Source organism: Leucoraja erinacea, chromosome 14, assembly GCF_028641065.1.
Source record: "Leucoraja erinacea ecotype New England chromosome 14, Leri_hhj_1, whole genome shotgun sequence".
In the NCBI taxonomy this organism is placed as follows: domain Eukaryota; kingdom Metazoa; phylum Chordata; class Chondrichthyes; order Rajiformes; family Rajidae; genus Leucoraja; species Leucoraja erinaceus.
In genome coordinates this window covers 1,835,233-1,979,411 of record NC_073390.1, presented here as the reverse complement: position 1 = coordinate 1,979,411, position 144,179 = coordinate 1,835,233, and the positions used below count along the sequence as shown (strand labels likewise).

The following is a 144,179-nucleotide window of genomic DNA, read 5'->3' as shown; positions in this document are numbered from 1 at the left end:
ACCTAAACTAGTGATGGAATGACAAAAGTCATAATGACTCTACTAAGGTACAAAATCTGATAAGGTGGAAAAAACAATAGTGTAAAATTACTGTACTGTAATTAAATGGATTTTAAAATGAAATGCAGCAAACTTGGCAATAAAGTAGAATTTCTAAGTAGAAAGTTCAAGGTTATATTAAAAGTGGAAACTTATGTAAACAGACAAACGGAATCTATAAATTGATCTTGAAGTCATTGGTATTGGTTCTTGGTTCTTGGTTTCTTGGTCCCCCTAAATATTCCAAATGGAATTTAAACTGGAGGTGGAATATGAGATGTCAATATAATAATAACAATAATAATAATAATAAATTTTATTTGTGGGCGCCTTTCAAAAGTCTCAAGGACACCTTACAGAATTTAACAAGAGTAAAAAACATATAATCGGAGTAAAATAAATAATAAAGACATCACCAATACACAAATTAAAGACAGAATTCGATCCAAAGACAAAAAAAAATCAAAAACACAATGTGGAGATGGTAATATGGTATTAAGACGGATATTAAGAGGGATAAGGTATATAAAACGTAATATTTTTTGTCTTTTATCAATTTGTTTCAGATTTATAAATGAAAGGCAGCTGGTTACCTTCCCAACATATTTTACATTTTAGTAGATAGGAAAGTAATTATGATCAGTATCTAAAAGGAAAAAAAAATTCTCAGGACGTTGGCTAGTGTGCCTTTTGTCGCTGTGAAACTTTGATGAGGGTATTATCTTGAGCAACAAAGTCTGATTACCTGTGTACAGCTGAGAGCTTTCTATAGAGAGAGAGTAGAGAGCTGATAGCAGATTGTATGTCCATATAAAATAGCTATTCGTGTCCAGTAACTTTCACTCTGATGCTAGATCAGAACTCTGATGGTGAAGAGGAACACAGTAACGCTTCATAAACACAAAAGGCTGGAGTAATTCAGCGGGACAGGCAGCATCGCTGGAGAAAAAGAATGGGTGGCATTTCAGGTCGAGAAAGAAACGTCACCCATTCCCTTCTCTCCAGAAATGCTGCCTGTCCCGCTGAGTACTGAGCGTTTTGTGTCTATCTTTGGTGTAAAACAGCATCCTGCGCAGTAACCCTTTACACAGAATATATACAAGCATTTTTGCTTCTGAAGCTATCTTGGAACAAGATAGCTTCACTCACAACTCTTCAAATTCTGAGCAGAGTTGTGGAAGAGACAAGTCGTATATGCTGCTCCCCACATTCAATGGTTGGGCAGTTCTTGTGCCGTTGTTTTTTGTGTTAGAGCTTTATGGAGGTTTTGCCAGTAAACGTTGATTATTGGCACTTTTGTTGAACTCTTAAGTCCCAAGGCTGGATCTGGACTAAGATATCAATTTCTGGAGTGCATTGATTATCCTTATTTGTACCTATAACTGTGGCACGGTGGCGCAGCAGTAGAGTTGCTGCCTTACAGCTCTTTCAGCGCCAGAGACCCCGGGTTCGATCCTGACGACGGGTGCTGTCTGTACAGAGTTTGTACATTCTCCCCCCGTGACCTGCATGGTTTTTCTCTGAGATCTTCGGTTTCCTCCCACACTCCAAAGACGTACAAGTATGTAGGTTAATTGGCTTGGTGTATGTGTAAATTGTCCCTAGTGTGTGTAAGATAGTGGTAATGTGGGGGAATCGCTTGTTGGTGCGGGCTCGGCATGCCGAAGGGCCTGTTTCCCCACTGTATCTCCAAACTAAACTATCGAATTCCCCTTCCAATGGAACAAGGTAGCTTCATTAACAACTCTTCTGGTTAGGAATGTTTCAGAGTCAGCAGGATCATCTGGGTGCTTTTTTATCAGTATGGCCTGTTCGTGAGACACATTTGTAGTTATAATAAGGAACTAAATTTTGATATAAAAATTCAACTCTATAAACGTTCAAATTATTAATTGAAGTGTACATGAATGGATATTTGTACAAGAAATAACACGGCTCTTTAAAAAATGCCAAGTGATTATAGCTTTAATTCCACAGGGGGCATTAATGCAACATAATTTTGAAGGTGTTAACTGTACAATCTTTCCTTAAACTTATAATGGTGAATTTTACAGTGATATTAATTCACAATGTATTTAATGTAATCAACCTCAGGTGGTAGTGTAAATATTCCATTCAGTAAAGATTATGCACTGTTGATGACTTTGATAGTTTAAATGTAAAGCAATTAATGTAATACTTGCTTAAGGAATAATAAAAAATTAAAGTATAATTGATTTTGCAGCATGTTGTGATTTAATATTTTATCATTATGTTTGAACTGAAACTCACAGCAATATCTATTGATTGGATTTTGTAATAAATATGGTTACAAATGTACCGTGTGCCCATACTCAAACTCCATTCAGTTTAAATTGTAAATTATCTTGGATAGCTATTTTCAAGGATACATTAATTAGCAATGTTACAACATTTTGAGATTTAAGAAATCAACTCTGCAATTTATCCCATCAGATAAAACATAAAAAGAAGTTTAATTTGACACCTAATTCACTTTCATATCTCAAGTATTTAAAAAGTTATGGCCATTTTCATACTCGGAAATTAGCATCTTGTTCCCTATTGATTTTCTATGGACATGATAAAAAAGCTGTGATCGTGGACAGTCAAAAGCCCATAACTTTCTTAAAAATTAAGAGAACTGAATGAAATTTTCAGTTGAAAATAATTTTACTTGGATGACCTGAAATTAAAGCATATAATTAGTTAGTTACCCAATTGGAGCTAATTTCAAACTTCAATTACTAGATCTAAACATCTATCTATTTCTTAATAAATGATTAACATTTTTAAATAGCCTGTGTCCAAATAATATTCACAAATAATTCACAATAAAACATGATTTTTAAATCTCATTTACATTAATTTATAGGCCAAATGGAAGGAATTTAGTGTTTAATTGCTGTAAATTAAAGTCAATTTAAATCAGCTTTCTAGTGGGATCCTGTGAACGCACTGGTTTAGAACGTTCACATTGCGCTAGATTTGTACCCTCAAATGCCCAGAAAAATACTGTGGGATATAATGGGCCCAAAATGAGCTACTCGCAACTTTAAACTTTGTATAAAGGGATCTTAAGAAGCCCTTTTTAATGTAAAAATAAACAGCCTACCTTCTGTAGTCTGCTGTATGAGACCCTGCCGGTTGCCAGTGGTCGCGGGTTTAGAGGTTAATTTTTATATTACAACAATTATATAAAGCCTTTAAAACTAATAATAGCTAAAGCGACGGAATATTCCAGCGATTTTCTGTTAATAATTAACTAGGCTGAAAATCCTCGATTGGAACAGCCTAGGGAAAATCGCGTTTTAAACCCGCCCCCTCTAAACGGCGCAAAAATCGCGCACAACCGCAGCGACAGATTTTCAGCGACGCTTCAGGTAGGCTTTGCAACATACCTACATTAATAGTGAGATTAAACGAGTACTTACCAGTACGAAGTTTGATCTGTATTTTATGAGGAGTTACGATGAGGGATTACGTGAAGAACCCACCCAGTGCGCAGGCGCGGCATACTTCCAAGCAGCGGTGTGGAATCACAGGTAGACACAATATTGAAGTAAAGATAGTAAAGATTAAAGAGACATCAGCTCGAGTTTGATCTATACAACGAGGGTGGGAGCGGAGGGCACGTAATCCCTCATCGTAACTCCTCATAAAATACAGATCAAACTTCGTACTGGTAAGTACTCGTTTAATCTCACTATTTTACTTCGGAGTCACGTGAGTGACTACGTGAAGACTTCAAAGGTCTGTGATTTCAAACCGTGTAACAGCTATATCACTCACTGCCGAAGTTCATCGAGGGAGGAAGTGGTATCTAAAGACCAACGAATTTGTTAGTTTTTTGAAACAAAAATGTTTATTTAACAATAACAAAAAATAGCTCCCCTGGGCTTTAAATTATAAGTTTGCAGATTCTAAAATTTTGTCCGCAAACAAGTCCTTCTCCATCAGCGGTTTGTGGTAGAATTTCCGGAACGTTGATTCCCTTGACCATCCCGCTGTACTAAGGATGTGGTCTATGGGAACCTGCATCCGTTCCGCCGCTGACGTGGACGCTGCCCTGATAGAATGGGATTTAAAAACATCCGTGTTAATCCCCATGGCTTTTAAGACCTGTTTCAACCACCTAGATATTGTCTGGCTGGTAACCCGTCCAAAAGGCTTTTTGTGGCTGACCCATAAGGCTTTTTCACTCCCTCTAAGCGTTTGGGTTGTGTCTACGTAGTTGTATAGATGGGTCACTACACACAGCCTAGGTTCTGGAGGATAGGCCCGGAAGATTAACGGAGAGTTGGGCATACCTGGCCTGCTTTGTTTTACCAACCCCGGCATGGTAAATGTAATGGAGTCTGGGGTGGTTACCATGTTGTCCAGTCTTAGTTGATGCAGTGACTGAACCCTTTGCGCAGAGACGAGCGCCATGAGCATGAGGGTCTTGAGAGTGGACTGCTCCAGACTCAAGGATCCCACCGGAGGCCAACCTCTAAGGTGTGACAAAACTACACTTATATCCCATACATGGGTGTATCTGGGTGTAGGGGGTTTAGTATTATAAATCCCTTTGAGGAGTTTTATAACCAGAGGGTGGGATCCAATGCTGTGATGTCCTGTGGGCATAAGGTAAGCGGACAGGGCGCTCCGTGCTGCATTGATGGCACTGTAGCTCATCTTTTGGTCATGGTGCAAGTGGGCCAGGAATTCCAGCACGTCCGTGATCGAGGCTGTCTTGTATGATGTCCCTGCATCCAAGCAGTACTGCTCCCATTTCTTGATGTAGGTCAAGTACTGCTTCTTGGTAGAGACTCGCAGGGACGCCGACATGGTGGTGATTGTTCGTTCTGATAACCCCAATCCCTGGTAAGGCCTGTTCAGAACCTACAAACCAGGAGTTTCAATTTTTGATGGCATGGATGGCTTATGCCGGATACCGGGTGAGTCAATAGTTGTGGGTGGCTGTGAAAAACCATAGGTGACTCAACCACCATGTCGTGGAAAACTGGGAACCATGGTTGGGTAGGCCAGTCGGGTACGACCAGAATACCTGAAGCCGAGTCTGCTTGTATTTTCTGGAGTACCCGGCTGATGAGGCAGAAGGGAGGGAAAGCATAGAAGAAGAAATTTCCCCAATCCAGCATGAAGGCATCTACCGCTGCTGCCTCTGGGTCTGGTTCCCAAGCCACATACATGGGTAGCTGGTGATTTAATCTAGACGCAAACAAATCTATATCTGGCGTACCGTATTGCTTAACAATTCTAGCAAATATTTTTGGGTCTAACATCCATTCGATGTTGTCATTGAATTTTCGTGACCTGGTGTCCGCCACTGTGTTTAGCTTGCCTGGTAAATAGGCAGCTGATAGCCAAATATGTCTCTCGACACACCATTGCCAGATTATAGTAGTCAATTTGTCGCATGATACTGATTTTATGCCACCCATGTGCTGGATGTAAGACACCGCCGTCGTGTTATCAATCATTAACCTGACATGCACGTGCCGCATATCGGATGCATATGCTTTTAGCCCATAAAAGGCGGCCAGCATCTCCAAATAATTTATGCCTAGTGATTGTAGTAGCGATGCCTCTGAATTAGTCCATCTGCCACCTGTGCTGGATATAGAGTTAGTAGCTCCCCAGCCTAAAGCACTGGCATCCGTTGTAATGACTATGTTAGGATTGGTGACGGCGATAGGACTGTAACTGTGCCAAATGTTATCCACCCACCACTGAAGTTCTGATTTGGCTTCAGCGGGTAAGTCCATAGTTCGGTCATAATGCCCCCTACTTAGACGTAGTGCATGTGTCCTTGCTCTTTGTAAATTCTGATAATGCAAGGGGCCATATTGTGCAGCTGGAAATGCTGCTACTATACTACGAATGACTCTGGCTACATGCCGGATCTTTGGTTGTGTTTTTGCGATTAAGTTGTTACATGCTTCTGCTAATGCAGCCTTTTTGTCTCTTGGCAGAGTGACAGTCATACGGATAGTGTCGATAGTGAAGCCTAGATAGTCCATGTTAGTTGTTGGCTTCAATACTGATTTATCTGGGTGTAGAACAAATCCCAATGTTTCAAGGAGTTGTTTAGTAGCTAAGACTCCTGCAACAGCTAGTTCCCTTGTTCTCCCCAATATGAGAACATCATCCAGATAGGCCATGACTAAATGTTTTTGTTCTCTTAATTTTTTCATGGCCACTTTGAGAATTTTAGTAAATAATCTGGGAGCTGTCGTTAAACCATTGGGTAATGCTCTATACTGCCATAGTTGCCCCATCCAGATAAATTTCAGATATCTGAAATGATCCTTATGAATGGGTACTAAATAGTAAGCATCCTTAATATCTATGCTTGCCATGAAGTATCCCTTGGAGATCAGTTGTCTGGCAGTAACAAATGTCTCCATTTTGAAATGTTGATACTCAACAGACTGATTTAGTGATGTCAAATCAATGATAATGCGACATCCACCATCTTTTTTGGTTCTGATAAATATATTCGATACAAATTCCAATGGCTCGTGTCTGGCCCTCTCAATGATGCCCTTGGACACGAGCCTATCTAGTTCAGCTTGTCCTTCTACCTTCTCTAATTCTGTGGGAAGGAATACCCTTTGGGGTATGTGCTGAACCGGCGGTTCTATGCCTGGTTTAAATTCAATTTTGTATCCACTGATACTGTTGAGTATAAACTTGTTGTTAGTAAAGGAGCACCAAACATGTTTGAAGAACCTTAAACGCCCTCCTGTTAATACAACACCCTTTGTCTGTGTATGTTGACAGGAACCAGACCCACCTACCTCCATGTTCATTTCTGGGAGCGTTTGCGATGGGTTTGGCCCAAGGTTGTCCGTGTTGGTGCTGTGGTGGGGCGACGTATCTTCCCACGGCTCCGCTCTGGGCCCCGCTCTAAAAAAGAGCTCTGGGGGTAGTGGGAAGCGGTCACCAGGCTTTCACCAGCTCGGTACCTGCTGGTGGATGCCGAGGCGTGCTGCCAACTGGGTGTCTTCACCCTGCTCGGTCCTGGCCCTGCCCTCATGAGGCCTACAGGCTTGGCCGCCTCTTCCAGCTCCTTGAGCCTTTTCGCCAAGTCGGCCCCGAATAGTAGCGCCTCCTTTTCTGGCGCCGGAGCTTTGCAAAGGCCCGCGTATTTGGGGTTGAGGGCAGGCCTGATGTTTTCACGCCTTAAGTTGTTGAGCTCATACTGCGTGTTGCACATCAGGGCCAGCACGTCCTGCTGAGGTGTAGAGAGCTCCACGTTCTCCGTGGACCGAGCAAAGGCGGTAATGGCTGCGGTGTGGAGCTTCAGGATACGCTGCATCTTCAGCTCTTGTGTCCTGATATGCTGCCCCAGCTGGCTCCATATCTGGCCGTTTACGGTCTTTACTCGAAGCGCTTCGCAGTTTTCCGGCGCTGTGTAAGTGTCGAGGGCCTCTTGTATAATTTTCTCCTGCAATGGCTTATTAGAGAGCCTGTTGATACTGGCCGCCATTCTTGGCGCTAGCATCATTCCGGTCCTCGGGGGCGCCGCATACCTGCTGACTACACCCAGTAGCTCTTCTTCCTCCAGCTCGCCTGGCATGCTTGCGCTGTCGTCCGCCTGCCCTTGTGATAGGCCAGCCCAGTCCTGGCCTCCCTTACTGACCTCAAACAAGGAGGGAACAGAAGGGTGTGGCGATGGTTTGGAGGAGGCCATAGCCCGTCCTCCTTGGAGATGCCTAGCCTGCATCTCCTCCTCGAGCATCTGCTCGAGCAGCTGCCTTATGCAGCTTAAGCGGCTGTCTCCCCGTTTCGCCGGTGGAGAGTGTTCCCGTTCCTCCGACGAGTCGGAGGCCACCGGCCGGTCTGTTTTTCGGGTTGATTTTCTCCCTGTGCGGGGCGTCGAAATCGGCGGCCCAGGGAGCGGCTCGGCGTCGGGTGTGCGGGAGCGTTCAAACAGCTCCTCCGCCGCTGGTGGCTGCCGCCCAGATGTTGACCCCTCTTCGGGTGGAGTTGGGCAGGCAGTCCTCTTTGTTGGTCGCTTTCGGGTTGCCATAGCTTCTTCCTCCGTTAGCGACTCTCTGTAATACAAAAGACTCACTTACCTGAGGTCTTGTCTTTATCCTGCTGCTGGAGAGCCTGGCTCCAGCTGCTGCCGCTGTTGCGCTGCTGACGTAATGCCGCGCCTGCGCACTGGGTGGGTTCTTCACGTAGTCACTCACGTGACTCCGAAGTAAAATTTGATGTAAATGGGCTTCATATTCTTCAAGGTCAAATTGCATATATAGATGTGGATAAACTTTCTTTTAAAATTCCACCATTGAGAATAGCATTTATTGAGTATACTTGTAATCAATATATGTAACACTTTATATGCCAATATTACACCACTGATGTCAGAAATCACATTTGGATTAGGCAATAACACCAAAGAGAGGCTTACATCATTACATGACCACAATTTATTTATTTATTTGTCTGTCTGTCTGTCTGTCTGTCTGTCTGTCTGTCTGTCTGTCTGTCTGTCTGTCTGTCTGTCTGTCCCCTGCAAACATGTACTGCCCCTGTCTGCTTCAAAGTCTCCACTGTTGTCCCTGTACCCAAAAAGGCAAGGATTGCTGGTCTTAACGACTACAGGTCTGTCGCACTGACCTCTGTAGTCATGAAGACACTCGAAAGGCATGTGCTGGCCAAGCTGAAAAATATCACAAACTTCATGCTGGACCGTCTGCAGTTTGCATATCGGGCCAATAGATCTGTGGATGATGCAGTCAACCTGGGCCTGCACTTCATCCTCCAGCACCTTGACCACCAGGGGGCCTATGCGAGGATCCTGGTTGTTGATTTTAGCTCTGCATTCAACACCATTGTGCCAGAGCTACTACCCTCCAAACTTTCCGAGTTGACTGTGCCTGAACCCCTCTGTCAGCGGATCACCAGCTTCCTGATGACAGGAAGCAGCATGTGAGGCTGGGAAAGCACATCTCAGACCCGCAAATGCTCAGCATAGGAGCACCGCAAGGCTGCGTACTCTCTCCTCTCCTCTACTCTCTCTACACCAACGACTGCAGCTCCACAGACACCTCTGTCAAGCTTCTCAAGTTTGCGCATGACACAACCCTGATTGGACTGATCCAGGATGGGGAGGAATCAGCCTACAGACCGGAAGTGTTACAGCTGGCGTCCTGATGCCATCGCAAAAACAAAGAGCTCAAAGCTCTTAAGACAGTGGAATTGATTGTAGACTTTAGGAGAGCTCCCCCTCCCCTCATCCCACTCACCATCAACAACACCACAGTCACATCTGTGGAGTCTTTTAAGTTCCTGGGAACCATCACCTCCAAGGACCTTAAGTGGGGGGCTACCATCGACTCCACAGTCAAAAAGGCACAACAGAGGATGTACTTCCTGCGGCAGCTGAGGAAGCACAATCTGCCACAGGCAATGATGGTCCAATTCTACACGGCCATCGTAGAGTCTGTTCTCACCTTCCCCATCATGGTCTGGTTTGGCTCAGCCACCAAGCACGACACCTGGAGGCTGCAGTAAATCGTCCGATCAGCTGAGAAGGCTATTGGCTGCAACCTTCCCGCCATTGATGAACTGTACACTGCAAGGGCCAGGAAGCGAGCGGGCAAGATCATCTCTGACCCCTCTCACCCTGGCCACAAACTCTTTGAATCACTTCCCTCTGGAAGGCAACTCCGGATTGTCAAAGCTTCTTCTTTCGTGTGGCATGCACAGCTTAAAGTTGTAGGACAACTTGTTCTATTTGATCTTCTGTTTGTGCACGTCTAGTTGATTGCATTAGTCGAAACAGGGCGAACCACGTGAAGGTTGCAATCTTCCACCCCATTGTCAAAGCTGCCACAGTCAGACATAAAAACAGTTTTTATCCACGAGTAGTTGCTCTACTCAACAGCCAAAAATCTGTAGCCTCCTTTTGATCTGGTATTTTGTTGGTTCACATGCTTGATCAATGGTGTTTTATCATTAATGTTTTATTATTATTAATGTTTAGTGTTTTCTGATAGAAAGAAACATAGAAACATAGAAATTAGGTGCAGGAGTAGGCCATTCGGCCCTTCGAGCCTGCACCGCCATTCAATATGATCATGGCTGATCATCCAACTCAGTATCCCGTACCTGCATTCTCTCCATACACCCTGATCCCCTTAGCCACAAGGGCCACATCTAACTCCCTTAAATATTGCCAATGAACTGGCCTCAACTACCCTCTGTGGCAGAGAGTTCCAGAGATTCACCACTCTGTGTGAAAAAAGTTTTTCTCATCGTGGTTTTAAAGGATTTCCCCCTTATCCTTAAGCTGTGACCCCTTGTCCTGGACTTCCCCAACATCGGGAACAATCTTCCTGCATCTAGCCTGTCCAACCCCTTAAGAATTTTGTGTTTCTATAAGATCCCCCCTCAATCTCCTAAATTCTAGAGCTTATAAAATCTATCCAGTCTTTCTTCATAAGACAGTCCTGACATCCCATGAATCAGACTGGTGAACCTTCTCTGCACTCCCTCTATGGCAATAATGTCCTTCCTCAGATTTGGAGACCAAAACTGTACGCAATACTCCAGGTGTGGTCTCACCAAGACCCTGTACAACTGCAGTAGAACCTCCCTGCTCCTATACTCAAATCCTTTTGCTATGAAAGCTAACATACCATTCGCTTTCTTTACTGCCTGCTGCACCTGCATGCCTACCTTCAATGACTGGTGTACCATGACACCCAGGTCTCGCTGCATCTCCCCCTTTCCCAATCGGCCACCATTTAGATAATAGTCTGCTTTCCTATTTTTGCCACCAAAATGGATAACCTCACATTTATCCACATTATACTGCATCTGCCAAACATTTGCCCACTCACCCAGCCTATCGAAGTCACCCTGCAGTCTCCTAGCATCCTCCTCACAGCTAACACTGCCCCCCAGCTTAGTGTCATCCGCAAACTTAGAGATATTGCCTTCAATTCCCTCATCCAGATCATTAATATATATTGTAAATAGCTGGGGTCCCAGTACTGAGCCTTGGGGTACCCCACTAGTCACTGCCTGCCATTGTGAAAAGGACCCGTTTACTCCTACTCTTTGCTTCCTGTTTGCCAGCCAGTTCTCTATCCACATCAATACTGAACCCCCAATGCCTTGTGCTTTAAGTTTGTATACTATGATTTGTATGATCATTCATAACTGTCACTGTATGTCATGTTGTTACTTGTGGGCGGAGCACCAAGGCAAATTCCTTGTATGTGAATACTTGGCCAATAAACTTACTTACTTTAAACTTACTTTATGTATATATATATGTTATTTCCTTCGCTCCATAGATGCTGCTGCACCCGCTGAGTTTCTCCAGCATTTTTGTGTACCTTTGATCTTCCAGCATCTGCAGTTCCTTCTTGAATACTTTATGTATTTATTTGTTTGCATGTTTGTTTACTTGTGTCTCTTTCTGTGATTCACATCTCCTCGATAACCCAACGCGCTAATGGTGAGATTTTTACATATTCCAGTAAAGATTGACCTCGTGATCTCAAAAATCAGAAAATTTGATTCATTTTTCCTGAGTTATTTCTTCAAATTCGTCACCAATCTGAGAACTTTCTTGAAGTTAACGAGCTGAAGCGAGCTGATGAAGTCACAATGGCTCTGTTCCTCGTGGCCAGCTGCGTGGCCAGTGTACAACGCGCAGCCTGCAGGCCGCTGTTTTCTACGTGCTGTGAGTTACGTAACCCCCCACCCCATCGTAACTCGCACTCAGCCGTCCGTCCGCCCGCAATGCCCAGCCCTCCCCCCCCCAGGGGTCTGGATTGAAGCCGCTGAACACGCAATAATTTGGTTGTGCTTCCGAGGGCTTCAGAGGTCCCGCATGGTCCCGTGAGGTGTTGAGGCCGGTCCCCCATTTGCAGTCGGCCCTGTCCATACCGCCCACTCGCCGAGTTCAAGTCCGCCCTCCTCCCTCTCTCCCCCAAACTCCCCCCCCATGCCTCTCCCCCCCCTCTCTCAACCTCACTCACCCCTCTCAACCCTGCTCCCCCCCCCCTCTCTCCCCCTTCCCTCCCTCTTCCCTCCCTCTCCCTCCTCCCGATCCCATTTCCCTCCACCCCCCTCCATCCCCCTCTCCACCTCCCTCCCCCTCCCCCCCCCCTCCCCACCCTCCCCCCCCCTCCCCTCCCCCTCCCCAATCCCCCTCCCCCTTTCGCCCTCTCCTTCCCCCCCCTCTACTCCCCCCTCGCCTCCCCCCTCTCCCCCTTCCCCCTGTCCTCCCCCCTCTCCTCCCCCCTCACCCCTCCTCCGCCCTCCCTCCTCCCCCTCTCCCCCCTCTCCAACTCCCCCTCTCCTCCCCCCTCTCTCCCTCTCTCCCCCCCCTTTCCTCCCCCCTCTCCTCTCCCCATCTCCTTTCCTCTCCCCCTCTCCATCATTACGCCAAACCAGTACACGATAGCGCTACAATTTTTGGACCACCTCGATCACAATTGTGATGTTTTGTATCAGGTTTCGTTCAGATTGATGGTATATTTTATGTTATTCCCATTTAAACCTTTTCACAACTTCCCACTGTAAAAAATCCAAATCCAATTGCCCGTTACAATGTTGCAAATCCCAGGACATTAATTCCTGGCAGCAAGTGCAATTCGATTTTTTAAAAAAGTTTAAAAAGAGGGAGAGAGAGCGAATAAAGGGAAAATGAGCCACCCTCGCGCAGTAGGGGGCTATGGGTGAGTGGTGGAATTTTGTGTTGGGGAACGGGTTCCGTTGGGAGACTAAGCATCCCGTGTGACAGGGACCCAGGAGTCCCACTTGGTATAGTGATAAATAAAATTGTCATGCATATTGCATGTGCAAACATTGACTCTACTTCATCTTTGAACACTGGCAAAAAATAATTTGTTTTACTGTGCTGGTTTACAGGGATAAAATAACACCTGGAATTGCAAATTCCTGTTGGTTGTGAAATCAGTATGTGATTAATATTGCATGAATACCCTCTCTCATTATAGCATGTGATCAACTTCTGTCCATGTTTTGAATAGAAATGTTTCAGTGTAGAACTGGCCAGAATTGGTTTCTCTGTATGGATGTAAGCGGAAATAAGGATATTGTCCCTCATTGTAGAGTTCCCTTATATTTAATGAAATGTCCATGCTGTTAATTTGAAGGTAAAACTATTTTCCACTTTCTCAGGGAGGGAAGTTCTGGTTGAGGAATATCTGAACTCTATGCTGCATCAGAATCACAATTGAGATCATGTGAACTGAGCTGAGAACCAGTGGAGATGTGATTCAGTTGAGAAAATGCAAAATGGGACAACAAAAAATCTCCAGGATTTCCACGATGTAACCTATTAATAAAATGGAAACACAATAGGAAATAGCTTCCATTCTATATTAAACTGGCTGTGGCAGAGTAATAGGAAATATTATTATTATTTCATAATGTCTCGAATAATTAAAGAAAATGCTGGAGGTACTCAGCAGGTCAGGCAGCATCTGTGGAGAGAGAAACAGAGCTAATATTTTTTTGCTTTTGGTGTCCATCTTCGGTTTAAACCAGCATCTATAGTTGGTTCTTACACTTAACATTTCAGGCCAAGGACCTTTTACCACAACTGGGAAAGTGAGAGAACAATCATGTTTTGAGTTGCAGAGAAGAGATTGGGTGGATAGAACAAAGAGATGGATCTGAAGAAGGGACTCAACCCGAAATGTTGCCAATTCCTTCTCTCCATAAATGCTGCCTCACCCGCTGGGAGATTGCAACCTTCACTGTTTCGACTAATGCAATCAACCCGATGTGCACAAAGAAATAGATGTAGTGTTTTGTAAGGCTGTGCACACCATACGCAAGAACAGGTACTTTGGATCCGTCTTCACTAAGGAAGACATCAACAATCTTCCTGATATACTAGTGGCCAGAGGATCTGGGGTGACAGAGGAACTGAAGGAAATCCACATTAGGCAGGAAATGGTGTTGGGTAGACTTATGGGACTGAAGGCTGATGAATCCCCAGGGCCTGATGGTCTGCATCCCAGGGTACTTAAGGAAGTGGTTCGAGAAATCGTGGATGCATTGGTGATCATTTTCCAATGTTCTATAGATTCTGGATCAGTTCCTGTGGATTGGAGGGTAGCTCATGTTATCCCACTTTTTAAGAAAAGCGGAAGAGTGAAAACAGGGAATTATAGACCAGTTAGCCTGACATCGGTGGTGGGGAAGATGCTGGAGTCAATCATAAAATAATTAAATAGCGGCACATTTGGATAGCAGTAACAGGATCGGTTCGAGCCAGCATGGATTTACAATATATATTAATGGTTTAAATGAAGGGATTACAAGTAAAATTAGCAAATTTGCAGATGACACAAAGCTGGGTGGCAGTGTGAACTGTGAGGGGGATGCTATGAGAATGCAGGGTGACTTGGATAGGTTGGGTGAGTGGGCAGATGCGTGGCAGATGCAGTTTAATGCGGATAAATGTGCGGTTATCCATTGTAGTAGCGAAAACAGGAAGGCAGATTATTATCTAAATGGTGTCAAGTTGGGAAAAGGGGAAATACAATGGGATTTGGGGGTCCTTGTTCATCAGTCAATGAAAGTAAGCATGCAGGTACAGCAGGCAGTGAACAAAACGAATGGCATCTTGGCCTTCATTACAAGAGGAGTTGAGTACAGGAGCAAAGAGGTCCTTCTGCAGTTGTACAGGGCCCTGGTGAGACCTTGGAGTATTGTGTGCAGGTTTTGTCTCCAGATTTGACGAAGGACATTCTTGCTATTAAGGGAGTGCAGCGTAGGTTCACAAGGTTAATTCCCGGGATGGCGGCACTGTCATATGCCGAGAGAATGGAGCGGCTGGGCTTGTATACTCTGGAGTTTAGAAGGATGAGAGGGGTTCTTATTGAGACATATAAGATTGTTAAGGGTTTGGACAAGCTAGAGGCAGGAAACATGTTCCCGATGTTGGGGAGTCCAGAACCAGGGGCCACAGTTTAAGAATAAGGAGATGAGGAAACACTTTTCCCACACAGACTGCTGTGAGTCTGTGGAAATCTCTGCCTCAGAGGGTGGTGGAGGCCGGTTCTCTGGATACTTTCAAGAGAGAGCTAGATAGAGCTCTTAAAAATAGCGGAGTCAGGGGATATGGGGAGAAGGCAGGGATGGGGTACTGATTGTGGATGATCAGCCATGATCACATTGAATGCTGCCTCACCCGCTGAGTTTCTCCAGCATTTTTCTTGACCTTCTTGAGTAGTTTGGTGTCTGCCAACCACTTCTTAAAAATCCAGAGAATTACCACCCATTGATCAAGAAATGTCCCCTGATTTCTGTCTTGAATGAGCAATCCCCTTAATTTGGAATGTCACTGCTTGGTTCTAAGCACCTCACCTCAGAGTGAGATCACTTGTAATGCTTCTGAATTTTAGATTATACATCTCTAGTGTTCTTGGCCTGCCTCCCAGGAATAAAACCAGTATATTTTTACTGTGCTCCCTCGAAGAATATAAAAAAACTCAATTCTGTTTAACAGACTCCAGTTGTAAATTCCATGGATTGATGAGGTCAACTATGTCTTCTAGTAAATTCTTGCTATCAAGTGAAGGCTTGGAGTAACAGAAATCTGATCACCCATTTTTATTAATGACCAGATTGCTTTGTTTATACTTGAGTAAATCTTTCATCACGTCTCCAAGCTGAGGTGGTCTCCAATAAATCTTCTTCCCCATTCATTCTCTCCGTATTTTATTGCAGAACCGCGTACCATTTAAGTTTAAGTTGTGAGTATCAATTTATGATAGAATATTTTTCCCTCTCTACCACAACCAGAGAGCAGTGCTGAACCACTTCTTGCTACACTGGTGACCCTTGGACTATCCTTGATCGGACTTTGCTGGCTTTACCTTGCACTAAACGTTATTCCCTTATCATTTATCTATGCACTGTAAATGGCTTGATTGCAATTATGTGTTGCCATTCCGCTGACTGGAACGTATTGCCGTTCCACTGACTATTTGTCAGTGGCAGAATATGCAAGCCCCGTCTGGAGCTGCTCTAAACATGCACACATGGACTCTGCATTGAACACTGCCTGCAGGAAAACCACAGGATGCCTGAAGCCGACAAAGGTTGAACATCTGTACGAGCTGGCAGGTATCGACGAACCATCTCGAAGACGTGATCGGGCAGCTGCAGTAGAATGCTTCAATGCGGACACAGACCCACGCCACCCCAACATGCACAATCACCAACATGCCAAGAGTCGGAACAGCTTCATGGAACTAGAGCCATCTGTACCAGGCACCAAAACCAATCAACAGATGGTACCAGGACACCACCTGCCTTGTACTACCTGGAAAGCCCTAAACCGCCTCCGCACTGGAGTGGGACGTTGCGGACTCAACCTGAAGAAGTGGGGCCTCTTGATCTCTGACAAGTGCAACTGCGGAGAGGTGGACAATGGCCCACCTACTGACTTGCAGCAGAGAGGCATGCACTGTGGACGATCTCCGCAGAGGCACAGGTGTGGCACTGGCTGTGGCAAAACGATGGCAGAACGTCCTCTGACGCACGAACGGACTGGATAGCACACAACAAAAGCTTTTCACTGTACCTCGGTACACCTGACAATAAACTAAACTCAACTATTTTTAACCCATTTTCCATCATGATTGGATTCTGACACTTTTCTTCTGGCCCCATTAGAAATTTTCCTGGTAGTCAGCTTCCTATTCCCGTTGTTCAAGAAGGAACAGCAGATTCTGGAAAATCGAAGGTAGACAAAAGTGCTGGAGAAACTCAGCGGGTGAGGCAGCATCTATGGAGCGAAGGGAATAGGCAACGTTTCGGTCCGAAACATTGCCTATTTCCTTCGCTCCATAGATGCTGCTTCACCCGCTGAGTTTCTCCAGCATTTTTGTCTACTTTCTATTCTCGTTCACCTCTTCTGCTTTTCCAGTTGTGGTGAAAGGTCCTTGGCCTGAAATGTTATGTGTAGGAAGAAATTACAGATGCTGGTTTAACCGAAGATAGACACTAAAAGCAAACACATGTTAACTGTTTCTCTCTCCACAGATGCTCTTAAGAGCCCCCTTTTTACAATCACTGCTATTCTGTGGACTTCAACACAGTACCCCACTCTTGGAGGAGTGCTTGCTCATGGTGCAGCAGGATCATGGAAGTCTGAAGAAGGGTTTTAATCTGAAATTTTGGCTATTTCCTTCGCTCCATAGATGCTGCCGCACCTGCTGAGTTTCTCCAACAGTTTTGTCTACCTTCAATTTTCCAGCATCTGCAGTTCCTTCTTTAACACTGAAGGATATTTGCCCATGTAAGCACCCCATTGTTTATCGGTTGACTTGTGTGATGCTTTGTCTGTGTTGTTTACAGCCATTAATGCAGTAAAATGCTTCATTTGGTTTGGTATTGGTATTTGTATGGTAACTTGGCTTAGTACTGCTTGGGCAGAGATCCACTTCCATCAATTAAAGTATTAAACTTATAGATTTCCACTCAACATCTGATTGAATAGTTAAAAAGTTGCCTGACATCATATATACTGTAAAACCATTCAAGCCAATAATAGTGGCATCAGCCCAGTAGTAACTGCCTCATTGCTTAATGTCTGCAATGCTGCAATATCAGTTGATGCAAAACAACAAACATCAGGTAATCATTCTTCTAAAATAGACATACTATCAGAGCGCTGTTTTACAATCCTTGCTTTAAAATAATCTAAAACTTGATATTGATGAAAGTGAAGTTGCCATAGAGACAAACATTGAATAAAAATAACATTTCAAAATAAAACTAAAGCTGTTGACAAAAAGGTGAATGCAACAAATCAGATTTATCTATTTAGTTATAGAGTCACAGTCATAAATCACAGAAACAGCAACATGCCCTTGCCGACCAAGATGCCCCATCTACACTAGTCCCACCTATCCGGCTTTCACCCATATCTCGCTAATCTTTTCCTATCTATGTCCAAATGCCTTTAAAAAAGGGCAGTGGAGGCGGGTTCTCTGGATGCTTTCAAGAGAGAGCTAGATAGGGCTCTTAAAAATAGCGGAGTCGGGGGATATGGGGAGGTCAGGAATGGGGTACTGATTGGGGATGATCAGCCATGATCACATTGAATGGCGGTGCTGCTTCGAAGGGCCAAATGGCCTACTCCTGCACCTGTTGTCTATTGTCTAAACATTATTTTAGTATCTGCCTAAACTAGCTCGTCTGACAGCTCGCTCCATATACCCACCACCCTTTATGTGAAACAGCTGCCCCTCAGGTTCCCATTAAATCTTACCCCTCTCACCTTAAACCTCCATCTTCTGGTTCTAGTTACCCCTATTCTGGATAAAAGGCCGTGCATTTCATCTTATCTATTGCCCTCATTATCTTATACATCTCTCTGAGATCACCCCTCATCCTCCTGCGCTCCAAGGAATAAAGTCCTAGCCTACTCAACCTTTCCCTGTAGCTCAGATCCTCAAATCCTGGCAACATCCTTGTGAATCTTCTCTGCGCCTTTTCTGGCCCTGTCCCACGGTACGAGTTCATTCCAAGAGCTCTCCTGAGTTTGCCCTGATTCGAACTTGGAGATTTACGGTAATGGCCACTCGTCGGTACTCGGGGCTCTCGTGGACATTTGTCAACATGTTGAACATTTTTCACGAGTCGTCCCGTGCTTACCTGCCATTAGCGAGTCTTCGCGAGTACCTGCCGTTAGTGTTCCCAAGCTCCAACGTACCCGCTACGTTCATTCTCCATGCTTACCACGAGTTCGATTTTTTAAAACTCGGGAGAGCTCTTGGAATTAACTTGTGAAGTGGGACAGGGCTTTTAGTGTTTATTGTTTATCATATTGATGGCGTTGGTTGCGGACTTGATTATTCTGCCTGTGATAATTAGATGAATATCTACAGAGATTTTTAAAAACTGGCAGAAATTTAATGGAACAAGGGAATCTTAACTATGAATTAACTGCTTCTCATTAATTTGAAATTAGAAATGTTAGTCTTACTTGGTTAACAAAATGTAGGCAATCTCACAAAACAAATTAAATAGCCGGTGTTGGAGATTTTTGTACTGCACTAATAGATAGTGAGCTAAATAAGCATGATTCCATCTGTTTTCATTTGGATAATTGGAAATGTTGATCCAAAAACAGACACAGAAAGCTGGAGTATCTCAGCGGGACGGACAGCATCTCTGGAGGGAAGGAATGGGTGACGTTTCGGATCGAGACTGCCTTCTCGTCACCACGTTCGGTGCCCCGGTCTCCGGCTGCACCTCACCCGTCTCTCGGATCTCCGGTGCCCCAACAGCCCCCGGTCGCTCAGTTTTCACCGGTGAAGGATGGAGATGCAAGCTTATACTGTATGCGTGCGGGTCCTATTTGTAAACCTACCCTTAGATACGGGGACTATGTTTAACCTGCTCCGGCGCTAAAGTAACTGTCTATTTTTGTTTTTACGCATGCCAGCTAAGCTTGATTAGTTGTACTTACATATATATTTGTAGTTACGTTAGTTTCTTAAGAGGAATGATGTAGATCTGCTCTGCTTATATGTTAACCTATAGGGGGGTTGCACGTAAGGTCATCAGGTCAAAGGACTTGATGCATGGAGCCACTCAATCCATCTGGAGGACATCGTGGCTTCCGGTATATGTTGTTAATACACGAAACGCGTACTTTCCTACCTGTTAAAAACCGCTAAAATTGTGAATTTTTGCGCTGTAAATAATTGTGGAAGTCGGGGTAAGCGTGAGAGATATGTACCCAACTTCAGAATTCCAAACGTGAAGAGAAATGATGGAAGAGAGAAGCAAGAGCTGAAGGGACAACAACAGCTAAAGTGGTTGGTGAACATTGGCCGTGCAGATATCCAGATTGAAAATATTGGGAATTATCGCGGTTACTCACTGATTTCATCAACAGTAAGGCATCATTTGTGTTTTATCTTAATTCCTTTGATATCTAAAAGGTTTCAGAAGGGATAAATCTGGCTGTAAAATTTTTAAATCGTCCATGGTTCTGAAGTGGGTTTTTACATGTAAAAAGAAAATGCTTCTGAAGCTAAATTTATCATTAAAAAAATCTCCAGACTTATAAGTGGTGTGTGGAAAAGTAAGTTTTCTATCATTATGGTATTGAGATGTATAGTTTGGCAAATAATAAAATGTCCTGACAGCTTAAACACCCACTCCGCTTTCAATAGGATATTGTCAATTTGCTGAGGTTGATTATGCCCAATTAACAGCTAACAATTATGCCATTCCTTGGCTTGCATCTGAGTAAAATGTAATTCAAAACCCACGTATGGTTTGTGATTTTTTTTTTTTAATTATAAATTTTGCTTCAGAAGCGTTTTTTTTTTACATGTAAAAACCCACTTGAGAACCATGTGCGATTTTAAAATTTTACAGCCAGATTTATCACTTCTGAAACTTTTTAGATGCCAAAGGAATCATGAAAAAACACAGATAATTCCTTACTGTTGGTGAAATGCAGTGAGCAAACGTGATAATTCCCAACATTTTCAATTTTGATATCTGCACGGCCAATACTCGCCAAGCACTTTGGCTGTTGATGCCCCTTCAGTTCTCGCTTCTAACACATTTGGCAAATTCCACCCCATCCAACCGAAAGATTGAAAAGACTGGGCTTGTATTCACTGGAGTTTAAAAGGATGAGGGGGATCTTATAGAAACATATAAAATTATTAAAGGATTGGACAAGCTAGATGCAGGAAAAATGTTCCCAATGTGGGGCGAGTGCAGAACCAGGGGTCACAGTCTTTGAATAAAGGGGAGGCCATTTAAGACTGAGGTGAGAGAAAACTTTTTCACCCAGAGAGTTGTGAATTTGTGGAATTCCCTGCCACAGAGGGCAGTGGAGGCCAAATCACTGGATGGATTTAAGAGAGAGTTAGATAGGGCTCTAGGTGGAGTCAAGGGATATGGGAAGAAGGCAGGCACGGGTTATTGATTGGGGACGATCAGCCATGATCACAATGAATGGCGGTGCTGGCTCGAAAGGCCGAATGGCCTCCTCCTGCACCTATTTTCTATGTTTCTATCTGAGCCCTTGGCACTGACATCCCAGTCTACATTGAGAAAGTTAAAATCCCCACGCATAACAACCCACTATAATTGGAGAGTAGCTAATGTTGTTCCTTTGTAAACCAGGATGGAAATATGGATAATCCCGAAAATTATGGGCCAGTGAGCTTCACATCAGTGTCAGGCTGCTATTGGGAAGGGTACTTGGGGATGATTTACGTGCGTTTGGATGGGAATGGTCTATCTGGGGACAGGCAGCATAGCAATTGATTGAATTTTTTGAGGGGATCACAAAAGACTCTAGTTAACAAGAGGGATTCATGATGCCACTGAAGGCTGTGGAGGTCAAGTCAGTAGATATTTTTAAGGCAGAGATAGATAGATTTTTGATTAGTACAGGTGTCAGAGATTATGGGGAGAAGGCAGGAGAATGGGGTTAGGAGGGAGAGATAGATCAGCCATGATTGAATGGCGGAGTAGACTTGATGGGCCGAATGGCCTCATTCTACTCCGATCACTTATGACCATATGATGATGAGTTGAGTGGCTGTTGTCTATGCGGGCTTTGGTAAGGCATTTTACAAGATAGGCAGATCAACAGGATTGAGATGAATGGGATCCACGATGATTTGCTAGTTTGAATTCAGAATTGCCTTACACATGGAAGACAGAGGAGAGTGGTGGTAGGGTGTTATTTTGGCTGAAGGTCACTGGCCAGTGCTTTTTGCCAGGGATAGGAATTGGGACCTCAGTTGTTGTTTGTGTGTGCGTGCGTGCATGCGTGTGCGTGTGTACGTACGTGCGTGCGTGCGCTTGTGCGTGCGTATTTAAACTCCTCGGCCCAGGCTCATGATCGTTGCTACCTGATCCTCCATTGTCAGAGTGAGGCCCAGCGCAAATTGGAGGAATAGCACCTCATATTTTGCTTGGGTAGTTTACACCCCAGTGGTATGAACATTGACTTCTCTAACTTCAAGCAACCCTTGCTTTCCCTCTCTCTCTCCATCCCTACCCCTTCCAAGTTCTTTGACCAGTCTTACTGTCTCCGACTACATTATATATCTGTTTGCTTTGTTGTTACCTTCTCCCAGCTAACAATGATTTACTCTACATTTTCCTTGATCCCCATGATATTTGACACAGACATCACGGGTTGAAGGGTATGTTGCTGTGCTTTACTGTTCTATGAACTGTGTTCCAGCATTTCTGTTTCTGCTTTGGATTCTGCAATCTTGGTTTATTTGCTTTCCACTCCAGAATTGTCCTGGGTGAGTGCTCGGTGATGGAGAGATAGTCTTCCAGATGAACGTTGAAAGCAGTGCCAGGTCTTTGCTCTCAAGTAAACATGAGAGATGCCATGGCAATGTCAATGGGGTTGGGATCTATCCCCCTTATCCTGGGCAATTGTCATGTCTCTCTCAAGAACACCATTGGGAAATGATCCCTGTGGTTATTACAATACAATACAATTTATTTGTCATTTGAACCCCATTGAGGTTCAAACAAAATGTTGTTTCTGCAGTCATACACACAAGAAAGACCCAAGACACAACACAATTTACACAAACATCCATCACAGCGCATCTCCTCCTCGCTGTGATGGAAGGCAAAGACTTATCTCTCCCCTGCATTTCCCATTCCCTACCCGATGTCAGAGTCAAAGTCAAAGCCCCCGGCGGGCGATGGCAATTGTCCCGCGGCCATTAACGCTGCGCCGGGTGATGAAAGGCCGCGCTCCGGGTCCTGTTGTTGGAGCCCCCGGCGGGCACTAACAAGTCCCGCAGCCATTCCAAGCCACGCCGGGCGATGATGTAAGGCCCCGCTCCAGGTAATCTTCAACCCCGCAGCTCGGGCAGGTGAAGTCGCCGTTGCGGAAGCCCCGAAAAGCGGTCTCCCAGCAGGGAACCGCGGGCTCAAGGTGTCACTGTCCACCAGACCTGCGGTTGGAGCCTCCGAATCCCCGGGGTTGGGTCGCAGCAGCGCGCCACCACCGCTCCTCCCGCTCCGAACTCGGCCAGCTCCGCGATGGTGGGTAAGTCCGCAGCTCCGCGACTGGAGTCCCCAGGTCGTTCCTGCTGGAGGCCGCTCCACGGTGCTCAAGCCCCAACGACAACGGAGACCCGACAGAGAAAAGGTCGGGTTCTCCGTGCAGGGGATAGATTTTAAAAGTTTCCCCCACCCCCCGCCCCCACACACACATACCCACACACATACACAGAAAAATAAAATAAAAACTACATTCAAACGAGACAAAAAACAACAGACAGACAGACAGACGGCAGCAGAGGCCGCTGTGATGTGAGTCGCGCCGCCAATTACAATGCTACTTGTGGGAGCTTGCTGTGCAGAAATTGGCTCAGACATTTCCCACACTGGTGGCAGCTATAGATCAAGTGTAGGTCATTGGCTGTAATGTGCTTGGACATGTATTGGAAATGTAAATCTTTTACTTGAAGATCATATCCCACTAAAGAGGAACCCTCATAAAAGCAAGGCTCTTGTCTTCACTGTATCTCAGTCCCCTGGAGCATTAAGACGTGTTTCACACCCATGTTGGCCAATCTCTCCATCCACTGTACAACCTAACCACTCTGTTCAGTTGGTGGTAGGTTGTAAATTTTGAGACTTCCAATGAAATAAAAATATGCAGAAATAACCCTGAAATGGCTGTTTAAGCAAGTGTACAAGTTGAAGAGGTCCGCGTTTATATCACACATTGCCGGGTGAATTGGTATCAGAAACAATGGATGTACATCGCCTCTATGGAAGGTGTTAATACAATCTCATGGTTTGCACAATGTAATTGCGTTGCATTCATTCCTATTTACAGTGCCCTCCATAATGTTTGGGACAAAGACCCATCAATTATTTATTTTCCTCTGTATTCCACAACTTGAGATTTGTAATTTAAAGAAATCGCACGTGGTTAATTGCACATTGCCAGATTTTATTAAAAGATCTTTTTATACATTTTTGTTTCACCATGTAGAAATTACAGCTGTGTTTATACATAGTCCCCCCATTTCAGGCATCATAATGTTTGGGGCACGTGGCTTCACAGGTGTTTGTAATTGCTCAAGTGTGTTTAAATGCCTCCTTAATGCAGGTATAAGAGAGTTCTCATCACCTAGTCGTTCCTCCAGTCTTTCCATATAACCATATAACAATTACAGCATGGAAAACAGGCCATCTCGGCCCTTCAAGTCCGTGCCGAACACTTATTTTCCCCTAGTCCCATCATCTTCGGAAACATTTATTGCTGTTTATCAACATGAGGACCAAAGTTGTGCCAATGTGTCAAAGAAGCCATTATGAGACTGAGAAACAAGAATAAAACTGTTAGAGACATCAGCCAGACCGTACGCTAACCTAAATCAACTGTCTGGAACATCATTAAGAAGAAAGAGAGCACTGGTGAGCTTACTAATCACAAAGAGACTGGCAGGCCAAGGAAGATCTCCACAGCTGATGACTGAAGAATTCTCTCTATAATAAAGAAACATCCCCAAACACCTGTCCGACAGATCAGAAACACTCTTCAGGTGTGGATTTGTCAATGACCACTGTCCACAGAAGAAATACAGAGGCTGCACTGCAAGATGCAAACCACTGGTTAGTCGCAAAAATAGAATGGCCAGGTTACAGTTTGCCAAGTACTTAAAATAGGTATGTTGCAAAACCTACCTGAATCGTCGCTGGGAATCTGCCCCAGCCCGTGTGCGCGATTTTGGCGCTGTTTAGAGGGGGCGGGTTTAAAACGCAATTTTTACTAGGCTGTTCCAATCGAAGATGTTCAGCCTAGTAAATCATTAATGAAAAATCGCTGAAAGACCCCGTCGCAAAAGGTATTATTAGTTTTATAGGCCTCGAATAATAGTTATAATAGTTTTAAAATCACTCTCTCAACCCGCGACCTCTCGCAGCCCCATGGTTTTATAAAGCAAACAATTAAAGGTATGTACCTTATTTTTACATTAAAAGGGGCTTCTTAAGACCCCTTTATACAAAGTTTACTATAGCGAGTAGTTCATTTTGGGCTCTTTATATCCCGCAGTATTTTTCTGGGCATTTGAGGGCACTAATCCAGCGCAATGTGAACGTTCTAAACCAGCGCGTTCACAGGAACCCACTAGAAAGCTGATTTAAAATGGACTTTAATTTACAGCAATTGAACACTAAATTCCTTCCATTTGGCCTATAAATTGATGTAAATGAGATTTAAAAAATCATGTTTTATTGTGAATTATTTGTGAATATTATTTGGACACTTAGGCTATTTAAAAATGTTAATCATTTATTAAGAAATGGATAGATGTTTAGATCTAGTAATTGAAGTTTGAAATTAGCTACAATTGGGTAACTAACTAATTATATGCTTTAATTTCAGGTCATCCAAGTAAGATTATTTTATATTTGTTTCAGAATAATTCAATCTATGATAACTGAAAATTTCATTCAGTTCTCTTAATTTTTAAGAAGGTTATGGGCTTTTGACTGTCCATGATCACAGCTTTTTTGTTATGTCCATAGAAAATCAATAGGGAACAAGATGCTAATTTCCGAGTATGAAAATGGCCATAACTTTTTTTATTACTCGAGATATGAAAGTGAATTAGGTGTCAAATTAAACTTATTTTTATGCTTTATCTGATGGGATAAATTGGAGACTTGATTTTTTAAATCTCAAAATTTTGTAACATTGCTACTTAAAAGAGCAATCGCAGTACTGGAAAAAGATCTTGTGGACAGATGAGATGAATATTAACGTAAATCAGAGTGATGGCAAGAGCAAAGTATGGAGGAGAGAAGGAACTGCCCAAGATCCAAAGCAAACCACCTCATCTGTGAAACACGGTGGTGGGGGTGTTATGACCTGGGCATGTATGGTTGCTGAAGGTACTGGCTGACTTATCTTCATTGATGATACAACTGCTAATGGTAGTAGCATAATGAATTCTGAAGTGTATAGACACATCCTATCTGCTTAAGTTCAAACAAATGCCTCAAAACTCATTGGCCGGCGGTTCATTCTACAGCAAGACAATGATCCTAAACAAACTGCTAAAGCAACAAAGGAGTGTATCAAAGCTAAAAAATGGTCAATGGCCAAGTCAACCACCGAATCTGAACCCAATTGAGCATGCCTTTTATATGCTGAAGAGAAAACTGAAGGGGACTAGCCCCCAAAACAAGCATTGGCTATAGATGGCTGCAATACAGGCCTGGCAGAGCATCACCAGAGAAGACACCCAGCAACTGGTGATGTCCATGAATCGCAGACTTCAAGCAAAGGATATGCAACAAAATACTAAACATGACTACTTCCATTTGCATGACTTTGCTGTGTCCCAAACATTATGGTGTTCTGAAATGGGGGGACTATGTGTAAACACTGCTGTAATTTCTACATGGTGAAAACAAAATATATAAAAATGGCCTTTATTAAAATATGGCAAAGTGCACTTGAAATTTCTTTCTATAACAAATCACAAATTGTGGAATACAGAGGCAAATAAATAAATGATGGGTCTTTGTCCCAAACATTATGGAGGGCACTGTAAATATATTGCGGGTGGAATAACTATCCCCTTATTTTGCTTTTCTACTTTAGATACAATCTCAGATTATTGTGACCTTCAGTGAATCACTATGATTGTAACACAATTCTTTTGTGTGTGTTCACCGGGTAACGGATAATGAAACACCAGAGTCAGTTGAATTTACAGCATTTGGTACAGCAAACTAACACAATAAAGAATGAAAAGTGAGATTTCACACACCTAGGAATGCTGCTACCTCACCTGCCCACTTTACAGGATGAATCCACACTGGTTTACAGCAAACAGGATGATGTAAAACTAAAACAAAGCAGAGAAAGTTGGCAAAATAGTGTGTAGGAAGGAATTGCAGATGCTAGTTTACACCTAAGATATACACAAAATGCTGGAGTAACTCAGAGGGACAGGCAGCATCTCTGCAGAGAAGGAACGGGCGATGTTTTGGGTCAAGACCATCCAAAGACTGGGCGAAAGAGTTGTGTTGGTGTGTGCGAAGCTGCCTTTGTGGAGGTGAAACATAGAAAATACGTGCAGTAGTAGGCCATTCAGCCCTTCAAGCCAGCACTGCCATTCAATGTGATCATGGCTGATCATCCAAATTCCTGCTTTCTCCGCATATCCCCTGATTTATGAGGATGTTGCCAGGACTAGAGGGTGTAAGCTTATAGGGAGAGGTAGAGCAGGCTGGGTCTCTATTCCTTGGAGCGCAGGAGGATGAGGGGAGATCTTATCGAGGTGTATAAAATCATGAGAGTAATAGATCGGGTGGACACACAGAGTAGCCAGCCCAGAGTAGGGGAATCGAGGACCAGAGGACATAGGTTCAAGGTGAAGGGGAAAAGATTTAATGGGAATATGAGGGGTAACATTTGCACACAAAGGGTGTTGGATGTATGGAACAAGCTGCCAGATGAGTCACCCAGCGAGTTGTGAATTTATGGAATTCCCTGCCACAGAGGGCAGTGGAGGCCAAATCACTGGATGGATTTAAGAGAGAGTTAGATAGAGCTCTAGGGGCTAGAGGAGTCAAGGGATCTGGGGAGAAGTCAGGCAGGAGTTATTGATTGGGGACGATGAATGGCAGTGCTGGCTCGGAGGGCCGAATGGCCTCCTCCTGCACCTATTTTCTATGTTTCTATGTTTCTATGAGGTAGTTGAGGCTGGGACTATCCCAACGTTTAAGAAACAGTTAGAAAAGTACACAGAGAGGACAAGTTTGGAGGGATATGGACCAAGTGCAGGCAGGTGGGACAAGTGTAGCTGGGACATGTTGGACAGTGTGGGCAAGTTGGGCCGAGGGCCCTGTTTCCACACTGTATCACTCTATGACTCTATGGTTCCATTAGCCCTAAGAGCTAAATCTAAATCTCTCTTGAAAACATCCAGTGAATTGGCCTCCACTGCCTTCTGTGGCAGAGAATTCCACAGATTCACAACACTGAGTGAAGGCGTTTTTCCTCATCTCAGTCCTAAATGAACAACCCCTTATTCTTAAATTGTGAGCCCTGGTTCTGGACTCCTCCAACATGGGGAATATATTTTCTGCAAGGTGCTTTCCTGCATGTCCTCCTGACAGCGGCCACGTTCCCCAGGTTGGGCCCCATTCAATCCAAATATCTTAGGAAATGGAGGAGTGAGGCAAAGCAAAAATCCAATTCCAGTTACTCCCCGCAGAGATCCACCTGGTCTATTTTCAAACCCCAACGTCAATAAAGTGGAGTAGTTTCTTTTCGCTGTTCAATGTTAGACAAAGGGCTGACATATTTCTTCATACACCACCATAGGATTATAGTAATATAGATTAATTCTATAATTGACTTCTTTAAATTCAGGTCCAGTTCAGTTTAGTTTAGAGATACAGCGCGGAAACGGGCCCGCCCAGTCTGCATCCACGCCGACCACTGTTTACCCCGCACACCAACACTATCCCACACACACTAGGGGCAAGTTACAATTTACCAATTAACCTACAAACCTGCACGTCTTTGGAGTGTGTGAGTAAACCGGAGCACCCGGAGAAATCCCACATGGTCACGGGGAGAAGGTACAAACACCGTACAGATAGCACCCATGGTCAGGATCGAACCCGGGTCTCTGGCGCTGTAAGGCAGCAACTCTACCGCTGTGCCACCGTGCCGCCCTTAAAACTGTATCATTCTTGCACACAGAAAAAAAACATGCACTTTCTTCTGGTTTAGTTTAGTTTATTGCCACGTGTACCGAGGTACAGTGAAAAGCTTTTGTTGTGTTCTATCCAGTCAGCAGAAAGACAATACATGATAACAGCCCAGCCGTCCACAGTGCATGATAAAGGGAATAACGTGAATGGCGTTGAACATCCACTCTCACAAATGATAACTGTCATTTGCTCAATGTTATACTTGTACAGCTGCAAAGGATACAAAGAGTAGGGTCTGAAGAAGGGTTTCGGCCCGAAACGTTGCCTATTTCCTTCGCTCCATAGATGCTGCTGCACCCGCTGAGTTTCTTCAGCTTTTTTGTGTACCTCCGATTTCCCAGCATCTACAGTTCCTTCTTAAACAAAGAGTAGAGTCGCTCAGTCCAAGAATTGGAGAGATTTGCCAGCACAGCATTTGCCGTTGGGTGGAAAACTTGACCTGCGTCCCCTTTGATCTGCCGTTTTCACACTTTACCCATCCATATCTCTAGTTATTTGTCACTTGAGCCTCTATGAGGTTCAAGTGACAAATAAATTGTATTGCAGTCTCCCTCTTCCCTGACTCTCAGACTGAAGAATGGTCCCGACCCGAAACGTCACCCATTCCTTCTCTCCAGAGATGCTGCCTGACAGTCCCGCTGAGTTAGTGCAGCATTCTGTGCCTATCTCGGGGATGTAAAGCAGCCTCTGCTGTTCCTTGCTACGCGGGTAAAGGTTGTATGATTTCGATGTGAAGTGTTGGCAGCAGCAGCAGCAGCAGCAGCAGCAGCATCGCCGATGTGGACGTGCCTCGCTGGACCTTGCCTGTGTACTTTCAGCGGGCTGCCGGCAGGGACCATCAGCCGCCGAGCTGCGCTGCGCTGCGCTCTGACAACCAGATGCAGAAGCAGTGAACGGCGCACCCGCACCCACCCGCCCATCCAAAGACGGTCCATACAAAAGATCAGCGACCAGGTCTCTCGCACAGTCCGCCGCACCCCACCCCACGCAAACCCGCCCGTGGAAACGTAATAAGGTGAATCTGCGAGTCAGAGACAGAGAGAGAGGGAGACACACAGAGAGACAGAGACCAGCCAGGAGGCGAACCCATCTATTCATTGGCACGTTTCAAAGCCTTCGGCGCGGCCAAGTCTCCACCGGGAAACCTCAAGAGCTCACATCCAGCGAGTTCAATTTCCATGAGGTACTGTGGAAATGTTTCCAGTCTGGAACAAGGGTTAAATTGTCATCTAAAAGCACCGATTATGGGCTGTATAGGCTCCAAAACAACTATCGGTAAGCTCCGGTTTCTTATTGCTGGGCAGAGTTGAATTGCACGGCCTCTAGTCGTAAGCAAGGGGTAAGCGTAGGCTGCAGAGAGAGAGAGAGAGAGAGAGGTTCTCTGGGTGAAGGAAGCCAGGTTGTGATGGCAAAGCGTGGATCCTGCAATGGGCCGGGCAGTCCAAGCGGCCCGATGGTATATTCCACTGTACATTGCTGTGTCTTCCTAAACTGCGGTGTGTGTGATCACCCTTTCCAGTCTAGGACGAAATACCCAAGAACCATCCAACTATTCAAGAAGCATTCACATTTCCCTTCATTCTCCAAAGATATTTTAACGCGACCGCCCCCTAATTGTCTTTATTTTAATAGCGATTCTGTAGCGTTCCCCCACCAAATCGGCCACGCTCCTACCGAGTTTCCATATTTCCTTAACCCCCAACCACTCCAGCGCTGGTTTAGCATCGAGTCCACACGCTCCCGAACAAAAACAAGTAGCGCGGTTTGAATCGCTGCATAGAGACTATCCCGACCCGCGACATGTTATTCACAACTCAGATTCGGGAGTTTGTAAGGAAGGCAGTGGCGATGACTGGACACAGATCGCGTTGTGCTGGAAGATGCGGCGTGTAATCGGAGTAATTACATGCTTTACAGCGTTTCAGATACTCAGGCGACACAAAGAGACCTCCACATGCCCTGGGCTTATTGTCACTCACTACTACAAACAGAGTCATTTTTAGATTCTGTATACAAACAGAGTCATTTTTAGATTCTGTATATGGGTTTTAGAGCTATAGCCAGCCCAGGTGCCAGACTTACAAGACAGGAGGTTACACAGAAAAGCTGGAGAAACTCAGCGGGTGCAGCAGCAGCTATGGAGCGAAGGAAATAGGCAACGTTTCGGGCCGAAACCCTTCTTCAAGACAGGATATTCGACCATCAAATTATATGAGGGTTTGCTATTTCGCAGCTTTGTTAAAAATAAATGGGAATATCAGAGAATAGGTGGCGGTCACAGCTGGCGACATCTTTCCTTTGGGTGTGGCCCAGATGGCAGCCGCCGCTTCTTCCATTGATATTTCCCATTCACTGCACATCTGCCCGGTGTAGGTGGTGCATTCATGCACACACAGGCCCGTGGTGGGAGTATTCCTTCAGTAGAACCAGCAGCCCCTCCCTCCACGTTGGTGAGCACACACGGGCTCATCGGGCGGAGAGATGAAGCTAGCAAATCTGACCAGCAGCAGAGCGGGGTAATCCTGCTCTCCTCAACACCGCTTGACCAGGCGATGTGAGCTGTAAATGTCACCGCACCATTGAAGGGTTGTCCGGGTCTGGAACCACGGCCCCCGTCCCTGTCACCATCAGAGGAGATGAAGAACAACCCCTTTTTTAATTCTAAATTTCACGTTTAAACCACGTGCTAATACACTCCTGCTTTTAGACTACCAACGTTGTACGATTAGAAATAAATAGACAGCCGACTCCTAAGTTCCAGACTTTGTTGTGTTGGAATGGACTGCAGATGCTGGTTTAAACCGAAGATATAAATGCATAATCCCTGTTTAATGATGAAGGATGTGAAACAGTAGGAACCGGCCATTTTCTCTCCAGGGAACATTAAGAATGTATTTAGCGTGGGCCATTGAATCATGAGCCAGCTACACCGGAGATCCTACCCATCCGCCGTCTCAACTCCCCAAATCTTTATTTGCTATGCTCTTAACATATCTTTAAGCATTGCAACTACATCCCGGGGGAATATTTCACACCAGTTACTGTTTTCGAAGAAGTGTCTCGACCCGAAACGTTGCCTATTTCCTTCGCTCCATAGATGCTGCCTCACCCGCTGAGTTTCTCCAGCATTTTTTGTCTACCTACCTTTTTCGACTCATTTGTGTCGAATTGAGTTTAAAAAAAAAAATCAAGATTGCAGTTGGAGCAAGAGAGATATTATGTCAGGCACAAAATGCTGGAGTAACTCATCGAGACAGGCGGCATCTCTGGAGAGATCTCTGGGTGATGTTTCGGGTCGAGACCCTTCTTTAGATTCTTCTTCCAGAGATGCTGTCCGACCCTCTGAGTTACTCCAGCCTTTTGTGTCTATGATCGGTTTAAACCAGCATCTGCTGTTCCTTCCTACATATTATGCCAGCTATCTAGAACATAGACACAAAAGGCTGGAGTAACTCAGAGGGTCAGATAGCATCTCTGGAGAGAAGAATCTAAAGAAGGGTCTCGACCGAAAACATCACCCAGAGATCTCTCCAGAGATGTCGCCTGTCTCGATGAGTTACTCCAGCCTTCTGTGTCTATGTTCGGTTTAAACCAGCATCTGCCGTTCCTTCCTACATATTATGCCAGCTATCTAGAACAATGGGAATATATCACACCCAGACCTAGCTAGGCCATGGTGTTTCAGGTGGCCAGCGGTGCTGGTTTAACGGCGAATACGCTGAGCCTTTCAATTCCTCTAGTCGCTAGAAACATATGTGAAATAGTGCTGCCCCTCCTTTCCTGAGACCAGTACTCATCACCAGTTCATTCATACCTTTATCTTTCCCGCCGGCCTTTTTCGTGAATAAAAACAAGTAATTCACAGAGCTGCGCTGAATTGAATTGAATTGAAAACTCGCGTCCTGTGAGGGTCTCCCACTGTTCACGGTTGTGTCAAACGTGGCGTTACCAATGGTTGTGGGTCTGCCTGTGTGAAGGTTTGTGAGCTCCGGCAGCTTGATACATTGGAGATAGACACAAACTGCTGGAGTAACTCAGCGGGTCAGGCAGAATCTCTGGAGAGAAGAATGGGTGACGTTTCGCTATCCCCCGATCCTCAGTGTGTAGAAGGGTCTCGACATTTTGTGTCTATCTTCGGTTTAATCCAGCATCTGCAGTTCGTCCCTACACAGGTTGGTTGATACATGTCTCCGTTTGAACAAGACCCTGCCACGCCAGGAGTGGTCTTGAAGTGTAAACACGGTCTTGTGATTAAACTACTTGTTGAGCGGGCTGGATGATTAACTGCTCCAATACATAGGGTGGCCTCGCAGTTAAATGCACAGCCCCCCCAAGGGGGAGGGGGGTTCACTTACATCCTGCCCTCACAGAGTCGAATTGATTTTTCGAGCCGATTCATTATTTGTCACTTCTACCTGGCTTGTTAGATTATTCCAAAGATTAATTACCCCTTCTGAGTACATTTGATTACCGGCATCATTGGTCCAAATATGCGTTTTACTCGCGTTACTTTATAACCATATAACCATATAACAATTACAGCACGGAAACAGGCCATCTCGGCCCTACAAGTCCATGCCGAACAAATTTTTTTCCCCTTAGTCCCACCTGCCTGCACTCGTACCATAACCCTCCATTCCCTTCTCATCCATATGCCTATCCAATTTATTTTTAAATGATACCAATGAACCTGCCTCCACCACTTCCACTGGGAGCTCATTCCACACCGCCACCACTCTCTGCGTAAAGAAGTTCCCCCTCATATTACCCCTAAACTTCTGTCCCTTAATTCTGAAGTCATGTCCTCTTGTTTGAATCTTCCCTATTCTCAAAGGGAAAAGCTTGTCCACATCAACTCTGTCTATCCCTCTCATCATTTTAAAAACCTCTATCAGGTCCCCCCTTAATCTTCTGCGCTCCAAAGAATAAAGCCCTAACTTGTTCAACCTTTCTCTGTAACTTAGTTGCTGAAACCCAGGCAACATTCTAGTAAATCTCCTCTGTACTCTCTCTATGACTTAGGTTTGCATTTACGGTGTAATTTGAGAGAACTGGTTGGCCGTTCTATCTAAATATGGACAAATAGATATCAACATCAGAGAAAACAGTTGATAATTAATATCAAATTCAGACTCGTTTATCCTAACTATATCAGTCATAATATTTAGACTGTAATCCAATATATTCAATTGAACATAGAATACCGTTCTCACTATAGAGTCCCACGGGTGGTGGAGTTTAGTGATTGCTTCTAACAAGAATGTGTAAGAAGGAACTGCAGATGCTGGTTTACACCGAAGACAGACACGAAGTGCTGGAGTAACTCAGCGGGTCAGGCGTCATCTCTGGAGGAAAGGATTAGGTGACGTTTCGGGTCGAGACCCTTCTTCAGACTGAGAGTCAGGGGAGAGGGAACCTAGAGGTATGAAAAGGTACAGAACAAATCAGAGCCGGCACCGATGGCCAAGGAGCCCACAATGGTCCATTGTTGGCTGTGGAAGTGATACGAACAGTGAAACTAGTGGAATTTCTAGGATGGGGAGGGGTGGACAGAGAGGGGACTTGAAATTAGAGAATATTCTGATGAAGTCTGAAGAAGGGTTTCGGCCCAAAACGTTGCCTATTTCCTTCGCTCCATAGATGCTGCTGCACCCGCTGAGTTTCTCCAACATTTTTGTCTACCTGAGAGAATATTCACACCGCTGTGTTGTAAAACCTAGTCGTCCTGTTGGTTTCACTGTTCGTAAGCTTCCATTATCACCTCTTCCACAACCAACAATTGACCATTGTGGGCTCCTTGGCCATCGGTGCCAGCTCTGATTTTTTCTGGACCTTTCCACACGTCTAGTTTCCCTCTCCCCTGACTCGCAGTCTGAAGAACGGTCTCGGCCCGAAACGTCACCCATTCCTTCTCTCCAGAGATGCTGCCCATGTGTGTGACTGTGTGTGACTGTGTGTGTGTGTGTGTGTGAGGGGGGGGGGGGGGTGTGTGTGTGTGTGTGTGTGTGTGTGTGTGTGTGTGTGTGGGGGGGTGGGGGTGGGGGGCAGCTTGCAATTAGACGTTACTTTAAGCACCAGCTCCAGCACATACAGGCTGCTTGCTGCGTCCGTCCCCTCGCTGCCTGCGTGGGAGTTGCAAGCGGAATTGCGAATCGATACGTTTCCCTGGCAACGTGCTTAGCCGTGTCCCAGCGTTGTGCTAATCTCCGCTGAATGTCAGCATGCTATTGTGTTTTGGAGAGAGCAAAGCCAGCAGGGTTGCAGCAGCGACAGACGTGTGCGCACACACAGAGCGGTGGGATGCCGTGATCTGGGCGCCAGCTGTGCCACACATACACACACAGCGCTCATTACTCCACCAGGTATTGGATGCACGCATCACTGCTCCTCCAGGTATCCAAAGCCATCGCGACCAAGACCATCGATGAAGTTGTATCAAATGGGTATTTCAAGAACTGGGATACAGAACGGGTTGGAATTGTGTGGGGAGGAACTGCAGGTGCTGGTTTAGACACTAAATGCTGGAGTATCTCAGCAGGGACAGGCAGCATCTCTGGAGAGAAGGAACGGGTGACGTTTCGGGTCTGAAAAAAGGATGAAAAAGAACGAGCTTCCAGTGAAGGTGGTGGAGGCAGGTTCGATTTTATAATTAAAAATAAATTGGATAGGTGTATGGACGGGAAAGGAATGGAGTGTTATGGTCTGAGTGCAGGTAGATGGGACTAGGTGAGAGGAAGATGGGCTGTTTCTGTGCTGTAAGTGTTATATGGTTATATGCGTTACCTATTCCTTCTCTCCGGAGATGCTGCCTGTCCCGAGCTTTTTGTGTCTATCTTTGGAACTAATTGTGGCGTGTGACGAGGAGAGTGGACGAATTGACCAGGACAACTACTTGTACATTGTGGCGTGGCCAAGCCGGTGAGCTGGATGTATTGAATGCTGCTTTTTCTTTCACAGTGGCGGTGGATACAACATTAAGCGTGGAGTGGAAGGAAGTGAAGTCGGCCGCCGCTCTCTTTCCGTTGGGGAATACAAGCACCTCGCTGGTGCATAGGCTGGCTCACCATACATCAGTAGACTGCCTGGAAACTACCGAGGTGCGACACCCTCCCCCCTTCCCCACCCTCACCTTTACATTGTACTTGTAGAACCCAAGTAGATCTTAAGGCACGATTGTTGATTGTAAACTGTTCTTTGTGCCGCGCCGACAAATATTGACAATTGGAATAAAACCAGGTCGATTCTTGGGTGAAATGACACAATGTGTTAGAGTAATCCCAGCGGGTCAGGTAGCATCTGTGGAGAACAGGGATAGATTGACAATTCTGGTAGGAACCTTGTGTTTACGAAGGAACTGCAGATGCTGGAAAATCGAAGGTAGACAAAAATGCTGGAGAAACTCAGCAGGTGCAGCAGCATCTATGGAGCGAACGAAATAGGCAACGTTTCAGGCTGAAACGTTGCCTATTTCCTTCGCTCCATCGATGCTGCTGCACCCGCTGAGTTTCTCCAGCATTTTTGTCTACCTTAATTTGTTCTATATCTCTCTACATCACCGTCTATATCGCTCGTTTTCCTTCCCCCCTGACTCTCAGTCTGAAGAAGTGTCTCGACCTGAAACCTGCGTAGTTACTCCAACATTTTGTGTCCATTTGTGTAAAACAGCATCTGCAGTTCTAGATTCTTGTATGCGTCTATATTATAAATCTTTCATTTAAATACGCCTTCTTGTTGATGTGCGATCTATTTAGAGGAACAGTCTGAGATTTGAGTAATTGTGTAGGAAGGAACTGCAGATGCTGGTTTACACCGAAGATAGCCACACAAAGCTGGAGTAACTCAGCGGGACAGGCAGCATCTCTGGAGAGAAGGAATGGGTGACTTTTTTGGTCGAGACACTTGGGTCTCAACATCAACAGCATTTTGTGTTTATCTAAGATTTGAGTAATATTGATTCACATATTTCAATTAAATTGAATGGGAGATTTAGTTTTATCTTACAAAATTCTGGTGCATTCAAACAGACATACATCAGGCAGTTAGAGGGAAACTGAAATAAAGAATGCATCATAGAGAATAGAGAATGGGTCAGACAGCATCTGTGAGGGGAAACGTTTCATCTTTCATTAGGACTGGAAATAAAAGAAATGAGACATATTTTAAGCTGCAAAGAAGGGGATGCGTGTTGAGATGGAAGGTCTGTGACGGGAAGAGAAGAAATATTGAGAGGGGGTAGTGAAGACTGTTTAGCTCAGCCAATCCACTTGGAGGAGAATTAATAGAACAAGATAAATAGGGGTGGCATGGTGGCGCAACGGTAGAGTTGCTGCCTTACAGCACCAGAGACCCTGGTTCGATCCTGTCTACGGGTGCTGTCTGTACAGAGTTTGCACCTGTATGGGTCTGTCACCTTATGGGGTTTCTCCGAGATCTTCGTTTTCCTCTCACACTCCAAAGACGTACTGATTTGTAGATTAATTGGCTTGGTATCAATGTTAATTGTCCCTTGTGTATGTAGGGTAGCGTGCGGGGATCACTGCTCAGTCCTGTTTCCACACTGTATCTCTAAACTAAACAAAACTGAACTAAACTAAAGATAGACACAAAAAGCTGGAGTTACTCAGCGGGACAGGCAGCAACTCCGGAGAGAATGAGTGGGTGAGGTTTCGGATCGAGTCCCTTATTCAGATTGGCTCAGGATAAGGGAAACAAGAGATATAGACAGTGATGTAGAGAGATAAAGAACAAAGAATGAAATATATGCGAAAAGGTAAGGATGATAAAGGAAACAGGCCATTGTTAGCTGTTTGTAGGGTGAAAACGAGAAGCTGGTGTGACTTGGGTGGGGAGGGATAGAGAGACAGGGAATGCCGGGGCTACCTGAAGTGAGAGAAATCAATATTCATACCGCTGGGCTGTAAGCTGCCAAGCGAAATATGAGATGCTATACCTCCAATTTGCGTTTAGTCTCACTCTGACAATGGAGGAGACTGAGGACAGAAAGATCAGTGTGAAAATGGGAAGGAGAATTAAAGTGTTTAGCAGCCAGTTGATCAGGTTGGTTCACACGGGCTGAGCGAAGGTGTTCAGCGAAACGATCGCCCAGTCTGTGTTTGATCTCACCGATGTATAAGAGTTTGCATCTTGAACAACGCATACAGCAGATGAAGTTGGAGGAGGTGCAAGTGAACCTCTGCCTAACCTGAAAGGACTGTCGGGGTCTCTGGACAGAGTCGAGGGAGGAGGTATAGGGACAGAAGGTACATCTTCTGCAGTTGCAGGTGAAAGTACCTGTGGAGGGGGCGGTGTGGGTGGGAAGGGATGAGTTAACCAGGGAGTTGCGGAGGGAACGGTATCTGTGGAAAGCGGAAAAGGGTGGAGATGGGAAGATGTGGCTCGTGGTGGGATCCCGTTGAAGGTGGCGGAAATTTTGGAAGATTGTGTGTTGTGACTGGAAATGTATTATGTAAAGTTGACGGAGAACAGAGAAGCAGGGAAGTGCTGGAAGTGTGAGATACAAACACTGCAGTTGCTGGGTATCTGCTACCAAGGATAAGACTAATAATCAGCAGGTGAAGCAGGATCTGTAGAGATCAGAAATGAGTTAACCCTGTAGATCAGTGGCGTTTCATCACCCACAGTGATGCCACTGATAGAGCTGCTGACTCACAGTTTCAGAGACCCAGGTTCGACGGTAGACACAAAATGCTGGAGTAACTCAGCGTGACAGGCAGCATCTCTGGAGAGAAGGAATAGGAGACCCTTCTTCAGACCTGGGATCGATCCTGGACTTGGGTGCTGTCCATTTGGAGTTTGCACATTCTCCCTGTGACCATGTGTGTTTCCTTTGGGTGGTCCGGCTGTCCCCGAGCATTTACAAAATGTGCAGGTTTGTAGGCTAATTGCTGTCTGTATGTGTAAGGAGTGGAGGAGAATGTGGGATACCATAGAACCAGTGTGAATGGATGACCGATGGTTAATGTTGACTCAATGGGCTGAAGGGTCTGTTTCCATGCTGTTATCTTTAAACTAAACTACACTGACCAGTTGTGATACAAGTGTGAAAAGTGATTCTCTGAAATTGTCATCAGTGTCCTGAGGAATGTAATGTCTTTAGTCAGAAGGTGTGTTGGACCTCGAGTTTGCAATGGGCTTGACAGAGGTGAAAGATGGACAAGTCAGCGTGGGTGAAGGAAGGAGACAGAGGTGAAAGATGGACAAGTCAGCGTGGGTGAAGGAAGGAGAGCAAGAATTTCTGCAACTTGGAAACCTGTTCATTCTTGAGGTCCACTGCAAAGTGGTGTGCAAATCAGCATTAGGTTTCTCCTTTGTGAAGCAAACCACATCCTGGACAACAAAAAGCAGTGCATTACATTGGAAGAAGTTGGACGTGTTTTCGACTCTGGATGGAGTGAAGGGAACAGTAAAGGGGTAGCTGCTCATTTCTATTGCAAGAGTGAAGCAGATAGTTTCAGAAGGAAGTGAAAGGAGGGGAACCAGGGCTTTGCAGTAGGAAGAGGGAAGGAGAAGATACGTCTGGTGATTGGGGGCACTGAAGCCAGCAGAGATTGCAGAAGATGCTGAGTTGAATACTGGTGGGATGGAAGCTAAGGAAAAGGGAATGAATCCATGCCCCCAGCAGTGAAATAAGAAGTGCAGAAAATAGAAAATAGAACAAATGCAAATTAAACTAGACACAAAAAAGCTGGAGTAACTCAGTGGGTCAGGCAGCAACTCTGGAAAAAAGGAATAGGTGATGTTTTGGGTTTAGACCTTTCTTTAGACAGGCAGTCTGAAGATGGGTCTTGATCTGAAATTTCACCATCTCCTTTCCTCCAGAGACTCCAAAGGTGAAGGGAAAAAAATGTAATAAAAATCTTCAGGGTAACATTTTCACACAAAGAGTGGTGGGTGTATGGAACAAGCTGCCAGAGGAGGTAGTTGAGGCAGGGACTATCTCAATGTTTAAGAAACAGTTAGACAGGTACATGGATAGGATAGGTTTGGAGGGATAGGGGCCAAACGCAGGCAGGTGAGACGAGTGTAGCTGGGACATGTTGGCCAGTGTTGGACCAAAGGGCTTGTTTCCACACTGTATCGCTATGACTGACTCTATGCTGGCAGACCGAGCTACTCCAGCTTTTTGTGTCTGACTTTGGTGTAAACCAGCATCTGCAGTTTGTTCCTACACAAATGTAGTTGAAAGTTTTGTGAACCATGGTGAAGGGGAAAGCACGGTTAAGGGAAAAGAAGACCTCTCAGAAGGGCTGGTATGGAAGATATCAACAGAACAAAGATGAGATAGTTAGAGAAACTGGAAGAACAGTTCTTCAGTTCCCAGTTCAACTCGGCTCAGTCTGAAGAAGAATCTCGACCCAAAACGTCACCAATGCCTTCTCTCCAGAGATGCTGCCTGTCACGCTGAGTTACACCGGCATTTTATGTCTATCTTTGGTGTACATAGAAACATAGAAACATAGAAACTAGGTGCAGGAGGAGGCCATTCGGCCCTTCGAGCCAGCATCGCCATTCATTGTGATCATGGCTGATTGTCCCCAATCAATAACCCGTGCCTGCCTTCTCCCCATATCCCTTGACTCCACTAGCCCCTAGAGCTCTATCTAACTCTCTCTTAAATCCATCCAGTGACTTGGCCTCCACTGCCCTCTGTGGCAGGGAATTCCACAAATTCACAACTCTCTGGGTGAAAATTCTTTCTCTCAAAATGACCTCCCCTTTATTCTAAGACTGTGGCCCCTGGTTCTGGACTCGCCCAACATTGGGAACATTTTTCCTGCATCTAGCTTGTCCAGTCCTTTTATAATTTTATATGTTTCTATAAGATACCCCCTTCATCCTTCTAAAGCAGCATCTGCAGTTCCTTCATACACATCTTCGTTTCTATGGTGACACAATTGACTGAAGCTGCTGAGGTCAAAGCTGCTGGAGGAGTTCGGGTCGGGCAGCATCTGTGGAGACAAAGGGGGATCAATGTTTCTGCTCGAGACCGTGCATCAGGACTGAGAGTGTGTAGGGGAGACAGTCAATATACAGAGTTGAAGGGGAGAGGTGAGGCAGGACCAGGCAAGTGACAGAAGGATCCAGGTGAGGAAGGGTTAGTTGATGTGCAGATGGAGCCATGTGGCAGAGAGAGTGGTGTAGATAATGACAGATGCAGGGTGGTGATTAGTGGAGGCAGACGGTGGAGAATCTTATAAGAAAGGAAGGTTGGTTGGGTAGATATTGTTGGTGATTGGCAGATGGAACCAGGTGAGGGAGGGGAGAGAAACAGGGACCCGAGGGTGAACGGATAGAAAGAAGGGGGTTGGCGAGAGGACTTGGGTGGACCAGGAGCAGAGAGAAAGGAGCTGGTTACCTCGTTAGAGAATTCTATGATCAAGCGATTGGGTTGGAGATTAGCCAGGTGTAATATAATGTGCTTTGGTTTAGTTTAGTTTAGAGATTCAGCATTGAAACAGGCCATTTGGCCCAGCGAGTCCACACTGACTAGCAATTACCCATGCAATAATTACCCAGGGACAATTTACAGAAGCCAATTAACCTACAAACCTGCACGTTTTTAGAATCTGGGAGGAAACCAGAGCACCAGGAGAAAACTCACGTGGTCACAGAGATAACGTCCGACCTCCATACAGACAGCACCCCTAGTCAGGATTGAACCCGGGTCTCTGACGCTCTAAGGCAGCAACTCTACCGCTGTGTCACATTAAACGTGGTGTTCCTCTAGATTACGCTTGGCCTCACCCTTGCAGTAGAGGAGGCCACGGGCACATAGGTTGGCGTGGGGATGGAGAGGGGAATTGAAATGGCTGGCAACCGGGGAGCAATGACCACCAACCCAAACCTGCAACCCTAGTCATCTCCAGCTTTTGAATGGAAATACATCCCTAGCATTTGACAAGCCCACTCTAAAAGAAGAGGCTGATCATAAATCTGGTGACATATGCTTTCTGGCCGATGCATCCTTCTGCCCAATGGGAGAGGAGAGAAGAGAAAGTGACTGGCAGTAAGAAGTTGTTGATAATGTTGACTGCTTTCCCAAGGCATTGTGAAGTAAGTATACATGGAGTTGACTGGGGAGGGAGGTGGGGAGACTGGTTTGTGTGATGGAGTGGGCTGAGTCCATGATTCTCTACAGCTTCTTCTGGTCTTAGACAGAGCACTTGCCATTGATGATATGTATACCTAGGAACCTGATTATCTCAAGATTCAATTTATTTGTCATTTGGACCCCTTGAGGTCCAAACGAAATGACGTTTCTGCAGCCATACATTACAAAGAAATAGACCCAAGACACAACATAATTTACATAAACATCCATCACATCGCTGTGATGGAAGGCCAAAAAAACTTATCTCTCCACTGCACTCTCCCCCCCCGATGTCAGAGTCAAAGTCAAAGCCCCCGGCTGGCGATGGCGATTGTCCCGCGGCCATTAAAGCCACGCTGGGTGGTGCAAGGTCGCACACCGGGTCTCGATGTTGGAGCCCCCGGCGTGCGCTCGCAGAGTCCCGCGGCCATTCCAAGCCGCGCGGGGAGGTGCAAATTTTGTTCAGACCGAAAGGTCTGAATGACAATAAACTAATCTAATCTAATCTAATCTAATGTGAGGCCCCGCTCCAGGAGCTCTTCGACCCCACAACTCGGGCGGGAGAAGTCGCCGTTGCGGGAGCCCTGAAAAGCGGTCTCCCTCCAGGGACCCGCGGGCTCCCGGTGCCGCCGTCCGCCAGACCCGCAGTAGCAGCCTCCGAATCTCCGGAGGTCGGGCCGCAGCAGCGCTCCACCACCGCTCGGCCAGCTCCGCGACGGTGAGGTGAGTCGTCGGCACCAGAGCCCCCGGTCTTCCTGTTGGAGGCCGCTCCTCGTTGCAGCCCCAACTACAACGGAGACCCGACAAAGAAAAGGTCGGGTCTCCCGTGCAGGGAGAGATTAAAAGTTACCCCCTCCCTCCCACCCCACCCACCCCCCCCCACACACACACCCCAACAAAAAATAACAAAAACTACATAAAAACATAGACAAAAAATAATAAAAACGCAGACGGGCTGCAGAGGCCGCTGCTGACGAGAGTCGCGCCGCCTACCACTTCCACTTCAGCACGTTTGATGCAGACTAGAGTGTGTACTTCATCCTGTTCCCGGAAGTCAAAAACCAGCCCCTTCACTTTGCTAACACTGAGGGACACCTTGGGCGGTCTAAAGAACAACCCAGGTCTCTGTTTAGTTGACATTGTTCGCACATTGGACAATTTCTCATTTTAACTCCACATACTTCCTCCCCGTCAAAGTTGTAGCCACGGGGAATTGCGTGGTCTAAACGATGTCAGTTCCTTTATGGAGATCTATTTCAGTCCTATTCTGCCCCCTTCTCTCACCTAATTATCTGGTACATTTATGACTGTATTGGTAACATTCCCCTTATCGTATCAAACTTGTAAGTTTCTTATATTTTGCTGCTCTCACTTTCACATGATGAATCAGTATTTCTCCCTTCATTTGTTGCCTTCTGTCCTTCTCAAGGAGATCACACACACGCCTGCACTATCTTGATATTTCCTCCTAACCTGTAGCAGTGCAAGGACACTTTCCATTCTTCAACTTCTTTCACACCGGAGACATCTTTAAGAAGCCTCCTCTTCTCCTCCCACACCCTCCGCCCAGTTCACTGAATTTTCAATCAGTTCTTCCCAATTTCCATCAGTTTTCATTCTGTCTTCTTTCTATCAGCCCGCCATGTCCCCACTTCAATCCACCAAGCATATTGCATGGACTATATTCCACATTTTCCACCACTTTTTAATGAGTTGCCGCCTTGAGATGTATGTTTTCCTCTACTAGCATTCTGAAGGAGCCATTCATTGTGTAACTCCCTGGTACCCTGTAAATAATATAATAAACAAGGGAAAAACATTCAGTGTGTGTATACACATACACACACACACACACACACACACACACACACACACACACACACACACACACACACACACACACACACACACACACACACACACACACATATATATATACACACACACACACACACGCGCACGCACACACACACACACACACACACACACGCATGCGCTCACACACACACACACACATATGCACACACACACATATACACACAAAACAAACAATAATAGTGCAAAAACACAATTCCCCAAGTCTATGTAGTTCAGAGCTTATTTGAGGTTGTAGTGTTTAATAGCCTGATGGCTGTAGGGAAGTAGCTGTTCCTGAACCTGGACATTGCAGTTTTCAGGCTCCTGCACCTTCTTCCCGCTGGCAGGGGTGAAATGAGCATGCTGGCTGATTGTTTGAGGCAGTGACTCCGGTAAATCCCTTCGATGGTGAGTGGAGTGGGACATCTTATTTAAACAAACTTTGTTTAGTTTGAGCTTCCAGCTTCCTGTGACTTTAATTGGCCATCTCATTCCCAGTCTAACCTTTCTATAGTAGACCGCCGAGTGTCAGCTTGAGAAACAGTGTTTCATCCTCCAGCTATGTGGAGTGATAGTGTGGAAACAAGCCCTTTGGCCCAACCTGCCCATCATGTCCCATCTACACTTGTCCCACCTGCCCACGTTTGGCCCATATCCCTCTAAACCTGTCCTATCCACGTACCTGTCTAACTGTTTCTTAAACATTGGCAGAGAGCCATTGTTGCTGGTATCAGTTCTCACCACTGAAAGGTTTTGTATCTGTGTCCTAGCATTTTCTTCCAACTCTCTGTTCTCATATATCTTATACTTACATCTTCAACAAACAGATGGGCTGTGATTACCAAGCTTTTGCCTCTCATTCAGGCAGAATCGAGCCACAGATGGTGCCTGACCTGTTCGGTATTTACAGCGTCTTCTGTCCTCTATATAAGCGTAATGGATTGGCCCAAATTAAATGAATCAAACCTTTGCCTGTGGGAAAAATGTGCATGCTATTTCAAAAGTAATAAGATATGCTGCACAAGAACACTTTTGATGTAATTGATGTAATTATTTATTGACATTAATGTTGAATAAATTGAGATTAGATTTATGCATTCAACTGTACATGATAGTGATAGAAGTGTATATAATATCTGAGAGGCATAGATAAGGTAGATAGTCAGAACCATTTCTCCAGGATGTGGCGGCTCCTGGTGGTTAGCCACTTGTGGTGTGAACCCTCGGCTCTGAGGGTTGGGTCATGTGACTTGGTTTGGCAGGATGAGTGGATCACGGGTCTCCCCTGCGGTATATATACTGCTGGTAACACCCTTGCCCCTTGTTGTGGTTCTGAGAGTTGTTCTGTGTTAATCTATTCAAGATCACTTGTTTGACAACACATGTCTCACTATAAAATACTAGAGGGCACAGCTTTAAGGTAAGAGGGGAAAGTTTAAAGCAGACATACGTGGCATGTTTCCTTACACAGAGGGTGGCGAGTGCCTGAGTGTGCTTCCAGGGTTAGAGGCAGATATGATAGCGGCATTTAAGAGGTTTTGGACATTTAAGAGATGGTCTTGGCATCATGTTCGACATGGACATTGTAGGCCGAAGGAACTATTCTTGTACTTTACTGTTCAATATTCTGTTAGAACTGTTATAACAGGTTTGCTGCAGCTAATGGCTGTAGAGCTCTTTTACTGTTTAGTTCAAAGTGAAATTCTGCAATTCTTTTATTCCAAATGTATTGGTTGAATTTTGTAATTGTTTTGAGAGTAAGAGTTTTGATAGAATTTGAAAAATGTGTTAACACAATAAATGTTGGTTCTATCAAATCAACAATGGAAAACCAAGAGGTGGCAGATTAATATAACAGGAATTTTACATATTGAGTATACGTATCCTGAAAATGGCTGTAAATTAGTAATTGGTCATAAGGTCATAAGTGATAGGAACATGATGACAAGAATTAGGTCATTCGGCCCATCAAGTCCTCTCCTCATTCAATCATAGCTGTCTATGTCTCCCCCCTAACCCCATTCTCCTGCCTTCTCCCCATAACCCCTAACACTCATACTAATGAATCTCTGGAACTCTCTGCCACAGAAGGTAGTTGAGGGCAGTTCATTGGCTATATTTAAGAGGGAGTTAGATGTGGCCCTTGTGGCTAAAGGGATCAGGGGGTATGGAGAGAAGGCAGGTACAGGATACAGAGTTGGATGATCAGCCATGATCATATTGAATGGCGGTGCAGGCTCGAAGGGCCGAATGGCCTATTCCTGCACCTATTTTCTATGTTTCTATGTAATCAAGAATCTATCCATCTCTGCCTTAAAAAGATCCATTGTCTTGGCCTCCACAGCCTTCTGTGGCAAAGAATTCCACAGGTTCACCACCCTCTGACTAAAGAAATCTCTCCTCATCTCCTTTAGTCTAGTCTTAGTCTCTCCCACTAGTGGAAACATCCTCCCCACATCCACTTTATCCAAGCCTCTCACTATGCGGTACCTTTCAATGAGGTCCCCCCCTCATTCTTCTAATCTCCAGTGGATACAAAGCCAGTGCCGTCAAACGCTCACCATATGTTTGGAAGGAGAGAGAGGCAGCAATCAGAAACATTACTTTAATTAGGGAAGTGCTGCTCAAAAAACTCATACAGCTGATTGTGCATGCCCCCAGGCCCTAATTGACTTCATTCTGGACCTTAAAGGAAATACATAGTGAGATGTGTGGGAAGGAATTGTAGATGCTGGTTTAAAACGAAGATAGACACAAGTGAGAAATTGGTCGTTGGTGTAAATGTTCCAAAGGTCCCTGCATTTTGGAAAGGCTCCATTAAATTGTAAAGTGGCAAACTCATTCCTTTATCCAAATATCAAGGGAGAAGGCAGGAAACAAAAAAAGACCAGTTAGCTGAACATCTCCCAAAGCTGTTCGATATAAAACAAGCCACTTAAGAAAATTCAGGCGATGACAGCATGGCATTGTGAAAGAGGAATCATAGCTCACTAATTTAGTGGAATTCTCGACTTCTTGATGTGGTAAGTGCTGCGAATAAAAGAAAACCAGTTGATGTATTAGGATTTGCATAAATAATTGGAGAAAGTGCCGTGTCAAAAGTTATTACGGAAAATAAATATAGCTGGCTAATAGGAAGTGGCGAATAGGCAGAAATGAGTCTTTCTCTGGTTGGCAAAATGTAATGAGTGGTGAGATCAGAGCTGAGAGTCAACCTTTTAAAATTTATATTCATAACTTGGATGATAAATGCGTTGAAGGCACAAAAATAGGCAGGCAAGTAAGCTGTGAAGGAGACATAAGGAGTGTACAAAGGGAATATAGTCAGTCAAGTGAGAGGGGAAAGATCTGGCAAATTAAGTATGTTGTGCAAAAGTCTAAATTGTCTGTTTTGGCAGAAAAGCTGTCAAATTATTATATTTTCTAAATAGTGAGAGATTGTAGAGCTGTGATGTGGAGAGGGAACAGAGTGGACTAGTACATGATTTGAAGAAGGCTTGTAATCAGCTTGAACAATTTATTAGGAAAGCTAACAGAATGTTTATTGTTTCAGACATTGGGGAGGGCCATATCTGGAGTACTTTGCACAGTGCTGGTCTCTTGATTGAGGGAAGGATGTTAATGCATTGGAAGCTGTTCAGAGAATGTTTGGAAAGGAACTGCAGATAGACAATAGACCATAGACAATAGGTGCAGGAGTAGGCCATTCGGCCCTTCGAGGCAGCACCGCCTTTCAATGTGATCATGGCTGATCATCCCCAATCAGTAACCCGTTCCTGCCTTCTCCCCATATCCCCTGACTCTGCTATCTTTAAGAGCCCTATCCAAGGCTGCCAACATTGGGTGAGAGTTGAGAGTGAGAAATTGCGAGGGAGCGTAGCAACCGAGGGGGAGAAGGTGGGAGCTTTTGCCTTTTTCAGCTTGAAATTGTGTAATCTGGTGCATACTGTAGTGAGACTTTTAACTTACACTTGAATGCATAATTTATGCTTCAAATTGGATTAGGTGTGAATAACGTTAGGCTAAATTACATTCCTAATTACATTCCACAGTAGAGCCAGGCTTTGATCAACAGGTGCAGGACATGAATGACTTTAGTATATTCATATATGGAAATTAGATTATAATTCATGCAGTTATGCATATATATAGAGAAACAAAAACATAGAAACAAGGCAAGAGGAGTTAGACTTCCATCACAGTTCTGCACAAATAAATCATTCAACCTTACCCTTTGACTATAGAAACAAGACGAGAATAGTGCCACATATTCAACCGTATATGGTTCAATGAAATTAAGATATATATGTAAAACATATGTATGGAAACTCATTTCCCTCTCTCCCCCCCCCCCCCCCCTCCCTGAGAATGTGGGCCGGCCCAGATGCTCTGTGTCCAGCTGGGGTCCGGGGGAGGTGAGGGTCAGTGACCCGGGGGTCGGGCATTGGAGCGGAGCTATAGCCCGAGATTCATCCCCACAGCTCCAGAGGCAGCACCGATGCCCCCACTCACCCAGTCCGCTCCTGGCTCCGGGCTGGGGTTAAAACTCCATGGGGTGTGGACAGAGCGGTCGATGGACACAGAGCCGCCGGAGGTGAGGGTGGGAGGTGTGAACGGTGCCTGTGGCCACCTCCCTGTCTCACCTATCACACCATCTGCACGAGAATGTGAATGCGGATGAGGCAGCATCTATAGAGCGGTAGAGAAAAATGCTGGCGAAATGCTTGAGTTTGAAGAAGGGTCAAACTCAGACATAGATTCTGCCTCACTCGCTGAGTTTCTCCAGCATTTTTGTCTACTCTCTCAGGTCAGATGATCAGCTGCTCCTGATTGAGCCAAAGACTAAGCGGAAGCTCAGAGGGGACCGTGCCTTTGCTGTGTCGGCTCCGAGATTGTGGAATGAATTGCCTCTGCACGTTAAACAGGCCCCTTCTCTAGCTGTTTTTAAATCACTCCTGAAGACATATCTATTCTCCATGGCCTTTGTAGACCAGTGAGGTGTCGAATTGTTTATTAACTTTATTTGCTTGGTTTTGCTGCGTTGTTTGTACTTGTGTTTTATGTTTTTTATTTTATTGTTTGGATTTTTGTATGTAATTTATGCGCCTCGTGTTAGTTGTATGTTCTGTTGTTCTGCCTGTTTTATGATGTCTTGCTTGTTTTCTTTTTTCTGTACAGCACTTTGGTCAGCTTTGGTTGTTTTTAAGGTGCTTAACAAATAAAGTTATTATTATTATTATTACATTGCTATTTTAAATAGTGTGCAATGGGCTTAAGCCAATTAAATAGCCCGTTCTTTACGGTGAACCTGCCGACAGAAAACTATTCTCATGAGTGAGTGTGGAGGAGAGTGATTATTTATTTATTTCTATACTTTAAAAAATATTTTTTTGAGTGAGAGAACTTCTGCCTATCTAGCTCTCTCTTGAAAGTATCCAAAGAACAACCCTCTGAGGCAGAGAATTTCCACAGACTCACCATTCTCTGTGTGAAATAGTTCCTCGTCTCTGTTCTAAATGGTTTACTCCTTATTCATAAACAGTGGTCCCTGGTTCTAGACTCCCCCAACATGTTTCCTACCTCTAGTGTATCCAAACGCTTAATAATCTCACATGACAGTCCTGCCATCCTGGGAAATAACCTTGTGAACCTACGCTGCACTCCCTCAATAGCAAGAATGTCCTTCCTCAAATTTGGAGACCAAAACTGCACATAATGAATGAATGAATGAATGATGAATCTCTTTATTGTCATTGAACATGGTACAACGAAATTTTAAAAGTCAATCCCACGGTGCGATTCACAAGAGCAATTTTAAATATATAAGAAAAGGTAAAAATATATACATATAAAAAAAAATTACAGATAAATAACAATAGCAGCTGAGGTAGAACCATTCAGTTGAATGTGAGTGTTATTTCTTATTTTGCATTGTTAAGTTCACGTATGGCTATGGGGTAGAAGCTGTCTCTGAGTCTGTTGGTGCGAGTTTTGAAAGACCTGTACCGTCTGCCAGAGGGCAGCAGGTGGAACAGGTTGTGTCCAGGGTGGGAAGGGTCCTTCAGGATGTTTGCTGCCCTGCCAAGGCAGCGAGAGCTGAAGATGTCCTTCAGGGAAGGCAGTGGGCAGCCAGTGATTTTTTGTGCGGTGTTGATGACCCTTTGAAGGGCTCTCCTGTCCGCTGCAGAGCAGCTGGCATACCATGTGGTTATACAGTACGCCAGCACACTCTCGATGGAGCAGCGGTAGAAGGACACCAGCAGCTTCTCCTCCAGGTTGTTTTTCCTGAGGATCCTCAGAAAGTAGAGTCGCTGCTGGGCCTTCTTGACTGCTGTGGTGGTGTTTGTAGTCCAGGAGAGATCCTCCGTAATTTGTGTGCCCAGGAATCTGAAGTCTGAGACCCTTTCCACACAGTCCCCATTGATGAATAGGGGTTTGGGGGCTGCACTGTTCTTACGGAAGTCTATGATCATTTCCTTTGTTTTTGTGGTGTTTAGGATGAGGTTGTTGTCTGAACACCACACTGCCAGTCTTTGGACTTCCTCCCTGTAGGCTGTCTCATCTCCTCCTGAGATACGTCCAACCACAGTCGTGTCGTCCGCAAACTTGACGATGGTGTTGGTGGAGTGGGCGGGGGCACAATCGTGGGTGTAGAGGGCGTAGAGGAGGGGGCTCAACACACAGCCCTGTGGGGAGCCGGTGCTGAGTGTGATGGGGGTGGAGAGGTGATGGCCCAGTCTGACGGTCTGGGGGCGGTTAGACAGAAAGTCCTTGATCCAGAGGCAGATGGGTTGGGAGAGTCCTAAATCCATGAGTTTGGTGACCAGTCTGCTGGGGACGATGGTATTGAAGGCAGAGCTAAAGTCAATGAAAAGCATCCTCACATAGCTCCCCTGGTGTTTGAGGTGGGTCAGTGCAGTGTGAAGAGCAGTGGCGATGGCATCCTCAGTGGACCTATTTGCTCTGTAGGCAAACTGGTGTGGATCGAAGGTGGGCGGGAGGCTGGCTTTGATGTGCTGCTGGACCAGCCTCTCGAAACACTTCATGATGACTGGTGTGAGAGCGACTGGTCGGTAGTCGTTAAGGCCGCTGATAACAGGCTTTTTTGGTAGCGGGATGATTGTGGCAGACTTCAGGCACGGTGGGATGATGGATTTGGACAGGGACAGGTTGAAGATTTTCGTGAAGACCTCGGAGAGCTGGTATTCAATACTCCAGGTGTGGTCTCACTAGGGCCCTGTACAACTGCAGAAAGACCTATTTACTCCTATACTCAACTCCTCCGGTTATGAAGGGCAACATGCCATTCGCTTTCTTCACTGCTTGCTGTACCTGCATGCTTACTTTCATTGACTGATGAACAAGGACACCTAGATCCCATTGTTCTTCCCCTTTTCCCAACTTGACACAATTTAGATAATAATCTGCCTTCCTGTTTTTGCTACCAAAGTGGATAAACTCACATTTATCCACATTAAACTGCATCTGCCACGCATCTGCCCACTCACCCAACCTGTCCAAGTCACCCTGCATTCTCATAGCATCCTCCTCACAGTTTACACAGGTACCCAGGTTTGCGTCATCTGCAAATTTGCTAATGTTATGTTGAATCCCTTCATCTATATCATTGATGTAAATTGTAAATAGCTGTGGTCCCAGCTCCGAGCCTTGTGGTACCCCACTAGTCACTGCCTGCCTTCTGATTTAAATGCAAACATAGACACAAATGCTGGAGTAACTCAACGGGTCAGACAGCATCTCTGGAGAAAAGGAATAGGTGACGTTTCGAGCTGAGACCGTTATTCAGACTGAGAGTCAGGGAAAAGGGAGATATATTAATGGTGATATGGAGAGATATAGAACAAATGAATAGACAATAGACAGTAGACAATAGGTGCAGGAGTAGGCCATTCGGCCCATTGAGCCAGCACCGCCAATCAATGTGATTGTGGCTGATCATCCCCAATCAGTACCCCGTTCCTGCCTTCTCCCCATATCCCCTGACTCCGCTATTTTTAAGAGCCCTATCTAGCTCTCTCTTGAAAGCATCCAGAGAACCTGCCTCCACCGCCCTCTGAGGCAGAGAATTCCACAGGCATGAAATGAAAGATAATCAAAAAAGTAACGATGATAAAGGAAACAGGCCATTGTTAGCTGTGGATGAGGTGAAAACGAGTTACAGACAACGAGACTCAACAAGATGTCTTTGAAGCTAATACAATGACTTGAGTGGGGGAGGGATGGAGAGTGAGGGTTACTTGAAGTTAGAGAACCAATATTCATATCCCTGGATCGTAGGCTGCCCAGGCGAAATATGAAGTGCTGTTCCTTCAATTTGCATTTGGCCTTGCAATGACAATGGAGGAGGCCCAGGACAGAGAGGTCAGTGTGGGAATGGGAAAGGGAGTTAAAGAGTTTGGCAACTGAGAGATCAGGTAGGCCCAGGTGGGCCGAGGTTTATTTGTCTGGTCCCTGGAATGGGTGCTCTCTTATTTGGAAAGTTTGGGCATCTAGGATTTTGATCACAAGAGTTTAGAAGAGTGAGAGGGAAATTTATTGAAACAAACAAGATCCCATGATGTCCTGATGGGACCTCATGGGATGAAAAGAGGTTATTTTCCAAAAGTAAGGCTGAGTGTTTTAAAATATGGAATTGCCTATTTCGGACAGATGAGATGTAATTTTTCCTCAGAGTGAGTTGTGAATCATTGAAACTCTTACCAAGGATTGTTACAGCAGAGTCTGAATAATTTTAAGGCAGATATTGGTAGACATTTGAAAAATAGGGAGTGAAAGGTTCCCATGGTGAGACAGGAATGTGTGTTAATGTGTGTTAAAAGCAGAGCAGGTACAAGGGGCAAAATGACCTCTTTCTGCTTTTAATTGTTTCAGATGTACAAACCTGCTTATTAGTCTCAACAACTGACGAATTGATGTAACTGACCTGAACGTGACACAGAAATACACATCTGCCATGGACATGTTATTTTTACACAAATTTCTGTAAAGTGTTTAAAGTCTATTTTCATCAGGCCAAATAAATTTGCTCTTAAAATATTTCAAATGTTTCACAATTAAGTCCAATCACAATTACTTAGCATGACATCAATGATAGAAAAAACGTAGCCATGGCGTTGAAACCTCACGGCACACTGACGTTATCTAAAGTGTTTTATTATTGTGCGAAGTATCTATCTGTTCTTTAAATAGTTCGTCAAGTGTGTTTTACTGTCATATGTCCCAGATGGAACAATGAAATTCTTAAGGGCCTGTCCCACCAGTATGTGATAGCATGTGTCTAGCGTGACCAAACGTGGTTGCTTGAGGCGTACGGCCTCGCGGGGCCGGTCCCACTTCGATCAGCAGAGGCGTATGGAGTTGTGCGGGGCTGGTCCCGACATCGCGCGGGGCTCCAAAAATCTTGCACTGTCCGAAAATCCCACGCGACAACGGCCTGTCGGCCCACAGCCGCATTGAGGCCGTACGCAGCGTCTCGACGGGCGTACGCAGCGTCTTGACGTCGTACGCAGCGTCTTCTTACGCATGGCCGGGATGACGCATAGCGCGTGCCATTGCGTGATGACGTCACTGCCCGACGCCGTGCGACGTCCAATTTCAGTCGGCCCGCCTCCTGCCCAGCTGATTGGTGAGTATGATGTCGGGACCAGCCCCGCACAACTCCATACGCCTGCGCGGTTCAAATTGGGTCCGGCCCCGCGAGGCCGTACGGCTCAAGCGACCACGTTTGGTCGCGCTAGACACATGCAATCGCATGCTGGTGAGACAGGCCCTTTACTTGAGGCAGCACAACAGAATATGTGAACATAGTTTACATTCAAAAGCCTAACCTTTGATCATGAGGAATGTGCCTTTGATTTTTTTCAGCAAGGTTTAAAAAAATGTTTAGAAAATGCAGTCAATTTAAAATATTTTGTATTCTACTACATAATTGCTAACTAATATAAAGTGATTATTTTCTCTATCGCACTCCCCAAATTTCCTACATTTCATGAGACTGTGTCGATCTACGAAGTCCTTGAAAAGGGAAGTCATTCCCATTTGAGGCCTTTATTATTATTTTAAAATATCATATCAATGGCCAAACATCACACGAGCAGCCCGGTGAATGGTGTTGGATTAATGGCGATGACAATTTGCACAGTAAATCACTAAGTGAAAGTTGGGACTGATACTACACCTTTTATAGGGCCTCTGAGATCTGAGTGATTAAGACAAGCACTTGAGTATCGGGTTAACCAATCTAGTCAAGAGTCAAGAGTGTTTAATTGTCATATGAACTGAAAATAGGACAATGAAATTATTACTTGCAGTAACATAACTGGCCTGCAAACAGTACTCATGGAGAACACACATGGATAGCAAGTGAGAAAACGCACACCTCCAGATTCAGGGATAGTTTCTTCCCAGCCGTTATTAGGCAACTGAACCATCCTACCAACGACTAGAGAGCAGTCCCGAGCTACTATCTACCTCATTGGTGACCCTCGGACTATCTTTGATCGCACTTCACTGGCTTTGCCTTGCACTAAAACGTTATTCCCTTATCATGTATCTATACACTGTAAATGGCTCGATTGTAATCATGTATTGTCTTTCTGCTGACTGGTTGGCACACAACAAAAGCTTTTCACTGTACCTCGGTACACGTGACAATAAACTAAACTGAACTGAACAATGAGCAAAAGAAAGTTCAATATATTTAAAAAAAACCAATTATATTGCAAAACTAAAACCCAAAGTCTTTTGTGTGATGAAGTCAGTTCGTAGTTGGTGATGGTGGTGGTCCAGAGCCTGATGGATTTTGGGAACAACTTGTACCTGAAACTGACAGTCATACTTTTCAGACTCCTATACCTTCTTCCTGAGTGAAATGTAAGTGTGGACAGGGTGGTGAGTGTGCTTGAGGATGCTGGATACCTTTGCTGCTGTTAGAGCCTCATATACATCCCTTCTATAGTGAAGTGGTTAGCACTCATAGAGCTTTAAACTAAATAGTGTGTGTAGCAAATTGGAGGTGCAATAGTATTGGCAGAAATTTCTGGGAATAATCCGGAAGATGCAGGATCTTTTCATTCCAAAGAGGAAGAAAGATTCTAGGGGGAGAAAGAGGTGACCGTGGCTGACAAGGGAAGTCAAGGATAGTATAAAACTAAAAGAGAAGGAGTATAACATAGCAAAGATTATTGGGAGCCAGAGGATTGAGAAGCTTTTAAAGAACAACAGAAGGTAACTAAAAAGGCAATAGATGAAATACGAATGTATGCTAGCCAATAATATAAAAGAGGATAGCAAGAATTTCTTCAGTTGTATAAAGAGGCAAGAGTGGACGTTAGACCCCTAGAGAATGATGCAGGGGAAGTGATAATGGGGAATAAAGAAATGGCAGAAGAGTTGAATAACTTTTTTACATCAGTCTTCACAGTGGAAGACACCAGCAACATGCCTGAAATTCAGGAGAGTCAGGAGGTGAAAGTTAGTGGAGTGGCTATTACTAGGGAGATGACGCTTGGAAAGCTGAAAAGTCTGAAGGTGGACAAATCACCTGGACCAGATGGATTGCACCCGAGGGTTCTGAAAGGGGTGCCTTTAGAAATTATGGAGGCATTAATAGTGATATTTCTAGAATCACTAGAGTCAGGAATGGTTCCAGGTGATTTGAAAATTGCCAATATTACCCCACTGCACAAAAAGGGAACTAGTCGGAATAGTGGGAACTATAGGCCGGTTAAAGCCCTGTCCCACAGTACCAGTTCATTCAAGCGTTCTCCACGAGTTTGCCCTGATTTGAACTCAGAGATTTACGGTAATGGCCACTCGTAAGTACTCGGGGCTCTCGTGGACATTTTTCAACATGTAGAAAAATCTTCACGAGTCTTAACGAGCTTACCTGCCGTTAGCGTTACGAGTCTTCCCGAGTACCTGCTGTTAGCGTTACGAGCCGCTAAGAGACGTCCCCGAGCTCCGACGTACCCGCTACGTTCATTCTACGTGCTTTCCACGAGTTTGATTTTTTTTTAAACTCGGGAGAGCTCTTGAATTAGCTTGTACCGTGGGACATGGCCGTTAGTCTAACTTCGCTGGTTGGTAAGATTTTAGTCCATTATAAAGGTGTACTTAGAAGTTCACGATAAAATAGGCCAAATTCAGCATGGCTTTGTGAAGAGGAGGTCTTGCCTGACAAATTTACTGGAATTCTTTGAAGAAGTAAATAGCTGGACAGACAAAGGAGATGTTGAAGTTGTTTACTTAGATTTCCAGAAAACCTTTGATAAGGGGCCACCCGCTCGGCTGCTGAGGAGGATGAAGCTCATGGTATCAAAGGGCAGATACTAGCATGAATATCAGGTTAGCTGGATTGCAGAAGACAAAGAGTGGCAATAAAGGGGGCTTTTTCTGGTTGGCTGCCAGTGACTAGCGGGTCGGTGCTGGGGCCGCTACTCTTAACATCGTATATTAATGATTTGGACGAGGGGATTGAAGGCTTTGTGCAAAGTTTGCAGATGATACGAAAATAGGTGGAGGGGCAGGTAGTGTGGAGAAAGCAGGGACTCTGTAGAAGGACTTAGACAGGTTGGGAGAGTGGGCAGAGAAGTGGTAGATGGAATATAGTGCAGCAAAGTGCAAAGTCATGCATTTTGGTAGTAGGAATAAAGGCGTAGTCTATTTTCTAAATGGGGTGAGAATCCAGAAATCGGAGGTGCAAAGGCTTGGGAGAGCTGGTGCAGGATTCCCAAAAAGTTAATCTGCAAGTCAAATCAGTAGTAAATAAAGCTAACTCAATGCTAGCATTTATTTCAAGAGGGCTTGTGTACAAAAACAGGGATGTAATGTTGAGGCTCTATAAGGCGCTGGTAAGGCCACATACGGAATATTGTGAACAATTTTGGGCATATCTGAGGAAGGATGTACTGTCTCTGGAGAGGGCCCAGAGGAGGTTTACAAGAATTATCCCAGGAATTAGTAGGTTAACCTATGATGAGCGTTTGTTGACACTAGGCCTGTACTCGCTGGAGTTTAGAAGAATGAAGGGGGGACCACACTGAAACATAGGGAGTAAGCAAACAACCCTTGAAAGACTTGGATAGAGTGGATGTGGATGTGGATGTGGATGTTTCCACTAGTGGGAGAGTATAGGACTAGAGGTCATAGCCTCAGAATGAAAGGATGTTCTTTTCTGAAGGAGATGAGGAGAAATTTCTTTAGTCAGAAATCTGTGGAATTATTTGCCACAGAAGGCTGTGGAGGCCAAGTCAGTGGATATTTTTAAGGCAGAGATAGAAAGATTCTTGATTAGTACAGGTGTCAGAAGTCATGGGGAGAAAGCAGGAGAATGGGGTTAGGAGGGAGAGATAGATCAGCCATGATTGAAGGAGGGGTAGACTTCATGGGCTGAATGGCCTAATTCCATTCCTATCCCTTATAACCTCATGACATTATGACCCATGATAGAACAGGCAGTGTCCACCATTGTTTGTGATCTCCTGGGTGTTTGAGTTGTTGAACCAGGTTATGATACAAGCAGTCAATATTCACTCGTAGAACTCAAGGGAGTATTCATCAGCATGCCAAATCTTCTCAATCTTCTAAGGAAGTAGAGGCATTAGTGGACTTTCTTCATGATTGCATCAACGTGCAAATTGACGGCTTGTGAGTTTCACAACACATTATCTCAACAAGGATGTCTGAGTTAAAAAAAGTGAATGCTTTTATCAAATGATCAATTCTTGAGTGGCCAAGTCCATCACCCAATCTGAACCCAATTGAGCATGCCTTTTATATGCTGAAGAGAAAACTGTAGGGGACTAGCCCCCAAAACAAGCATCAGCCAAATATGGCTGCAATACAGGCCTGGCAGAGCATCACCAGAGAAGACACCCAGCAACTGGTGATGTCCATGAATCGCAGACTTCAAGCAGTCATTGCATGCAAAGGATATGCAACAAAATACTAAACATGACTACTTTCATTTACATGACATTGCTGTGTCCCAAACATTATAGTGCCCTGAAATGCGGGGACTATGTATAAACACTGCTGTAAAAATGGCCTTTGTTAAAATCTGACAATGTGCACTTTAACCATATGTGATTATTTCTATTTCAAATCTCAAATTGTGGAGTACAGAGGCAAATAAATAAATGACGGGTCTTTGTCCCAAACATTATGGAGGGCACTGTATGTATTCTTGTTATTGATATCCCAATCCAGGATGAAAGACTCTGCCTTCACCCTATCTTTTCCCCTCATAGTTTTATACACGTATTAGTTTTGTTTTGCCCTCTCCCATATAGGGACCGCTACTTGTGTTCTATTATTCTAATAACGTGGTAATATGTTATGGTTTTAGATCCATGCATTGTGTGAGCAGTCAATAGCGTAAAATGTTCATACTGTTTCTGAAGGTTGGCAGCACCATAAGGGGTTAAAGAAGGTTGAAAATCTCCCAACAACTCGGCTGTTCTGTATGCGGTTACAATCACAGTAAATCACGGAAGCTAGCTAAAGATGGTAATTAACTTCCTTGAATCACATGGCTCCAGTGCAGCTTTGCATGAGATTTAAAAACATAATGAAAGCCTAGGGGATTGCAGAGAGGATCCTGTGGGACTAATGACACTGAACATTGCAGATGAACCATCGAATAAACACGCACCAAATGTGTTTAGTAATAGTGGATTACAAAAAGAATCATCTGTACAATCTTCTCACTTGTTTTCCTTATTTATTATCACTATGAAATTTGGACGTATTCGAAGTTAAGTGCCTTAACCAGAGCAATTATAAAAAGAAGTGTGTGCTTTTCTTTTACACCCTTTTAATAGAAGAATGGAAATACGACCTCTTGTATATATTTTTTGGTTTTTTAAATCCTGCTTTCATTTTGAAATAGAATAGTGGAATACACTGCATTATCACAAAGTAGGAATTGAAATTCCTGATGATGGAGAAGACAATGCAAATGATAGGGAAAAGGTTTTAACAGAATTCAGTCACTTTCATTTACTTTCTATCAAAAAGGTTTTTCAACCTCTGGACTTTAGTTGGATAATAATTTTATGGTGCTGACATTCAGCATGAAAATGTGTATCCAGATCCTGAATTTCAGCAGACGATCTCATAATAATGTTGAAGGTTGAAGTCTTCTTTTCATCTAATGGGTCCTTCTGTAGTCCCTTAATACTACTTTTTTGTGCATCTTTCTTTTCACTAGTCTGGAGCATTTGTTCCTGTTTTCTCAGCTCAAAACATAACGCCGGGTTTCATATTGGATAGTGTACTTACCCGCTAATTTTATCATTCGCTGATGACATTGCACTTAGCAGAGAAAAAATATTTTTAACAAAGAACTGTTGTGCAATTTATGGAATTACCACTAGGGGTCATTTTAAGCAAGATTTGTAGAGAACCATAAACCGCATTTGTCACTGCAATAAAAAAACCCAATGCTAACTCGTGTGCTGTAATGAGATTAGATTTTATAGCATGGCTTTTCAAATAATGATCTTACTCTCCCAGTCAGCTTTGTGCATCAAAGTTAAAGCCAGGGCTAATTTGTTGAAGCGATCTCGTATTTAATATGTTCTTATGACGTTGGTGCAATCAGGGGGAGAATCGGCTCATCATTTCTTGTTACCATGGAAATGCTACATGTAACTGGAAACCCTTTGTGGTGAAGTAGGTAACATGTTACACAATGGTTTGGATACACTGGTGTGGAACAAGTAATGGATTTGGAGAATGGTTTGTTTCGTGGAGGTTTTATAACGAGTCAGCTTCACAAATTAAAAATATTGTCATATGCTTAGTCTCACACATTTTGTCAACAAGTAACTGGACCAGCTACTTGCTTGGAATTGAATTCAAATACTGTGGCTTTTCGTGGTTGAAATAAAACGTACAACCTGCTTTACGATTGAGATTCAAACATTTTATATGTGGTGTTATTTTATAATCTAGTGTTGCTCAATTGTTGGTAGCTTTCAAGCAGATTTACTAATCCCTTCAATTGTTACCAAAGAAACAGAATATTGTTTCCTCTTGTATAGAGATTAGCAATCAGTCCCCCAGTGATATCTTGAATATGTTGGCAATGAATTTCAGAATGACTCTCGTAGCCATTGATATTCTTTCCTGCAATAGTTTGTCTTTATTCATGTAAAAGTCACAGTGCTGCTACAAAGCTGTTGATGGACACTATTGATGAAAGCACAGATATTTATTTATAACTGCATCTTTCAGACAGTCAAATATGATAACATTGTCTGGTTCACTCACAGAACGATGGCATTTGCATTTGCAGTGTGGTCTGAATGTAATGGCCTAGATTGTTCAATTGTTTATAGAACATAGTATGGAACAGCAGGGGAACAGGCCCTTTGGCCCACTATGTTTGTGCTGGACATGATGCCAAGTTAAACTCTCTATTCCCATGTCCCTATCTAAAAGCATCTTAAACACCTTGTGCCTACACCCACCCCCCCCCTCCACTGCGTTCTAGGTCCCCAACACTCCCTGTGTTCAAAAAACAAGTTCCGCGCATCTCCATTCAACTTTTGTCCTCTCACCTTATCGCTTAGCCCTCCTGTGTTGGACATTTCCACCCTGGGAAAAGGTTCTGACTGTCTACCATATCTATGCCTCTCATAATTTTATATACTTCTATCAAATCTCCTGTCAAGCTCAGACATTCCAAAGGAAACAATCCAACACTATCCAACCTCTCCCTATAGCTGAAACCATCTAATCCAGGCAGCATTCTGGTAAACCTCCTCTGCACCCTCTCCAAAGCCTCCACATCTTTCCTGCAAAGGGATGTCCGGAAATGCATGCAATACTTGTAATGCAGCCCAACCAAAGTCCTATAGATCTGCATCACGATGTCCTGTCTCTTATATTCCATGCCCCTGGCAATGAAGGCAAGCATATCACAGAATATGCCTTTTTTTAACCACCCTATCCACTTGTTTTGCCACCTTCAGTGAACTATGAACTTGGACTCGAAGACATCAATGCTGTTGAGGGTCTTGTCATTGACTGTATACTCTCTCCTTACCAGGGCTCGAAAGTAACAGTTGCCTGGATGCCAATGGCCACCTAAAGTCCTGCCGGGCAACCTAAAAGCCGTGCCATTTTGCCCGGCTTGGCAAGCATCCGGGACACCTAGCATTCAACTCTGAATGGCCCCCCCTCTCTATCTCACTCTCTGTCACTCTCTGTCACCGCCCGCCATCCGTATCCGTGTCCGGGCCGCCGGGTCTCCGCTCTCCACCGTTCCTCATCCGCCAGCACGGCCGGCCAGCCGCCTCGCACATGCGCACAACCACGGCCAGCACATCCTCCCCCTACACATGCACACTGCCACGGCAACTGGTCGGCGCTGGACAATACTGACTGAGGGATAGTATATGGAGGCATTTGGATGGGCAAGGGCTGATTAGGGATAGTCAGTATGGTTTTGTACGTGGGAGGTCATGTCTGACAAATCTGATTCATTTTTTTGAAGACATGACCTCCAAGGTTGATGAGCGCAGAGCTGTAGATGTTGTGTACATGGACTTCAGTAAGGCGTTCGACAAGGTTCCGCATGGTAGGCTGCTCTGGAAGGTAAGATCGCATGGGATCCAAGGGGAGATAGCTAAATGGATAGCAAATTGGCTCCATGGAAGGAAGCAGAGGGTGATGGTGGATGGTTGCTTCTCGGACTGGAGGCCTGTGACTAGTGGTGTGCCTCAGGGTTCGGGACTGGGTCCGTTATTGTTTGTCATCTACATCAATGATTTGGATGAGAACATACACGGCAAGATTAGCAAGTTTGCTGATGAAACAAAAGTGGGTGGTTTTGCAGATAGTGAAGATGGTTGTGAAAGATTGCAGCAGGATCTGGATCGATTGGCCAGGTGGGCAGAGGAATTGTTGATAGAATTTAATACAGAGAAGTTGAACAAATGCAGGACAGTAAATGGTCGGCCTCTGTGTAGTGTTGTAGAGCAGAGGTTGTTAGTCTAGTAACAGTCCCAAGTACAAGATTTAAGATTCAAGATTCAAGAGAGTTTATTGTTATGTGTCCCAGATAGGACGATGAAATTCTTGCTTTGCTTCAGCACAACAGAATATTGTAGGCATAAATAAATACAGCACAGATCAGTGTGTCCATATACCATTGAATATATATATACACACATAAATAAGCATATAAATTGCAATGGGCTATTAAAGTTCAGAGTTTTGTTTGAGTTCAGTTTAATAGCATGATGGCTGTGGGGAAGAAGCTGTTCCTGAACCTGGATGTTGCAGTCTTCAGGCTCCTGTACCTTCTACCTGAATATAGCAGGGAAATGAGTGTGTGGCCAGGATGGTGTGGGTCCTTGATGATACTGCCAGCCTTTTTGTGGCAGCGACTGCGATAAATCCCCTCGATGGAAGGGAGGTCAGAGCCGATGATGGACTGGGCAGTGTTTACTACTTTTTGTAGTCTTTTCCGCTCCTGGGCGCACAAGTTGCCGAACCAAGCCACGATGCAACCGGTCAGCATGTTCTCTACTGTGCACCCGACCAAGTGAGTCCTCCTTGACATACCGGCTCTCTGTAATCTTCTCAGGAAGTAGAGACGCTGATGTGCTTTCTTTATAATTGCATCAGTTCTGGAACTAGGAGAGATCTTCAGAAATATGCACGCCCAGGAATTTGAAGCTCTTGACCCTTTCCACCATCGACCTGTTGATATAAATGGGATTGTGGGTCCCCATCCTACCCCTTCCAAAGTACATTGGTCTTTTCAATATATAGTACCTATATATAGACAATTCAAATTTGACTTGTTAGCACTCCACAAGGGAAACAACCTTGTTTTTCACCATTCCAGGCAGATGGAATGTTTTCTCAGCTACTACTCTCTTTAGCTGCGTAAGCTTCAATCCTGATCCGAGCCAGATGTTCAACTATTTCTCATTCAAAGTAGTAAATTACCATGTGATTAACCTATTCTGATAAGCCTCACTATTCAAAATTTGATATAAAGAGCAAGGATTGCTAATTTTGTATTTAAATACTCCAGGTCTATGATCAACATAAATTGGTTGTCTTTATACTGCAGCACTTTCTTACTATTCTTCATAGTTTTGTTACTTTTCCGAACCCTATTTTGCAACAAAACATTATTTCGAAGGCAGGAAGCTAAAATGATCATGAATTGGCACAAATGCCGTGTATTAATTTTGGTGTTTTCAGTCATGTTCAATTTCAATTTCATTTCATCATTTCATTTCATTTCATGTTCCATTCTTGGGTTTTAGGTTTAATTGACAAGGCCTGCATTTATTTATAATTAAAGGTAGATACAAAAAGCCGGAGTAACTCATACAAAAAGCCGGAGTAACTCAGCAGGACAGGCAGCATCTCTGGAGAGAATTAATTGGTGACGTTTTGGGGTCACATTCTTCTTTCATCTGCTTTGATCTATCATTTTCCCCACCTTACCCTTCTTTAGACTCCCTCTCCCCTGACTCTCAGTCCGAAGAAGGGTCTCGACCCGACACGTCACCCATTCCTTCTCTCCAGAGATGCTGCCTGTCCCACTGAGTTAGTCCAGCATTTATCTTCGCTGTAAACCAGCATCTGCAGTTCCTACATATTTATTTGTCTTTCTTGCTTTCCCTGAGAAGGTAGCGATGGCAAATTTTGTAAAGTGGGTGGGTAGGAGGGGGGGGGGGGGGGGGGGGGGGGGGTGGGGGGGGGGGGGGGGGGGGGGGGAGGAGGGGGGTGGGGGGGGGGGGGGGAGGGATCTTTTTGCTGCAAAGGTTTATAGATGAAATACAACTCAGTGGCGTGTGCTCTTGCAGAAGTCATTTTAAAATTAATTATAATAGAATTGTGTTTAGGCAAGAGCTGTTGGGGGGGGCAGACTACCCATCACTAAATGTGCGGTACGGTGGTGCAGCGATAGAGCTACTACCTCACAGCGCCAAAGACCCGGGTTCGATCGAGACTACGGGTGCTGTCTGTACGGAGTTTGTACGTTCTCCCCATGACTGCGTGGGTTTTCCCCGAGATCTTCGGTTTCCTCCCACACTCCAAAGGGTTGTAGGTTAATTGGCTTGGTATAAATGTAAATTGTCCTTAGTGTATGTGCAGTAGTATTAGTGCACAGGGATCGCTGGTCGGTGCAGACTCGGTGGGCCAAAGGGCCTGTTTCTGCGCTGTAACTCTAAACTAAACTAAACAATAGCCTATTATTGAAGCACTTATTTGTTAAATCTTAATCGCACATTTTCTTGGTTATTGCTACTTAAACCCTATGTTATTGCACGTTTCTTAAATTGAATTTAGATTCTCCAATTGCTATATCAGGATCAGACATCACTTCTCCAGTTCATTAGCTCTTCATGTTCCCTCATGATGGAAGTTTAAAAAATGTTGCCAGTCATTTATTAATCTACATAGAAATTCTAGTCGGCATATTTAATGTTGTTATGATCTATCGAGTGAGGGATATTTGAGAGGCCTTTGGTATGAGATCATCTTATAGGTTGCATTGACAATTGTTAGAGCATTTTTGATATTTAGGAGCGGAGATTTGGTGTTCCTTCGTTACAATACTTGCATAAAACATTGTTATGCACAATTAAACCCCCTTTTTAGTTCTCCGACTAGCGTGACAGAGCCCTTGATTAAATGTGTATGCTTCGTTGTCACCTTCTCCTAGCTAACAATGATCTATTAAATACTTACCTTGAACCTCATCCCCTTTGATGTCTCATTCTCACACCTTGCACCTCCTCATCTCTGTGTCTCCCTCTCACCTGCCTCTCGTCTGAAGATGGATCTTGGCCTGAAACATCACCCATTCCTTCAATCCAGAGACGCTGCCTGTTCTGCTGAGTTATTCCAGCATTTTGTGTCTATCCTCTGAACAGCATCTGCAGTTCCTTCCTATGTATTTGGCCTGGAACAAAATCATGCTAGTTTCTTCCATTCAATCCAAATCAGACAAAGTGGCTGCTCATTCTGCCTCTCCATTATTTTGTTCCCGTACTTTTCCCTCTATGATATTTAAAATGACTTGATACTTTAATTAGTGACTTTCATTCCTAACATGGTCTTTTAATTAACTATATAAATTGCATACATATTGATATTAATATTTTCTCATTGATGTCAAGAAATGTAGATCTAAAATTTTATTTCAGACACTGAAGTTGTTTTGGAGTAAAATTGATTTAGAGTTGCTCTCATTTGGAAGAATATGGATAATATTGTTATGACAATTCAGAACCGTTAATGTATTTCCCTGTGAAATACTGTGGTGGAAATTCACTTATTTCCTGGTCTTCCCAATGACGTATTTTATAAAAGGTCACAATTAAAATGGATGTTTCCCTAGAGACACAGAATCACATAGTCAGGATGTCAACCAAACTCTTTTTCTAAAAACGTTAACGCACCTCCTACATAATTCCACAATTGAGTACTTTTATTTCAGAAATTCTCAAGGCATTAAAAGGCAAGCTCTTCAGTTATTTGCAGGTGATGTCAGGCATGAGTCTCCACCTCCTATGGGTTAAATTCAGCAGGAAACCAAGAACTTACAGAAACGTTCCCTGAACAAGGAATAGACGGTTCTTCCAGGGGGAGGGGTCATTGCACTTAGTTTAAATTTGTTTAGTTTAGAGATAGAGCACGGAAACAGGCCCGTTAGCCCACGGAGTCTGCGCCGACTAGCGATCCTTGAAGTGCAGATGGTTAAAGGGGGACTTGATAGAGGTCTTTAAAATGATGAGAGGGATAGACAGAGTTGACGTGGATAAGCTTTTTCCATTGAGAGTAGGGAAGATTCAAACAAGAGGACATGATTTGAGAATTAAGGGACAAAGGTTTAGGGGCAACATGAGGGGGAACTTCTTTACTCAGAGAGTGGTAGCTGTGTGGAATGAGCTTCCAGTGGAAGTGGTGGAGGTAGGTTTGTTTTTATCATTTAGAAATAAATTGGATAGTTATATGGACGGGAAAGGAATGGAGGGTTATGGCCTGAGCGCAGGTGTATGGGACTAGGGGAGAATACGTGTTCGGCACGGACTAGAAGGGCCGAGATTGTCTGTTTCCGTGCTGTAATTGTTATATGGTTATATGATCCCCACACACTAACGCTATCCTACACACACGAGGGACAATTTACATTTACACCAAGCCAATTAACTGACAAACCTGTACGTCTTTGGAGTGTGGGAGGAAACCAGAGATCCCGAAGAAAATACACACAGGCCACTGGAAGAATGTAAAAAAAACCATACAGACAGCACCCGTAGTCAGGATTGAACCCTGGTCTCTGACGCTGTAAGGCAGCAACTCTACTGGAGTGCCACCAGGACAGGATGGAGAATCTGTGCGGAAAATTCCCCCACATATTCATGAATTAATATATACCAGTCAGGCAACAGAAAGCAATTACTTTAAATAAAGCATTTATTAAAACTATGTTCCAACATTTAACTTAACACATGCGTCCAGGCCCCATAAATAAGTATTTCCTCTCCATATCCTTTCCTCCCTCACCTAATCGAAAATCCTGCAAATACTTGCTCAGCACCTCGCTAAATGCTGGTGCTGTCCATACAGACTCAGGCAGAAGGAGTCTCTTGCTTCTGTTCATATGTTGAGAGAATGGAGCGACTGGGCTTGTATACACTGGAATTTAGCAGGATGAGAGGGAATCTTATTGAAACATATAAGATTATTAAGGGATTGCACATGCTAGAGGCAGGAAACATGTTCCTAATGTTGGGGGAGTCCAGAACCAGGGGCCACAGTTTAAGAAAAGGGGGTTGGCTATTTAGAACGGAGACGAGGAAAGACTTTTTCACCCAGAGAGTTGTGCAACTGTGGAATTCTCTGCCTCAGAAGGCAGTGGAGGCCAATTATCTGGATGCTTTCAAGAGAGAGTTAGATAGAGCACTTAGAGATAGTGGAGTCAAGGGATATGGTGAGAAGGCAGGAACGGGGTACTGATTGTAGATGATCAGCCATGATCACATTGGATGGCGGTGCTGGCTGGAAGGGCCGAATGGCCTCCTCCTGCACCTATTGTCTATTGTCTATTGCTTCCACACTACCTACCCACAGGCTGGAGCGAACCTCCCCATCGATCCAGATTGAAAACTAACAAGGCCTCAGCTCTCACCACATAACTGCTGCTTAGAGTCTAAACCAGGATAATTGTGCACAAAAAAAGGATTAACTAAGTAAGTAGATAAAAGGTGAAGGAAGAAGCTGCAGATGCTGGTTTACACCAAAGATAGACACAACATGCTGGAGTAACTCAGCGGGACAGGCAGCATATCTGGTTAGAAGGAATGGGTGACGTTTCGGGTCGAGGGAAGGTACAAACTTCGTACAGCCACCACCCGTAGTCAGGATCGAACCCGGGTCACTGGCGCTGTGAGGCAGTAGCTCTACCGCTGCGCCACCGTGCCGCCACGTCTTTGATAATCATTCTATAGTGACTGAAAAATTATGTGCTGGATATCTGGATGTTGGAGCTGAGGACCAACACAAGTTTGCAATGTTGCTTCACGGTAAGAATTTGGGCCTCTTCCGTTGCCAGAGTGAGGCCACATGCAAATTGGAGGAACAGCACCTCATATTTCACTTGGGTAGCTTACACCCCAACGGTGTGAACATTGAATTGTCTCATTTTAGGTAAAACACTTCCATCCTCCACTCTGTTGAACCAGTTGCACAGTTCACCACGATGTATCACTCTTGTGATCACACCGTCTCTAGACAATAAACGGCCTATCAGGGAACCTCCTTGCCTGAGGACATCTCTTGCCAGCCCCGATTTGTCCTGTGTTTTACTCTCACATCCAGTTTCTCCTACCCCCCCCCCCCCCCCCCCCCCCTTCCCCCCATAATAGTTTTGAAGCAGTATCCCAACCCATTTTCTCCAGAGATGCTACCTGACCTGCTGAGTAAAACAGAGACATGTGTTTAGTGTTTCTCTAAGCCATGTAAATAACAGGCGTCTGCTGCAATACCACCAGTACCACCTGCTCCTTTGTTCATGGACCTCCCCAAAATGACAATCCATTTGTCCCAGGTGCAGTTTTGGTCCCCTAATTTGACGAAGGACATTCTTGCTATTGAGGGAATGCAGCATAGGTTTACAAGGTTAATTCCCGGGATGGCGGGACTGTCATATGCTGAGAGAATGGAGCAACTGGGCTTGTACACCCTGGAGTTTAGAAGATGAGAGGGGATCTCATTGAAACATATAAGATTTTTTAAGGGTTTGGCAGGGCTGCCAGCATTGGGTGAGAGTTGGAGTGAGAAATTGCAAGAGACCAAGCCCGAGGGAGCAGCATAGCGACCGGGGGGGGGGGGGGGGGGGGGGAGGAGGGTGTCCCTCTCCCATTGGTACAAAACATTTGTATTTTTCAGCTTGAAATTGTGCAATATGGTGCATACTGTAGCGAGTCTTGTAACTTACACTTGAATGCAATATATATGCTTTAAATTGGATTGGAGCGTTTTTGAAAGGGGGGAGGCTGTGCGATCACTGATCACTGGCCTTGGGGGTATCCGGTGTGGGAGTGGAGCAACCGAGTGGGGAGAGGGTGTGGAAGAAGGGGGTCCCCCTCCAAGGGTAGGAACTTTTTGAAATGTTATGTATTAAAATCATGTTTTAGTGCACTGTAGAAGTATAATTTCAATGTTTTTTGTATGAAGTATTTTTAAGAGGTAACTTTTTAAGGGGTAACTTTATCCACACAAAGGGTGATGGGTGTATGGAACAAGCTGCCAGAGGAGGTAGTTGAGGCAGGGACCATCCCAACATTTAAGAAAACGTTAGACTGATACATGGATAGGACAGGTTTGGAGGTATGGACCAAAAGCAGGTAGTGTAGCTGGGACATGTTGGCGGGTGTGGGCAAGTTGCATTGTAGGGCCTGTTTTCACACTGTATCACTCTATGATTACATTATACCTCCACCATGCTTGAATGCTTCAAAATCAAGTGATCGAGTTTTATTGCCATATACTCAAGCATAGAAACATAGAAAATAGGTGCAGGAATAGGCCATTCGGCCCTTCGAGCCAGCACTGCCATTCAATATGATCATGCTATTCATCTAAAATCAGTACCTCTTTCCTGTTTTTTCCCCGTATCCCTTGATGTCGTTTGCCCCAAGAACTAAATGTAACTCTCTCTTGAAAACATCCAGTGAATTGGCCTGCACTGCCTGCCTTCTGTGGCAGAGAATTCCACAGATTCACAACTCTCTGCGTGAAGAAAGTTTGTTCTCATCTCAGTCCTAACTGCCCCCCCCCCCTTTATTCTTAAACTGTGACCCATGGTTCTGAGCGCCCCCAACATCGGGAACATTTTTCCTGCAGTTACAGTAAATGAAAATCTAGCAGGCAAGCAGGATGCTTTCACCAACCACCCCCATTTGAAGTCCACTATCTTCCACTGTATCTACCCAGTGCTTGGTACTTACTTCCAGCAGCCACTGGTTGTCCTCCAGGATGCACTGAGCCTCAGCCTGATCCATGCCGGTCACCTGGGCGAATTCGGCACGGAGACTCTCACGGCAGCGGCTCAACGCTTCGACGCCTCCGACGGCCCGGGACTCTTGCACTGAGGCTGCTCCATGGCCGGAGATGCAGTGAGCGACTCGCCAGCCCGGCAAACACTCTCCAGCCCCGCTCCCTGTCTGCATCTGTCCACGCCGCTGCTTCTGCTTCAAACACCCGTGGCCCATGCAGTTGATATGAGTTTTGAAATTTTCGTTGATCACAGAATTTCTCACAGCAGACACAGCGTAAGAAATTTGTGATCAGCGTGAGAATTTGGTGAAATGCGTGATTCTCATGCTCAATGCACGGGAGTTGGCAGCCCTGACTCTCCCCCTCTCTCTCTCTCCCCCCCCTCTCTCTCTCTCTCTCTCTCTCTCCCTCTCCCTCTCTCTCTCTCCCTCTCTCTCTCTCTCTCTCTCTCCCTCTCTCCCTCTCTCTCTCTCTCTCTCTCTCTCTCTCTCTCTCTCTCTCTCTCTCCCCCCGCCCTCTCTCCTATCTCTCTCTCTCTCCCTCTCTCTCTCACCCTCTCTCTCTCTCTCTCTCCCTCTCGCTCTCTCTCTCTCCCCCTCTCTCTCTCCCCCCACTTTCTCTCCCCCCTCTCTCTCTCTCCTCTCCTCTCTATCCCTCTCTCCCCTCTCTCTCTCTCCTCTCTCTCCCCCACTCTCTCTCTCTCTCTCCCCTCTCCCTCCCCCCCCCTTCTCCCCCCTCCTCTCTCTCTCTCTCTCTCTCTCCCCCCCCCTCCCCTCTCTCCCCTCTCTTTCCCCTAACTCTCTCTCCCTCTCTGTCCCCTAACTCTTCTCTTCCCCCCTCGTCTCTCTCTCTCGCTCCCTCCCCCTCTTTCTTCTCTCTCTCCCCCTCTCTCTCTCTCCCCCTCTTCTCTCTCCCTCCCTCTCTTCCCCCCCCCTCTCTCTCTCTCTCTCTCACCTGACTCTCCCCTACCTCTCTCCACCCCCCGCCCCTCGCCTCTCTCCTCCCATCCACGCCCCCCACGGTCTCTCCCCCTCTCTCTCCTCTCACCCCCTCTCTCTCTCTCCCCCCCCCCTGTCTCCCTGTCTCCTTCCCCCCCCTCCCTCTCCACTTCCCTTTGAGAGTCTGTCCCTTCGGCACAGAGACTCTCGCGACAGCGGCAGTGGCGCGATGCTTCCGACGTCTCCGCGGCCCGGGACACTCGCACTGTCCGGAGTGCTCCATGGCCAGAGCTGCAGCGAGCGATTCATCAGCGCCGCAAACACATCGCCAGTCCCGGCTCCCCGAATCTGTTCCCGCCGCTGGTTCTGCTCCCATCCCTCCCACAGCCCCGGCTCTCCAACACCCGTGGACCGTGCAGTTTATCCCAGTTTTGAAATTTTCGTTGATCACAAAATTTCTCACCACTGAGCGTGAGAAATTTCCGATCAGCGTGAGATTTTGCCTGAGGGCGTGAGTCTCACGCTCAAAGCGTGAGTGTTGACAGCCCTGGGTTTGGACACGCTAGAGGCAGGAAACATGTTCCCGATGTTGGGGGAGTCCAGAACCAGGGGCCACAGTTTAAGAATAAGGGGTAAGCCATTTAGAACGGAGACGAGGAAACACTTTTTCTCACAGAGAGTGGTGAGTCTGTGGAATTCTCTTCCTCAGAGGGCGGTAGAGGCAGGTTATCTGGATCTTCAAGAGAGAGCTAGATAGGGCTCTTAAATATAGCAGAGTCAGGGGATATGGGGAGAAGGCAAGAATGGGGTACTGATTGGGGATGATCAGCCATGATCACATTGAAAAATCACATTTTTTTTTTTTTATTTTTATTTTTTTTAATTTTTTTTTTAATTTTTATTTTTTTATTTTTTTTATTTTATTTTTTATTTTTTATATACACACTTCACGTTTTTCTACTCTCTACCATCTATTTCTCCACTTTTTCCCCTTTCTATTGCTTTCTTTTTCTTGTTCTGCTTACTTCTTTCTTATAACATAAAACTAGAGGTTGTACATAGAATGGATTACGTTATTACATAGTTGGCACCTAAACTTAGGTGCCACTGTACTGTTTTGTGATGTATTAACTTCTAATAAAATAAATAAAAAAAAAAAAAAAAAAAAAAAAAGAATGGCAGTGCTGGCTCGAAGGGCCGAATGGCCTACTCCTGCACCCATTGTCTATTGTCTATTGTGTATGCACCTGCACCGGTACTTGCATTGGTTAACATAGAGTGCTGTGACATGCTATGTTGCGATATGTTTTCGGTCAGACTGGTCATTTCCAGCGCTGTGCTGAACATACTGTGTGCATAACAAATGCCTGGTCCCCAAGGATTGGAGTTTGATTTTTTTACGAGCACAATCCTGGCAGTTCACAGTTTCCTTGGGATTGATCAGAAACCGATGTTAGGTACGTATGATGCACATCGTATCTTGATTTCTTAGATTTGGAAAATTAAACATTTTATCAGAAAATGGTAATATCTACAAACAAAAGATGAAGCATAGACCATACACATTTTACTGTCAGTACAGAACTGTGAATGTATATTATTCCATGGATGTACAAACCTAGTCAGAAATGCTACATTTCACACAGTGATTGGATAGAGTAGACGTGGAGAGGATGTTTCTACTCGTGGGAGAGTCCAGGACCAGAGGTCATAACCTCAGAATTAAAGGACGTTCCTTTAGGAAGGAGATGAGAAGGAATCTCGTTAGTCAGTGGGTGGTGAATCTGTGGATTTCATTGCCATGGAAGGCTGTGGAGGCCGTCAATGCATATTTTTAAGGCAGAGATAGATTCTTGATTAGTACAGGTGATAGGTTATGGGGAGAAAGCAGGAGAATGGGGTTAGGAGGGAGATAGATCAGCCATGATTGAATGACGTAGTTGACGATGGGCCGAATGGCCTAATTCTGCTCCTATCACTTTTCAACTTATGAACTAATCATGCAAAGTTATCAACAACACAACAGTTTGATTGTGAAGCTTAATAGCTCAACCCCTTTCATTTACAGTACTATGCGATGGATACATACAGTGGCTTGCAAAAGTATTCATACCCCATTTTGTCACGTTACAACCACAAATGTAAATGTATTTTATTGGGATTTTATGTGATAGACCAACACAAAGTGGCGCATAATTATGAAGTGGGAAGAAAATGATACATGGTTTTCAAATTTTATTACAAATAAAAAACTGAAAAGTGTGGCGTGCAAAAGTATTCAGCCCTTTTTACTCTAATACCCCTAAATAAAATCCAGTGCAACCAATTAGTAAATAGAGTCCACTTGTGTGTAATCTAATCTCAGTATAAATACAGCTGTTCTGTGAAGGCCTCAGAGGTTTGTTAGAGAACATTAGTGAACAAACAGCATCATGAAGCCCAAGGAACACACCAGACAGGTCAGGGATAAAGTTGTGGAGAAGTTTAAAACAGGGTTAGGTTATAAAAAAATATCCCAAGCTTTGAACATCTCACGGAGCACTGTTCAATCCATCATCCGAAAATGGAAAGAGTATGGCACAACTGCAAACCTACCAAGACATGGCTGTCCAGCTAAACTGACAGGCCGGGCAATGAGAGCATTGATCAGAGAAGCAGCCAAGAGGCCCATGGTAACTCTGGAGGAACTGCAGAGATCCACAGTTCAGGTGGGAGAATCTGTCCACAGGACAACTATTAGTCGTGCACTCCACAAATCGGGCCTTTATGGAAGAGTGGCAAGAAGAAAGCCATTGTTGAAAGAAAGCCATAAGAAGTCCCGTTTGCACTTTGTCACAAGCCATGTGGGGGACACAGCAAACATGTGGAGGAAGGTGCTCTGGTCAAATGAGACCAAAATTGCAGTTTTTGGCCTAAATGCAAAGCGCTATGTGTGGCTGAAAACTAACACTGCACATCACCCTGAACACACCATCCCCACTGTGAAACATGGTGGTGGCAGCATCATGCTGTGGGGATGCTTTTCTTCAGCAGGGACAGGGAAGCTGGTCTGAGTTGATGGGGAGATGGATGGAGCCAAATACAGGGTAATCTTGGAAGAAAACCTGTTAGAGTCTGCAAAAGACTTGAGACTGGGGCGGAGGTTCACCTTCCAGCAGGACAACGACCCTAAACATACAGCCAGAGCTACAATGGAATGGTTTAGATCAAGGCATATTCATGTGTTAGAATGGCCCAGTCAAAGTCCAGACCTAAATCCAATTGAGAATCTCTGGCAAGACTTGAAAATTGCTGTTCACAGACGCTCTCCATCCAATCTGACTGAGCTTGAGCTATTTTGCAAAGAAGAATGGGCAAAAATTTCAGTCCCTAGATGTGCAAAGCTGGTAGAGACATACCCCAAAAGACTTGCAGCTGTAATTGCAGTGAAAGGTGGTTCTACAAAGAATTGACTCAGAGGGGCTGAATACTTTTGCACGCCACACTTTTCAGTTTTTTATTTGTAAAAAATTTGAAAACCATGTTTCATTTTCCTTCCACTTCACAATTATGCGCCACTTTGTGTTGGTCTATCACATAAAATCCCAATAAAATACATTTACGTTTGTGGTTGTAACGTGACAAAATGTGGAAAAGTTCAAGGGGTATGAAAACTTTTGCAAGCCACTGTAGGAACACAGCATATCACACCATTTTACATTCGTTACCAAATGTTTTATCTTCATATTGAAAGAATGTGGATGGAAAAAATGGGCAACCTGTGATTGAATCTTACGTGCTTTGCAATCCAAATATATTGTATTTGAATAAGGAGTGAAATGTTGTAAACCTGCCAGCAATGTGCGCTTTCATCAGCCCAGGGAAAGCCAGCCAGCAATAATTAGTTTTGAGGTGACCTGTCATGTATCATGTCAGCGAAATTAAAAATCCTTAAACTGCTTCATTTGAAATGTCAGATCTACTCTCCATTAAAGGAAGCATGTCTGGAACTGTACCTTCACTTTGGCTGTGGTGCTCATAAGAGGAAATTGTTCTGAATGCTGGAAAAATTAACCATTCTACCATCAACGTCCCCTTTGTGTTTTCACACCTTACCCTTCCATATCTCTATGTCTCTCTCCCCCCGTGACTCTCAGTCTAAAGAAGGGTCTCGACCCGAAATGTTACCCAATCCTTCTCTCCAGAGATGCTGTCTGTCCCGCTGAGTTACTCCAGCTTTTTGTGTCTATCTTCGCTGGATACAAGGTTATGTTGACAGGATTGCATATTGCTGTGTTGGATTATTGGTGTGTGGGGTCAAAGTGAATGCTGTAAAGGACATGAAAAAACAGGATAAGAATGCTCGTCACCTCTTTAGTGTAGACATGATACCAAGCTTTATTCTGCACCAAGCCCTGAAGTTATGGAGACGCCTCAATGCCCATGAGAGCCTCAAGTTGAGGCAGATTTCTCCCAAGATGTTTCCTCTTGTTATAAGCCATCTTATCCCAAAAGCAGGGTGGTTTTGTTGGCTTTGAAGATAGACACAAAAAGCTGCAGTAACTCAGCAGGACAGGCAGCATCTCTGGAGAGAAGGAATGGGTGTCATTCCGGTTCGAGACCCTTCTTCAGTCTGGTTTTGTTGATTTGTTTGAAACACAAATCAATTCCCTCCTGAGACGGAAAGGTTAATTATTCCATGTACTTGGCTTGTTAGGAGATTACTTTGTGGAATTGTATTTACGAAGGCTGATGCAATTATCAGCCTTGTTTGTAGACGCAACGTGAATGTTTTCTTGCTGCCATTAAGTGTAATAGCGTGTGTGTGTGTGTGTGTGTGTGTGTGTGTGTGTGTGTGTGTGTGTGTGTGTGTGTGTGTGTGTGTGTGTGTGTGTGTGTGTGTGTGTGTGTGTGTGTGTGTGTGTGTGTCAATCTGTACAGTATGTAGGTTGGAAAGGAAGAACTTATTATACCTGCTAATGGCGATGGCAGATTTGCAGTGGGTGCTAAATGCCTTCCTCGTCTAAACCTTGAATTGATATTGGAGGTGGTGCTGCAATCTGCTTTCCACTGTTCTAATGAGGGTGGCTTGGACTGCCAAACCCAGGAGGATTCCTTGTGTCTATTAACTGTATGGACAGCCCAACTGAATTAATTTCTGTATTAATGCCATTGATTCATTAAGGTGTAATGAAAAGCAAGATTTTAATCCCTAACTAACAAAGAAGCTCCTCTAAATTCCTCTCACCCGTAGTGCCAAGCCTCTACGTAGACTGGATTGATCAAAGCAAGCAGGGGCACACAAGGAACTGCAGAAGCACTGGAAGAAGTTGGTGGACCGGGCAGCATCTATGGAGTGAATGGACGGTCAACATTTAGAGTCGGGACCCTTTTCCAGTCTGAGGAAGGGCCCCAACCCGAAACGACATCTGTCCATTCCCTCCACAGATGCTGCCTGACCCGTTGAACATTTTGCGTTGCGTTAATGGAAGCAGGGAGCTTGCCATGAGTTGCCAGTGTTGGATAAAGGACCTAGTCAACTGATTGTGAAAATTGTGCGTGCAAAAACATGAAGCACGGCTCTTTTATAGTAGGCTTGGACTGTACGTAAATCCTTTCTTCCATGTTAAAAGTGGGCCTTTGGGTATAGCTAAAAATATTTTCCAACAAATGTGGTAAGAATTGGCACATTCTAAAACCCTATTTAAACAAATAAAGCATTGGGTATGCTGACCTCCATCAGTCAGGGCATTGTAGGTTGCAGTTGTACAATATATTGGTGAGTTCATACTTGTAGTATTAAGTACAGTATTTCCCCCTGCTCTAAGAAAGATTCATGGAGTTGGAAAGAATGCAAAGAAAATGTTGCCAAGACTAGAGGACTTGAATTATAGGGAGAGGTTGGGCAGGTTTAGACTTTATTCCTTGACGTGCAGGAGATTGAGGTGGCTTCTGATGAAGGTCATAATATCATGAAAGGCACAAATGATGCATTTGGTACTTTGCAGCATTCACAATATTTCTCTTTTATATTGAAATATTTTTATGGGCTTTAGAGATGGTGAAGTCAAACAGTGAAGCGTAGCTGTCTGCTTGAGCTTTCTCAGACAGGAATTCTGACCCAGTCACACTTAATGGGGAAAACAAATGTTGAGGTCCCAGAGGACTGGAGAACAGCTAGCGTTGTTCCTTTGTTTAAGAAGGGACGTCAAGAGAATCCAGAGAATTATAAGCCAGTGAGCTTCACAACTGTATTAGGGAAGCTGGTGGGGAGAATTCCTCGGGTAGAATTACTCCCCTTTGGAAGGGAATAGGCTAATTAGGGATAGCGTTGTCGTCTACATGGATTTCATTAAGGCATTTGATAAGGTTCCCTTTGGTAGGCTGATTCAGAAGATTAAGGTGCATGGGATTAACAGTGATTTGTTCGTATGGATTCATAACCAGCTAGGTAGACACAAAAAGCTGGAGTATCTCAGCGGGCCAGGCAGCAGCTCTGGAGAGAAGGAATAGATGACCTTTGGGGTCCAGACCCTTCTTCATAAGCAGCTTACTGATTGAAAACAGAGGGTTGTGGTGGAAGGACAATATTCATGTTGGAGGTCTATGACCAATGGAGCTCGACAGGAGATATTTTGCTGGGACCTCTGCTGTTTGTGGTGTGTGTGTGTGCGTGTACGTGTGTGTGTGCGTGTGCGTGTGCGTGTGATAATAATAAACTTTATTTCGGACTCAAGGTCCAGACAAGGGACAACATTACATAAAAATACATTGTATATAAAAACATCATAAAAAACATGTAAAATCTTAGTATAAAACTCAAACCCATCCGCCATCCGACCGCCTGCAGTACGGATCCCTTCCTGCCTTTCGATTCGTTCCCGCCGTGCGATGTCACAATACCCGATGCTCGCGGACGTCCAATCGGAATGGATCCATTTGCATGTACGGCTTTCCGGCCGCGTTTCTTCCTTTGATGCTCCGCAAACTCCGAAACCGGACGCAGAATCGCCGACGTCTTTTCAATTTCGGTAGAGATTTCGCTTTTCTTTCTAAGTATCCACTCCTCATTACATTTCGTCGTGTTTAAGTACACGTTTTTAATCAAATCCTTCACCCCCCCCCCCCCCTTCCACCTCAATATTTCAAAAAAGAAACTGGATTCTAACCCATAGAAGCAGCCCCAGCCGCAGCCCCAGTGAATGTTCCATCGTGTGATGTCACAATGCCCAATGTTCAAATACATTGTTGCCATAGAGGGAGTACAGAGAATAGGCTGTGGGCCGAGGAGCTTTATTCAGCAGTTTCGTGACCCAAGTCACCAAACTACATGAAATTGTCACATATTGTGTAAAAATATTTATATAAATCACCCCTGAAACTCGATATGAAGAAGACTTGTACATCTTTTTTATTATTTCTGTGCCATGGAAGGTAGTTGAGGCCAGTTCATTGGCTATATTTAAGAGGGAGTTAGATGTGGCCCGTGTGGCTAAAGGGATCAGGGGGTATGGAGAGAAGGCAGGTACAGGATACTGAGTTGGATGATCAGCCATGATCATATTGAATGGTGGTGCAGGCTCAAAGGTCCGAATGGCCTACTCCTGCACTTAATTTCTATGTTTCCCTCTCCCCACCCCCTCTCTCCCTCTGCCACCCATCTCTCTCCTCCCCCACCCCCCTTCCCTCTCTACCCACCACCCCCTTCCCTCTCTACCCCCACCCCCTTCCCCTACCCCTCTGTCCCTCTTCTACCACTCCCGCTACCCCCTCTACCCCCTTCCCTCCCTCCCCACTCTCCACTTCTCTCCCACTCTCTCCTCCCCCCACTCCTCACCTCTCTCCCATCCCTCTCCTCCCCCACCCCCTTCCCTCTCTATCCCACCCCCTACCTTCTTCTCCCCCCACACCCTTCCCCTATCCCTCTTCCATCTTTCCTCACTCCCGCTACCCCTCTCCTCCTCCCTCCCCACTCTTTCCCCTCTTTCCCCCCCCACCCCTCTCCCCATCTCTCCCTCCTCCCCCTCCCTCCCCACCCCCCCTCCCCCAAAGCTCTCTCCCCATCCCTCACCCCCTACCCCGCTCTCCTTTCACTCCCAAATCTATCCCGTTTCCTCCTCCTCCCTCCCCTCTTCTCACCCCCCCCGCAAACGCCGTTGGGGAAACAGACCATAGAGGGAGTACAGAGAAGGGTCACCAGACTGATTCCTGGGATGTCAGGACTTTCAAATGAATAAAGACTGGATAGACTCGGCTTGTACTCGCTAGATTTTAGAAGATTGAGGGGGGATCTTATAGATACTTACAAAATTCTTAAGGGGTTGGACAGGCTAGATGCAGGAAGATTGTTCCAGATGTTGGGGAAGTCCAGAACAGGGGGTCACAGTTTAAGGATAAGGGGGAAATCCTTTATGACCGAGATGAGAAAAACGTTTTTCACACAGAGAGTGGTGAATCTCTGGAATTCTCTGCCACAGAAGGTAGTTGAGGCCAGTTCGTTGGCTATATTTAAGAAGGAGTTAGATGTGGCCCTTGTGGCTAAAGGGATCAGGGGGTATGGAGAAGGCAGGTACAGGATGCTGAGTTGGATGATCAGCCATGATCATATTGAATGGTGGTTCAAGCTCGAAGGGCCGATTGGCCTACTCCTGCACTTAATTTCTATGTTTCCCTCTCCTCACCCCTCTCCCTCTCTCCCCCACCCCCCTTCCCTCTCTACCACCACCCCCCCGCTTCCCCCTACCCCTCTGTCCCTCTTCCCACCACTCCCCCTACCCCTCTCTACTCTTCCCACTTCTATCCCCTTACCCCACCCCTCTCTCTCCCCACCCCCCCCTCTCCCTTCCCCTCTCCCCCCCCACCCCTTCCCCCTACCCCTCTGTCCCTCTTCCACCACTCCCCCCCCGTCTCTCCACCACTCCCGCTACCCCCTTTACCCCTCCCCTCCCTCCCCCCCACTCTTCCACTTCTCTCCCCCTTCTCTGCCTCCCCCCTCTCTCTCCCACCCCCCCCTCTCCCATCCCTCTCCCCCCACCCCCTTCCCTCTCTACCCCACCCCGTTCCCTTCCCTCTCCCCACCGCCCCCCTTCCCCTATCCCTCTTCCATCACTCCCCCACCCCTCTCCATCCTCCCTCCCCACTCTTCCACTTCTCTCCCCCTTCCCCTCCACTCTCCCTCCCCACTCTTTCCTCTCTCTACCCCCACCCCTCTCCTCCTCCCCTCCCCCCCCATCCCCCTCTCCCCCACATCTCTCTCACCCCCTACCCCGCTCTCCTTTCCTCTCCAAATCGATCCCGTTCCTCCTCCTCCTCTCTCCCCCCCCTCCCCTCTCTCTCACCCCCCCCCCCCCCCCGCAAACGCCATTTTGTCGTGTTTATGTACACATTTTTAATCAAATCCTTCTCCCCCCCCCTCCCAATATTTCAAAATAAACTGGCATCTCACCCATAGAATCAGCCCCAGCCCCAGCCCCTGGTGAACGTTCCATCGTGTGATGTCACAATGTCCAATGCTCAAAGACATTCTTGCCATAGAGGGAGTACAGAGAAGGTTCACCAGACTAATTCCTGGGATGTCAGGACTTTCATATGAAGAAAGACTAGATAGACTCGGCTTGTACTCGCTAGAATTTAGAAGATTGAGGGCAGATCTTTTAGAAACGTACAAAATTCTTAAGGGGTTGGACAGGCTAGATGCAGGAAGATTGTTCCAGATGTTGGGGGAATTCCAGAACAAGGGGTCACAGTTTAAAGATAAGGTGGAAATCTTTTAGGACTGAGATGAGAAAAACATTTTTCACACAGAGAGTGGTGAATCTCTGGAACTCTCTGCCACAGAAGGTAGTTGAGGCCAGTTCATTGGCTATATTTAAGAGGGAGTTAGATGTGGCCCTTGTGGCTAAAGGGATCAGGGGGTATGGAGAGAAGGCAGGTACAGGATACTGAGTTGGATGATCAGCCATGATCATATTGAATGGTGGTGCAGGCTCGAAGGGCCGAATGGCCTACTACTGCACTTAATTTCTATGTTTCCCTCTCCTCACCCCTCTCCCTCTCCTCACCCCTCTCCCTCTCCTCACCCCTCTCCCTCTCTCCCTCACCCCCCTTCCCTCTCTACCCCACCCCCTTCCCTCTCTCCGCTCGCCCCCTTCCCCCTACCCCTCTCCTCCTCCCTCCCCACTCTTCCACGTCTCCCCCTCCACTCTCCCTCCCCACTCTTTCCCGTCTCTCCCTCCACCCCTCACCCCCTCCTCCCCTCCCTCCCCATCCCCCTCTCCCCCACATCTCTCTCCCCATCCCCCTCTCTCTCACCACCTACCCCACTCTCCTTTCCCTCCCAAATCTGTCATGTTTCCCTCCTCCTCCTCTCCCCTCCCTCCCCTCTTCTCACACACCCCCCCCCCCCCCCCCCACCTGTGAGTTTGGGGGGTGGTTAATTTGAGTGTGATGCCGCAGCCCCTACTCCCCCCCCCCGCAAACGCTGTTGGGGAAACAGACCCAACGGGTCTGCACTTGGTCTAATCTATCTATCTATAAAACTCTGGGGCCATCCGACTGACTGCCATCCGGCGCCCTTCCTGTCTTTCGATTCGTGCCCGATACTCGCAGATGTCCAATCGGAATGGCCGATGCTCGCAGATGTCCAATCGGAATGGATTCATTTGCATGTACGGCTGCCGGCTGCATTTCTTCCTTTGATTCATTGCCACGCCCAATCCAGACGCTCAATCTCCGAGATTTTTTCCATTTCTGTAGAGATTTCTCTTGTCTTTCTAGGTATCCGCTCCTCATTTCATTTCGTCGTGTTGAAGTACACGTTTTTTAATCAAATCCTTCTCCCTCCCCCCCCCCCCCCCCCCCCCCCCCCCCCCCCCCCCCCCCCCCCCCCCCCCCCCCCCCCCCCACCCCCACCCCCCCCCCCCCCCCCCCCCCCCCCCCCCCCCCCCCCCCCCCCCCCCCCCCCCCCCCCCCCCCCCCCCCCCCCACCCCCCCCCCCCCCCCCCCCCCCCCCCCCCCCCCCCCACCCCCCCCCCCCCCCCCCCCCCACCCCCAATTTCAAAAAGAAACTGGCTTCTCCATTTACATGCCAGCTTCCAACACACTTCGAAACAAAGTTGCAAGACAGGAACATTCTGAACTTTTCACTGCTGCAGCAGGCAGGGGAGGTGCCATTGGATTTTTTTTTTAATCCACTGCTGAGGGAGGCAGGGCAATGCTGGAATCTTACTTTTGGGAACGGCTTCAGTTCCATTGGAGGAGACGGGTGCATGGTGGAATATTGGGTTGGGGGATCACACCATTGGGGGAGCAGACCCAATGGGTCTGCACTTGGTCTTGTATCACATAAAAGCATCATAAATTGTACATTAAACCCCCCCAAAAAAATAACACAATACATGAATTAAAATCCAGAATTAAAAAGAATGATCAATGTCCTACAATGAAACAACGATACCAGCGTATCCACAATACAGGTACATAATATATATCACAAACAACAGAGGTCCCAACAAAAGATCTCCTGTCGAACTCCACTGGCTCACAATCTGTGACCCCAGCAATCTTGGTGTCATCTGCAAACTTACTAACATTTACCAAGATTTCCATGCTAACGGAATCAAGGGATATGGGGAAAAAGCAGGAACAGGATACATTGTGGATGATCAGCCATGATCATAGAGAATGGCAGTGCAAGCTCGAAGGACCGAATGCCCTACTCCTGCACCTATATTCTATGTTTCTATAATCTTGGTAAATGTAGATGGGTTGGTTTGTAATGCCTCTGTCCCACTTCGGAAACCTGAACGGAAACCTCTGGAGACTTTGCGCCCCACCCAAGGTTTCCGTGCGGTTCCCGGAGATTACAGGTGGTTGACGGAGGTTGCAGGTAGTGGAAGCAGGTAGGGAGACTGACAAAAACCTCCGGGAACTGCACGGAAACCTTGGGTGGGGCACAAAGTCTCCAGAGGTTTCCGTTCAGGTTTCCTAAGTGGGACATGGGCATTAGTTTGCAGATTGCTGGGGTGACAGATTGTGAGGAAGGCTGTCAAAGTATACAGTGGAATATAGATCAGCTACAGAAAGGTCAATTTCAGAGTCAATTCCATCGATGCACCGTCGTTACAGTATGCGTGATCTCTGCCTGGTGAAAATGGCAGGTATTCCTGAATCCAATAAGCTGTTGGAGCATTCCAGTCATTTCCAGGATGTTATTACTAAAACTAGCATTTGTTTCCCAAGAAAATTGCAGAATTATATAATTTTTGAATTTAAAGTCCCCAATTGTGATGATGGGATTCAATAATTCAGAGCTTAAGCTGTCAGAAGTGTTTAGAATAATGTGCTCCTCCTCAAGTGATATTTAATTTAACAGAATTTCACCAGGGTAGTTAGTTATGAGATTTGAATAGATTCATCAACAATAAAGAGATGGAACACTGATACACAATGACCAATAACGGCAATATTTACCATAATATGAACTTCAAAATATGGGAAATGCAATCTTGCCCTAACAGGATATTTATAGCAAATTATATTTTTAACAGCTATGCAACATTGTTGAAATTCTTGATGAAAAATACCAAATTACCAAATTCCTGATGAAAAATAATAGTAAATTTTTTTTTTCAAATGTAATTAATTTATCAAATATCATCTCCAGGAGCCAGGAAGAAGTGAGCAGACTGAATATTAATAGTGGAATATCAGTAATCATTGGTCTTTGGCCGGTGTTTGTGTAGACACTGTTTGGTCGCTCCCTGCATTGGTGAGGGAGCAAATTAAGAATATCCAGCGAAAGGTAATGCCTCAAATCTCATTCAATTTCTATGTTGCCATTAATTGTGAGCAATTTCATTATCAAATACAACATGGGCCAATTCCGAAACAAAGTTCTGGAAAAGCAGGTATATTGTAACAGTCTACAGTTAGACTTGACTTGACTGTGATCCAAAAGCAAATCACCAGAAGCTGCCAATTTCACATACTGGCAGCAACATTTGAGAGTAATTAGACTCGTAGAGTAAAGCATTGCAGAAACAGGTCCTTTGGCCCAGCTCAAGCATGCCAACCAAGGTGCCCCATCCAACTTACTCCCATTTGCTCACATTTGGTCCACATCCCTCTAAACTTTCCTATTCTAATACTGTAACTGTCCAAATATATTTAAAATTGCCCTGAGTAGGTGAATAGAGGACCAGAGGAATAGGTTTAAGGTGAAGGAGAAAATATTTAAATCTAAGGGGTAACTATTTCACACAAAGGGTGGTGGGTGGGTGTATGGAACCGTGGTACAGTGGCGCAGCGGTAGAGTTATTGGCCTGCAGAGCTTGCAGCGCTGGAGACCCTGGTTATATCCCGACTAAGGGCGCTGTCTGTACGGAGTTTGTACGTTTTGCCCCATGACCTACGTGGGTTTTCTCCAAGATCTTCGGTTTCCTCCCACACTCCAAAGACGACAGGTATGTAGGTGAATTGGATTGATAATTGTAAAAATTGTCCCTAGTGTGTGCAGGATAGTGTTAATGTTACAGAGAAAGGTTGAACAAGTTAGGGCTTTATTCTTTGGAGCGCAGAAGGTTAAGGGGGGACTTGATAGAGGTCTTTAAAATGATGAGAGGGATAGACAGGGTCTTGTACAGGGTCTTGGTGAGACCACACCTGGAGTATTGCGTACAGTTTTGGTCTCCAAATCTGAGGAAGGACATTATTGCCATAGAGGGAGTGCAGAGACGGTTCACCAGACTGATTCCTGGGATGTCAGGACTGTCTTATGAAGAAAGACTGGATAGACTTGGTTTATACTCTCTAGAATTTAGGAGATTGAGAGGGGATCTTATAGAAACTTACAACATTCTTAAGGGGTTGGACAGGCTAGATGCAGGAAGATTGTTCCCGATGTTGGGGAAGTCCAGGACAAGGGGTCACAGCTTAAGGATAAGGGGGGAATCCTTTAAAACCGAGATGAGAAGAACTTTTTTCACACAGAGAGTAGTGAATCTCTGGAACTCTCTGCCACAGAGGGTAGTTGAGGCCAGTTCATTGGCTATATTTAAGAGGGAGTTAGATGTGGCCCTTGTGGCTAAGGGGATCAGGGGGTATGGAGAGAAGGCAGGTGCGGGATACTGAGTTGGATGATCAGCCATGATCATATTGAATGGAGGTGCAGGCTCGAAGGGCTGAATGGCCTACTCCTGCACCTAATTTCTATGTTTCTATGTCTATGTTTCTATGACACAGTTGACGTGGATAAGCTTTTCCCACTGAGAGTAGGGGAGATTCAAACAAGGGGACATGACTTGAGAATTAAGGGACAGAAGTTTAAGGGTAACATGAGGGGGAACTTCTTTACTCAGAGAGTGGTGGCTGTGTGGAATGAGCTTCCAGTGAAGGTGGTGGAGGCAGGTTAAAAATAAATTGGATAGTTATGGATGGGATAGGTATGGAGGGTTATGGTCTGAACGCAGGTATATGGGACTAGGGGAGAATACGTGTTCGGCATGGACTAGAAGGGTCGAGATGGCCTGTTTACGTGCTGTAATTGTTATATGGTTATATGGTTATAATGTGCGGGGATCGCTGGTTGGTGCATACCCGGTAGGCCCAAGGCCTGTTTCCGCGCTGTATCTCCAAACCTAAACCTATACGAAGAAGTTGCTCCCCCCAGCTCCCTTTTAAAACATTTCCCTTTCACTAAACCTTTGCCCTGCAGTTTCTTATTCCCCTTTCCAGAGGAAAAAAAGACTGCAGGTCAATCTCTATATCTTTTACCATCTATTTTACTTGTTCATTCAATACAAGGATTTTTATTGGCATTCTTCAACAGCAGTCCTGTGTGGTACAGTGCTTGCTTGACAATAGCTGATGTGAGTGAGAGACAACATGTATTGATAACCCATAGTATTGTTATCACAGCCAATCTGCCACCTGCCTCCAACTCTACTTCCAGTCACAAGGTGGCATTTGCATCTGTGAATAAATTTAAGTATTGTTTTGCAAATTAGCATTAATGAGTACTGAATAAATTACCAGGCTGAACTTCAACAGAGAAAATTCAATGATCCTAAAAACATAATTGTGCTCAGTTTTATGAACGTTACTAGCACCTTGAGATTTAATTCTGATGTCTGACTTTCTCACCAATTCCTGTTCCTGTCTGTGTTGCAGACTATAGCTACTGCTGCCTCGGAGTGGTGTAGATAATCCATGAAGTGGTAATATTAATGTAAAATATGACAGTGTGGGTAAGGGCAGCACAGTGGCGCAGCGGTAGACCAGACACTCAGGTTCAATCCCAACTATGGATGCTGTCTGTACGGAGCTTGTACGTTCTCCCCGTGACCTGGTGGGTTTTCCCTGGGTGCTCTGGTTTCCTCCCACACTCTAAAGACTTACAGGTTTGTAGGTTTACTGCCCGATAAAAATTGTAAACAGTCCCCAGCGTGCAGGATAGTGCTAGTGTACGTGGATCGCTGGTCAATGCACAGGGATCGCTGGTCAGTACGGAATCGGCGGGCCTAAGCGCCTGTTTCCACGCTGCATCTTGAAACTAAACTAAACGATACTAGGTGAAGAGCAGTGGATAAGCAAAATGGCCACAGCATTGTTTTACAAGGGCTGTTTGTATTGATGGCATGATGAAGAGTGTGGAGGAGATAGAGAACTGTAGGTTTTGGGAGATGGATTCGTGTTGTCTGTCTGTGCTATGGAAGTTCATAAGTTATGGGAACAGAATTAGGCCATTTGGTCCATCAAGTCTACTCCTCTGCACCCTCTCCAATGCCAGCACATCTTTCCTCAGATATGTCCCATTACACCTCCGATTTCTGATTTCTCACCCAATTTAGAAAATAGTATACGCCTTTATTCCTAATACCAAAATGCATGACTCCACACTTTGCTACGCTGTATTCCATCTGCCACTTTTTTGCCCACCCTCCCAATCTGTCCGAATCCTATACTTCCTGCCCCTCCACCTATCTTTGTATCATCTGCAAACTTGGCCACAAAGTCTTCAATTCATCTAAATCAATGATATACAATGAATAACGAGGGCTCTAACTAACATGTAAAGCTAATTGCTTGGTGAGATGAATTCTTATGATGAGAAAGTTAAGGCCCTGTCACACTTATGTGTCCTTGGCACGCACATTACGCGACCTCGTGGTCGTGTTGAGGCGCACGGGCATCGTATGGCCGCGCAGGGCCGGTCCCACTTAGAAATGCGGAGGGGTATGTAGTTGTGTGTGACATCGCGTGGGGCTCTGAAATTTTTGTAGCGAACGAAATCTTCACGCGCCAACGGCCTGTCGCGGAACTGACGGCCAAAGTGGGACAGGCCCAAGACCCTGGCGCGATGCAACGTCTCACCTCCAACAGCAGCAGAAGCAGGCAAACGATCGCCGAACTCAGCCTGGGGCTCATGGCCGTTGTGGTCCGGATACGCCCCCACTTCTACTCCCAGAACGGGGTCAAGAAAATTGAAGATAAACACAAAATGCTGGAGTAACTCAGCGGGACCGGCAGCATCTCTGGAGAGAAGGAATGTGTGATGTTTCGGGTCAAGACCCTTCTTTTAGACTGAAGAAAAGTCTCGACACAAAACATCACCCATTGCTTCTCTCCAGAGGTGCTGCCGGTCCCGCTGAGTTACTCCTGCATTTTGAGACCATCTTCAAATGACGTCACGCGCTCCAGACGGCTGTGATGTCGAATGAAGTCGCACTTGACCTTTGCGGGACCGTCTCGCCTCAACGCGACCACGAGGTCGCGTAATTAGCTTGCCAAGGACATGTAAGTGGGACAGGCCCTTTAGAAAGTGAAAGAGAATGGATGTGGTAGCCCAGATTACAAATCAACTAATTACTACTCTCAGGAAGGCAATGCAAAACGTACGGTTATACATCCAATTAGAGTCAGAATAGGAAAAACATGGTATAAAGGACAATAAAAGACTCTTTATGCAGCTAAAACGGGCAAATAAATGGTACAAATAAAATTGCTGGATACAAAACAAAGCTACTTCAGAAATGTGTTTGCAAACTAACCAAGCTGTGACTAAAACATTTTCAAGATCATTTGAGTTTCAGAAGAGGGAGGAGAAATAAGGGGGGGGGGGAGATGGGGTAACCTAACTAGGAGAAAAGCAAATGAGAGGAAGAATCTTAGAACAGAAATGAAATTGAATTAGTTTAGCTAAAAAACAACAGTGGGCAGAAAATTGTATAAAGGCACCGTATATTATTGGCCATGTGGGGCATAATATGAATTAGAAAATTAAGTTGAATGTAATAAGGTTAATACTATAATTGTGGGGGAGTTTAATCTGTTTACGGACTGGAAAAAGATAAATGAGCGGTAATAATTTAGAGGATAAATGTAAGGAGATTGGCTGTTCAACATATTGGAATAGATTATTTTAGATCTGGTATTATGTAATGAGTAGGGTAAATTGATCTCTTATGTAGTCTTTCAGAAGCAATCTTTTCAACATATAGAATTTAATATAAAACTTTGGTGATTTAGTTCAATTGAAACCTGGATCTTAAACCTGAACAAAGCAAACTACAAATGCACGGTAGACACAAAATGCTGGAGTAACTCAGTGGGACAGACAACATCTCTGGAGAGAAGGAATAAGTGATGTTTCTGGCCGAGACCTTTCTTCAGACTAGTCAGGGGAAAGGGAAGCAAGAGATATCGGGAGTGATGTAGAGCAATATAGAACAAATGAATGAAAAATGTGCAAAAAAAGTAACGATGATAAAGGAAACAGGCCATTGTTAGCTGATTGCTAGGTGAGAACAAGAACCTGATGCGACTCGGTTGGAGGAGGGACAGGGAGAAGGAGGGAATGCCGGGGTTACTTGAAGTTAGAGAAATCAATATTCATTCCAATGGGTTGTAAGCTACCCAAGCGAAAAATGAGATGCTGTTCCTCCAATTTGCGTTTAGCCTCACTCTGACAATGGAGGAGGCCGAGAATAGAGAGGTCAGCGTGGGAATGGGGAGGGGAGTGTTTGTCAACTGGGACATCACGCAGGTCCAGGCAGACTGAGCGTAGTAGAAATGTTGTACGATGGGTTTATAGCATGAGGAATGAAGCAAAAAGTCATTAATAACTATCTGGCTCAATAGAAAAGTAACACGTCCTGTTTGTAGTGCACTATTCAAGTGCAGAACTTGCAAAGAAGTTCAGACAAGAGCTTCTCAATTTTGAAACTGAGAACTGTGGGGAAAAAAAAGTGTGAAATCTCCTGTATCTCTTTATAGCTATTCTGGAGTGCACCAAAAAACCCGGGATAATATTTACTGCGAAAACCTCTTCATCTTTAATTTAGCACATAGCACAGAGACACACAGATAAATGGAAAAACATTGTGTGCACAGTTTCAGACAGACTAGCCCCAATTGTTATGATCAACGCTAATATGCAATGTTAGAGAGGGAACTGCATTATATCTTATTTTTTGTTGCTCAGCAGTAATATTCAGGATGAAGGACATTATAACCATATAACCATATAACAATTACAGCACGGAAACAGGCCATCTTGACCCTTCTAGTCCGTGCCGAACACGTATTCTCCCCTGGTCCCATACACCTGCGCTCAGATCACAACCCTCCATTCCTTTCCCATCCATATAACTATCCAATTTATTTTTAAATGATAAAAACGAACCTGCCTCCACCACCTTCACTGGAAGCTCATTCCACACAGCTACCACTCTCTGAGTAAAGAAGTTCCCCCTCATGTTACCCCTAAACTTCCGTCCCTTAATTCTCAAGTCATGTCCCCTTATTTGAATCTTCCGTACTCTCAGTGGGAAAAGCTTATCCACGTCAACTCTGTCTATCCCTCTCATCATTTTAAAGATCTCTATCAAGTCCCCCCTTAACCTTCTGCGCTCCAAAGAATAAAGACCTAACTTGTTCAACCTTTCTCTGTAACTTAGTTGCTGAAACCCAGGCAACATTCTAGTAAATCTCCTCTGTACTCTCTCTATTTTGTTGACATCCTTCCTATAATTAAGCGACCAAAATTGTACACCATACTCCAGAATTGGCCTCACCAATGCCTTGTACAATTTTAACATTACATCCCAACTTCTATACTCCATGCTCTGATTTATAAAGGCCAGCACACCAAAAGCTTTCTTTCCCACCCTATCTACATGAGATTCCACTTTCAGGGAACTGTGCACAGTTATTCCCAGATTAAGTGTACTTTTATAAATTGCTGGGAATGTTTGATGACCTTTGTACCTGATTTCCATTTTCCAGGTAAATGTTGAAGACACTATTGAAATGTTACCAAAATCAAGACGTGCGCTTACTATCCAGGAGATTGCTGCACTCGCAAGATCGTCTTTGCATGGTATGTGTGCATTAATCATGAACAGCTTTGCTCAATGTGTTTACATAAACATACTTCAGAATCAGGTGATTGCTGCTAATACTTGAAGAACAAAATTAAAATCAAACGCTGGAAGCATTTCGTAGCACTTGCAAAAGAAAAATAACGTGACAGTTATTGTTGACCTTTCACTACAACTGAGAAATTATATATTAAAGTTGCAGAGAGAGAGAGAGAGAGTGGAGGGCTGCAGAAAATGTTGGAGAGTGAGAGAGAATAATCGTCAAGCGTGACTAAATAATGTAAATTATGTAACTGATGTTGGCAGAAAGACGGTGATAACGGCATGTGAGTAACAGCAACAGCATCTTTTAGGGAGTTCTGCAAAGGACGATGTAAAGGTAGCAGCACAGCGGTAGAGCTGCTGCCTCACAGCGCCAGAGACCCAGGTTCGATCCTGAGCACTGGTGCTGTGTGTACTGAGCTTGTACGGTCTCCCTATGACTGCGTGGGTTTTCTCCAGGTACTTCGGTTTCCTTCCACATTTCAAAATTGAGGGAAAAATTGAGTGATGGAGGGAATTGAATACGGATCTGCTTTTACACCATTGGGCAATCTGGGTATTGATGTGTTGTAGAGGTTCCAGATATTCCAGTGTGCCAAATTAGATGCATTTCATCTGTGAAATAGTTTAGATTCAGATTCTTCTGACTTCCATTAACTTCGAGCCACTCACAGTGGACAGGTACATGATAAAGGGAATAACATGAATCTCGTTTAGTGCAAGATAAAGTCAGTGAAGTCCGATCAAGGGTCTCCAATGAGGTAGATACAGTAGAACTTCAACACAGGACAAGACATCTATACATGAATGACATGCAAAATATGTGATTTGCTCATGTTTTGAAGTGTTTATGTTCATTATAGAAAATAGAAAATAGGTGCAGGAGTAGGCCATTTGGCCCTTTGAGCCAGCATCGCCATTCATTGTGATCATGGCTGATCATCCACAATCAATAACCCGCGCCTTCCTTCTCCCCTTATCCCTTGATTCCGCTAGCCCCTAGAGCTCTAACTCTAAAGAGATCTAACTCTCTTTTAAATTCATCCAGTGAATTGCCTCTACTGCCCTTCTGTGGCAGAGAATTCCACAATGGGACAGAGATAGAACGTAGTCGGAGACAGGTGGGACTAGTGAGGCAGGGACTAGTGTTGCCCAGTGTATGCAAGTTGGGCCGAAGGGCCTGTTTCCACACTCTACGACTCTGGTGGATTTTTGGAGCTCACCATTTTTAGAGGATTGTGGAGCTGTAGTCTTTAAATAGCCTCTGCTTTCCCTCTCTCTCCATCCCCCTCCCCTTCACAGTTCTCCCACCAGTCTTAATGTCTCAGACTAAATTCTATATCTGTCCCGCCCACTCCCCTGACATCAGTCTGAAGAAGGGTCTCGACCCGAAACGTCACCCATTCCTTCTCCGCAGAGATGCTGCCTGTCCCGCTGAGTTACTCCAACTTTTTGTGTCGACCTTTGTCTTTAAGACAGAGATCAATAAATGTCATGCACTGAGGGTCAAGGAATATGGGGTCAGCATAAGAAAGTGGGGCATGAAGATAACATGTCAGCCTTTGAGAAGTTGGACCCCATCTAAACCTTTCACATTGTGATTTTCCCAGTCTATATTTGGAAAGTTAAAATCCCCTACTACAACAACCTTATTTGACTTGAAGATAGGCTGGAGGAACTCAACAGGACAGGCAGCATCTCAGGAGAGAAGGAATGGGTGACGTTTCAGGTCGAAACCCTTCTTCAGTCTGCAGACCTGCAGCTGTCTGCAATCTCCTGGCATATTTGTTCTTAAATTTAGATTAGATTAGATTAGATCCTTTATTTGTCATTCAGACCTTTCGGTCTGAATGAAATGTCGTTGCCTGCAGCCATACATGTAATAATAAACAACTAAACACACAATAAACACAAATTAACATCCACCACAGTGAGTTCACCAGGCACCTCCTCACTGTGATGGAGGCAAAAGTCTTAAGGTTACTGTCTCTTCCCTCCTCATTCTCCCTCTGCACTGAGGCAATATGCTGTTACCCCACCGGGCGATGGTAGTCAGTCCCGCGGCTCAACCGAGCTCCGCGAACGGGCCGCGGTTCAAGCTCCGCGGCCCGGGGTGGTCGAAGCTGCCGCCCTCCAGTCCAGCGGACGCAGCTGTTGCCGCGGGAGCTCCGGAAAACAGGCACTAGCCTGTGACCTGCGAGCTCCTGACGATGTCGCCTACTGGCCCGCGGCCGAGCCCCGGATTCAGGTCGCCGCCGCCGAAACGCCGCCGGAATGCCGCCTCAGCCACCGGAGCACCGTCTCCGCCCCGAGCCGGGCCGCCCTCACGGGAGCGCCGTCTCAGCCCCGAGCCGGGCCGCCTCACGGGAGCGCCGTCTCAGCCCCGAGTCTTCTAATTCCGATTGGCTATTCGGGGGTTTGTCGAACACCCCAGACAAGGTGATCATCCCTTTCTTGTTCCTCAGCTCCACCCATATAGCCTCACTAGACAAATCAGCCATAATGTCAACTCTGACTTCTGTCGTGAAATCCTCCTTAACCAACAATGCAACCCCCCCCCTCCTCTTTTTCCTTCACCCCTGTCTCTCCTGAATCTCCTGTACCCTGGAACATTGAGCTGCCAGTCCTGCCCTCCCTTAACCAGGTTCCAGTCATGGCTACAACGTCCCAGTCGCTCGTACCTATCCATGCCCTAAGCTCATCTGCCTTGCCCGTCAGGCCCCTTGCATTAAAATACGTGCAGTTTAAACCAACCCTCCTTCCTCGCTCTCTGCCTTTCACCTGCTTGTTTTGTCGTCCAACCTTACTTTCAACGTCCTCCATACCAGCTTCTAAACTCTAACCTGCCCCTGTTCTGTATGAGATCCCACCCCCTTGGCAATCTAGTTTAAACCGACCCGTGTAGTGTCAGTGAACCTGCCTGCCAGGATGTTGGTCCCCCTCCAGTTGAGATGCAACCCATCCCTTTTGTACAGGTCACTCCCGCCCCAGAAGAGATCCCAGAAATCAAAATCCCAGCCTGCCTTCACCAACTCCTCAGCCAAGAGTCACGAGTGTTTTATTGTCATGTGTCCCGGATAGAACAATGACATTGTTACTTGCTGCAGCCCACAGAATATGTAAACATAGTACACTGTAATAGCCACACATTCATCTCCCCAATCTTTCTGTTCTTATCCTCACTAGCACGAGGTACAAACCACAGATAGCTGTAATTACCCTGGAGATTCTGCTTTTCAGCCTTTTAGCTAATTCCCTATATAAATTGCAGAACCTCCTTCCTCTTTATATCATTTGTGCCAACATGCACAACAACCTCCAGCTGCTCCCCCTCCCCTTAGAGGATGTCGTGCAGCCGCTGCAAGATGTCCTGGACCCTGGCACCAGGGAGGCAACACATTATCCTGGAGTCTCGCCCGCTGCTGCAGAATCTCCTGTCCACACCCCTAACTATCGAGTCATCCACCACTGTGGCTCTGCCTGACGTCACCCTTCCCTGTTGAAGCCTCAGCATAAGGGTTGGAGTTACAACCCTGGATGCTACTCAATGTTTCATCCACCCCGTGGCTCCTAAGAGGGTGTTCCTGTTTTGGAGAGGTGCAGTCACTGGGATTACCTGCACTCCACGTTTAATTCCCTTCCTCCTCGTCACCCACCTCCTCTCTTCCTGTATCCTCGATGTGACGACTGTAGATCCTGTCCAGGAAGCTCTCATTTTCCCGGATGGCCCATAGGTCATCCAGCTGCTGCTCCAGTTCCCTAGCATGGTCCTTCAGGTCCTGCACCTGTTCACAATGTGTCCCTGACTTCCCACATCCTGCAAGAGACACACTGCAACAACTTGCCTGCCGTTACTACTGTAGCCAAATTACTAATTAAATAACAAGACACACTCAGAGTTGATTGAAACATATTCCCCTCACTGCTGCTGATAGCCTCCTTGCCAAAGACTATGAGCCAAAGACTACCACTTCCCCATCACACAGCCGCTCCCCAACATGGCCGCTCCCCAACATGGCCGCTCCCCAACATGGCCGCTCCCCAACAAGGCCGCTCCCCAACATGGCCGCTCCACTAACTCTGCCTCAGCCTTATTTGCTGCTCAATTTACCAGTTTTATGTTGCAAGCATTCCAATGCTTTCCTTTAAATTGCCTTTATTACCAGTAGTAGGCCCCCCTCGGTCATGACTGACCATGCATCGGTTGCAGGTGATGTGTGGTCGGATGCAAGCCTGGGCGATCGATGTCATATGGAGGACAGGCTGTTGCCCATGCAACACGTCCCCCCCTCTCCACGTCGCTGATCGATCCAAAGGAACAGCAGGGCCGTTACAGTTTGGCACCAGCGCCATCGCAGGAGCTGCCAGAGCGAGGTTGTAGACAACGACAAACTGCCTTAGGGGCTCCGATTACGGATTTCCTTGAGGCTTACTCCTGGAGCCTTTTCCATGACTGGATATGGCCACAAGGCAGTGGAGGTTTTAAATCAGAGTTTTCCCTCTCCTAGATGGACTGCCTTCCCAGGCTGACGAGCCCCATCTGCCCGAGACTCATGGGGGCGGGAGCGTCTACCTTCCCGTGCAGGTCTAAAGCACCTGCCCACTGCCCAAATTACCTATAATTAGTTGTGCCTCTCATCTTCTCTGCCTTCTGATGACCCTTCCAACAGCTCAGTTGAAACTCACTTCATTTTTTATACTCTGGATAAGTGGATGAAGAAACTTCTGTAAACTCCAGGAGATTATAGGCCGATAAACCTCATACCAGCTCTGGAAGTTGTTGGAGAGGTTCCCAAGGAAACATATTTATTCACACTTGGAAGAGAAGGAGCTAATTAGGGTTGGCTTAGTGTTGGCTAATCATGTCTTACAAACTAGAGCGAGTTTTTTGAGGACGCGATAGAGATGATTGAGTTTCTTAGTTTAGTTTATTGTTACGTGTACTGAGGTACAGTGAAAAGCTTTTGTTGCGTGCTATCCAGTCAGCGGAAAGACAATACATGATTGCAATCGAGTTATTTACAGTGTGTAGATACATGATAAGGGAATAACGTTTAATAGAAACATAGACACGTAGAAAATAGATGTAGGAGGAGGCCATTTGGCCCTTAGAGCCAGCACCGCCATTCATTGTGATCATGGCTGATCATCCACAATCAATAACCCGTGCCTGCCTTCATCCCATATCCCTTCATTCCACTAGCCCCTAGAGCTCTATCTAACTCTCTTTTAAATTCATACAGTGAATTGGCCTCCACTGCCCTCTGTGGCAGAGAATTTCAAAATGACAAAGTGCTGGAGGAACTCAGCGGTCCAGGCAGCATCTGTGATGTTTCAGGTTGGGATTCTTAGATTAGTTTAGTCTAGAGATTCCGCACGGAAGCAGTCCCTTTGGCCCACCGAATCCATACTGACCAGTGATCCCCGCTCGCCAACAATACCCTGCACACACTAGGGACAATTTTATTCTCATACCAAGCCAATCAACCTGCAAACCTGTACATCCTTGGAGTATGGGAGGAAACCAAAGTTCCCGGAGAAAACGCAAAGTAAAGCCAGCAAAGTCCGATCAAGGATAGTCTGAGGGCCATCAATGAGGTAGATAGTAGTTCAGGACTGCTCTCTGGTTGTGCTAGGATGGTTCAGTTGCCTGATAACAGCTGGGAAGAAGTGTGTTGGTGAGGGTAGAGCAGTGGCTGTTGTCTACATGAATTTTAGCAGGGCATTTGACATTCCCAATCTAGACAATTAAGATGGATTGGACAGATGATAACTTGGCGGTTTGTAGTCGGAACTGGTGTACTCGGATAGTTTAGTGGTGGATGGGTGTAATTGTGGCTGGAGATCTGTGACGGGTGGTGTGCTGTGTGGATCTGTGCTGGGACCTCAGTTATTGGTGATATCTGTAAATGACAGGTGAAAATATGGCCTCAACTACCTTCTGTGGCAGAGAATTCCAGAGATTCACCACTCTCTGTGTGAAAAATGTTTTCCTCATCTAGGTCCTAAAAGATTTCCCCCCTTATCCTTAAACTGTGACTCCTTGTTCTGGACTTCCCCAACATCGGGAACAATCTTCCTGCATTTAGCCTGTCCAACCCCTTAAGAATTCTATCGAGTACAAACCAAGTCTATCCAGTCTTTCTTCATATGAAAGTCCTGACATCCCAGGAATCAGTCTGGTGAACCTTCTCTGTACTCCCTCTATGGCAAGATGTGTATGTGTTACATACTCAATGGCAAGTTTGTTTTTTGATCTGTTTATTCTATTTTTATATATATTGCTATAATCAATTAGCTTTGGCCAATATTTTGTGATTTTAATGAATGTGAATGATGGCATCTATCTATCTATCTATCTATCTATCTATCTATCTATCTATCTATCTATCTATCTATCTATCTATCTATCTATCTATCTATCGTTTTTTTTAATGTTTATTTTATTAGAAGCAATTGTACAAGACTAAAGCAATTGGCATAACAATTATACAATTTTCGTAGAGCTTCATTTTTAACATTTTATAAACTGATACATGAATCAGGAAAAAAAAAAGTAAATAGGGAAGAATGAAGAAAAAGAAGAAAGATACAAAAAAGAGAGGAGAAAAGACCCCTGAACTGCCAAAGAAGTGAGAGAAAAAAAAAAAGAGAAAAGAAAAAAAAAAAAAAAAACGGAAAGATGTCCCACTATCCTTCCCTTCCTCCTAGCCCATCACCCCCCCCCCCTCCCCCCCTCCCCCCCTCCCCCCCTCCCCCCTCCCCCCCCCCCGGTTCGGTTTTAAATTTATGGGGAGAAGGTAGGAGAATGGGGTTAGGAGGGAGAGATAGATTAGCCATGATTGAATGGCGGAGTAGACTTGATGGGCCGAATGGCCTAATTGTACTACTATCACTTATGACCTCATGAGTTTATGACCAGCCGTGATTGAATGGTGGAATAGACTTGATGGGCCGAATAGCCTAATTCTACTCGTATAACTTATGAATTTATGAACTTTGATGGTATTAGACAGGAACTCGCTTAGGTTGTTTGGACTAAGTTGTTTGTCAGGAAAGGAATGCCTGGCAAGTGGGATGTTTTTTAAAGTGTGGTGACAAGAGTTTAGGGCATGCATGTTCCTGTTATAGTGAAGGGTAAAGCAGGTGGGAGTAAAGAAGTTTTGACGATGACAGAAATTGAGGTTCTTGAGGGAAGTCAGCGTTACAGTTGAGAAGGTGCTGAATGTCTTCAGGCTTATGGAGGTGGATCTTCTCCACATCCACTCGATCCAGGCCTTTCACTACTCTGTATGTTTCATTGCGGTTACCCCCTCATCCTTCTAAACTCCATCGAGTACAGGCCAAGTGCCATCAAACACTCATCATATGTTAACCCACTCATTCCTGGGATCATTCTTGTGAACATCCTTATGGAGGTGGATAAACCTGTCGGGCCGGATCAGACATATCCAAGGACACTGTGGGTAGCTAGAGAAGAAACTGCAGGTGTCCTGGGGGAGATAGACACAGAATGCTGGAGTAACTCAGCGGAACAGGCAGCATCTCTGGAGAGAAGGAATGGGATATCTCCTAGCAGAGATATACGAGTCATTGGTAGGTACGAGTGAGGTGCCGGAAGACAGGAGGGTGGCTAATGTTGTTCCTCTATTTAAGAAGGGCTGCAATGAAAAGCCTGGTAACTATAGATTAGTGAGCCCTAATATCTGTGGCAGGCAAGTTACTGGAATGTATTCTGAGGGGTAAGATATACATGCACTTGGATAGACCGTGGCTGATTCAGCATGGTTTTGTATGTGGGAGATCATGTCTCACAGATCTGATTGAGTTTTTTGAGGAGGTAACTAAAATGTTGATGAGAGCAAAGCCATAGACATTGTCTATATGAACTTCAGCAAGGAATTTGATTAGATGCCATGTGTTAGGCTGTGTTGGAGGTTAAATTGCATGGGAGTAGACATTCAGCAGGGGAGCGCCTCAAGGCTACGTGCTCAGCCCCCTGCTAAACTCATTCTATACTCATGACTGTGTGGCCAGGCATACAGCGAACTCCATCATCAAGTTCGCCGATGACACCACTGTTATGGGACGAATCACAGGTGGTGATGAGTCTGAGTGTAGAAGTGAGATCGACTGATTGACCAAATGGTGCCAGCACAACAACCTGGCTCTCAACACCAGCAAAACCAAGGAACTGATTGTGGACTTTGGAAGGGGTAGGATAGGGACCCACAATCCCGTTTATATCAATGGGACGATGGTGGAAAGGGTCAAAAACGTCAAATTCCTTGGCGTGCATATTTCAGAAGATCTTTCCTGGTCCCAGCATACTGATGCAATTATAAAGAAGGCACATCAGCGCCACTACTTCCTGAGAAGATTACGGAGAGTCGATATGTCAAGGAGGACTCTCTCGAACATCTACAGGTGCACAGTAGAGAGCATGCTGACCGGTTGCATCATGGTTTGGTTCGGCAACTTGAAAGTCCGGGAGCGGAAAAGATTGCAAAAAGTTGTGACCACTGCCCAGTCCATCATCGGCTCTGACCTCCCCACCATCGAAGGGATCTATCGCAGTCGCTGCCTCAAAAAGGCTGGCAGCATCACCAAAGACTCACACCATCCTGGCCACATTCTCATCTCACTGTTGCCATCGGGAAGAAGGTACAGGAGCCTAAAATCTGTACTTCCAGGTTCAGGAATAGCTACTTCCCCACAGCCATCAGGCTATTAAACACAACATCAAATAAGATCTGAACAATAACAGTATTATTATTATTGCATTATTGTTTATCTATTGTGCATATATGGGTTATAGACACACTGAACTTGTATCTTTAGTTCTGTATTATGTTTACATATTCTGTTGTGCTGCAGCAAGTAAGAATTTCATTGTCCTATCTGGGACACATGACAATAAAACTCTCTTGACTCTTGGGTTCCAGGGAGAGCTGGCTGGCTGGATAGAGAACTGGCTTCATGGAAGGAAGCAGAGGGTGATGGTTGAGGGTTGTTTTTCAGACTGGTGGCCTGTGACTAGTGAGATGCCTGAAGGATCAGTGCTGGGCCCATTGCTGTTTGTGGTTTATATCAACAATTTGGATGAGAATGTACTGGGGCAGGATTATCAAATTACAGGTTACACTATAGTTGGTGGCTTCGTAGATGCTGAAGAAGTTTGTCAAAAATTGCAGCAGGGTCTTGATCAGTTGGGCAGATGGTCCGGGGAATAGTTAATAGAGTTTAAGACAAACAAGTGTGAGGTGTAGCATTTTGTGAACTCTAACCAGGGCAGGACCTTCACAGTGAAGAGCGGGGCACTGGGGAGTGTTGTAGAGCAAAGAGATCTAGGAATGCAGGTACATCCTTTCCTGAAAGTGGTGTCCTAAGCCCCCTTCTGTTTAGTCTGCTGACACACGACTGTACTGCTAGACTCAACAACAACTTCATCAACAAGTTCGCTGATGACACAACAGTGGTGGGTCTCATCAGTGACAATGATGAATCGGCGTACAGGATGGAGGTGGAGCTGCTCACAGGTTGGTGCAAATCCCACAACCTCATTCTCAACGTGGGAAAAACTAAGGAGATGGTGGTTGACTTCAGGAGGGCGGGAAAACAACACCATACACCTCTGCACATCGATGGAGCTGATGTGGAAAGGGTCAGCAGCGTGAAGTTCCTAGGACTCCACCTGTCAGATAACCTGACGTCCACGACCAACACCACAGCTCTGGTCAAGAGAGCCCAGCAGCGACTACACCCTCTCCGAAGACTACGTAAAGCAGGTCTCCCCACTACACACCTACGGACTTTTTATAGGGGGACAATCGAGAGCACATTAATCAACGGCATCACTTCCTGGTTCGGGAGCTGCAAGGCGTAGGAACGGCACCAACTTGACAGGATTGTGAAGACCGCCAGCAGGATTATTGGTGCTCCACTCCCTTTCCTGCTGGACATATACAGGAAGAGATGTATCAGCAGAGCCATCTCCATCATCAAAGACCCCTACCACCCATCGCATCACATATTCTCCATCCTGCCATCTGGGAAGAGGTACAGGAGCATTAGCTGCAAAACCAGCAGGATGCTCCTCAGCTTCTTCCCGCAGGCTATAAGACTGATAAACGGACTTAGCCCCCTGCCAAAGTATCGCGCACCAACCATCAACCTGGACACACTGCAGCAGCTGTCAATCGGAACGCCTGTTGATGTTTAGTAGAGAGTAGAGTGTTTAATTTAATTTGTTCATGATATATGTATTTTTATTTCTATTTACTTGTTATTTGTACTGCACACTGAATGGACACTGGTTGAGCAACGTTTTTTTGTTTCCTCTGGGTATGTGAGTACTCAGGAAATGACAATAAAGATATACTGATACTGATACTGAGAAGCAAGCTTTCGGCACATTGGCCTTCACCAGTCTGAATACTGAGTATAGAGGTTGTGAGGCCATGTTGCAGTTGTACAAGACATTGGTGAGGCCACATCTGGAGTATTCTGTTCAACTTCGATCACCCTGTTAGAGGAAAGATGTTTAAAGCTGGAAAGGGTACAGAGAAGATTTGAGGATATTGCCAGGACTCAAATGCCTGAGCTATAGGGAAAGGTTGAGCTTTCCTCAGGACGGCAGGACTGTAATAAGATTAAGAATGGGTCGGCTGGGCTTGTATTCACTGGAAGTCAGAACGATGAGAGGGGATCTTATAGAAACATATCAAATTCTTAAAGGATTGGACAGGCTAGATGCAGGAAAAATGTCCCCGATGTTGGAGGAGTCCATAACCAGGGGTTGCAGTTTAAAAATAAAGAATGGCCATTTTGGACTGAGATCAGGAAAAACTTTTTCACCCAGAGAGTTGTGAATCTGTAATTCTCTGCTACAGAAGGCAGACTGGATGCTTTCAAGAGAGAGTTGGATTTAGCTCCCAGGGCTAACGGAATCGAGGGATATGGGGAAAAAGCAGGAATGGGGTACTGATTTTAGATGATCAACCATGGTCATATTGAATGGCGTTGAAGGGTCGAATGGCCTACTCCTGTACCTATTTTTTTTCTATCTCAGGATGAATACAGTATCACTGCATGTTGAACACTGTTATTGATCAGTGTATTAACTGACAATGTTAATGGTCTTCAGGTGTGTTTTCTTCTAAACGGGTTTCTTATCTTTTTATCTTGTCTAGGTTTTTCCCAGGTGGTAAAAGACCATGTAACCAAACCTACAGCCATGGCTCAGGGCCGCGTTGCTCACCTCATTGAGTGGAAAGGTTGGTGCAAGCCAATAGATTCACCAATGACTCTCGAGATTGATTTCAATTCCTACTCTGACCTAAGCGAAGGGGAACAGGAAGCAAGATTTGCAGCAGGTAAATGCCGTCCTCAATTGAAAATCTCATTCAATGCACTAAATCTACTTGGCCCTTGGTGATAAAAATTATATATAATATAATCATTATATATAATGATAATTATAGTGTCAACTTGGGTGGAACACCCAAAACACAAAATTATCTGCATTATTCGAACAAGTTCAGTCATTAATTGATGTACGAAGAGTCACCCATTCCTTCTTTCCAGAGATGCTGCCTGACCCACTGAGTTACTGCAGCATTTTGCATCCATCTTCATTCATTGATAAATATCCTTCTTGAGGTTTTCTTCTGAGGGAATGTCAGTTTTAAATCATTTTAAAATGTCTTCCTTTCATCCTAATAACATGTTTTTGTTCGCTTTCTGTTACTTGCAAATGAATGCTTTTTGAAATAATCGATTAAATATGTCAAAGAAGTGATATTTGGAGGCTGTTCCATATAACCATATAACAATTACAGCACGGAAACAGGCCATCTCGACCCTTCTAGTCCGTGCCGAACACATAATCTCCCTTAGTCCCATATACCTGCGCTCAGACCATAACCCTCCATTCCCTTCCCATCCATATAACTATCCAATTTATTTTTAAATGATAAAAACGAACCTGCCTCCACCACTTCCACTGGGAGCTCATTCCACACAGCTACCACTCTCTGAGTAAAGAAGTTCCCCCTCATGCTACCCCTAAACTTCAGTCCCTTAATTCTCAAGTCATGTCCCCTTGTTTGAATCTTCCCTACTCTCAGTGGGAAAAGCTTTTCCACGTCAACTCTGTCTATCCCTCTCATCATTTTAAAAACCTCTATCAAGTCCCCCCTTAACCTTCTGCGCTCCAAAGAATAAAGCCCTAACTTATTCAACCTTTCTCTGTAACTTAGTTGCTGAAACCCAGGCAACATTCTAGTAAATCTCCTCTGTACTCTCTCTATTTTGTTGACATCCTTCCTATAATTAGGCGACCAAAATTGTACACCATACTCCAGAATTGGCCTCACCAATGCCTTGTACAATTTTAACATTACATCCCAACTTCCATACTCTGTTCTTAGGAAATAAATTAAATTGTAATGGACCGCTGATGTTCCATCATCTTTGTAATGGTTTGGGTAGTTTATAGCTCGGAGATTGACAGGTTGAAGGTGGTTTAGATAAATCGGCTCTAATTTTGTACATTCGAATTTGAGTTGAAAACCTTTCTGCTTATTTCCTACCTGCAAATAGTTGTCCCAAGTTCCTAATTTATGTTAGGGCTCAATCGGCAGAAATTTGGGGAGCAGACTGCCATTTTATTTTGATGATTTTAGTATTGCTGGTATCTTTAAACTTCCGGAAATTGTCCTGGCAAATGAATTTTGGTTATCGGGTGTCTGCAGTCCAATTAGCAATTCCATGGAGGAAACGCCTTGTGCTTTCGTCTTCATGCATATGGCTAATCTAAGATAGAGAGAGCACACCAGTAAGCTTGTGTGCGGTAACCACCGGGTCAGCAATATTGGTGAAGATCCGGACTAGACTACATAAGGAATGTGCAGCATGCATAACCTGTGTGGTAATATATCTATATGACTAAATCTCTGATCTTGACCGCTTTTGGTCGACTGCGCTGCAATTTCCAAGAGAACGCCGCCACCTACGGCCGTCATTTTTGGCCACCTCGCTCAGAGCCCCCCTCTGCCATATGAGTGTGGAGGATTTTTTCCGTCGTTGAAAAATGAGAGAGATATTCATGTTTTTACAAACTTCCCCATTCTCACTGCTGCCCCCGCTGGCGGCAGGGGGAGGGACTATAAAACCAGGAAGTGTTGTGCCTCACTCAGTCTCTGCCGGACCCAGGAAGCGAGAGGGTCCGGCAGAGACCGAGCTGCGAATAACACTGAACGCACGTCCACTCCACGGTGAGTCCCCTCGATGCGGCTGTAAAGCAGCTGCAGCCCTTTTTAACAAGTTTGTGTTCACAAAATGAATTTTGGTTGTCGGGTGTCTGCAGCCAATTGTTTGCCTCGCCTTTTTTGACAAGTTTGTGTTCACAAAATGAATTTTGGTTGTCGAGTGGCTGCAGCCCAATTGTTTGCCTTGGCTTGGCTTTGTTGCAACAGTTGCATGCCTGCCCAAGCATCCATACGGCCCACAAAATCTATTCTAGCCCTCTGGAAACCAGTACCTTCGGCCCGCAACACCCATACTAGCGCAACAGACAACACCCCCCCCCCCCCCCCACTGGTGAGCAATATTGGAATTGGTGGGGAAGTGGAATACTGCGTTGGATGACCAGCCCTCCTGTGTGATGCTGGGACCCAATGGGTCCCACTTAGTCTATATATATATATCTAGTATCGACACACTAATCTACACTAACCAAGTAACGCTTGCATCCCATCTCTCTCCATCCTTCCCCACCCAAGTCAAAGTCATCTTGTCTCATTGTCTATATAATTCCTTATTACACAGCCCACAGCAAAAAATCGACCATTTCCTTGATCGTTACTTATTTGAATATCTTTCATTCATTTTGTTCTATTTCTCTCTATATCACCATCTATATCTCTCGTTTCACTTTCCCCTGACTTTCAGTCTGAAGAAGGGTCTTGACCTGAAACGTCACCTATCCTTTTCTCCAGAGATGCTGTCTGACCCGCTGAGTTACTCCAGCTTTTTGTGTCTATCTTCGGATGCACAAAGAAGCTGGGGGGAAGGAGAGCACCACTTCTCAAGCTACCTGCTTGTCCCATCAGGCACGTCTTGCCCCATTTGTGGAAGAGCCTTGCGATTCCCACATTGACCTCAGTAGCCACCTCAAGCCCTACAAAACTAGAATGGAAGCAAGTTCTTCCAGATAGAGGGGCTGCCTGAGAAGCACAGTTTAGATTTGAGAAAGCAGTGAAGTGAAAGTGGTTTGCTAAAAGATCTCAGTAGTAGTTAGTGAACAGGAAAGTCATGATGCAAGCAATGGAGATTTGGTTGAGCTGCTTTGTTCAGTTTTGTCTATTGTCACATGTACCGAGGCACGGTGAAATGCTTTGGTTGCGTGCTATCCAGTCAGCGGAAAGACAATATGTGATTACAATCGAGCCATTTACAGTGTATAGATACATGATAAGGAAGGTGTAACATGGGAAAGCAGCTTGGAGAACCCAGGAATATTCAATTTTTGATATACAGCAGTTGTATCGACAAAGGTTTTAGCAGTGAATGGACTGAGGTAACGGACGGACTCAGACGCTTTTATGGAGATGGATATGTGGGCTGGAAACACAAATTAGCCACCTGGATTCCAACATGGCGGCATATAAGAAGAGACAAATCATAACGGATTGATTTCCTATTTTACACAGTGTTTGTGGTTTAACATTCTTTCTGCTTAATGAATTAGTGTATGGTCCTTTACAATCTCATTTCTGTATGAGGCACAGCCTCCAAATATCAGATTGAGAACTGTTTAAGAGGGAACTGCAGATGCTGGAAAATCGATGGTAGACAAAAATGCTGGAGAAACTCAGCGGGTGAGGCTGCATCTATGGAGCGAAGGAAATGGGCAACATTTCGGGTCGAAACCCTTCGTCATATTGAGAACAGCCTGAAACAACCTGCATATGGAACAGAGTTGGAGGTGGAAAGGTTGAACCCCTGAAGGGAGATGAATACAATGATGTGGATGTTTCCTGCATCTATTCAGGGACAGTGCAGTTCATCAGGAGAGCATGAATAGATGCAGGAAACATCCCCATCATCCGTAACCATGCCTGATGTCACATAGGCAGGAGCCAAGAGTATGTATGGTTACTGATGCTGTGACTTGCCAAGTAACAGCATTAATGAGAAAGCCACGACCAGCAGCAGCCTTTGGGAGAACTCAGCAGGTCCTCACCTCCTTTATAAAAGAGCACCCTTTAATTCTGCGGCTATGACCTCTGATTCTAGACTCTCCCTCCAGTGGAAACATCCGTTCCTCTAATGCCTAACCCCTGACACCTATACCAACCAAGAATCTATCTATCTCTGCTTTAAATATATCCATTGACTTGGCATGCACAGTCTTCTGTGGCATTGAATTCCACAGATTCACCACCCTCTGGCTAAAGAGGTTCCTCCTCATCTCCTTCCTAAAGGAATGTCCTTTAATTCTGAGGCTAGGACCTCTAGTTCAAGACTCTCCAACTAGTGGAAACATTCTCTCCACATCCACCCTATCCAAGCCTTTCACTATTCGGTAAGTTTCAATGAGGTCCCCCCTCATCTTTCTAAACTCCAGCGAGTACAGGCCCAGTGCCGACGAACACTCATTCCTGAGATCGTTCTCTTAAACCTCCTCTGGATCCTCTCCAGTGCCAGCACATCCTTGCTCTTTGAACATGTTTCTCTTTTCACAGTTGCTGCCTAATACTTTGAGTGATTCTAGCATTCGCTAATGTTATTCAATGAAAATACAAGCTGTCCTTGCTCTTGTTCAATTGAGCAATGGTTTGCTGTTCAGATCTGTCTAATTCTAATTCTATCTATCTACAATTCAAATGCATGCTCTTCCACACTGCTGAAACTTTTGATCGGGTAACATTTACAAGTTTCTTATTTACTGCTTTGGCTTACAAATATCTGTTTATACAATAGTTGTAAGTGAGATTAATTGTGTATAGACACAAAAAGCTGGAGTAACTCAGCGAGTCAAACAGCTTCTCTGGAGAAAAGGAAAAGGTGATGTTTCGGGTCGAGACCCTTTTTCAATTCTTTTAATTGTCTTAATTGTATTTCAGGTGTGGCGGAGCAGTTTGAAATAGCAGAGGCCAAACTAAAAGCATGGTCATCTGTTGACGGTGATGAGATGAATGACGACTCGTATGATGAAGATTTTGTACCAAGCATGGAGAACACACAACCAGCTGGTAATGGAGACCTCTTCAATGCATTTCTGTAGCATTCATGATTATTCTGCACCTATTGAAGATGCTACAAATGATATTTCAGCATAGTTTACCTTGTGTTTGGTTATCAATATGCATTATTACTTTTCGCAAAGTGTGGAAGTCTGGAAGTAAGCATTAATGTTGACATTTTATGTCACAATGTTACTTAAGACTTGGATTTCATTTTCCATCTATTTCTGTTCCAGCATATCATCTCAGTTTTGAGATTCCTCAGGGAACATTGCTAGTTGTTACACTTTTGGCAACATTACAAGTTGTCACTGATTCCATTTTTCGCCTTCCTCTGATATTCACTTTCAGGGCCATAGTTCCAATGGCTAGTTATTACTCCTTTGTATGTGGTTGTAATTCATGTTGACAGAGTACATGACCTGACTGGGCTGACCTTCAGCTCTGGGCATCTCTTATCATACGACAATCTCCAATATGAGGAGAGGGGCAGGCAGCGTCTCTGGAGAGAAGGAATGGGTGATGTTTCTGGTCGAGACCCTTCTTCAGACGGAGAGTCAGAGGAGAGGGAATTTAGAGATATGGAAGGGTAAGGTGTGAAAATGATAGATACCCTTACCCTTTCACACCTTCCCTTAGTTTCCATATCTCTAGTTTCCCTCTCCCTTGACTCTAAGTCAGAAGAAGTTTAAGAATAAGGAGTAATCCATTTAGAATGGAGACGAACAAACACTTTTTCTCACAGAGAGTGGTGAGTCTGTGGAATTCTCTGCCTCAGAGGGCAGTGGAGGCAGGTTCTCTGGTTGCTTTCAAGAGAGAGCTAGATAGGGCTCTTAAAAATAGGGGATATGGGGAGAAGGCAGGAACGGTGTATTGATTGGGGATGATCAGCCATGATCACATCGAATGGCGGTGCTGGCTCGAAGGGCCGAATGGCCCACTCCTGCACCTATTGTCTATTGTCTAAGAAAGGTCTTGATCTGAAATGCCATCCATTCCTTCTCTCCAGCGATGCTGCCTGTCCCGCTGAGTTACTCCAACATTGTGTGTCTATCTTCGGTGTAAACCAGCATCTGCAGTTCCTTCCTGCACATAAGGAGAGGGATGCTGCCCAACTTTTTCAACTTCAGATCTTGGAAGTTGAGATCATTTATACAATGGCCATTACAAAGTGGCTGGGCAGTACAGAAGCAGCTTTGGAAAGTGGCCTGAACATCTGATAGATCTTTTGTAGCCATCATTCTTTCATTTTGCATCTAATGTGCTCATGCACCCACGTGGATGTAAGTAATTTAGATCATGCCTATATTCCCTCTGCATGGCAATGCATGTTGCCAGAATCTGACAGGTCATCTTGACATTTGGTGTTACCATGAACAATTCAAATGCATTAAAAAAAATAAATTCCAAGTAGCGGTAGACCTACTTCCTTACAGCGCCAGAGAACCGGGTTCGATCCTGACTACGGGTGCTGTCTGTACGGTTTGTACCTTCTCCCCGTGACCTGCGTAGGTTTTCTCCAGGATCTCCGGTTTCCTCCCACATTCCAAAGATGCACAGGTTTGTAGGTTAATTGGCTTGGTGTAAATGTAAATTGTCCCTAGTGTGTGTAGGATAGTGTTAGTATGGGCGGATCGCTGGTCAGTGTGGACTCCGTGGGCTGAAGGGCCTGTTTCCTCACTGTATCTCTAACCTAAACTAAATCAACATTACAATTTTAGAATCACCCTCCTTGGTTCATTGTTGTCAGTTGCTTGCAAATGACCTTCTATTTTTCAACCTAATTGAATTAGTAAATTTACTGCTGCCCCTCAGTAGCGGCAAGAATGACTTAAGCGGGAAGTCTTCAAATGACTGAAAATCAAAGAAAAACTGCTGGAAACCTGAAATAAAAATCAGAAAATGCTGGAAAAACTAAGGTCAGCAACACAGTTAATGTTTCAGATCAAACAGCCTTCACCTTGACTGGAAAAGATTATTTTTGCTAATCTCCTTGACTTGACCCGCTTGGAAGTTCACTTATACCGTAACCTCTTGGACGAGCAAACCATTTGCAGGCTCAGGTTCTCCACCGCGGTTGATTATTGAGGAAAGGTTTGCACTCAGTCAATGTTCAATTCAGTTCAGTTCAGCTCAGTTTAATTTATTGTCAACCGCAAGAGATGCTACACTTGTCGCTTTACCTCCCCCCTCGACTCCATTCAAGGACCCAAGCAGTCGATCCAGGTGCGACAGAGGTTCACCTGAACCTCCTCCAACCTCATCTATTGCATCCGCTGCTCTAGATGTCAGCTGATCTACATCGGCAAGACCAAGCGTTGGCTTGGCGATCGCTTCGCCCAACACCTCCGCTCGGTCCGCAATAACCAACCTGATCTCCCTGTGGCTCAGCACTTCAATTCCCCCTCCCATTCCAAATCCAACCTTTCTGTCCTGGGCCTCCTCCATGGCCAGAGTGAGGCCCACTGTCAATTGGAGGAGCAGCACCTCATATTCCGCTTGGGCAGTCTGCACCCCAGTGGTACGAACATTGACTTCTCCAATTTCCGGTAGCCCTTGCTGTCTCCTCCCCTTCTCAGCTCTCCCTCAGCCCTCCAGCTCCTCCTTTTCCTTTCTTCTTCCCGTCCCCACACTACATCAATCTGAAGAAGGGTTTCGGCCCGAAACGTTGCCTATTTCCTTCGCTCCATAGATGCTGCTGCACCCGCTGAGTTTCTCCAGCATTTTTTTCTACCTTCGATTTTCCAGCATTTGCAGTTCCTTCTTGAACATTAATTTATTGTCACCTGCCTGAGGTACAGTGAAAAGCTTTTGCTGCATGCCATCCAGTCAGCGGAAACCCAATACATGATTATAATCGAGCCAGTGATCATAGTTAAAGTAAGAATAGTTGCTGTAGGAGTAGAGATTGAAGAGTGTGGAGCCATTGTAATATGTGACTGTAAATCTGCTTCTGTGGCGAGCATGTAAATACTTGCCTGGGCTGTGTGCCATGTTGGGAGCAGGAGCTGGTGAATTGGTGGAAGAGTCTCCGCATTGTCAGTGCCATGTTTCCAGGCAGCACACATGCTGCATTCTAACGCAGAACAAAAACACTGGACCTTACAACACCTGAGGGATGGCTTTTGTTGGCGAATGCTTACTTCTCAACCTCTCTGATCTAAATCAGCAATTGATTGCTGGTGCAAGAGCCACACAAGAACAAGATTGATTGCAGAAATTAACATTAGTCTTTTAAAAATTAAGATTCCATTGTTTTTGTCAATTTAGTTTAGTTCAGAGATACGGCGTGGAAACAGGCCCTTCGGCCCACTGAGCCCGCGCTGACCAGTGACCCCTGTACACTAACGCTATCATATACACACTTTACAATTTACCAAAGCCAATTAACCAACAAACCTGTACGCCTTTGGAGTGTGTGAGTACATGGGAGATCTGGGAGAAAGCCCGCGCAGGTCACGGGGTGAACATACAAACTCTGTACTGACAGCGCCCGTAGCCCGCTGTGAGGCAGTAGCTCTACCGCTGCACCAATGTGCCACCCATGAAGATCTACTGAAGTTGATGAAGATCTACACGGTACATCCAATAGACCCTCTTAGTGAGATGCTGCAAACTGAAGAGCAGAAGGGTGACATGGTGGCGCAGCAGTAGAGTTGTTGCATTTAGAGTGCTTTGCATGGGTTTTCTCTGAGATCATGGGATTCCTCCCACACTCCAAAGATGCACAGGTTTGTAGGTTAATTAGCTTGGGATAAGTGTTAATTGTCCCTAGTGTGTATAGAAAACATAGAAACATAGAAAATAGGTGCAGGAGTAGGCCATTCGAGCCTGCACCGCCATTCAATATGATCATGGCTGATCATCCAACTCAGTATCCTGTTCCTGCCTTCTCTCCATACCCCCTGATCCCTTTAGCCACAAGGGCCACATCTAACTCTCTCTTAAATATAGCCAATGAACTGTGGCCTCAACTACCTTCTGCGGCAGAAAATTCCAGAGATTCACCACTCTCTGTGTGAAAAAGGTTTTCCTCATCTCGGTCCTAAAAGATTTCCCCCTTATCCTTAAACTGTGACCCCTTGTTCTCATCGTTAGTATGCGTGGATTGCTGGTCATAGAAACATAGAAACATAGAAAATAGGTGCAGGAGGAGGACATTCGGCCCTTCGAGCCAGCACCGCCATTCATTGTGATCATGGCTGATCGTCCCCAATCAATAGCCCGTGCCTGCCTTCTCCCCATATCCCTTGACTCCACTAGCCCCTAGAGCTCTATCTAACTCTCTCTTAAATCCATCCAGTGACTTGGCCTCCACTGCCCTCTGTGGCAGGGAGTTCCACAAATTCATAACTCTCTGGGTGAAAAAGTTTTTTCTCACCTCAGTCTTAAATGGCCTCCCCTTTATTTTAAGACTGTGGTCCCTGGTTCTGGACTCGCTCAACATTGGGACCATTTTTCCTGCATCTAACTTGTCCAGTCCTTTTATAATTTTATATGTTTCTATAAGATTCCCCCTCATCCTTCTAAACTCCAGTGAATACAAGCCTAGTCTTTTCAATCTTTCCTCATATGACAGTCCCGTCATCCCAGGGATCAATCTCGTGAACCTATGCTGCACTGCCTCAATCACAAGGATGTCCTTCCACAAATTAGGAGACCAAAACTGTACACACTACTCCAGATGTGGTCTCACCAGAGCCCTATACAACTGCAGAAGAACCTCTTTACACCTATACTGAAATCCTCTTGTTATGAAGGCCAACATTCCATCAGCTTTCTTCACTGCCTGCTGTACCTGCATGCCAACTTTCAGTGACCGGTGTACAAGGACGCCCAGGTCTCGCTGCACCTCCTGCTTACCTAACCTAACCCCATTGAGATAATAATCTGCCCCCTTGTTTTTGCCGCCAAAGTGGATAACCTCACATTTATCTATATTATACTGCATCTGCCACGCATCTGCCCACTCAACTCAACCTGTCTAGGTCACCCTGCAACCTCCTAACATCCTCTTCACAGTTCACACTGCCACCCAGCTTTGTGTCATCTGCAAACCTGCTAGTGTTGCTCCTAATTCTCTCATCCAAATCATTAATATATATGGTAAACAGTTGCGGCCCCAACACCGAGCCTTGCGGCACTCCACTAGCCACTGCCTGCCATTCTGAAAAGGAACCGTTCACTCCTTCTCTTTGCTTCCAGTCTGCCAACCAATTTTCTATCCATGTCAATACCCTACTCCCAATACCATGCACTCTTATTTTAGTCCCCAGTCTCCCGTGCGGGACCTTATCAAAGGCTTTCTGAAAGTCTAGATACACTACATCCACTGGCTCCCTTTCATCCATTTTACTTGTCACATCCTCAAAAAATTCCAGAAGATTAGTCAGGCATGATTTCCCTTTCATAAATCCATGTTGACTTGGACTAATCCTTTTACTGCTATCCAATGCCCCATTATTACCTCTTTAATGATTAACTCCAGCATCTTTCCCACCACCGAAGTCGGGCTAACTGGTCTGTAATTCCCCATTTTCTCTCTCGCTCATTTCTTGAAAAGTGGGATAACATTAGCTATCCTCCAATCCACAGGAACTGATCCTGAATCTATTGAACATCGGAAAATGATCACCAATGCGTCCACTATTTCTAGTGCCACCTCCCTGAGGACCCTGGGATGCAGACCATCAGGCCCAGGGGATTTATCATCCTTCAGTCCCATTAGCCTACCCAATACTATTTCTCACCTAATGAAAATTTCTTTCAGTTCCTCAACCCCCTCGATCCTCTGTCCTCCAGTACATCTGGGAGATTGTTTGTGTCCTCCTTAGTGAAGACAGATCCGAAGTAACTGTTCAACTCTTCTGCCATTTCCTTGTTCCCCATAATAATTTCACCCGTGTCTGCCTTCAAGGGACCCACATTTGACTTTTGTGCGGTTGATACAGACTCGGTGGGCCTTTCTTGCTGTATCTCCAAACTAAACTAATGAACGACAAGGAGGCCTAAAGTCTCAGATGAAGCCTGAAGAGTGGTAAGAATGCAGAGCTGCCAACTCTAACGCATTGAGCGTGAGACTCAAGCATTTCACCCAATTCTCACGCTCTCACACTGATCACAGAATTTCTCATGCTCTGTCGTGAGAAATTCTGTGATCAACGAGAATTTCAGAACCAATATCAACAATAGTCCATGCGGCGCGACCGATATTGCAGCGGCCTCTGCAGTCCGTCTGTCTTTTTAAATTTTTTGTCCAGTTGAATGTGTAGTTTGTTATGGTTTTATCATATCTATACACTTTTAAAACTCTGCGTGTGTGCGTATGTCATTTTTTTGGCCTTTGATTTGTTATTCCGCCAAAACCAGACACAAACATGCCGAGATTTTTACCATTTCGCTAGCCATTTCACTTTTACATTCGCTCATCCACTCATTAAATTCAGTCATTTTTCTGTATACATTTTTAATAAAATCCTCCCCCCCGCCACTCACTCATTTTGTGCCTCCTGCTGGTCAGCGACCATAATGGCAGCTGCCGCCCGGCTCTGCGCCAAAAATGCCGACATTTTTCCCATTTTGCTAGCGACCGACCTTTTTTCCCATTTCGCTAGTGATTTTACTTCCTCCACCCCCCCCCCCCCCCCCCCCCCCCCCCCCCCCCCCCTGTCACGCTGGGGCACTGTCAGCCGAAGCCAAAGATCGCCTGCTCCCCCCCGCTACTTTACGCCGTTCTCACTGGCTTACACTGTCCGAAATCCTGCGCGTCAACGGCCTGTCGGACCGCAGGCACATTGAGGGCGTACGCAGCATCGCGACGGACATATACGCAGCGTCTTGGCATCGTACGCAGCGTCTTAACGGCGTACGCCTACCGTGTGGCATTGCGCGATGACATCAGGCCGCCCCCTCCACTTGCACGGGTCTGCACTTGGTCTAGTATCTATTAAAACTCTGTGTGTGTGTGTGTGTGTGTGTGTGTGTGTGTGTGTGTGTGTGTGTGTGTGTGTGTGTGTGTGTGTGTGTGTGTGTGTGTGTGTGTGTGTGTGTGTGTGTGTGTGTGTGTAAACTATAGAATGCACCAAACAAAAGTAGGACTGTGGGAAGGGCCTCTGTCCCATTTCTCCCCCCCACCCCCCACCACCGCTCCTCTCATCGATATTTTACAATTCGTACCTACCCTTCTCTCATATGTTTTTGTCTTTTCATCTGTGCCCTTTGAACTTTAGCCTTTAGAAATACAATGCGGAAACAGACCGTTTGCCCCACCCCCGAGTCTACATCCATCACCCCGTACACTAATACTAATCTACACACTAGGGGCAATTTTACAATTTACCGAAGCCAATTAACTTACAAACCTGTACGTCTTTGGGATGTGGGAGGAAACCAGAAGGCCTGGAGAAGACGCATGTGGTCACAGGGAGAAGGTACAAACTCTATACAGACAGTACCTCGAGACAGGATGGAACCCGGGTCTCTGGCGCTGTAAGGCAGCAACTCTACAACTCCCAACAATGCGCCACCCTGGTACCTGCCTATCAAAAACACCCTCACATGTATCCATCTAACATTTGCCAGACTTTGTCTTGCTTCCAGCTTTCTACCCTCCTCCATCCCCCTCTCCACCCCCCCACACACCACAATCATTCTGAAGAATGGTCCTGACCCAAATGTCATCTATCCGTAATAGATGTAAAATGGTGGAGTAACTCAGCGTGACTGGCAGCATCTCTGGAGAGAAGGAATGGGTGACGTTTCGGGCCAAGACCTTCATCTATCCATGTTCATTAGCGATGTTGCCTGACCCGCTGAGTTTCTACTGCACTTCATGACTCCTTTTGTAAACCAGGATATGTGGTTGCTTCCATTCCTCCTGATTGTTTTAAACACTGTTTTAAATGAATGTATTAAATATGCTATTTACATTTTGAGTTTATTTACATCTGCTGATCAGGATTTCAGCTCTGAAAAATCATGCCAATAATCTGTGCATCGTAATGAGTGTAAACGCCCCAGTATTTATGCCAATATAATATTCTTGTTTCAGATCCAGCAACACAGCATCCCCAAGTGAATTATTCAAGAGACCGGATGCACAGCCATCTGTGCCAATTTACGGTGAGACAGGCCTCGTGTGAGCAGGAGAGTGATTCCTCCCAGACCGTCTCTCCAGAGACCCTTTGTTCAAGTCTGTGCAGTCTGGAAGACCATCCTTTGCTTAAAGTGGAACTGGACACCCCGACTGAATTAGCCGCAAAACTGTTTGGCCAGATGGGCGCGGTGCCTGGTCATCGGGAAGTGATATCTCAGCTGCACCCAAGCGGAAACATTGAATGTGCCTTTAGGAACCTTATCTGTGAGGACTCCTCTTATTCTGTGTCTTACGCTGAATCTTGTTTCACTCCAGAAGAAGACGATATGTCATGCCAAGACTATAAAAGCATTTCAAAGAAGGAGGACGGGAAGTATGAGGGGCGGAGGAAGGTATCAGACGTTGCTTCCTCAGGTGTGGTGTCTCTGGAGGAGGATGAAGCTGAAGATCAATGAATCCTAGTCACCCTGGCATGCGTTACTTACTCCCTTTGATACTGGTCTTTAAGCGTCCACACAATCTCTCTGTATTTTGTAAGAGACTACCCTTTGCACAAATAATTGCCTGAGGTTGGGTTGCAAAGGTACAAGCACTTCACAGGTTCGCATGCTACGAAGTGCTCAAAGGAACTGTTTGCTGAAATGTTCTTCGCACGGTATGTAGCTCAAGCTTTGAGAACCTTTCTTACTGATCTTTAAATTCCGTGCAACGTTATTTTTCATGCTGGAAAGCACTCTCCAGTCTTAATGGCATGGCTATGTCTTGTGTTAAAATGGCCAAATTATAATCTTCGTACAAGATTAAGCAGCTGCTGGAATGTACTTAAGACCAGACACACAACGTCTTTTTAAAAATATTTAATCAAAGAGGTATTTGCTTTTAATCTACTAGTTTTATACCATTCAACATACTATGGTCTGACAAGTAATTAATTTTCAATAGTCTAATAAAAAAACATGGAAGTGTCTAAATCTTTTAAACTCCCACCGTTGGTTCCTCTAATTTTGGATAAAATAGTTTCCACTGATGCAGTAAAGGAAAAGTGCATTACGATTCAAATTTTATATTTTTGTATTTGTGTCTGCATCTTGTAAGGTACTGCTTGCTGTATATTGCATTGCACGGGGCTTCAGTGCTGTTGTTGTAGGGTATATTTCCTTGTTATCACTGTGTGATATCGTCGACAAACAAAGAATACTGTGGTATTACTGACTTTCATAGTACGCTGTTTCAAGTGCAAGTGTTTCAACAAAACATCTGCATAAAAACAATACAGGAATCCTCCCACTCTATTAAAACGCAAGAGACAGCCTGAAATACTGATGGTGAAGGCACACTCGCAGGTTACATTGTTAACATTTCGAAAAAAATCAAAAAGTACGTTCTCCTTGGAATTAATGTACCAACCCTTCAGAGATGATGAAACGTGGTGCATTTTATTCTTTCCCACGTTACTCAGAAAGGTGCACTATTACAGTACCCAGGGCTCTCATTTTCTAATAACCCATATCAGATGACACACTTGCATGTGAGGAAGATTTTAGTTCATGGCAGTTCTTTACCTATAGCTATTTTGTGTTGTTGATGCTTTTTTGGCATGTAACTGGATTGGCAATGAAAAAAACTCCCCTCTGTAAAGTTTTTTTAATTTGACAATGGTTGTTTTCCTGTAAAATCAACACCATCTTTGCTTCATAAGGTCATAAGTGATAGGAGCTGAATTAGGCCATGCGGCCCATCAAGTCTACTCCGCCATTCAATCATGGCTGATCTATCTATCCCTCCTGACCCCATTCTCCTGCCTTCTCCCCATAACCCCTGACACCCGTACTAATCAAAAATCTATCTATCGCTGCCTTAAAAATATCCATTGACTTGGCCTCCACATCCTTTTGTGGCAAAGAATTCCACAGCTTTCCTCTGACTAAAGAAATGCATTCTCATCTCCCTCCTAAAGGAACATCCTTTAATTCTGAGATTATGGCCTCTGGTCCTAGATTCTCCCACTAGTGGAAACATCCTCTCCACATCCGCTCTATCCAAGCCTTTAGTCACAACATTGCCAGATCATAGCGACAAAGCTGCTGTTATTTGACTGGCACAGGCATTTTATTTGGATATGGTGTGTAGATATTATTTATTCCCTCCAGAAACATCATTGTCTTTGATTGTCCACTAACGTACTTTCTTTACATCATCTGCTCAGCGACTATACTTCCTTCACCTCCAGAATACTGAAGCAACATGATTAGTTTCTACTTACCATGCATAATCTGTTGGTAAAACATAAACTCAGAGTGACAACATCAACATTAGGAGATCTAACCCTACAAATGGAAAAAACTGTTACTGTTTGGCTGTGGACATGTGATGATATTGCCTGTTTGTTTTGGATGTGTTTGAGTCTGCAACTAAGGAAATGCAAGTCTATTTGTTTTGATAGGGCCTTTTTGCTAAATGCATCTAAGAAACCTTGCCGATTAAACCATTTTAAGTGACTTTTCACAGTGATCGGCATTGGTCGCAGACCTTTCTAAGCTTTGCAAATATTTTTGTTTCTCTTAAAGTTTTGAAAATTCCCACTTCAGTGGAAGATGCCACTGTGAATGCTCTGATGACATCTATTTGCACTTATTTATTTTGTAAAATTGTACATGTATGATGCGGTACTGTTTCTTTAGGAAATAATGTCTTCTTTTGTCTATCTTTTTCTTTGTTATAGCAACAATTAAGAATTCCAAATAAATTATCAGTAAGTTCCTTTGCTTGCTTCAGCTTGTGGACTTTTCTTCTTAGATCTTTCATTAGATATAAAGCTTCTCTAATCTTCCATTAATGTCCAAAATTAAACAAATACATAGGTTTTGGACATTGCCATCATAAGACAAGTAATGATTTTGGCATGAAAATAGTAACATTTAATGATAATTACGTTTTAGTTTCATGAAAATATCCCTTTAGGCTGCCTCAATAAATCTGTGGGAATCAATGGTTGACATGCAAGAAGTGGCTTGCCTGGGTTTGGCAGTCAGTAGCAATATAGCAGGGCTCACTGATGGAAATGAAGGAAAGGAGTGAAACAGCAGTAGTTGCTGCCTTACAGTGCCAGAGACACAGCTTCAATCCTGCCTACGGGTGCTGTCTGGATGGAGTTTGCACGTTCTCCCTGTGACCATGTAGCTTTTCTCCGGGTGCTCCTGTTTCAATAGACAATAGGAGTAGGAGTAGGCTATTTGGCACTTCGAGCCAGCACCGCCATTGAATGTGATCATGGCTGATCATCCACAGTCAGTACCCCGTTCCTGCCTTCTCCCCATATCTCTTCACTCCTCTATCTTTACTAGCTCGATCTAACTCTCTCTTGAAAGCCCACAGAGAATTGGCCTCCACTGCCTTTGGAGGCAGAGAATTCCACAGATTCACAACTCTCTGTGTGAAAAAGATTTTCCTCATCTCTGTTCTAAATGGCTAACCCCTTATTCTTAAACGGTGGCCCCTGGTTCTGGACTCCCCCAACATCGGGAACATGTTTCCTGCCTCTAGCGTGTCCAAACCCTTAATAATTCCTCCCACACTCCAAGAACGTGCAACTTTGTAGGTTAATTGGCTTCTGTAAAATTCCCCCGAGTGTGTAGCATGCGAAACTGGATTAACATAGAACCAGTGTATCGTCGGCGCGGGCTTGGTGGGCCGAAGGGCTTCTTTCCATGCTGTAGCTCTATAAACTAAAATAACTAAAACTGGTCTCAAAAACATGGTGGATTCCGTAGCATGGTTCCCTTCTTCCTTGGCCTAGGGTCCTTAAGTAAGTAAGTAAGTAAGTAAGTAAGTAAGTTTAAGTTTATTGGCCATTCACATACAAGGAATTTGCCTTGGTGCTCCGCCCACAAGTAACAACATGACATACAGTGACAGTTACGAATGACTTAGAAAACATTAAACATTAATAATAATAAACCATTAATGATAAAACACCATTGATCAAGCATGTGAACCAACAAAACACCAGATCAGAGGGAGGCTACAGATTTTTGGCTGTTGAGTAGAGCAACTACTCGTTGATAAAAACTGTTTTTATGTCTGACTGTGGCAGCTTTGACAATCCGGAGTCGCCTTCCAGAGGGAAGTGATTCATAGAGTTTGTGGCCAGGGTGAGAGGGGTCAGAGATGATCTTGTCCGCTCGCTTCCTGGCCCTTGCAGTGTACAGTTCATCAACGGAGGGAAGGTTGCAGCCAATAATCTTCCCAGGTGATCGGACGATTCGCTGCAGCCTCCAGGTGTCGTGCTTGGTGGCTGAGCCAAACCAGAACATGATGGAGAAGGTGAGAACAGACTCTACGATGGCCGTGTAGAATTGGACCATCATTGCCTGTGGCAGATTGTGCTTCCTAAGCTGCCGAAGGAAGTACATCCTCTGTTGTGCCTTTTTGACTGTGGAGTTGATGGTAGTCGATGGTAAGGGATCAATTCTATTATATTCCTGTCAGCTAGCATCCTTGCTGTGTCTTGAAGGTTATGTAGCAAACCAGAAAGGAGTGGCTCAGATTTAGCCATTGTGGAATCTGTGGAGTTTGATGCTACTCTACTGGGTGGCACAAGATGTGGAACGAGGCATTGTAGGCATGTGTTCCGCTGAACAGGGAAGTACCCCACAGCCTCTAGCCATGCACACACCTGCCCCAGATCTCAGCAGAGCATTTGCCCAAACATTTGTACCAGTTCAGAGTCTGAAATGTAGATTGAAAACATTCATATGTGATTGAGGCAGAAGATTAAATTATACTAGATCAAGTGCAGACCCGTTGGGTCTGCTCCCCCAATGGTGTGATCCCCCAACCCAAGATTCCACCATGCACCCGTCTCCTCCAACGGAACTGAACCCGTTCCCAAATGTAAGATTCCAGCACTCCCCTGCCTCCCTCAGCAGTGGATTTAAAAAAAATTCCAATTTCACCTCCCCTGCCTGCTGCAGCAGTTCCAATTGCAATACCAATTGGCCCTCCCCCTCCTGTTGAAGCACTTACTGTGATATCCCTTTGAGGTGAAAAGTTCAGAGTGTTCCTGTCTTGCAACTTTGTTTTGAAGTGTGTTGGAAGCTGATAGGAAGGAGCAGCGAATCAAAAGGCAGACAGGCATCCGAACGGACGGCAGGCGGCAGCCACAGACTTTTATATAATAACTAGACCAAGTGCAGACCCGTTGGGTCTGCTCCCCCAATGGTGTGATTCCCCCAACCCAATATTCCACCATGCACCCGTCTCCTCCAATGGAACTGAAGCCGTTGCCAAATGTAAGTTTCCAGCACTCCCCTGCCTCCCTCAATGGCACCTGCTGCAGCAGTGAAAAGTTCAGTGTTCCTGTCTTGCAACTTTGTTTCGAAGTGTGTTGGAAGCTGATAGGAAGGAGCAGCCGTCAACGAATCAAAAGGCAGGAAGGGATCCGTACTGCAGGCGGACGGATGGATTTGAGTTTTATATATTAACTAGACCAAGTGCAGACCCGTTGGGTCTGCTCCCCCAATGGTGTGATCCCCCAACCCAATATTCCACCATGCACCCGTCTCCTCCAACGGAACTGAACCTGTTCCCAAATGTAAGATTCCAGCACTCCCCTGCCTCCCTCAGCAGTGGATTTAAAAAAAAATCAAATTGCACCTCCCCTGCCTGCTGCAGCAGTTCCAATTGCAATACCAATTGGCCCTCCCCCTCCTGTTGAAGCACTTGCTGTGATATCCCATTGAGGTGAAAAGTTCAGAGTGTTCCTGTCTTGCAACTTTGTTTTGAAGTGTGTTGGAAGCTGATAGGAAGGAGCAGCGAATCAAAAGGCAGACAGGCAGCCGGACGGACGGCAGGCGGCAGCCACAGACTTTTATATAATAATAGATAGATAGATAGATAGATAGATAGATAGATAGATAGATAGATAGATAGATAGGTAGATAGATAGATAGGTAGATAGGTAGATAGGTAGATAGATAGATAGATAGATAGATAAATTAATTCAACATAGATAAATGCCCAATAGAATCGGTTTTAATTTAGATTATTGCAATTCAAAGTTTTAAGTCTCTTTTTCAACCAGTGAGTTTGCTAAACAGCAATGTTCAAGAAGGAACTGCAGATGCTGGAAAATCGAAGGTAGACAAAAGTGCTGGAGAAACTCAGCGGGTGCAGCAGCATCTACGGAGCGAAGGAAATAGGCAACATTTCGGGCTGAAACCCTTCTTCAGGCTAAACGGCAATTATAGGGCAGAGCACAGTCCAGCTCACGAACAGGTCCTTTGTCCCACAATGTTTGTACTTCCATGTGCCTATGTAAAAGCCTCTTATACGCCATTACAGGTGCACAACCTTTTATCCGAAAGCCTTGGGACCAGACACTTGTCGGATTTCGGACATTTTCGGATTTCCGAATGGAAGATTTTTATCGTAGATTAGGTAGGTAGCGCGGGCGGCTTGAAAAGTCTGGAGTGGCTGCCTCCTCCCTGGAGACCGGGGAATCATTGTACATCATTGCATAAATGTTAGTCAGTTAGTTTGGAGGGATTTTATGTGGTGGTGGTGGTGGGGTGTGAAGGGGGAAACTTTAATTCCTAGTCCCCTACCTGGTCGGCGACTCCCAACATCGCGGAGTTGGGGGCTCCATCCGACCGCGGGCGGCGCCGGTTGGAGCTCCAACCCCGGCAACTCTACCCCTGGCTGCGAGGCGCTCCAAATCCAGCACCGCCCGCGGCCAGACACCCGCAGCCCCAGCTCCGTGAATGTTGGGAGTCAGCGGCCACAGCGCTCCGGAGCTTACCGCACGGCGACCCGGTAAGGCATTGCCCGCTCCCCGCTGGTATCCCAGCGCTGCGACGCCGCCGACTCCCAACATTCGCGGAGCTGGGGCTGCGGGCGTCCGGCCGCGGTGGATTTGGAGCGCCGCGCAGCCAGTTGTAGAGTTGCCGGGGTCGGAGTTACAACCGGCGCTGCCCGCGGCCGGACGCCCACAGCCCCAGCTGGGAGTTGGCGGCCACAGCGCTGCGGAGCTTACTGCACAGCGACCCGGTAAGGCATTGACCGCTCCCCGCCTCTCCTACCAGGTAGGGGACTAAGAATTAAAGTTTGCCCCTTCACCCCCCCTTCACATAAAAGCCCTCCAAACTAACTGACTAACATTTAAGCAATGATTTACAGATGTTTAAGTGTCTCCCCGGTCTCCGGGGAGGAGGCAGCCGCTACAGTAGTACAGACCTGGGTTGACCGTGGGTCGTTTCGGGTCAAGTTTGGCGCCAAACGCGAACTTTGGTGTGCAGACGACATCCTGGAAAAATGGCCAGTTTTCGGAGTTTTTCGGTTTCCGGAACACCGGATAAAAGGTCGTGCACATGTACCACCTTTGGAAAAAAGTTCTCTCTGTTTCCCCTATCTATGCCTCTCATAATTTTATATACTTCTGTCAAGTTTTTCCCCTCAACCTCTGACATTCCAGAGAAAACAATCCAAGCCTATCCAACCTCTCCCTATAGCCAACATCCTCTAATCCAGGCAGCATTCTGGTAAACCTTGTCTGCACCCTCTCCAATGCCTGCATATCGTTCCTTTAATGAGATGATCAGAATTGCATGCAATGGTTCAGATGTAGCCTAACCATCGAGCTGTATCATGACTTAGTGACTCTTATGTTCAATGCCCTTAGCAATGAAGGCTAACATACCATATTTCTTCTTTATCACCCTATTGGGGTCAAGGAAAGAGCGTTCACTCGCGGCCCTGTTTCCACCAATCTTTCCACTATAACGCACAAGAAGCGCAAGACACCATTGTATGCAGAAGTGTGTTCTCGACATCTCCCTCCCCACCCTCTCCCTCCTCACCTCCTCAGGATCTTTCCCCTCTCCTCCTCCTCCCCTCCCCCAATTCCTCCCTCTCCTTTCCCCCACCCTCAGTCACTCCCTCCCTCCATAAAAAGCAGCATCTGCAGTTCCTTCCTCCACAGGTCATTCATGTCAGCTGTTGTTAGATCCCATGACTTGACAATTGGATCCCATTTGACTCTGTGTGACAATGTGACCAGTGTGTGTGTGTGTGTGTGTGTGTGTGTGTGTGTGTGTGTGTGTGTGTGTGTGTGTGTGTGTGTGTGTGTGTGTGTGTGTGTGTGTGTGTGTGTGTGTGTGTGTGTGTGTGTGTGTGTGTGTGTGTGTGTGTGTGTGTGTGTGTGTGTGTGTGTGTGTCCCTAGCCTGACCACCAACCTACTTGCTTGTTGCCGCCGCCTCCACAAGGCTATGTTGGGGGGGAAGAACGGAGTTGGGGCTCGTGAGCTGGTGGAGAAGATCTCCTCCGAGAAGGCCGTGGGGGTGAGTTACCGCAGGGGCGGCGGAGGAGACGGACCCGGGGGGACGGGTAGACGGGACCACCATTGCCACAGAGGGCAGGCAGGGGGGAGGGGTGAGTGACGAGGGAGAGAGAGACGGGATCAGGGTCTCCACTGGGCATACACTGAACCCCCCAAACCCCCCCCCCCGTGGCCGCCGCTGGTGATGGGGAGACAATAGACAAGTTACTGTGAGGAGGGGAGAGAGAGGTTTGTGAGTGAGGTGGGACAGGCCGCTGCCGGTGGGGCACGAAGTGGTGTCGCCATCCCGGCCGTGGCATTGACTGACAGAAGAGACCAATCTGCATGGCGCTGACTGAAGGAATCTGTGCACGCGCGGTTTAAAGATTTTTAAACCTCTATAACTTTTTCAAGATACCACTTATTGGAACAAAACTTGTTGCACTCATAGCACAGGAGAACGGTGAGTAACCTGGCGAGAAATCGTAGCGCTATCATGTACCATTTATGTGCAAATAGGAAAACTCCGCAGAGCACAAGATTAGAGCACAAGTTATATACTAGACTAAGTGTTCACATGGGAGGGCTGGTTCCCCAATGCAATATTCCACCTCTCCACCAATTCCAATATTGGTGGCCAGTGGTGGGGGGGGGGATTTCTGGAGCGATAGTATGGGTGTTGTGGGCTGAAGGGACTGGTTTCCAGAGTGCTAGCATGGACATTGTGGGCCAAATGGATTCTTTGGGTGGCAGCTCAGTCACTGAACCCTGATGTGACTCACGACTATTCCTTGAAATTCCATTTCAAGCAGGTTGCAAGGCCACCAAATTCAAATGCAGGTTCAGACCACTTCAAGCAGGGTGTAAGTTCACCAAATTCAAGTGCAGTTTCCTACCACTTCAAGCAGGGTGCAAGGCCACCAAATTCTTTTTTTTTTAATTTTATTTTTTTTTTTAACTATTATTATTTTTTTTATTAGAAGTACAATAAGTTACAGTAATAGACACCACTTATATCTAATTACATTTGTTGTACCCCTTCATTTTTTGAGCTTTAAGAAAGAAATAAAAGAAGTAAGGAAAGTGAGAGTGCAAGAAAGTGTTGGGAAAAGAAAGCCCATTAGAAAGAGAGTTAGAGAAGAAAGGTAAGAAATAGACCCTAGAAAAGAAAGAAAGAAAGAAAGAAAGAGAAACAATCGCTCTATTATAAAAAAACGACACAAAAAGGGATATACCAACCATATTTTTCATCCCCCGTTACCAGATCCTGGCACCATTTATTTTTTTAAATTACTGTTGCACCTTATGCTTGTAGTAAGTCCATAAATGCAGACCACGTCTTTTGGAAGTGGTCTACTTTGCCTGCAGGGAGGAGTCAAATTCAAGTGCAGTTTCGTACCACTTCAAGCAGGGTGCAAGGCCACCCACCAAATTCAAGCAGGGTGCAAGGCCTCCAAATTCAAATGCAGTTTCATATCATTTCATGCAGGGTGCAAGGCCACCACATTCAAATGCAGTTTCATACCATTTCAAGCAGGGTGAAACCACCATAAAACCACACAAAACACCACACTCACAGTTCAGTAGACATTCAGTGTGTTCAATTGATTCACAGTTCAGACAGTTGTGACCTCTCCCTCCCCCATCTTGCAGAGACTGAGCCACACCCACACTTCCGGGTTTTATAATCCCTCCCCCCTCCCACCGGAAAGGGCGTGGCTTTCATGGCGTGATTGACAGGAGAGAGATTCTCAACATTTCTCAACACTAATAACACTTTTATTTTTCATTGATGGGAAGAATTCTCTGCACCTGATGAGCAGAGGGGGACTGAGTAAGATGGCCATAAATCACAGCAGTAAGTGGTAGCATTTATCTAAAATCAATGTGCAGTTCAAACAGGAAGTTGTCAAGGTTGGACTTTTAATCATTTGCCATTTCAAACCAACCACCACCAACCATTTGCTGTGCTTTATTTCAAACCAACCACATTTTCATTTTCAAACCACATTAAGGGCACTCAAGGTCAGTAAAACCACACTCACAGATTATTAGACCTGTGTTCAGTGTTATTTACATCTCAGACTGAGAGACGTGACCCTCTTGCTTCCCCCATCTTGCAGAGACCGACTGAGGCACTCAACACTTCCGGGTTTTATAGTCCCTCTGGAATGGGCGTGGCCTTCAGGAGAGAGAATCTCAACATTTTTTAAACACTAATACCTCTTTTATTTTTCATAGATGGAAAAAATCCTCTTGTCCTGCACAGCGGAGGGGGACTCTGAGTAAGATGGGCAAAAATCACAGCCGTAAGTGGCAGCGTTTTTTCCTAAAATCAATATATAGAACAACAGGAAGTGATCAAGATCAGACTTTTAGTAATATAGATATAGAGATAGATAGATAGATAGATAGATAGATAGATAGATGTAGAAATAGATAGATAGATAGACAGACAGACAGACAGACAGACAGACAGACAGACAGACAGACAGACAGATAGATAGATAGATAGATAGATAGATAGATAGATAGATAGATAGATAGATAGATAGATAGATAGATAGATAGATAGATAGATGCCATCATTCACATTCATTAAAATCACAAAATATTGGCTAAAGCTAATTGATTATAGCAATATATTTCCCAAAAAGGATAGAAAAGTAGAATAAACAGATCAAAAAACAAACTTGACATTGAGCATGTAACACATACACATTGTATATAGAATGTTTAAGAAAGAACTGCAGATGCTGGAAAACTCGAAGAGACAAAAATGTTGGAGAAACTCAGTGGGTGAGGCTGCATCTATGGACCGAGGGAATAGGTGACGTTTCGTGTCGAGACCCTTCTTCGGACTGAAGTAGTGCAGGAGTAGGCCATTCGGCACTTCGAGCCAGCACCGCCTTTCAATGTGATCATGGCTGATCATCCACAATCAGTACCCCGCTCCTGCCTTCTCTCCATATCCCTTAACTCTGCTATCCCTAAGAGCTCTACCTAACTCTCTCTTGAAAGCATCCAGAGAACCAGTCTCCACCACCCTCTGAGGCCGAGAATTCCACAGACTCACAATTCTCTGTGTGAAAAAGCTAAGAGATGGAGCTCTAACTAGAGCTATAGTGGAGGTTTGGGGCAGCACGGTGGTGCAGTGGTAGAGTTGCTGCCTTAAGGGCCTGTCCCACTTTCATCACCTAATTCACAACCTTTTTTACTCATGGCCATTTTTCATCAGGCTAGAAAAACGCCCCGACCTACTTGATGCCACACGTACCTACGACCATCATCACGGCCTGCTACAACCTACCTACGGCCTCCTATGACCTCCTACAACCTCCTACGACCTCGTGACGACTATGCTGCGAGTATGAGTCAAGGGCAAACTCGTCAGAGGTCGTGAAAGTGGGACAGGGCCCTTTACAGCGCTTGCAGCGCCAGAGACCCAGGTTCAATCCCCGACTATTGGTGCTGCCTGTAAGGAGTTTGTACGTTCTCCACGTAACCGCATGGGTTTTCTCCAAGATCTTTAGTTTCCTCCCACACTCCAAAGATACACATTTGTAGGTTAATTGACTTGGGTTTGTTTTCGGTGAAATCGTCCCTAGTGTGTGTAGGATAGTGTCAATGTGCGGGGATCCTGGTCGGTGCAGACTCGGTGGGCCGAAGGGCCTGTTTCCGCGCTGTATCTCTAAATTAAACTAGAGATGAAAGATGGGCAAGGGAAAGGAAATGTATTTGATATAACAGTACAAATGTACATCACATCCCACTTTCTGATATTGAATGAACATTATCCAATTAATTCACTACTAGATAGACTACCTATGACTGTAAGGAAGAGGATTTTTAAAAACTAGCTATACAAATAAACCTACTCTCTTTGTGTGTATACGGAGCAAAATTTTGAAAATATTCGAACAAGAATTCATTTAATTAATGATTATATGCGAACCTGAAGTATTTCATTCAACCACTGGGACAATCCCTTGGGTTTAAAATATTTGTGTTTTGAAATTCAATAGTTTGACACTTTTCAGCACAGTCTAATTGGAAGTAGATTGTTCCCCCTATCATCCCCTATCTCAAGCTTGAGTGAAATGCAATTAGCTTTTGGTTTTGTCGTTTCATTCAGGAAATTTGCCAAGGCAATTGCAGTGTAAGTTAATCTTGTGAACCTGATGTGACTTCTGCCTTGGGATTTGTGGTAGGGTAGATTTCTGCAGGACCACTTTATGCAGGGGATCTTGAGCCAGCAAGGACAATCTGGTCTTCTCAACAGCTTACTCCAGCTTTTTGTGTCTTACCTTAAGCCAAATACCTAAATCTTCATGTCATGGGAGCAGAATGAGGCCATTCTGCCCATCAAGTCTACTCTGCCATTTAATCGTGGCTGACCTACTTTTCCCTCTCAACCCCATTCTCCTGTTGTCACCCCATAACCTTTGAAAAATGTCCACGAGTAAAAAAGGTCATGAATTTGGTCGTTAAATTGGGACAGGCCCTTTACAAATAAAGTACCTGTCAACTTCCACTTTAAAAATACAAAAGACATGGCCTCCATAGTTGTCTGTGGCAATGAATTCCACAATATAGCCCCCTGTGGCAATGAATCTTTGTGGTGCCTGCCCCACACTCAGTACTACCCATCCTCATCTCTCCTCAACATCCAATGTCCTCATGATCTCCTGACCCTGGTACCTTGCACATCATTCTGCCACTTCCCTACATCTTACAAACAACAAACATCACTCTTGATCCTCCCTGACTGACTGACTGACTGTTCAACTGTAGACACAAAATGCTGGAATAACTCAGCGGGACAGGCAGCATCGGCGGCACGGTGGCGCAGCGGTAGAGTTGCTGCCCTACATGTTGAAGGCCTGTGTCGATCCCGACAACAGGTGCTGACTGTATGGAGTTTGTACGTTCTCCCCGTGACTGTGTGGGTTTTCTCCATGATCTTCGGTTTCCTCCCACACTCCAAAGACGTACAAGTTTGCAGGTTAATTGGCTTGGGTTTGTATACATGGTATAAGTGTAAATTGTCCCTAGTGTGTGTAGGGTAGTGTTAATGTGCAGGGATCATTGGTCGGTGCGGTCTTGGTCAGCTGAAGGGCCTGTTTCTCTAAACTGAAATCTCTGGAAAGAAGGAATGCATAACATTTTGGGTTGCGACTTCTTCAGACTGTTCAACTGACTATCTCTAATCCACTGACCTGATGACTGGTCCCCTCGATGCCAGCTCTTCTACTTGCAGCTCGTTGATCTTTCTTTGCACTCTACCCTAACCCCCCCCAAACTCCACCTCACCCCTGACCCAGTCCTGCCTTCCACAAATGTGCAGTGCCCAGTCCATTAAACCCAAGCACTTTGGTCTCAGGCAAAGCAGATGGCTGGGTATTTGTTGCCCCACTACCAGTCCAAATCGTCCCGTTTCTAAGCAAAGATCTCTGCCACAAATACACAATAGCTGCAAGTACTTTGAGCAGCCCTGCGACATGTCTTTGGTCCATACGGTTTCTACCACTGTGATTGAGACTCCAGCACAAATGGTAACTGGTAGCTGGCTGCACTCACAAAATGCCTCAGACCGCCAGTGTGGACCTATATTCAGGTCACCGACTGTCAGAACTGTGCTCTAAATTGGGTGCTTGTCAACATCTTGTGACTCTTCAAACATTCCAAAGAAAACAAAATGCTTGAAGGTTAAAACATTACTTTCCGAATAGTGAATGGCCTGGATAGAGTGGATGTTGAGAGGATATTTCCACTAGTGGGAGAGTCTAGGACTAGAGGTCACAGCCTCAGAATAATAGGACGTTCCTTTAGGGAGAAGATGAGGATGTATTTCTTTAGTCAGAGGGTGGTGAATCTGTGGAATTCATCAACACAGAAGGCTGTGAAGGTAAAGGCAATGGATATTTTTTAAGGCAGATATAGATAGATTCTTGATTAATCAATGGTTCAGTGTGGTAATTTATTGTCACGTGTACCGAGGTACAGTGAAATTTGATTTTCCATACAGTCATACCAAAAAAGCAACAAGATACAAAACTACATAAAGATTAAACATAAACAGCCACCACAGCGGCGTGTGAGAATCCCTAGGGCGCACAGCATAAGCGGAGACCCACAGCCATCAGTTCAATGTCGGGCCACACGCACGCTCCTTCACTGTGATGTGACCAGAGTTGTCACTCTCTCGGCAGTCCCTGTCAGCCCGAACAGTACATGTATCAGGGATTAAGGGGAGAAGGCAGGTGAATGGGGTTGAGAGACTTGATGAGCCGAATGGCCTAATTCTGCTCCCATCACTTACAGTATGATCTTACGATCTTATAGACATTGAACAATGCTTACACATCCTAAGGGAATATCATCTACATTTAAACCTGAATTAAATCAAATAAAACGCTCTGCTCGCCACGCTGGGCAGGCAGATTTGCCAGCCTGAGATATGAGCTGGTTGTGAAATCTGTGCTGCCGTGGGGAGTGTACTGGCATTGGTAGCTTGCAACAAATGCAGCAGAGGAGATGCTGCTGCCAGCATAAGCCCTTCCACTGGACTGGATCCTACCTGATGAAACACCAGCAAATGTTTGCAGAAAAAAATGTCCTCTGGAGGAACATTTGCCACTGCACCATTTTGGGGCTAAAACTCAATTAAATTAAATATTAATGAAATAAAAATGTTCTAATTTAAAGACCCTATCTTTCACTGGTTAGCCCATTAACTTGATGTGGGCATTCAATATAATACTTTTTTTACATTGGATCGAACTTCAAATTTGACCAGTGAGATTTAGAAAGCATTGGGTGGGTGGAATGAAAGTATTTGAATATCTGAAAATTACATGTTTACTGAGTTGCTATGAAGGAAAATGTAAAATAAGTGTTCAATTACATTCGCACATCTGTGGCAGTACTTATGCATATATTTACACATGTGTTCTTTGGGATCTACATCATCTTCTCGTCAATACCAATTATCTTAAGCTTTTCCACCATCTCCAGGGTTATAATAATGAAAACAAGACCAACTTTCCACTTCTGACCGGTTGCTTTCACATGTTTTGAACATTAACACAGAGGTGGCACGGTGGCGCAGAGATAGAGTTGCTGCCTAGCGCCAGAGACCCGGGTTCGATCCTAACTATTGCTGCTCTCTGTACGGAGTTGGTAGGTCCTCCCCGTGGCCTGCGTGGGTTTTCTCCGAGTGCTCCGGTTTCCTCCCACACTCCAAAGACGTACAGATTTGTCGGTTAATTGGCTTGGTAAAATTGTAAATTGTCCCCAGTGTGTGTAAGATAGTGCAAGTGTAAGGGGTGATTGCTGGGCGGTGTGGACTCGTAGGGCTGAAGAGCCTGTTTCCGTGCTGTATCTCGAAAAAATGTTAACATACTGAACCAAAATCTTTCTGGGCACATTCGCACCAGCACATCCAATAAATGTGGTACCATAAAATATGAATTATACACAATAGACAATAGACAATAGATGTAGGAGTAGGCCATTCGGCCCTTTGAGCCAGCACCTCCATTCAATTTGATCATGGCTGATCATCCCCAATCAGTACCCCGTTCCTGCCTTCTCCCCATATCCCCTGACTCCGCTATTTTTAAGAGCCCTATCTAGCTCTCTCTTGAAAGCATCCAAAGAACCTGCCTCCACCGCCCTCTGAGGCAGAGAATTCCACAGACTAATTAATTAACAAAGCTGTGAATTCCTTCAAGGCATTCTACTTATGGAAATATTCCATAAACCACTAAATATTCCATAAACAAGACAATCAGATATCAATCTTATTGAGAAGCTAAGATCATATTCAGTACATGTTAAGTGTATATTTCTTTAGACCATTAGAAAACAATAGATAATGTAAGCAATAGCATCTAGAGATGTTCAGGAGATTACTACGGCAATATTAAACAGTATCAAATCTTTTGACTCAAAGGTATCCGAGAAGATCATTAAAAAAAGCTGAATCCACAAAATACATTGAATTAATTTTAAACTAATGTTTAGCGCCACTTATTTTATTGTGACATGTACGGAGGTACAGTGAAATGCCTTTGTTGCATGCTAACCAGTCAGAGGGAACACAATACTTGATTACAATCTGATTTTTATATTTTTACTGTCTGTGAAAAGAATCATACCTGGGTATTGTGCAAAGTGTCCACAATGATGACTATGTGAATGGTTCCATACATTGTTGCAATCCCTGCTTTGTGTGTTAGAGTCTGGTGAGCTTTCATAGTACATTTACAGTAGGGATATGTGTTAGCTTCTCTCAGACACAGGCTGGTATGCACCTCCCCTTCTTCCATCTAGATACTGGTAGGACACACAATGGCGCTAGTCTGCACAAGTCCCATCTGTCTGCATTTGGCCCATATTCCTCTAAATCTTTCCCATCCATAATCTCTGCGATACCAACAGTGATTTTTAATTTTTAATTGCTCTCTACAATTTCACATATTTTCACAATTTTCCCCATTTCCATCTCACGCTGCCTCAGCAAGGCCAGCAGCATAATCAAGGGCTAGTCGCACCTTGGCCATTCCCCCTTCTCCCCTCTCCTATCGAGCAAAAGGTACAGAAGTGTGAAAAAGCACATCTCCGGATTCAGGGACAGTTCCTTCCCAGTCCCGGCAACTGAATCATCCTAACCCAACCAGAGGGCAGTCCTGAACTACCATCTACCTCATTGGTGACCCTTTGGAACTATCTTTGATCGGACTTTACTGGCTTTACCTTACACCAAACGTTATTCCCTTACCATGTATCTATACACTGTAAGCGGGTCAATTGTAATTGTGGCATAGAGTGATACAGCGTGGAAACAGGCCCTTTGGTCCAACTCGCCCATACCGGCCAACAATGTCCCAGCTACACTATTCCCACCTGCCTGCGCTTGGTCCATATCCCTCCAAACCTGTCCTATCTATGCACCTGTCTAACTGTTTCTTAATCAATGGGATAGTCCCAGCCTCAACTACCTCCTCTGGCAGCTTGTTCCATGCACCCACCACCCTTTGTCTTTCCGCTGACTGGATGGCACCCTACACAAGCTTTTCACTGTACAAGAGACAATACTAAACTAAATTGACAAAACCATGGTATCAGCAGTGTATTTATACACAAGGTATCTGGAAAAAAGATATTTTTCCCTTCAATATACTATTTTACTTCGGAGTCACGTGAGTGCAATACCCACTATGAAATCAATTGCTTGTGAGAGCGCAGTAAACCTGCACTAAACCCCAAATTTGCAGGGTTGTGCGAAACAGCTACAACACAACCACAGATACTGCTGTTTGGAGGGGAAACTTATCTAAACAAGTAAAAGAGCTCGACGAAGAGTTTAAAGCCGTCGGTCTCATGAGGGCATCATCAGCAACGGGCAGACCACACACCTCAGACGGCAGCACCCCTATGCATCCACCAGCAGGCATCAACACCAGGACGCTGGTGAAAGCATGAGGGCCGCGCAGCAACCACAAAGGTCCTTTTTAGGCCAAGGCCCAGAGCGACCCTCATGGAAAACGTGCCAACCCCGCACCCCGGCACCTCTTCCGCAGAAGAGGCAGAAGCTGAAGAAGGGGACGTACCACCGGCAACCAGGGAGGTAGGTGGATCTGGTTCTCTTCCAGAACACAAAAGGTGTAGGACCTGTACTAACAGGGGAAATGTTACACTTGTGTTGGGAGGCATGGAGGTTATTACCACTGTGGAAACATTGTTACTGCCAAACAATTAGTTTCAGAGGGATACTTCATGGCATGCATTGATCCAAAAGATGCATACTATTCAGTACCCATACTAGGGATCATTGTCGATACCTAAAATTTAACTGGATGGGGCAACTATGGCAGTATATAGCGTTGCCTAATGGGTTAAACTTCAGCCCCAAGGCTGTTCACCAAAATATTAAAACTGGCCCAGGCAATACTTAGGAAACAAAACATATTGTCATGGCATATCTTGATGATATATCAATTGTGGGGAAAACCCTGGAACTAGCTAAATCAGCAGTTTTAGCTACCAAACATTGGTTTGAATCTCTGGGGTCCATCATCCATCCAGATAAATCTAAATTGACACCATCCACAACTATGGACTGTCTGGGATTCACAATTAACATTATCCACATGTCTGTAACATTGCCAAAGAGTAAAGCAGCAGACCAGGTGGAAGCCTGCAACAAAATTAATTATTACAAAATAAACCATCTATTCGACAAGTGTCAAGAGTAATTGGGAAACTAGTAACAGCATTTCCAGCTACTCAGTTTGGGCCTTGCACTATTAAAGCTCAAAAAGGGCAAAAATGCAAGCGCTTAAAACACCTTGCAGGTCATTTTGATCGACCTATGCAGTTACCAGCCAAAGCAATTTCGGAGTTACAATGGTGGAAGGAAAATATTTGGCATAGTTCCAGCCCAATCATTATTAGTAACCATCATTCATATTACAAACGGAGGTCAGCGCTCATGGCTGGGGAGCTACTAACACTATATCCAGAACTGGTGGTAGATGGAACATTAAGAATCATCATTACTAAAAACACTGGGTATAGATTATTTAGAGATGTTGGGTGTGTTTCATGGGCTAAAAGCCTACTATGGGACTAGGGGAGAATACGTATTCGGCACGGACTAGAAGGGTCGAGATGGCCTGTTTCTGTGCTGTAATTGTTATATGGTAATATATGGTTATTTGGTTATATTCACAATGCACCATCTGCATGTCCACCTACAAATTGATAATACCACAGTGGTGGCATATATTAATCATAAAAATAAATTGGATAGGCATATGGATGAGAAGGGAATGGAGGGTTATGGTACGAGTGCAGGCAGGTGGGACTAAGGGGAACAAAATTTGTTCGGCATGGACTTGTAGGGCCGAGATGGCCTGTTTCCGTGCTGTAATTGTTATATGGTTATATGGTTATATGGGTGGAATAAAATCGATATAATGTGTCAATCTGGCCAACACAATCTGGCAATGGAGTGTTAACATACATATTTGGCCATCAGCAACTTACCTACCAGGTAAGCTCAATACCGTGGCAGACACCAGAATAGAATAGTTTCTTTATTGTCATTGTAACATGGGCCATGTACAACGAAATTTAAAGGTCATGAAAATCTAATGACCACACCGAATGGCTGTTGGACCACAAAAATATTTGCTGATTTTACTATACGATATGGACACCAGATATCGATCTATTTGCATCTAGACTCCATCACCAGTTACCAACATATGTCACTTGGGAACCAGACCTGGGGTAGTAGCAATGGATGCTTCTCGCTGAATTGGGGGAAATTGTTTACTATGCTTTTCCCCCCTTCTCCCTCATCAGTCGGGTCCTATGCAATATACATATGGTCTCAGCATCAGGGAAGTCTTGGAAGTACCTGATTGGCCTACTCAGCCATGGGTCCCTGTGGTCCTTGACATTGTTTCTGAACCATAAGTCCATCATGCTAGATCTGGGCTGACGGACAGGACCATGAACATGATCATGGCGGCTTATCAAGAATCAACAAAAAGCAGTACCTCTCCAGCGTAGGAATGGAAGTCGTATTGCTCAAGGACTGGTGTAGCGTATAATACAGCTACAATCACCAACGTCCTGGAAATTCCTGTCCAATCTTCATGTAGAGGAAGGACTGAGCTGCAGCGCTATCAATTGCGCTAGGAGTGCCCTGTCAGGTTACTGGAGACAGGCACCAGGACAGCTCTCCATGGGATCTCACCCTCTAGTTGCCAAACCTATGAGGGTTATTTACAACACTAACCCTCCTAGAGCGAGGTACTCCCAGATCTGGGACGTCAGTGTTGTACTAACATTACTAAGGGGTTGGTCACCAGCAATGTCCCTGTACCTGGAAAAGTTCACATTAAAGACAGTATGCTGTTGGCACTGGTCTCAGCTCAAAGGGTCCAGTCACTACATAAACCGAGACTAGACAATATAATGGCATCTCCAGATAAGATAACTTTCGCATCTTGGAACTGGTTAAACAAGATAGACCAGGAACATCAGGATAGATTTTGGAATTCCAGGCATACCCATCTGACACCCGACTGTGTGTAATGACACACCTTCTACTATACCTTAAGACTACTAAAACATTAAGAGGTAGTAAATTGGTACTATGGGTCAGCTATAAACAGCCTAATGGCCGGGTATCAGCACAGACCATCTCTTGATGGCTCAGACAGGTTTGGGAGCTGCTGGGGTGGATACTGACATTTAAAATCTCATTCCACAAGGGCAGCAGCAACATCGGCAGCTAGAGACATGGAAGTGCCTATGGACCATATCCTGGCAACAGCAGGATGGTCTAGGGAGAAGACCTTCCAATTCTTTATAATAAGCCAACAACCAAACCTGCGGTGTTGCAGAATCAAGTTTGAATTCTGTAATATATTTAGCTCAAGGGAGCATTATTTTGTTAAAATAAATTGTTATTGTTTGAATTTGATTCATGTCTGAATATGATAACATACTTCCTCCCTTGAATGACTTCAGCAATGAGTGAAGCATGGATTTGTTCCACGGCATGAAATCACAGATCTTTAAAATCTTCACTTAGTCATTCACGTGACTCCGAAGTAAAATAGTAAGATTTTATGAGGAGTTACGTCGAGGGATTACTTGAAGACCCCGCCAGGCACGCATGCGCGACATTCTCCAAAGCAGCGGTGTGGAATCACAGTAATAGTAGTTGAAATAAACATAGTAAGATAAGAAGAACTAGGATACCAGTTGTCCTTTATAAGAGGGTGGGAGTGGAGGGCACGTAATCCCTCGACGTAACTCCTCATACAATAAAGATTAAACTTCAAACTGGTAAGTTCTCGTTTAATCTTACTATTCTATCCTTCTCTCTGGACTTCAGGCAATCATAGCAAAATGGTGTATTATTAAAGGGGCAGTTACATTATCCAAATGAAAATGGATGATGTGCCTGACATTATCTCGACAGGAATGACTTTGAAACACATCTGTCAGGTATTGCACATAGAGATCCTGGGTGGATGGAAAAAAAGACAATCTTTAAAAATAGTTTGGCAACACAGAGTGGCCTGGATGGAATGTGAACACTCAGGGATTAATGGCAGTAAAACATATTATGGTTGATATATTACATTGGGCGCATTTATGGGTATCAGTGCCAGTCACTGACATTGTCTGTCAACATTTGGGCAGGAATGCAATGCATTTTTGCACGCTCTGTTTCTCAGTTCTGGTACATTGGCGTATATAGGAAACTGACTGGCTGTTAGGAAACAGAGAGTAGGCGTACATGTGCCCTTTGCTGCTTGGCAAATGTAATGCGTGGCTGCGGCCTCAACCTTTACAACTAACACTTCAATGCACTTGGATGAAGGCACTGAACATATGGCTGTTAAATTTGTTGATGGCACAAAAGAGGCTAAGTTGTACATAGCACATAAGGAGACCAAATCTGGAATATAGTTTGCAGCATTGCTCCTTTTAAGGAAGGGTGTAAAAACTTAGGAAGCCGCTCAGAGAAAGGTAACTGGGCTGATGACTAGAATGATCAGGCTGCCATAGGAGGTTGAACAGCCTAGGCTTGTATTCACCCAAGAAGAGTGATGATGATGATACTTTATTGTCACCTGTACCTGGCTAGGTGCAGTGAAATTCGTTATCTTTGCATACAAAGTAAACAAAAGAGTCACCACAAAGGTGCCGACAAGGTTACACAAAGTGCTCATCCATTCTTTGTCTCCCCACACCGCGTTCCCCGCTGTTCTCAGTGGGAGTGTCCCAGCCCGCTGCTCTCGCTGGGAGGGAGAAGGAATTGACTGAATCATACAAGATGCTGAGTGATCTTGGGATTTAGACACAGAACGCTGGAGTAACTCAGCAATGTCGGAGAAGGAATGGGTGACGCTTCGGGTCATGGGTGGATGTGGAGAAGGTACTTCTCGATGCAGTAACATCCAGAACCAGGGTTCTCTGATTTAAAATGAAGGTTTGCACACAGGTGATTAAGGTTAGACAGAGATGAGATAACATGGAACTCACTTTCTCAAAAGATGGTGGAAGCAGAGTTTTATATATTTTTGAGGCAGAAATAGATAGATTCTTCATATGCAAGAGGATACAAGTTTACCAGAGGCAAGATGAAGCTGTGTTTGCCCAATGCCACCTACTCCATTTTTATGTTTGGGAAAATATATTCATCTGACACCAGAACTAGTGTGACAAGCAATAGTCACATCTGCCAGAGTTTGAACTACATTATTGAAGAGAACAGCAACTGCTCACTCACAGAAGAACTGCCTTTCACTAACATTGATGGTTCAAAAGCAATCCAGTTCCAAGGCCAATCACACTAAGCCTGTATCCGGAGCTGAGCAGTATGTTCTGTATGCTCTGTAGCCTGACAAGAATTGGCTGAGAGTACAATCATCAGCAGCCTGTTACACATTTCAGTCTGAGTTACTCCAGTTTTGTATGTCAGTCTGAAGAAGGGTCTCGACCCGAAACGTCCCTTTGTTAGTTTACTTTAGTTTAAAGATACAGAGCAGAAACAGGACCTTCGGCCCACTGAGTCCGTACAGATAAACCTACAAGATTATTCATTATAGTCTCCCCCCCTTCCCCCCACCTCCCCCCTCCCCCCATCCCTCTTAGTTCTTGGCGCCATCACTCGCTCTCCTCGTTCCCGATTGCGTGTTCACCACCCACAGCCGGCACTCATACGGATGATGGCTCTCCAATCTCCCCCTACACTCCCCCACTCGCCCCGACCTCCCTCATTCACCCCCTTGTCCCTCTTGCTCACCGATGTTTCAGATTCAGATTCAGATTTAAACTTTATTGTCATTGTGCAGTGTACAGTACAGACACAACGAAATGCAGTTAGCATCTCCCCCAGAAGAGCAAACACAGAATAATGGAACAGTAATATATATATATATATGTATATACAATATACAATATATGTATATCTCTCTTCGCTTGGTTGCTGGCTGAGCTTGGTCCTGGCCCTGTTCCTGTTCCTGTTCCTGGGATTGATCCCTGGGATGGTGGGACTGTCATATGAGGAAAGATTGAAAAGACTAGGCTTGTATTCACTGGACTTTCGAAGGATGAGGGGGGATTTTATAGAGACATATAAAATTATAAAAGGACTGGACAAGCTAGATGCAGGAAAGAAATTCTCAATGTTGGGCGAGTTCAGAACCAGGGGTCACAGTCTTAGAATAAAGGGGAGGTCATTTAAGACTGAGGTGAGAAAAAAACTTTTTCACCCAGCGAGTTTTGAATTTGTGGAATTCCCTGCCACAGAGGGCAGTGGAGGCCTAGTCACTGGATGGATTTACGAGGGAGTTAGATAGAGCTCTAGGGGCTAGTGGAATCAAGGGATATGGGGAGAAGGCAGGCACGGGTTATTGATTGGGGACGATCAGCCATGATGAAAATGAATGGCGATGCTGGCTCAAAGGGTTGAATGGCCTCCTCCTGCACCTATTTTCTATGTCTATATAGTTAAGATTTGGATCCAAGTGTTTCCAAATAAAGGCTTAAGATGGGTCTCCTCCCAAAACGTCACCCATTTCGTCTATGCAGAGATGTTGCCTGTCCCGCTGAGTTACTCCAGCATTTTGTGTCTATCTTTGGTTTAAACCAGCATCTGCAATTCCTTCCCACACTTAAATTAAATATGACTCGAGTAAGATATTCGAGTGCACTAATTCCAAGCCATGACCTCACATCTACGAGACAGCCCGAGAAAAAGTTTCATAATGTCACAATCTGGCTCTTCATGAATCTATAATAGAACAGCATAAGCATCCCCAGTTAGTGGTTCCACTGAATAAATGAACTGTTCAAATGAAGTCGAATTTGTTTGGATTAAAGAGAGATGAAGCAAGACTTGAGGACGAGGGACATGAAGAGCAGAGGTATCGCAAGGAGGAAGAACTATATCTCTAAGGGTAACAGAGGCAGGCACAGCTTGTGTGTGTGGCAGTGACAGGGTGAGTCAGTGCTAGAGAAAGGTGTTATCACTGGAGATGGAGGACAGAGATCTGTAGATTTAATGAGTTTTAAATTGGCAGGTTTCACCACGATCAGCTGCGAGATCATAATCTTGCCTCAAACCACCCTGGAGAGGGTGTGACTGTTCACAGAGGCGTCATGACCTTCAGTCACCGCCACCTGCCGGCAGCCCTCCAAGAAGCCAGGATGTCACTTTAAACAGGTGACATCAGCCCTGATCCCACAGCCTGTCAGATGCTTCTCACTGATCCTGGGAACATAGTCCCTGCCCTGGGGAATCGCGGGTGCAGCCACCTGCAAGCAAACAGCACTCTTCAATGCCTGGAGCAGTGGTGCAGGTGTGGTGTGTATGTGTTAGAGGGCTGCGTAATGAGACTGTAGCTGTGTGGCAATGTCCATCTGCTGCAGGAAGCTTGCGTGGGGCTTCAGCAGCACCTGCCATGTTTATTAATGATGTATGGCACTACAAACACGTTTTGTGCAAAGGCTGTCACAGTGGCACAGCGGTAGAGCTACTGCCTTACAGCGCCAGAGACCCGGGTTCAATCCTGACTACGGGTGCTGTTTGTGCGCAGTTTGTACATTCTCCCCATGGCCCGCATGGGTATTCTCCAAGATTAGCAGTTTCCCCCACACTCCAAAGAAGTACAGGTTTGCAGGTTAATTGGCTTGGTATAAGTGTAAATTGTCCCTAGTGTGTGTAGGGTAGTGTTAATGTGCGATGATCACCAGGTCGGTGCGGTCTCGAAGGGCCAAAGGGCCTGTTTCCGCGCTGTATCTCTAAACTAAACTAAACTAAACTAAAAACAGCGTGAAATATCAGGTGAAGATACGTGCTGGAGTAACTCAGCATCAGGCAGCGTCTCTGGAGAACATGGAGAGGTGACATTTCCGCTAGGGGGGAGGGGGGGGGGGGCGGGTGAGAACTGGAAGATAGGTGGGGGCAGGACTAAGCCGGGTGAATGATAGGTGGATAAAGTGATGGGAGGATTTATTGGCAGAGACCTCACTCTGACAGTGGAGGAGGCCCAGGACAGAAAGATCAGTGTGGGAATGGGAAGGGGAGTTAAAATGGTTTAGCAACCAAGAGATCCAGCAAGCCTTGGTGGACCAAGCACAAGTGTTTGTTGAAATGGCCTCCTAGTCTATGCTTCATCTCACCAATGTAAAGGGGACCACATGGGGAACACTAATTGCAGTAGATGAGGTTGGAAGAGATGTGTGAATTGTAGCTGGAGTCAATGTGGGGAGCCTGGTCGGTGTGGCGGACTTGGTTCTATGCACAGTTCTCTGCAATTTCTTGCGGTCTTGGGCAGAGCTATTCCAAACTTAGCTCTGACACAATCCAACATGATGCTTTCTACGATGCACCTGTAGAAGTCTGTAAGTGTCGTTGGAGATATGCCGGAGGTCCTCATATTCCTGAAGCTTCTCTGTGGATTGTCACCTTGTCGTGGTGGAGAAGCTTGTGTGGTCCTGAGATCCTGAGAGCGATGGCGTCTGGAGCTATGCTCCTGGTAGGGCCACCCATGGCGGTAAGGTCGAGGGGGAGGTCTCTGACAAGAGGACGTTGGCTGACTTTAGTGGAGCGTCTGGGAAGGCGGATGGGAAGGGGGATGAAGGCTGCAGTAGAAAAGGGTTCCCGGTCGTCTTGGACTCCATGGCACAGGATCCTGACCCAGATCTGTCAAGAACCATGTGGTTGCTGTCTGTGCACCAGTCTCCCAACATTAAACAAAGTCACACACAGGCGTCCTCCGTGAGAGGAGAGTCATACCCGTTTCGAGTGACTGCCGATGACTATGCTATCCTCTTGGTTGTTAGGAAGATGAAAGTATGTTTTAAAGCTGAGTAAACACAGAAGATAGACTAAAGGACACAGAGTGCTGGAGTAACTCAGTGGGTCAGGCAGCATCTCTGGAGAACATGGATAGGTGATGTTTCGGTTCGAGACCCTTCTTCAGGCTGATTGTTGGGAGGGAGTCAAAGCTGGAAAAGGGGAGAGGCGGCGACAAAACGTGGCAGGTAATAGGCCGACACAGGTGGGGGGGGGGGGGGGGGGGGGGGGGGGGGGGTGTGTCAGGCAGGAAACAGAGATTAAAAGAGTAGGTGTGAGGCATCTTTGAAGAGTTGTGGATGTGAGGTCAGTGGGCGGAAAGTAGCAGAAGGAGGTGAGGGTGAATGAGAGAAATAGGTGGTTCAGGTGAGGCACAGGAGAGGGAGGTGGAGAAAAGAGGGGGTGGGTATGTGGGAGAAGAGGGCTTCTTGATTAGAGATTACCTAAAATTGTAGAATCCGGGCTACCCATGATTCAAGATTCAAGGGACTTTATTGTCATGTGTCCCAGATAGGACAATGAAATTCTTGCTTTGCTTCAGCACAACAGAATATAGTAGGCATGAATACAGAACAGATCAGTGTGTCCATATACCATTATATAAATATACACACACATGAATAAATAAACAGTTGAAATGCAAATAAACAGATACTGGGCTATTAATGTTCAGAGTTTTGTTTGAGTTGAGTTTAATAGCCTGATGGCTGTGGGGAAGAAGCTATTTCTGAACCTGGATGTTACAATCCTCAGGCTCCTCCTGTACCTTCTACCTGAAGGCAGCAGGGAGATGAGTGTGGGGCCAGGATGGTGTGGGTCCTTGATGATGCTGCCAGCCCTTTTGAGGCAGCGACTGCGATAGATCCCCTCGATGGAAGGGAGGTCAGAGCCGATGATGGACTGGGCAGTGTTTACTACTTTTTGTAGTCTTTTCCGCTCCTGGGCACTCAAGTTGCCGAACCAAGCCACGATGCAACCGGTCAGCATGCTCTCGACTGTGCACCTGTAGAAGTTAGAGAGAGTCTTCCTTGACATATCGACTCTCCGTAATCTTCTCAGGAAGTAGAGGCACTGATGTGCTTTCTTTATAATTGCATCAGTGTTCTGGGACCAGGAGAGATTTCAGAGGTGTGCACGCCCAGGAATTTGATGCTCTTGACCCTTTCCACCATCGACCCGTTGATATAAACGGGACTGTGGGTCCCCATCCTACCCCTTCCAAAGTCCACAATCAGTTCCTTGGTTTTGCTGGTGTTGAGGGCCAGGTTATTGCGCTGGCACCATATGGACAGTTGCTCGATCTCACTTCTATACTCTGACTCGTCACCATCAGTGATACGTCCCACAACAGTGGTGTCGTCAGCGAACTTGATGATGGAGTTCGCACTGTGAACGGCTACGCAGTCATGAGTATAGAGTGAGTACAGCAGGGGGCTGAGCACACAGCCTTGAGGTGCTCCCGTGCTGATTGTTATTGAGGCTGACACATTTCCACCAATACGAACAGTCTGTGGTCTGTGAATGAGGAAGTTGAGGATCCAATTGCAGAGGGATGCGCAGAGACCCAGGTCTGCGAGTTTGGTAACCAGCTTGGAGGGGATGATTGTATTAAATGCCGAGCTGTAATCAATGAATAACAGCCTGACATATGAGATTTTGTAGTCTAAGTGGTGCAGTGCGGAGTGGAGTGGGTCCAGATTTTTGTACTGCTCATATATTTGAGGAAAACCCAAACAGAATATGAGGTACTCCTTCTCCAGTTTGCGTGTGGCTACACTCTGGCAATGGAGGTCCAAGGACAGAAAGGTCAGGGTGGGAGTGGGAAGGGGAGTGGTTTCCAACCAGGACGTTCTGTAGGCCTTGCCGGACTGAGCATAATTGTTCAGCAAAACGGTCACTGAGTCCACGCTTGGTCTCGCCGATGTACAGGATACCACATCAGGAACACCAGATGCAGTAGATGATGTTTTCTTTCTACAGACTCAATAAACTTCTGGCCCCTGGTTTTCAAATAAATCTTACCCTGACCGGACTGAGTGTTTGGAAAATAAAATTGCAATTATTTTAAACAAATGCCTAAATATTGAGAAAAAAACCCATTAAAAAGTAAACTCAGTGCATTGTTGTGCCTTTGTATCCCATGCACAACAGCTAAGGGGCTGTCCCACTGCGGCGACCTAATCTGCGAGTTTAGACAAGTGTCTTCGACCTTCAAACCCGCAGCATGGTCGACATGAGGTCCTAGGAGGTCCTAGGAGGTCCCATGAGGTCACCAGAACTCTCCTTCATGCTCGAGGGAAGTTCCCGAATACTCGTGGCCTCAGCTAGGTCACGGAAAATTTTTCAGCAAGTTGAAAAATTTTCCAGGAGTAAAATTTGGTTGGCATGGTTCTTTTGAACTCGTAATGCAGTGGAATGGGAGTCGCTATTTAGGGCCACTGCAGGCGATCTCCTTCGCTGACCGGGCATTTCGGCTCATTGGAGTTTTCAGGGCCAAGGAAAACCTACCGGTAGGTAAAATACCCACTAAACTTTATTCTACTTCTTAATAGTGTCTCCCCCCCTTCTCTCCCCTTCTCTCCCCCGCTCTCCCCTTCTCTTCCCCCTCCCCGTGCTCTCTAAAGGACTGTGGCAGCCGTTTACCTTCCACTTCATCACGGGTGTGAATTTCAGACAGCGCTGCCCCACTTTCCCTGGCCCCCGCCTTTGCGATGTGTTTGTGTGTGTGTGTGTGCGGTCGGCCGCTCCAGCTCGCGGTTTCAACGCGGACGGCCGATCCAGCTCGAGTGCCCTCGAGCTTGAAGGTCGAAGTCACTCTTCTTATCTCGCGGATTAGGTCGTCGCAGTGGGACAGCCCCTTTAGCTGGACAGAATAAACGGACCAGTGTAATATTTGGGTATGAACATTTAAGAGAGGTGTTGATTTAATCTTTCTAATTAGGTAGGCTGTTATCACACTGCCTTGGTTTAAATCATACCAGGTAACAAATGATTTGCCACATTCTGATTTGTCTCGGTGGATTCTGCTGTTGTTTTATTCATTGTCTGAAGTTAAATTAGTGTTCTAGTAGCATCATGCCAGTACACTGTGTTCAAACGAATCTGGCAATTATCGTCTTATTGATGTGAAATCAGATTGCCAATGACCTAGAGAGGTACTGTAACAATCAAAGCTGTGCCCAGAGGAAGGAAATCTACCTTAGCAGCATCTAAAATCTACCGTGGCACCATTTATCCAATAGATCACAATGTAATTTCAGGCATGTGGCATAACCATTTGCTTGTGGTGTTAGCAGAGATTTTTGGAACAGTCGAGCAGTACTGTGGTGAAGCTACTAGAGCCACTGCCTCAGAGCGTCAGGGAACTATGTTCAATTGTGACCTCGGATGCTGTCGGTGTGGAGTTTACACGTTCACACTGTGGCTATATGCGTTTACCATGGGTGCTCCAGTTTACCCTCACAACCCGCAGACATGAAGGTTGATAGGGTAATTAGCCGCTGTTCATTTCTCCCAGTATAGGCCAGTGATATAATCTGGGGAAGTTGAAGAAAATATAGGGATTGAAGTAGGATCTGTGTGAAAATAGTAAGATTAAACGAGAACTTACTAGTTTGACATTTGATCTTTATTTTATGAGGAGTTAGAATGAGGGACTACGTGAAGAACCCCATCCAGCCGCACGTGCGTCAATCTTCAAAGCAGCGGTGTGAAATCACAGGTAATAGTGATTGAAATATAATAGTAAGATAAAAGAAGGCTAGAACTACCAGATGACATTGATGAGGGTGGGAGCGGAGGGCACGTAGTCCCTCATCGTAACTCCTCATAAAATAAAGATCAAACTTCAAACTGGTAAGTTCTCGTTTAATCTTACTATTTTACTTCGGAGTCACGTGAGTGACTATGTGAAGATTTCAAAGC

At 45.2% G+C, this 144,179-nt stretch overlaps 1 protein-coding gene across 3 annotated transcripts; it reads left to right on the top strand.

Moving 5' to 3' along the window:
• The first annotated feature begins 29,408 nt into the window (after positions 1 to 29,408).
• Positions 29,409 to 116,831, top strand: LOC129703185 (protein FAM131A-like). Of its 3 annotated transcripts, none has more exons than XM_055645361.1 (6): positions 29,409 to 30,102; positions 35,785 to 35,924; positions 89,560 to 89,653; positions 100,889 to 101,071; positions 105,827 to 105,955; positions 113,997 to 116,831. In XM_055645361.1, the coding sequence occupies exons 1-6, from the start codon at positions 30,006 to 30,008 to the stop codon at positions 114,494 to 114,496; spliced, it is 1,143 nt and encodes a 380-aa protein (XP_055501336.1). In that variant the 5' UTR covers positions 29,409 to 30,005; the 3' UTR covers positions 114,497 to 116,831. The 3 variants fall into 3 exon arrangements, with proteins under 3 accessions (XP_055501336.1, XP_055501335.1, XP_055501337.1); XM_055645360.1 differs by lacking the exon at positions 29,409 to 30,102 and adding an exon at positions 35,021 to 35,220 and having other exon boundaries at positions 113,997 to 116,830; XM_055645362.1 differs by lacking the exon at positions 29,409 to 30,102 and adding an exon at positions 35,044 to 35,189 and having other exon boundaries at positions 113,997 to 116,830.
• The last annotated feature ends 27,348 nt before the right edge of the window (positions 116,832 to 144,179 follow it).

What these genes read in the sequence shown, in the direction of transcription:
- LOC129703185 (XM_055645360.1), top strand. Translation starts at nt 35,049, where the DNA reads ATGCTATTGTGTTTTGGAGAGAGCAAAGCCAGCAGGGTTGCAGCAGCG. An exon ending in ACGCATCACTGCTCCTCCAG is followed by an intron (nt 35,221 to 35,784) that starts GTATCCAAAGCC and finishes TTTCTTTCACAG; the next exon opens with TGGCGGTGGATACAACATTA. An exon ending in ACTGCCTGGAAACTACCGAG is followed by an intron (nt 35,925 to 89,559) that starts GTGCGACACCCT and finishes TCCATTTTCCAG; the next exon opens with GTAAATGTTGAAGACACTAT.